Source organism: Pelodiscus sinensis, chromosome 8, assembly GCF_049634645.1.
Source record: "Pelodiscus sinensis isolate JC-2024 chromosome 8, ASM4963464v1, whole genome shotgun sequence".
In the NCBI taxonomy this organism is placed as follows: domain Eukaryota; kingdom Metazoa; phylum Chordata; order Testudines; family Trionychidae; genus Pelodiscus; species Pelodiscus sinensis.
In genome coordinates, this window is record NC_134718.1 from 72650963 (window position 1) to 72764372 (window position 113410).

At 52.4% G+C, this 113410-nt stretch overlaps 2 protein-coding genes across 5 annotated transcripts; one reads left to right on the forward strand and one right to left on the reverse strand.

Annotated features, from left to right (window-relative positions):
- Positions 1-6113: 6113 nt before the first annotated feature.
- Positions 6114-108852, reverse strand: SFXN2 (sideroflexin 2). Of its 4 annotated transcripts, XM_075935570.1 has the most exons (13): positions 108795-108852; positions 108006-108078; positions 21737-21909; positions 21261-21431; positions 16275-16373; positions 15108-15183; positions 13746-13831; positions 11076-11136; positions 10744-10810; positions 9909-9958; positions 9251-9300; positions 8230-8277; positions 6114-7660 (listed from the first exon to the last, which is right to left on the reverse strand). In XM_075935570.1, exons 3-13 carry the CDS (start codon positions 21895-21897, stop codon positions 7561-7563), a joined length of 969 nt encoding a protein of 322 aa, XP_075791685.1. In that variant the 5' UTR covers positions 21898-21909; positions 108006-108078; positions 108795-108852; the 3' UTR covers positions 6114-7560. The 4 variants fall into 4 exon arrangements, with proteins under 4 accessions (XP_075791685.1, XP_075791684.1, XP_075791686.1 ...); XM_075935569.1 differs by lacking the exons at positions 108006-108078; positions 108795-108852 and adding an exon at positions 34659-34789; XM_075935571.1 differs by lacking the exons at positions 108006-108078; positions 108795-108852 and adding an exon at positions 27328-27449.
- ARL3 (ARF like GTPase 3) lies at positions 34859-80128 on the forward strand. Its single transcript, XM_075935572.1, has 6 exons — positions 34859-35003; positions 56605-56748; positions 57973-58089; positions 65404-65454; positions 66780-66965; positions 79869-80128. The coding sequence occupies exons 1-6, from the start codon at positions 35001-35003 to the stop codon at positions 79914-79916; spliced, it is 549 nt and encodes a 182-aa protein (XP_075791687.1). The 5' UTR covers positions 34859-35000; the 3' UTR covers positions 79917-80128.
- Positions 108853-113410: the final 4558 nt, after the last annotated feature.

A 113410-nucleotide genomic window follows, 5' to 3' on the forward strand; every position in this document is an offset into this window, starting at 1 on the left:
CTGATTTTCCAGAAAAACTGGCCAGTCTAGACACAGCCAACCCATTTTTGGCCATTTGTTCTCTCGGGCCTTGTGCTCACAGTGGCTCAGTAGAGAAGTATCGCTGCTTTGCAAAACAAAACTCCCCCTCCCCCCCGCCGCCCTCTGGCCCTCGCGAGGCAGCGGTGTTTGCTCTGCTTATCGCTAGCAGAGCAGCAAAACAAACAGTGCGCATCCCTCGAGTCGGGTACAGCGCGCCTGCCCGGCGTGCCAGGGCTCACTGCCGGGACAGGGGCTGGGCTGAAGCAACCGGAGGAGCCAAAATGGTGCCTACCTCGGTATCTTTTGCATTCTCTAGTCCAGTCGGCTTTCTTGTCCCTCTGCCTCAGGCCTGCTCCTCGCTCCTCTCTGAGACCCCGGGGCTTTTTATCGGCAAAACCTCTTCCGCAAAAAGAATCGGAAGATACGCAAAGCACAGTTTGCATATCCTCTTCCGCAACAAAACCAGCAGGATAGCCATAGCCTCAGAGAGGCCAGTCTGTGGTGGAGGACCCTGGCTCGGGGTAGCTGAGGGTACATCTGGACAGCTCCCTTCGCTCGAAATAAGCTACTCAGTTTAAGCTATGCAAGTTGCGTTGCTTCTTTCAAGCTTATTTCAAAACAGTCTGTTTCGAACTTTGGCGTGGTTCCAAAACAGACCGCTGTTCCGAAACGGGTCTTAATCCTCGTGGAACGAGGTTTACCGGGATGTTGGAATAGCGCGCCCGTTATTTCGAAAGATACTTCGAAATAACGGGCATGTTGTCGAGAAGCAGAAAACACTATTTTGGGATACGGGAAGTCTCCCGAAATAGTGCCGCAGTGTGGACATGCCTTGAGAGACTCTGCACCAACAGGATGAGAGCCCCGAAAGCCCCATTTTTCTGAACAGGGGGGCCTTCCTGTGCTGGAGAGAGGGAGTCCTCAGATGTCTCAAGGGCGGTATCAGGCGGGTAGGGGTGTCGTTTGAGTCCCATTGACACCAATGGAAAAACTGGCATTGTCGTCAGCCTGGGCAGAATCAGGCCTGCGGCAGCATCTCTCACTTTGCCTCGGCACGTCAGTCTCGTGGTCACTGAGCAGGCACCCTCCAAAGCCCGGGGTGGGTGGGTGGGTGTGTGTGTGTGTGTGTGTGTGTGTACACAAGCTCTTTAAATAGCTGCTGTAGCATCAGGCAGCTCTGAGGACTGCCAGGGGGACGGGGGACTGAGGCGTGGTGTGCTCCAGGCAGTGCTGGGGCCTGGCTGATCCAGCACCTCACCCTCCCTCTGCCCTAACCCTGAGGCCCTTCCTGCACCCCAACTTACTCATCCCCAGCCATAGCCCTAAGCCTGCACTTCCAGCCAGAGCCCTCAATGCTATGATTTCAGTTACTTACTCCCCCCAACCCAACCCTATAGCCCAGCCCTGAGCCCCACCCCACGCCCCATCGCCTGCATGCTGGTGTTCATAGTAAAATGCATTCTGCACGTGAATGTAAAAAGTCAGAGGGAACATTGGACAGCACCTGAGCACGTGTGGATATTCCCAGTGTCCTGTCACGGCAAAGAACCAGCTAGCTCCCTGTGGCCATGCTAGACTAGCTCCTGCATAACGCAACCCGGCCTACACCAGCCCTGAACATGCTGAAGAGTTCGGTAACAAGAGCCCATCCAGAACACACACACACATACTCTTAGGGCCAGCACCACCAGGTGGCGCTGTCAGACACAGTCTTCTGTGTTTTTGTTAGCGTGTGAACAAATGATCAGTCTTGGGAAGACATGAGAGGTTTTGAGTGCGGCAAAGTTCTTTGTAAAAGCAGGAGGGGAATCCTTGGTGAGGGAGCTGTGCACGCCCCAGAGAATGTATTAGATGCATTTAACTGGGGCTTGGTAGAATTCAGTTTTTGTTGATAATGTCAACAGATATCACTGGTTTATTTGTATAAATGTAAATTATTGCAGTTGTGTGAGAGTGCGGGTTAAGCAATTTCTTCTGTTTTCACTTGTTTAAATTTCTATTTGCAGTCTTCTGGGGTGCAGGGGAGAGATGACTACTTAATGACAGGTGACACAGAGATTCATAAGAACATAAAAACAGCCATACTGGATCAGACCAAAAGTCCATCTAGCCCAGCATCCTGCCTGCCGACAGTGGCCAGTGCCAGATGCCCAAAAGGGACATCAAATAATCCCCATGTGATCCCCTCCCGTCACCCACTTCCAGAGAAACAGAGGCCAGGGACACCATTCCTACCCATCCTGGCTAATAGCCATTGATGGACCTCACCTCCATGAATCTATCAAGCTCTTTTTTGAACCCTGTTAAAGTTCTAGCCTTCACCACATCCTCTGGCAAGGAGTTCCACAGATTGACTGTGAACTGAGTAAAGAAAAAAATTCCTTTTGTTTTAAAGCTGCTGCCTGTTCAAAAAGTTAAAGCTTCATGACAGTTAAAACAAACTATCAAGAGCACGTCAAAATATCCAAAGGGAATATTCTTACGTCAGAAAGTCATGCTTGTTTTTACTAGTCCGTCCATTTGCACCAAACCTAATTCAAATTCTAAATCACTGGAGTTGACAGCTAAGATCTCAAACAGCATTTTTCTTACTATACCTCTCTGGGACTTTGTAGTATTATTGATGGAAATACTGTTTCTTTGTGTGTCTACAATGAAATTGACGTTTGCTGACACTGAGCAATAAAAAACTAATTTTTCCAAGTCTAAGTTTACTTACTCAGTTTCCTTAATGTGGGCCCTTTCCATCAATTAAAAAACAACATACATGGCTTTCCCAGGGGAGGATAAGTTTACCGCAGTTGGTAAAGGGCAGTTTGAGTGTGGAGAACAGCTGACAATGACTCACAGGTTCACCTACAAGCACAACCTCCATGAGGGACTCACAAGTTACATCATGCCTGAGTCTGAGTCCAGCCACGGATTAGCCGGAAAGTGCCTCTTGTTCCAAATCTCTGGGCACTGGATAAAATGAGAAGCAGGAGTTAGAAGCATTGGAACAAACGAGCAAGAGAAGCAGCGACTCCCCGGCTCTCGCTGTCTTCAGCTCTGGCCTGCTGGGAGACGGGCGTTTGCTGAGCACAAATTATTCTGCACTCTCAGGGCGACTGGGTTAAACGCTCCAGCCTGTGTTATACAGCAGGGCAGACTAGCTGTCTGGCCCAGAGCAGGGAGACAAGATGGCAGGTGGCTGCCTGCAACCAAAAAGCCTCAAAACCATTTCTTAAAGGGGCCACGCTGTTTTTAATTTTTTTTTATAAAATAACTCTTAGGGTCCTTTTTTTTTGGCTCAGCAACTTTGATCCCCTCCTTTTTTCCCCCCATCAGAATTTTTTCCCCAGTGTTGTTTTTTTTTTTTCTTTTTTTTGGGGGGGGGAGAGTTTGATATTTTTGGTTAAACCATCTGGCAACCCTAATGACTTCACCAGGGTGTTTGTCGGGGATGCGGGAGCTTGGGGGCTGATTTGCAGGGGGAAAGACAATGGTCACAGGCAGGTAGGAGGAGGAGGCCCTGAGCCTGGGGACGGTGGCTGAGGGGAGGGGAAAGGAGGCAAAAGAAAACCAGGGCAGAGAGATCGAGGTGAATGAGCTAAAGGCCTTCCAAGCAGGCCCGGCGGGTTGGTCTTTCTGCCTAGGACAATGGGGAGCCAAGGGGAGCTGGTCACACTAAGGCAGGAGGGTGGGGGAATGTGTGTGGCCAGTCTTCACTCGGCTAGAGGTCAGCTCGCCGTTACACCTGGCTCCACTAGGGAAGCAGTGAGTGAGGCAGGTGGGAAGGGGAAGGGGGAGGATGCCGACAAACCGAGGAGGGAAGAGATGGGCAATTGTGCCAAGAGGGAAAGGGACGGGGATTCTTCAGTCGGCCTGGGGGGTCAGCCTGGGCGGGAGGCTTTCAGAGCAGGGGGAGGGACCGTTACTGACACAGGGAGGGTAAATCTTAAGTGTGACTGCTGAGTTCAGCCTTTTTCCGTTCACCCTGATCTCCAGCACACGGGCCTGCCGGCTGATCACCCTGCAGCAACAGCCCGGTCGCTGGTGGTCAAGTCCCCAACTGCGGAGGGAAGCTACTGCTTCCACGCGGCCGTTTCAGCTTTCATCTCCCAACAGGCTGGGGGCATCGCCAACGGCCCGCCCAGACTGCTGTGCCAGGCTAGTCAGAAGGGCGTGTTGCTCTCACGTCCTGGGGAGTCCGGTCTGCACTCGGCAAGAGATCAGCTCGCACAGCCGTGGCCGAGACCCTGCGCCACTCGGGCCAGGACAGCCCGATTATTAGCTCCGAGGCTCCAGTGCCACCTGGAGAGTCCTACCGATGAGCAGAAAAGGCCGGTCTGGGTCTCTCCTGGCAGCCAGAACTCCAGGCCGCGTTTGTGTGTCGGAGACACAGCCTGGTTCAACACAGGGACAGGCGCACTTTGCAAGTGGTCCCTAGGAGGGATTTAAGCCCTCACCCATGTACAATAATCGAACTATCAGACAGTCGTCATGGCAGATACCCCTCCTGCCTACGCAACACCAGCCTGCTCTTCAATATCTCCAGAGATGGAGATTCCACAACCTCCCTGGGCAATTGATTCCAGTATTTAACCATCCTGACAGGTAGGAACTTTTTCCTAATGTCCAACCTGAACCTCCCTTGCTGCAGTTTAAGCCCATTGCTGCTTGTCCTAGCCTCAGAGGCCAAGGAGAACAATTTTTCTCTTTTTAAGAAGGAAAAGAACAAAAATCCTACCTAGCAATTGCATCTAATTTTGGGAGTGTGACGAGGCGCCTCCGCCCCGCACTAGAACCCCGCCCCGAACGCCCAATCGGGGAGTCTGGGGAGCTGTGGAGCAGGGATAGGAACCCGCGAGGAAGCCTAGCTGGGGCCCCGTGGGAGGAAGCACGGGTGGCCAAGAGGGGGACATGGCCCATCAGCTGTCCAGGGATGACGTCACTCAGGATGTCATCCAAATGCGTCAGGAGGGGGGAGCGCGGACGTTGGGGGAGCAGAGTCCCGGGCGCCATGGCGGGATATTTAAAAGGGGCTAAGGAAGCCCGAGCGGGGGAGGAGCTGCAGGAGAGGAGCGACGAGACCGGAGACCGAGGGAGGCGGACGCCAGAGCAAGCGATGCGTGGACAACCAGGGTGAGCTTAAACCCGTGTCCACCGGGCGGACGTGGACTCGGAACTGGGGAAGTGGCTCAGGGCAGGGTCCTGGACCCGTGAGTGGGGGAGTTTAGGAGTTACAGCCCCCTTCACTGAGTGGGCACCTAGGTCCTTACCTCAGGGCCCTGGGCTGGGGTTTGGAGAGAGGGAGGGCCCGAACCCCTTTCCCTGGTACCCCGGAAGCTAAACCGGCCTTGTACGGTTAGGCACCCATCCGGGGTGCCCGTATAATAAAAAATAAAAAGCGCAACTACTACTGGGTGCAAAGGGGTAAACTGGGGTTTGGGGACAGACGAGAGTGGGGGAGACTCGAACCCCACAAGGGGAACGCAGAACAGGGAGGCCAAATCAAAATGTCTTAATTATAATCATGTGCGTGTTGCCTGGCACCACCAGAAGGCAGCAGGGACGGCTTTTTAGACTGTGGCTGTACAGGGCCTAGCACCCCACCATGCTGGTCCCCAAGCGGAGCTCCTAGCCGCTATGGTAACAGACATTCACCAAGGAGGCCTAGCACAGACAAGTCTCCCCCAGCGAGAGCTCAACTCCACCCAGAGGCGCTGACGTTGTCTCCTGCTGATTGGTTTCAACACGGCATCATTTTTCAGTTCCTGTGGTGGAGGGCTGCTCCTTGCTACTGAACAGTTGCCATGCTCCACCCCAGAGGTGGCTGCATTTCAGTGCTGGGTGAAGTGAAACATTAGGATCTAGGCATACGCTGCTGGATGTCTTTCTGGATCGGTTAGTAAAGTGCTTTGGGGTGGGAAGCACTATCAAAACAGCACCCCTTCAGTGACTCCATTGGCTTCGCCAAGACCCAACTCAAACCCTGCGGCTCCCACGGACGACAGGGCAGAATTTGGATGCCCAACATTAGATCTTCAAAATACTCCAAACTGAAAGGCGCTCAGGCTGTTGTCCATGGCAAACACAACAGCAGGGTTGGCGGCGATTTTAACAATCATCGGATTTTATTTTTCCCAGCTCTCCATTACTTGTAACCGCGTCTCCCTTTCAAAAGCTAAAATTCAGATGTCCTCACTCTTCCATTTTCTTGTGATTCCTGAATTTTCCCTCCCACATCTTAAAAGGAGCGGAAATGGACACCAATTGCACCTTGCCCCCAATCCGTACTTCCAGCTGCACAGAGCCAAGAGTAGCTTGTGTCGAGTGCTGGTAGGACCTACACAAACAGTGGGGATTGTCTGTTCTTCCAGTTACAGGCAATAGCCCGGTGGATTTAAAAGAACCAGAGCATGTAAACGTCAGGGCATTTCATTGTCCGTTATATGGCTTGTAAAGTAACAAATCTGGAACCTAGAATACTTCCAGACACGCTGGTCCCTGTGCGTGTGCAAGTGCTCGCTGTGCGTGGGCAGGTATCTGCGTGCACTGCTCGCACGCTGAGAATCTGGCCTGACGTCGTTAGACAAAGGCCAGGACAGTTGATTAAGGCTGCAACCTCGTTTGGTTACTCGCTAGTTATTTGGTCAGAAGAGGCTGGGGGCTGGCGGAGGCAGGTGGGTAAAGACGGGGGCCAGATTCTGACCTCATGTAACAGCGGCGGGTCCGACGCTGGTGGCGATGGTGCTGTAGCTGACCCACGACAGGAAGGGCAGGGCCCCTCCTGCCTCCTGGAACACCAGGGAGATAGCACCATGTGTGGGTCGCCCAGCGACTGGGGGCACACGGGCAGGGGAGGGAACAGAGAGAAGGGCCGAGAGCTGCAAGAGCCTTCAGCCATGTGCTGTGCCCCAGGCTGGGAGCCCGGCAGCCATCAGACCCAGACACTCGGTGACACGTGGCACAGCATGGGGCACAGGTCACAGCTGGAGGATTCTCTGCAGCTTGGGGCCTTCAAAGTATTTGAAGGCTTCAATATCGGAGATCTAGGTGAGAGGATTATTCTAGGAGGGGTGGGTGAGATTCTGTGGCCTGCACTGTGCAGGGGGTCAGACTAGATGATCATAATGGTCCCTTCTGACCTTAAAGTCTATGAGTCAGGCCCGGGGGAGGGGTAAGGCAGCAGGAGCGCTCTGCCCTAGATTAGCCAGCGGTGCGGAAGGGCTGCCCAGGGACAGCTGTGCTGAAGAGGGGGACTTTCTGCGTCTGCTCCCCAGGACCAGCACCAGCACAGCAGGGGCAGCGCCCTGAGCAGGCGTCCGTCACTCCGAGGCAGGCCCCAAATCTAGTTGGGGGGGTGGGTGGCAGGAGCTACAGGGTTAGATCAAAGAGGAGCTGGAAGCCAGCCCCCAGATCTGCCCCCTGGATATTTTGGCAGTGGCGCGCGCGCATGCGTGTAGGGATCCGGGTCCGATTGGTACGTCCCGAGCTCGTCTCCAGTTGCAGGGGGCCCCAGGGAGCGCGGGGCAGGGCGGGGCGGGGCGGCTCCCTTTACAGTCCCTTGTTAAAATAGACGTAAGGCACGTTGTCCCCGCGCCTGGCCAGGATGGAGGCTCGGAGCTCGGGCTCCAGGGTAGACAGCGCCAGGGAGCTGCAAGGAGAGGAGATGTGCAGTCAGGCTGGCAACGGCTCTGCACCAGTCCTCCCGGCCCTGAGATCTGGCTGGGCCTTCCGCAGCCAGATCTCAACAGCGGCCATGGGACCAGCTGAGCACACAGATTCAGGGAGTCCAGCCCCATCCCGCCCCTCCCCCCCGGGCAGAGCTCAGAGACCTGGGGAGTCCAGCCCCATCCCGCCCCCTCTGGGCAGAGCTCAGAGACCCGGGGAGTCCAGCCCCATCCCGCTCCCTCCGGGCAGAGCTCAGAGACCCGGGGAGTCCAGCCCCATCCCGCCCCCTCCGGGCAGAGCTCACAGACCTGGGGAGTCCAGCCCTCCTCCCCCCCCCCAGGGCAGAGCACCGAGTGATGGGGACTCAGCTCCCCCCGCCCCACTCAGGACAGCGAGCGGCGATCAGCCGCTGTGCACAGGTTAAACCTGCTGGCAGGGCAGGCTGAGCTCCTGGGGAGAGGCAGGGCCTTTCCCATGACCCTGGGGAGCGCGGAGGGGAGCAAGGGAAGGGTTCTGGGGTTCTAAGTGAGGAGGGAACAACGTAGCCGGTACCATCTCTGTGGGAACAGCGAGCAGGCAACCGGCACCATGAACAGGAGGCTGCAGGACAGAGAAAGCCACGAGTTACCGGCGAAAACTCAACGTCTGCTCTCGGAGTGAGCGCCAGCCCACGGGGACACCGACAGCCCCACAACCTCCCCTGGGGGCCCGTGTCCGAGCGCCAGACCCCGTGGGTCAGCTGAGCTCTCAGGAGGCGAGGGGCCCGGGGAAACCCGACTCCGCTCTCCCTTCAAAGGGCCCGTGCGGGGTTGTGGCACGCCAGGAGGCTGGGCGATTTGGTGCTGGGTGGGCAATCCAGCGAGGCCACCCCCCGTAGAGCGCTGGGGGGGGGGGGGAAGTGTCCCAGGAGAACAGCGCTTCGGTGTGGGGGCAAGTTCTGTTCCCGCCTGGGCTGAAGGCGTCCACGGTTAGCACAGAGGCTCCGGCGGGGACGTGCTCCTGGAGTCACTCCCAGCGGGATGCGACCGCCGGCAAATCCGGCTCACGCCTCCGCCCCAATGGCAGACGCTTCTGTCAATTACCGCAGGCCCGGCCCGCCCGAGTGCTGGCAACCCCCGGAGCTGGGGCAGCTCGGAGGCTCTGCTGGGGAGCACCGGGGGCTGACCCCAGACACCCCTTGGGAGCGTCCAGAGCAGTGGGCCTTGCTTGGGCCCTGCGGAGCTCCAGAGACCCCGGTATGCTCCCCAGCAGCGGAGAGAGCAGAGCACGGGGGAGGGACGGTCGGGCACAGCAGGGCCCTTGGACTCTACTTCCACCCCAAGGAGAAGGTCCCGTGCTGGAGTGAAGTGGGGCGCTGCACCCCTGCCACTCAGCACCGCCGGCGTGAACAGCCTCTCCTCCCCTGCTACTGGGGCCTGCGTTACAGAGGAAGTGTCGGCTAGTGGTTAGAGCAAGGGGCGGCTTCAGGATTGCTGGGTTCTGTCCCCCAGCGCTGCCTCACATAGAGGCTAGACCCCGCCGTCGCCAGGCCGGAACAGAGGAAGGGCGGCGGCTTGAGCAGAGCGATACTTACAAGCCCCCAACGAGCAGCACTTGGAGAGGCGCATGGAAGACCCGAATTCTCTGCCAAGAGAGCAGGCCAGGGGTGAGCCTGGAACATCAGCCCATGTCCTGCCTCCCCCGAGGAGCCCAACATGGGGGGGAGGGAGAATCTGCAACTGGATCTAGTCTGGCAAGTCCTTTGTTCATCTCCTTTAGACCCACGTGCTTTTGGGGGCTCCCTTGGGGACACGGAGCCCCAGAGGGCCCCTGTCACTCAGCAGGGGCGGGGATGCTGAGGAAAGAGTTGCAGTGGGGGAGGTCGAGGTTGGATATTAGGACAAACGATTTCCCCAGGCGGGTGGGGAAGCAGAGGGCTGGGTTCGCTAGGGAGAGGGTGGAACCTCCATCCCTAGAGGTGAGCGAGTCTCGGCTGGACCAAGCCCTGGAGGGGGATGATTGAGTTGGGCTGGTCCTGCCTTGGGCAGGGGGCTGGACTCGGTGACTCCAGAGGGCTCTGCCCGTCCTGGGATTCTACGAAAGGGCACAAGTGAGCACCCAGCCCCCCGGCTGGCCTGAGGGAAAGGGGGGGGGGACGGCCCTGGAGCGGTCTGGCCACCCGAGGGTGGAGGCGGACAGGACACGAGTGGAGGAGAGACGCAGCCCACCCCCCCTTCCAGCCAACCACTCACCTGCATGAAGGGGAACTTCTCCAGCCGCTCCATGAGAATCGGCAAAAGAACTAGCCAGAACGAGAGCGGGGGAGGCGCCCGTCAGCCCAGCCGCCCCGCTGGCTGCCAGCAGAGCCAGGGGCTGCCCAGAGAGCGCCACGCCCCAGGACAGAGCCGTGACGGGAGGGCGCCCCGATGCCTCCCCGCCCTTTGTGTCAGACCCACCAGCCCCCTGCTCCCACCGTCGGGCGCTTGCCCCGGGAGGGCCAACATCCCCGGCCTGCCTTCCGACCGAGCACCCCGCACCGAACCACGGCAGGGACAGGATGGGGGCATCTCCTATCGCTCTGCAGCACCCCCAGTGGCAGGGACCAGAGGGGTGCTGGGACAAGGGGAAGGTTTCCATCCCCCAGTGGCCAAGTCGTGCGTGTGGGGTGGGGGTGGGGGGGAACTAAGGAACAAGAGGGGGGGAATTCCCCAGGGGTCTGAGAAGGGAATAGTCCTCCAGACCAACGGGGCAACACTTGGACTGCCTATGCCGTGCCTTCCATCACAGGGGCTCGGGGCGCCCTGCAGACAGGAACAGGCCACCCTGAAGGGAAGGTATGCTGCACACCGTACTAATGGGGAAACTGAGGCAGAGGTTCTGGGGTCAGGGCCGGGACTAGCCCCCAGACATCAGCAGTTCCCAAACCTCTGCTCTACCCCCGGCACACCCTCAGTCGGTTGCCTGGGCACTGCCTTTCTGCGGCCAGCTGGCTCCCAGCCCAGCCCTGTCCCGTCTCCCGCCAGCCCCCCGACTGGTGGGCAGGCTGTCTCGGTGGCGGATTGTGGGGGAGGTGTCGTGGGGGCTCACCCATGCCCGGCGCTGCCATGGCGATCCTGGAGACCACCACCTGGGTAATCCCCTTGGCTGCAGCCACCTGAACGCAAGACGACGGAGAGTCAGCCAAAGCCCTCCAAAGGGGTAACGTGCTTTGAGCAAACGTGTTAGGCTTGGCCCGGCCAGGGCAGCAAGGCAGCAAGCCTGGGATCTCTGACCCGTGCGGGGTTTCGCCCCCCAGCCGCTGCAACAGGCTCCCTGGGGCCGCGAGTCCGGAAAAGGACGGGCTGCGTGCCGCAGAATCGGGGCCACGCCAGCACAGCAGAGGCTGACGGAACAGCCCCCCTACCCCGCCCCAGACGTACCCTGGAACGGCCCAGCTCGCAGTCCCTCTCGTCCGTCACCACGATCCCATGAATGAGCTCCCTAAACACAGACAGGGAGCCATGAGTGCCTCAGACCCAGCCTCCTGGGCCACTCCCCCCTGGAAACACAGGGCCTCCCCCACAGTGCGGAATAGCCCATCGGCCTCTCCCACACCCATGCTGCCTTTGCGCAAGGGGCTGAAAACACCTCCGAAATCAGCTCCCGGGGGGGTTACAGGCCTGGACCCCAGCCCCTAGGGCCATTGGGCAGCCCAGTGCATTGTGGGAAGGGCAGCCGTCTGATCCGAGTGAGGGGAGGCGAGAGACTTGGGCCCTTCCGCCAGGCGGCCGAGATCCATGCAGGCAACCGAGGCACAGAGAGGTTGCCGCGTCTCCCTGTCTGTTCTGTCACTGTACGGTGCATCGCACATGGGGGCCTGGCCCGTGACTGGGCTCCCTGGTGCCCCTCCGTCACCTCTGACCCCCTCATTTATCATCTGCTTCCCTGGGACGGCACCGTGCCCCCGGCTGGCAGTGCCAGCAATAACCCCAGTGCAACAGCCCCGGCGAGCCGGCACGGAGCTAGCAGAGCATGGCACGGACAGCCTGCACCCAGCTCGCCCGGCACAACGGGCGCCCTTGCCTGCCCCTCCTGGAAGGCGCTACTCTAATGCACAGTTCTTCCTGGGAGAGTCCCTGGCCTGTTACATGGCAGGGCCTGCCTGCAGCTCCACGGGGCCCCTCCCGGCCTGGGAATCTATAATTCAGAGGAAAGTTCCCATTTGGTCCTGGGGAGGCCACATCTGGAGTATTGTGTCCAGTTCTGGGCCCCCCACTACAGAAAGGAAGTGGGCACATTGGAGAGGGTCCAGTTGAGGGTAACCAAAATGATTCGGGGGCTGGAGCACATGACTTATGAGAGGCTGAGGGAGTCGGGTCTGTTTAGTCTGCAGAAGAGAAGAGTGAGGGGGGATTTGAGAGCAGCCTTCAACTTCCTGAAGGGGGTTCCAAGGAGGATGGAGAGAGGCTGTTCTCAGTGGGGGCAGAACAAGGAGCAATGGGCTCAAGTCGCAGTGGGGCAGGTCGAGGTTGGAGATTAGGACAAACGATTTCCCTAGGCAGGTGGGGAAGCGCTGGGCTGGGTTCCCGAGGGAGGGGGTGGAATCTCCATCCCCCGAGGTGTTTCAGTCCCGGCTGGACAACGCCCTGGCTGGGATGATCGAGTTGGGGTTGATTCCGCTTTGGGCCGGGCGCTGGACTTGGTGACTCCTGAGGTCTCTTCCAGCTCCAGGATTCGACGGACGTGGAGTTCTGCCCTGGCGACGCAGGCCATGGCCCACCGGGTCTGTCCTCAGGCAGCAGCCAATGCCTGGTGCTTCCACATGGCCCTTCCCCTATAGCGTGCTGGGCTGTTTCTTTCGCTATAGCTCACTTGGGTTGGGCTTCATCCGCTCCCGGCCCACCCCTCCGTGGTGGAAGGAGAACAAAGCCACGGCAACCTCCTCGAGCGAGCCCCACCCAGCGGTGTTGTAACACACCAGTCAGGCGAGGTGTCGCACCACCGCTCTGGAGGGGGGTCAGGCGATGGGCTGGTGTTCCCAGCGGATTTACTGCCAACCCCCAAGGCTGCCCTTCTCCAGGCGGGAAATGCACAGGGGGGGCAGATGAAATTAACACCGTGGGCATTGCTGCCACCTATGGGGGGCTGCTGGGAATAGCACCTCCCCGTCTCAGGAATGCAGCCAACGTGGTCAAAAGGGCCCCGCGACGGCCGTCCTTACTCAACGCCCGGGCCGCTGTGGGGCCCAGAATAATCCCGCCCACCCCGCAGCCCTGGGCACAAAGCCAGGCAGATGCTGCCCAGGCCTCTCATCTCTCCTCGGTCCTGCTGGGAGTTTAGAACCCGGGGGCAGCTCCCCCCACGGCGCAGGCACGTGCTGGCTTTTGGGAGCGCTGCTGAGCGCGTTCCTCAGGCTTCCTACCATGGCAGGAGTTGTCCAGACATTAGCCCGCTAGCTCAGGGCCATCCGCCCTATCGGAGCGAGGGGGAAGCGACCTGCCCACCCAGCAACAGAGACAAGACCAGAACCCAGGGGTATGTCTAGACTACATCCCTCTGGCGCTAGAGGGATGTCAATTAGACAGACCGAAAATGCTAATGAAGTGGGGATTTCAATATCCCGCGCTTCATTAGAATAAAAATGGCCACCGTGGCACTTTGCCGGCAAAAAGCGGCAGTCTAGACAGGGATCGGCCAACAAGGAAAGCCTTTTGTGCGACTGATCCTGTAAACCTCATTGCACGAGGCAGAAGGATCGGTCGCAAAAGGCTTTCCTTGCCAGCCGATCCCCGTCTAGACTGCCGCTTTTTGCCGGCAAAGTGCTGCGGCAGCAAAAAGCAACGGCCATTTTTATTCTAATGAAGCGCGGGATTTTTAAATCCCCGCTTCCTTAGCAATGTCGGTATGTCTAATTGACATCCCTCTGGCGCCAGAGAGATGTAGTCTAGACATACCCCAGGAGTCCTGGCTGCCAGGACTCGTTAACACTGCCCTTCTCCTGATTACAGGAGCCAGCCCGGGGAAGTCATCTCTGCCTGCAGCTCCTGATCCGCCCTCCTGGTGTGGTTTCTGGCAAGGCCCCGCCGGCCGGAGCCGAGAGACAGACTTACTGTTGCCTCATCATGGGGATGTTCACACAGTTGGCAGCGGCTACGGCTGCGAACGGGACCCAGCGTGCCACGAGGGGCGGGGCTCTCTAGGGGAGGAAAGAGACCGAGGTGAGTGCGGCCATCACAAGAGTCCCGGAACTGGCCTCGCCAGCCCCTATGTGAGACGAGCTGCCAGGCCTCAGCCTGCCGGGAGCCAGCAGGCCACATGCAGCGGGAGAGCTGGTGCCCTCAGCAGCGCGGTGGGAGGAGTGACTCAGACGGTGAACCTCCCGGACTCAGAAGCAGACGTGCGTAGGGGATGCTTGCTTGCTGCCGCACAGGCTGGGCCTTCAACGAAACCCTCCACCCTGCAGGGCCGTCAGCTGCCGCCATCCACCCAAATCAGACCCAGCCGCTAAAGCCGGAAAAAGCCAAGACCCAACTGCCTTATTAAACCCACTTCCCCTGCTACCGCGCGCTGGTAACTTGCTGCCAGATGCCGCTAGCAGGGCCGGTGAAATCCACAGCCAGGGCCTTGCAGGGAGCACCGGACAGACCTAATAGGGCAGGTGTGGTAGTGGGATCTTCGGAGAAATCTGCTGCTCTCTCCACAGCAAGGCTCTCAGGAGAGGCGGTGGCACGGCTGTGTGCGAGGGACTAGTGCCAGGGTGGTGGGACAAGGAATCGGGGCGAGCGCCTCCTAGCGTGCGAGGGACTAGTGCCAGGGCAGGTGAGGCGAGGCATCAGGGCGAGCGCCTCCCAGCGTGCGAGGGACTAGTGCCAGGGCAGGTGGGGCAAGGCATCGGGGCGAGCGCCTCCCAGCGTGCGAGGGACTAGTGCCAGGGCAGGTGGGGCGAGGCATCGGGGCGAGCGCCTCCTAGCGGGCGAGGGACTAGTGCCAGGGCAGGTGGGGCGAGGCATCGGGGCGAGCGCCTCCTAGCGGGCGAGGGACTAGTGCCAGGGCAGGTGGGGCGAGGCATCGGGGCCATGCTATTGGACGGGAGGAAGGGCCTCATACGGGAATGGAGAAGAGCTGCCTTGGAGCGGGGGGGATTTTAGCTCCTGCAGGGGCGGGAAACGCCAGCTCTCCGGACCTCGGCCCGTGGCTCGTCCACGGGGAACGGGCGCTCCTGCAGGAAGCCGTGGGAGGACAGGCTTCTGGAACCCGGGTCGGCCCGGGCGCGACGGCTCGATCGCAAGGGCCATCGGTTGCCCCGCCACCTGGGGACGCTACCCCGCCAGCGGCTGTGGGGGAGACTGGGGCGACAGAGTGCCGGCCGGTGCGGATCTCCTGCCCCCTGGCACTGCCGGAGAAGGAGAGAGACCCCCCCCTCCATGGCGACACCACCCTCAGCTCCCTCCCCCCGCCCCTCGCCGCAGTACCTTGGTGTACAGGTTGAGTCCCACGGCGGTCGCCAGGGCCGTGCCGGTGGCGGTGACGTAAGCCACCCCGATTTGCCTAGACAGCGATTACAGGAGGGAAAACTTGAACTCAGCATTTCCCAGGCTGCCTGAACCAGCGCGCAGCCTGGGGGAGGATGGGACACCCCGGCAGGCTCAGGACTGGAGCGCCCTCCCACACGGCTGCGGTTCCCACCCATGGAGCGTTGCCACCTGGCCGCGGCCCAAGCCTAAGGCAGGAAGCACAGCCTAGTGGTTAAGGCACAGGACTGCGAGGCAGGGAAACGGAGTTCAGTTCCCAGCTTGATTCATCTTCCCATGCCTCCGCTACCCCCTCTGTGAAATGGGTCGATATTACACCGCTCAGCGCGTGGACTGTGCTTGCTGACCCTCTGTGAACGCCAGAGCATCCTTCCAAGGAGCTGAAATCCTGCAGCTCACGACGTGCCCTGGCTGGGAATCCAACTCCCCATCGCTCCCACTGTCCTCAGTTTCCCCTCGTGCCTTCTCCGCTAGGAAGGCTGGTGCGCTCCAAAGACCCACAGCCCCCAGAGGGCAGCAGCCCTGGCACATGCCGCTCTGCGATACAGGGCACGAGGGCAGATCACTGCCCCTGCAGAGCCGAATGGACCTGGGGGACCACAGTGCCCTGGTGTCACAAGGCAGGATGAGGGGCTGGTGGCACCGGGCGTCCAGCGTGGTAGTTCTCACGGCAGCAGAAGGGTTCAACCAGGCTAGTGACCCCAGGGAGCAGTAGGTGGCGCGATGGTCCCCTCCATGGGGGTGGCGGAAGGACTGTTCCCCCCTTGCTGGTCCCAGCTGATGACCTCCTGCTAACACAGAGCGGGGGGGGCGGCTCTGGGTGCGTCTAGGGGCCCGTGGGAGGCAACGCTGAAGGTAGAGGAATCTAGGTCGTGCCTTTGACTCTGCCGTGGGGCTGGTCCTGGGCATGGCGACAGCAGCTCTACGCCAGGGCACAGACAGCGGAGCGATGCCACGGCCCGGAGAGCAGCCCAGCGCACCCAGCCTGCAGGGAACGGGCTGGGTTGCTCCGCAGGGGTACCCCCCAGGGCAGTGTGCGCACAGCAGGCGCCTGGTGACAGGGTGGATGCCTGGGGGCTCTGGGGCGAGGCGGGAGCAGATACTCACGTGAGCGAGATGGGGCTGGCTGCGTTCCTGTTGGTGTAGTTCACCAGGGCGTTGAAGGACTGGTTCACCCACTGCCAGAACACCACCGCGGGGACCGTCCTGAGGGGGCAGACGCCAGAGCTCAGCCCGTGCATGTCCCCCTCTGCCCCCCAAGTCACAGGGCTGAGCTAGCCCCTTCCACAGGCCCGGGAGCTACCACTGGCTGCCACCATGACACTGCACTGCTCGAGACAGGCCAGTCCAAAGCAGGCTGCGATGAGCTTCCAAAGGATCTCGCAAAACTAGGCGACTGGGCAACAACACGGCAAGTGCCTGTGAATGCTGATAAAAGCAGAGTAAAGCACACCGGAAACAGAATCCCACCCATACGTATAAAATCAGGGGGACTAGTTTAGCTATAGCCACGCAAGAGACCTTGGAGTCACTCGGGATAGTTCTCTGAAACCAGCTACTCCGTGTGCAGCAGCCATCAAAAAAGCAAACAGCATGTTAGGAATCATTTAAAAAGGGATAGAGGATACCTTATTGCCTCTGTATAAATCCCTGGTATGCCCCCATCTCGAATACTGAGTCCAGATGTGGAGGCCTCATCTCCAAAGAGATATCTTGGCAAAGTTCAGAAAAAGGGCAACAAAAACGATGAGGGGTTTGGAACAGGTGCTATACGAGGAGAGATTCATAAGACTGGGACTTTTCAGCTCAGAAAAGAGGAGAATAAGGAGGGGGAATGTGATAATAAATGCTTATAGTATAGATCTTTCTCCACACTAGTCATAAGGAAGTTAGTTACTTGTTCCCATACAACAAACTAGGGGTACCAAATAATATTGGTAGCAGATTTGAAACAAAGAAAAGGAAGTGTTTCTTCACACAACGCACAGTCAACCTGTGGAACTCCTTGCCGGAGGATGCTGTGAAAGCCAGGACTTTAACAGGGTTCAGGAAGAACTAGATAGATTCATGGAGGTTAGGTCCATCAATGGCTATTAGCCAGAAGGTGTAGGAATGGTGTCCCTAGCCTCTGTCAGAAACTGGGACTGGTGACAGGGGAGGGATCACTTGATTCCCTGATCTGTCATTTCCTCTGGGGTACCTGGCATTGGCCACTGTGGAAAGACAGGATACTTGGCTAGATGGACCTTTGGAGTGACCCAGTCTGGCTGTTCGTATGTTCTTAGAATATTCTCCTCGAATGAGATACGGGGGACACTGAGGAAGGCAAATATGGGGGCACCTTTTTAATTCCACTGAACCACACTAGAACAGGGAGGTTTTTTCAAGGGCAAGAAAGGAAACATGCTACAGATTAGGAACGGCCTCTCCTCAACATTAGCCCTTGCTGGCAGCGGTGGGATCTGGGATTTCAGAGGATACAAAGGAACCAGGAGGGGCTAGTTTTAAAAAAAAAAAAAAAAGTGCAGAGAGCACCCAGGACTGGCTCTGGGTTAATAATTAAAGGACTTTAATCAACAACAGAATCTGTTAATAAGACAAAGAAGAAAAACAAGGAGAGAGAAGCAAAGGACAGAAGTGGTTTTAATTGGGCAAAGGACTCATTTTTTGCTCAAATATTTGGATGTGTTAGAATCTGGGGGAGAAAGAAGGGATTTAAAAATCAAACAAAATAAATGTAAGCAGGACTTTAAAACGGTGCCTTTGCACTGGATTTTAACATTTCCTTGCTGGGTTGCAGGCCACTAACCCGCCATGCGGCGCTGGAACTGGACAGTGAAAGGGATCAGAAGGCAGGAGAGTGAAACTGACCAGTCTGCCTTTCACTCCCCTTAGAAACTAACAGCCCCAACACAAAAAGATGAACGGCAGAAACAGCTGCAAGGAAGTTCACTTGCTGTAACCTCAGAGCAAGGACACATTCCCTCCATGAGCTCCAGGTTTCTACAGGGACGGTAGTAAGAGCAGGGCCTGAAACAAGCCCGAGTATCACACCTGGGTAACAACAGTCAAGACTTGGCTACTATCAAGCTAAGCGGAGCTGTGAGCAAGAGACAGGCCCTGCTAACACAATCTGGCATGGATAGAGCTGACACTCACCGGTACCAGTCCCAGGCCGTACGCACGTTCCAGAGACACGGTAACAACATCTCATTAAGAAGCATCTTGGTACCCTCCCGCCGCCCCACACGTAACAGGGACCTACTGACCCAGGATCAGGACAGGGTCAAACACGACAGCTCGCTGGCTAGAGAGGATTTGATCAAACTACCAGGTGCAAGGGGGTGGGAGGTACTGAGGAAACGTCTGGAGTGAGGTGTAACTTGCTTGTACCTGTGTATAACGGTGGGTCTTGGAGGGGCTGTCTTTGTCTGGCCTAGGGGGCAGCGGGACCTCCCATTGACTGAGCCGGGTCTGTTGTCAGGGGGCACGTAGGTACAAGCAGAACCACAGGCCTCTGATCCAGGGAGCTGGAGCCCATTTCATTTAACAATAAGCCTGGTGCCTTTGATCCTTATCTGACTGTGGTCTTTGGGGGCCCTCTCGCAGTCTGCTGTGCCGGCCACCTGCACAGAGCCACCGCCACACACAGGGGGAGCGCCAGGAGCGGCCCGAGGCTGGCTGCAGCAGCTGGCGCCCCACGCGGAAGGCGCGCTCGGCGCGCCCGCCTGCACGGCCGTGACGTCATCACCGGGCACCCAGGCCGGCGGCGCCCAAGGCGACCGGCTAGTTTGCCTAGGCTCACAGGCCGCCCCCAGGAGCACACACACAACCAAACGGTTGTCGTCACTGGAAAGAGCAAGGTGTGTGTTGCTGTGTGTCAGTTGGAGGGCAGGAGGAAAGGGCTGGCGATTCACAGGAATGGTGGAGGAAGAAACAGGGCGAGCCACAATGCGGGGCTGTGTCGCTGCAGGTGTTTGCTGGGCAAAGCACAGGCACAAGTTAGGGCAGGAAAGTGGTGACCTTGCAGGCCTCAGTGCCATGCTTAACGAAACAAGGCAGGAGACCCAAAAGACTTTGCAGAAGCTGCTAACCAGGAGCAGGCCTAGACCATAAGCTATTACACCAAGGAGGGCTGACGAGATGGCCATCAGTCAAGCACAAGAGCTTAGGAACACACATTAAGCACCGTGGTGTCAGCATAGCACTTTATAAACGTCATATCCGGCCGGCATGCCGAGGGAGAGGTAACTCTGGGCCCACACTAGGACGACGGTCACTGGTGATGATCCGAGGGGAGGACGATTAACACTTTGAGCCCTTCTGTATGGGATGGTGCAAGCACACAGACTCAGACACATTGGCTACGTCTACACTGGCCCCTTTTCCGGAAGGGGCATGTAAATTTCACCAGTCGTCGTAGGGAAATCCGCGGGGGATTTAAATATCCCCCGCGGCATTTAAATAAAAATGTCCGCCGCTTTTTTCCGGCTTTTAAAAAAGCCGGAAAAGAGCGTCTAGACTGGCCCCGATCCTCCGGAAAAAGTGCCCTTTTCCGGAGGCTCTTATTCCTACTTTGAAGTAGGAATAAGAGCCTCCGGAAAAGGGCACTTTTTCCGGAGGATCGGGGCCAGTCTAGACGCTCTTTTCCGGCTTTTTTAAAAGCCGGAAAAAAGCGGCGGACATTTTTATTTAAATGCCGCGGGGGATATTTAAATCCCCCGCGGATTTCCCTACGACGACTGGTGAAATTTACATGCCCCTTCCGGAAAAGGGGCCAGTGTAGACGTAGCCATTCAGTATCATCTTCCACTACTGGGCCAGGCCGGAGCACTGGCAACTTTCCTACATTGATACGACGATTACAGACACACAGGCTTCTTGCGCGAGAAATATACAAATGAGGCTAAGCACGGACTATCACTGAGCCTCATTTGCATACCTAGTGAGCCACCGTTTTTGCAGAAGAGGCTCGTGCGCCAGAAGGAGCTGTCTACACTGCCCCTTCTTGCGCAAGAAAAACCCTCTTGCGCAATGCCGCTACGCCGATTATTTTCAGGAATATTGGCATTGCACTAGAGGGTTTTTCTTGCGCAAGAAGGGGCAGTGTAGACAGCTCCTTCTGGCGCAAGAGCCTCTTCTGCAAAAATGGCGGCTCACTAGGTATGCAAATGAGGCTCAGTGATAGTCCATGCTTAGCCTCCTTTGCATATCTCACGCAAGAAGCCACGAGTGTAGACATAACCACAAGATATTTCTTAAGTGGGAATGTTACCACCAGTGCTTTTTTGGTGACGGTACTGCCCAGTACACAGTACCGGCACCTCCAGTCAGAGCTCAACAACTTTTCCCCTGAAGTACCGGCACCTTTATTTATTTTTTAAGACACAAAAAAAGCACTGGTTACAGCCATGCACTTCCGGGTTCCCAACTGAACGGCAGTTTCGGTAAGCCTGAGCCTGATCGAGGGACACGAACCTAGAAATCACAGTGTGTTACTACGGAATTCTTATGTAATCAATAGAATTAATGCAGGATCAATAGATCAGGCAAGAACTGGACGGGTGGAGGACGGAGGCTAGCCCGAAGGTCAGAGCAGGCACGCAGCGCTAGGAATACAGCCTGTTAATAACATTCTAGCAACGGATGACGTGGGCTACGCTGGCCCATCTGTCTCCACACACAAAGGCCACCGAGGTCTCAGGATAGGGGTCGGGTCAAACATGGGACTGTCCTGGAAATCCTGGGGAAATTGCCTTGCCCGTAAGGTTTGTGTTAACGGTCTAAGACAAAGGATGCTGAGCCGTGTGGCCAGAAGGGCTCCGGCAGAGATGTCACAGTGTTGGCCCAACCCTCGCATCTCCCGTCTGTCGAGGCGTTGATACCACGCCCATTCCCGCGGTAGCTACGCTGCTGTGTGGCTGGATGGTGGATTGACACTAGGTCTTTGGTGCTGATGACTCTGTCCCCGCCCTTTGCCCCCAGGAGGGAGCGATGTCACCCAGTCCGAAATAGCTCACTGCTGTCCTAACACAGGCAGCTTTCCCAGAGGTCTGAGAAAGAGGTTCTTGATGCCTCCCCCCCACCTGTTACCTGTAAAACTGCAGCATGAAGCCAGTGATGGCCATCCCCCCGGGCACTTGAAAGGACATCCTCCCAATCAGGTTCATCTTCTCACCGGAGTCGGGGTGGAACGCGGAGTCGTAGAGTTTCTTGGCATAGAACAGCTGCTCCTGGCTGGTGCCTGGGGGTACCAGGCCTGCCCTGCAGGTTGGAGAAAGAGCAAGGTCCTGGGAGTTTGGCTGCTCACCACCTAATATCACCACACTCCTGCCAGTCCCAGCCTACCAGATCACCTGCGCACACCGCCACGTGCCTACGAGGGATGTTAACGGGTACCCGAGGACACGGTTCACCGATGAGCACATGCTAGCGTGTCGCCCCCTTGTGGTGCAATACCACTGCTGAACGAGAGAGCAGATCCACCGCACGATGCTCCCACGGAGCCAGGGCAGGCTGCAAACAGTCTACCGCCTTCCTTCCGACCCAGGGGCCGCCCGGCCATTTACCTGCAGCTTTCCACCAGCACCTTCGCCCTGTCCAGCTCCTGTTCCGACACCAGCACCGTCCGCGGGTCTGTGATGTTGAAGAAATGCTTCAGGCGCCCCACAAAAGTGCTCTGGTCCCAGCGCGGGGCGTCAATGCTAAAGCTGGCCGGGCTGCTCATCATGTTAGCGCCGATCTGGAGGGGACAGAGAAAGGGGAGAATTTTGAAGAGGAAACTGTCTCCCAATCCCCCTCGAGTCCTGCCAGGCAAGCTGCCTTCGCAGCCAGCGCACTGTCACCAAACGGCCTGAGACACAAGCGGGGGTGAATGCCCTTCGTCCCGGGGCCAGCGTGAGATTAAGCCTCAGGTGGTTGCTCCCACCACCTTTGGCGCTCACTCCACTAGCCCACGCTGCCTTTCCAAGCCACGATGGTGGCCAGGCCCTGCTAGCTGATTCTGGCTCCAGCATTTCTGCGGCCACTGGCCATTCAGAAGCCAGCTTCCTTCTCTAAGAGGAGCGTGAGGTCACGTGCTCAGAGCTGGACCTCCCCTATCGCACCGCGAGAGAACGGGGCACCGAGACGCATTGCTACGCCAGCGCTTCTCAGTATTTACCACTGTGGCCCACACACGCAGCCCTGTGTCCTGTGGGTCACGTCCACACCAGAGACGTGCTACTTCTACGGACCTGAGGATGGAAGTTCCCCTGAAAAATACCGTCTGCCTTAAATAGATACAGCCGGTCCCCAACTTACGAACGAGTTACGTTCCTCGCACTTGCTTGTAACTCAATGCGTTTGTAAGTCGGACCCCATTCATTTCAATGGGACCGCGCTGTTCGTAAGTGCGGCTCACCGTTCATAAGTCGGGGCCGCTGGTCGTAAGTGCGGCTGGTCATACGTCCATGCGTTTGTAAGTCGGTACCAGCTGTATTTGTCCTGCTGACTCCCAACTGCCCAGCAGGGGAGTAAAGCCACAAGGCAGCCTTCACCGACACAATATTTACTTCCCCGATACCACAAAATGCACATTCACGCACCACACTCCTTCCCCCCCACTGTGCTTTTATGCAACATTACGGTTGCTAACGCTTAGCGTTCATTTCAACAGGCCTGTCCACATTCCACGTGCATCACTGACACTATCGGATTAAAGGCCTCCAAACTCTCCAACTTGCTGCTGGTACGATATGAACTCTGGCACGTTGCACAGCCTGCTCATTTCACCAGAGGACGGAACAAGCAATGTCCTAAGTGTATTAAATAGTAAAAAAAACCCGGAATCTAAGACACTGAGGGTGTGTCTAGCTAGAGGGTTTTTCAAAAAAAGTGGCCTTGTTGCGGATAGGATTCCTCGCTCCCACACAGGAGCTAACCAGCGATTTTGCAGACGAGTGCCAAACCGGGCAATCTGGCTGACGTCAGCGGACACGCCATTCCAACTCCATCCCCGACCTGTGCACTCCACAGCGCTTGTTTCTCCAAGTGCCAAAGTGCCTTTTGAAATGGACAGGCTTCTGGCCACTGGGCCCATCCACTACTCCAGCAGCTGCCCAGTGCTGCTGTCCTGCCTCGGGTCCTGATCAGCCTGGAGGCTTTGCGGAAGGGGGCATCAGAAGGGGAGGAGACAGCTGCTACAGGCTACTAGCTAGGGATGATGAACACAGCCCGAGACTTCTTTCCAGAACATCACTGGCAAGTACCCGGTGGCTCTTTTTTCCACTGCTACAGGGGCTTCGATTCAGCCAGCCAGCTACAGAATCTCTCACCTACAGGCTGCCTCCCACCTCCTCTTCCTGCAGAGCCACCAATGGCCAACCACCTGTGAGTGGCAGGGCTCGGCCAAGGCAACGGCAGGAGAGATGCGATGCACCTAACTCTCCCTGGGGAAGGAGCAATGCAGTCCAGTGGCCAAAGCAGAGAGCTGGGAGGAAGCAGGTTGAGCACCTGGCCCCGGCAAGATCATTGAGCACGCTTGGGCACAGCTGGAAAAAATTAAAAAGCCATTCGAAAAACGTGCAGCACCAAATCTGGTCCCAGTGGGGGAAACATCGAGCCGGGGGAGGAGAAACGTTTTGTTTTTCCAGTCTTGCTTATCACGGCGACCCACGTTAAAAGCCCATGAAGGCCCCTAATTATTAATCAGCACTTTGTAGAGAATCCAAGGACCTTGTACTGTGCATGGCAATGTGACTTGCAGTTGCACGGCTAGGAAACAACCCGCCACGCTGAGACAAGCTTACAGGGGTCAGCGCTGTGCTTGGCCTCTGAATAAATATTAAACTCCCTTTATTAATGGACATCTCTCTCAACATGCCTTGGGCATTCTATTGCCCAGGGGCCTGATCCAAAGCCCACTGAAGTCAACAGGGCTCTCATGTTCATTTCAATGGTGTTTGGCTCAGGTCCATCGGGAAGGAAGGGTGTACACAGTGCCACATGCCATTCTTCTAGAATTCCAGACCACGTCTCCCTGCCTGGATTATGAGAAATTCATGCAAGATAGATACCCACCGGGTTGGGAGGCCAAACTCAGAGCAGTCACCAATGGTCTGCTGTCACACCGAGAGGCTGTATTTAGTGGGATTCCACTGTGGTCAGTCCTGGGTCCAACACGATTTAATATTTTCACCGATGACTCGGCTAATGGAGAGGAGAGCATCTTTACGAAACAGGCGGAGATCACCTGGCAGGTGTTTGGAGGCCAGGATTCAATTAAATTGACCTTGACAAGTTGGTTTGAATTCACCAGCGTGACACTCACTTAAAGACAAGCGCAAAGCACTTCACTTCCAAAGAGGGGAAAGTCAGCTACAAAGTGGGCAGGAACAACTAGCTAGGTGGTGGCCGTTCTGAGAAGTATCTGGGGTTAGAGTGGATCACAAACTCAAGTATGACTCAGCTGCAAAAAAGGCAACATTGTGGGCTGCGTGCAAAGGAGGTCAGTGTTTCGCTCTGCTCTGGCCAGCACTGGGGAGGTCCCAGGTAGAGTACTGCATCCAGTTCTGGGTAACACGCTTTAGGAAAGATGGAGAGAACGCAGAGGAGAGCAACAGAAGCGATAAAAGGTTTGGAAAAACCAGATCTGTGAGGAAAGGTTCCAAAAGTTGGGAAAAGAATACTGAGCCCGGACCTTGTGCAGTCTTCAGTACATTAAGGACAGTGATCAGTTGTTCTCCAAGCCCACTTAAGGCAGAGCAAACAGTAATTGGCGTTATTTGCAGGAAGGGAGCTTTAGACTCATAATACTGAAACTGGAAGGGACCTTGAGAAGGCATCAAGTCCAGTCCCCTGCCCTCAAGGCAAGACCAAGCACCACTTACATCATCCCTGATAAATGCCTGTATAACTGCTCTTAAATATCTCCAGAGATGGAGATGCCACAGCCTCCCTAATCAATTTATTCCAGTGTTTAACCCCCAACAGAAAGTTTTTCCTAATGTCCAACCTAAACCTCCTTTGCTGCAGTTTAAGCCCATTGCTTCTTGTCCTGTCCTCAGAGGCCAAGGAGAACAATCCCCCCCCCCCCCCATGACACCCTTTTAGATGGCAGTTTTCAGGTATCATATCCCCTCAGTCTTCTCTTTTCCAGACTAAATAAACCCAATTCTCGCTCATAGGTAAGGTTTTCTAGACTTTTAATCATTTTTATTACTCCTATGGACCTTCTCCAATTCTGCCACATTTTTCTCAAAAAATGGTGGCCAATACTCCAGTTGAGACCTAATCAACGCAGAGTCGAGCAGCAGAATGACTTCTCGTGTCTTGCTCACAACACTCCTGTTAATGCAGCCCAGGTTGATGTTTGTTTTTTTAATGCAGCCCTATCGCACTGCTAATTCATATGTAGTTTATGGTCTATGACCCCTACATCCTTTCCTGCCCCTTCCTAGACAGTCACTTCCCATTTTGTACATGTGAACAGGATTGTTCCTTCCTCGGAGTACTTTGCATTCGTCCTTGTTGCGTTAGCTTTTAGGAATAGCTTTCTAACCATACGAGTAGTTCAACTTTGGGAGAGGTTTTCAAGGATGGGATTCCACAACCCATCACTGGAGGCTTGAGAGACCAGGTTGGCAAAGTCATGTTTCACAGATGGTCTAGGTTTACCTAGTTCTGGGTAGCAGCCGCCTTCACCCCTATGGAGGTTAGAAATTCCCCTTTTCCCCTTCTGTGAGCCACAGAAGATGCATCATAATCCAACTCAATATCTGGTTTCTTGTATATTAAAAAGATCAGCAAGCAGAGAGGAAGGGGTGTTGAGTGGGTGGCTCCCAGTAGAGGAATCGGGGGCTGGGGGGGGGGGGGGAGGAAAAGAGCACTCAGGTGAGGATTTCATAGCTGCCGTGGGACATATTGTCCAAAGCCAGGAAATGAAGTTTCCCTTCAGTTCCACCAAAGGAGAAACTGGCTCACACCAACATTCCACCACCCGCAAAGATGCGGAAAAGTTACGGCGAACACAGCAGAAACATGCCACCAAGCAGCTGATATGATCAAAATGCCACTAACTTAACAGAGCTTGAAACAGCTGTGTGGAGTGCAGGGGAGGCTGCCTTTTCAGGACACTGATTTAAATAAAGCCAGGCTGTCAGAAATAGGGATGTTAAATGGCCTTTAGTCAGCTAAATCAAGTAGACCATGGAGGGGCGGAGGGAAGGGGGGAATTCCAGAGCCACAGTTAGACCCGGGAGATAACTCTACAGCAGAGTTGCCTTTTAAATGTATCAGAGTCTCACTTTATGAGATATTTCAGATGATCCTGGAGCTTGCAGCTCCACTCCCAACCAATGCTTCTTCACTACCCCAAGCATGCTTAGAGAGTCACCAGTTGCACATATTCCCAGGGCAGTCAATGCTTCCATCTGGCCTGGGCTTGAAAAGATTCCTGCTCTTGCAACAGAGGACTTTGCTTGCAGGGTTTCAAGGAGCCTCGGGGCCAGTCTTTGCCCTCAGTCCCTACCACAGAACCAGGCTCCCCCTCACCCGACTGCTTAGCCCAGGCTAGCACACTCCCTCTTCCTCTGATTCCTTGCAGGAGGCTGCAGCTGGGCACCCATGGCAGCGTGACATGACCCAAGCCACAGCAAGTACAGTGTGTCAGAGGAAATCCCTGCTTGCTCCCTGTCAATCACTTAGGCCCCACCCATCAACTCAGGCACTGGCCAAACCCAGCACCGTAGAGCGTACAGCTTCTCCCTCTGCTGCATTTCCAAGACCTAACCCTTGAATGCGTCCTAAATATACTGATTAGACAATTAAAGGGAGAAGCGGGGACACCCTCCCTCCCCCGCAGGTCACTCCTGCTTCTGGGCTGGATCACAGCCACTCAGCCACAGGCAGGGCTGCTCCAACCCAGCCAGAGCAGCCCCTGCCTGCAGCCTGCCCCCATCCCACCAGTTAACCTTAAGCAGTAACCCTCACTCATTAAGTCTTACTGGTTAAGCCTTCACATCCCTGATCACCACCACTGGTCTATCCAAAACACAGCGACCAAAGTTACCTTCCTAGGACACCACCTCTCATTTTGCCCACATCTCACCGCACCCCTTTGGCTCACCCCCCTGGCTCCCTTGCCGGGTTCTACCCCCCCCCCCCATCTGTCTGGGCTCACCTCTCACTCCCCCTCGCCTCTGCCAACGATATGCTTATCGGACTGCACCACCCTCGCCTCTGAGCACTCCGGGGAGGGGGGAGGGGAGAAGGCTGCACTGCTCTGCTCTTTTCCCAGGAGACCCTGGACTCGGCACTGTGCTCCCCCCCTAGTTATGCTACACCCCATTCCCTGTCCGACAACATCCCCTCCGCATGCAGCTCACGCTCACCCTCCCTCTCCTCTCAGACCCTCTGGGCTATAGCCAGCACCCCCCCCCCCAAAACACTGCTCTGACCCCTCCATTTATACACCCCATTCCCTGTCCGACAACATCCCCTCCGCATGCAGCTCACGCTCACCCTCCCTCTCCTCTCAGACCCTCTGGGCTATAGTCAGCACCGCCCCCCCCAAAACACTGCTCTGACCCCTCCATTTATACACCCCATTCCCTGTCCGACAACATCCCCTCCGCATGCAGCTCACGCTCACCCTCCCTCTCCTCTCAGACCCTCTGGGCTATAGCCAGCACCGCCCCCCCCCAAAACACTGCACTGACCCCTCCATTTATACACCCCATTCCCTGTCCGACAACATCCCCTCCGCATGCAGCTCACGCTCACCCTCCCTCTCCTCTCAGACCCTCTGGGCTATAGTCAGCACCGCCCCCCCCAAACACTGCTCTGACCCCTCCATTTATACACCCCATTCCCTGTCCGACAACATCCCCTCCGCATGCAGCTCACGCTCACCCTCCCTCTCCTCTCAGACCCTCTGGGCTATAGTCAGCACCCCCCCCCCCAAAAAACACTGCTCTGACCCCTCCATTTATACACTACAACCCAACACACTGCACCTCCCCTCCCCCAGGGGCACACAGCCACCCATTTCACCACACTTCCCTCTCAGACCCTGAGGTTTACACTGCAGTCCCCATGACATTGGGCTCCCCACCCCCTTCAGACTCCCTGGGGCTTGCACTCTATCCCATTGCACTGCCCCCCCACTGCAGCCCCCATTGCAGCCTTCCAGGCCCCTCGATGCTTGCACTGCCCCCCCCCCTGCAGCCCCCATTGGAGCCTTCCAGGCCCCTTGATGCTTGCACTGCCCCCCCCCCCGCAGCCCCCATTGGAGCCTTCCAGGCCCCTTGATGCTTGCACTGCCCCCCCCCCCTGCAGCCCCCATTGCAGCCTTCCAGGCCCCTTGATGCTTGCACTGCCCCCCCCCCCCCTGCAGCCCCCATTGGAGCCTTCCAGGCCCCTTGATGCATGCACTGCCCCCCCACTGCAGCCCCCATTGGAGCCTTCCAGGCCCCTTGATGCTTGCACTGCCCCCCCCCCCTGCAGCCCCCATTGGAGCCTTCCAGGCCCCTTGATGCTTGCACTGCCCCCCCCCCCTGCAGCCCCCATTGGAGCCTTCCAGGCCCCTTGATGCTTGCACTGCCCCCCCACTGCAGCCCCCATTGGAGCCTTCCAGGCCCCTTGATGCTTGCACTGCCCCCCCCCCACTGCAGCCCCCATTGCAGCCTTCCAGGCCCCTTGATGCTTGCACTGCCCCCCCCCCCTGCAGCCCCCATTGGAGCCTTCCAGGCCCCTTGATGCTTGCACTGCCCCCCCCCCTGCAGCCCCCATTGGAGCCTTCCAGGCCCCTTGATGCTTGCACTGCCCCCCCCCCCTGCAGCCCCCATTGCAGCCTTCCAGGCCCCTTGATGCTTGCACTGCCCCCCCCCCCTGCAACCCCCATTGCAGCCTTCCAGGCCCCTTGATGCATGCACTGCCCCCCCCCCTGCAGCCCCCATTGCAGCCTTCCAGGCCCCTTGATGCTTGCACTGCCCCCCCCCCACTGCAGCCCCCATTGCAGCCTTCCAGGCCCCTTGATGCATGCACTGCCCCCCCCCACTGCAGCCCCCATTGGAGCCTTCCAGGCCCCTTGATGCTTGCACTGCCCCCCCCCACTGCAGTCCCCATTGGAGCCTTCCAGGCCCCTTGATGCTTGCACTGCCCCCCCCCCCTGCAGCCCCCATTGCAGCCTTCCAGGCCCCTTGATGCATGCACTGCCCCCCCCCACTGCAGCCCCCATTGGAGCCTTCCAGGCCCCTTGATGCTTGCACTGCCCCCCCCCCCTGCAGCCCCCATTGGAGCCTTCCAGGCCCCTTGATGCTTGCACTGCCCCCCCCCCTGCAGCCCCCATTGGAGCCTTCCAGGCCCCTTGATGCATGCACTGCCCCCCCCCACTGCAGCCCCCATTGGAGCCTTCCAGGCCCCTTGATGCTTGCACTGCCCCCCCCCCCTGCAGCCCCCATTGGAGCCTTCCAGGCCCCTTGATGCTTGCACTGCCCCCCTCCCCCTGCAGCCCCCATTGGAGCCTTCCAGGCCCCTTGATGCATGCACTGCCCCCCCCCTGCAGCCCCCATTGGAGCCTTCCAGGCCCCTTGATGCATGCACTGCCCCCCTCCCACTGCAGCCCCCATTGGAGCCTTCCAGGCCCCTTGATGCTTGCACTGCCCCCCCCCCCACTGCAGCCCCCATTGGAGCCTTCCAGGCCCCTTGATGCTTGCACTGCCCCCCCCCCCACTGCAGCCCCCATTGGAGCCTTCCAGGCCCCTTGATGCTTGCACTGCCCCCCCCCACTGCAGCCCCCATTGGAGCCTTCCAGGCCCCTTGATGCTTGCACTGCCCCCCCCCCACTGCAGCCCCCATTGGAGCCTTCCAGGCCCCTTGATGCTTGCACTGCCCCCCCCCCACTGCAGCCCCCATTGCAGCCTTCCAGGCCCCTCGATGCATGCACTGCCCCCCCCCCCTGCAGCCCCCATTGGAGCCTTCCAGGCCCCTCGATGCATGCACTGCCCCCCCCCCCTGCAGCCCCCATTGCAGCCTTCCAGGCCCCTTGATGCTTGCACTGCCCCCCCCCCCTGCAGCCCCCATTGGAGCCGTCCAGGCCCCTTGATGCTTGCACTGCCCCCCCCCCCCCGCAGCCCCCATTGGAGCCTTCCAGGCCCCTTGATGCTTGCACTGCCCCCCCCCCCTGCAACCCCCATTGCAGCCTTCCAGGCCCCTTGATGCTTGCACTGCCCCCCCCCCCCGCAGCCCCCATTGGAGCCTTCCAGGCCCCTTGATGCTTGCACTGCCCCCCCCCCACTGCAGCCCCCATTGGAGCCTTCCAGGCCCCTTGATGCTTGCACTGCCCCCCCCCCCCTGCAGCCCCCATTGGAGCCTTCCAGGCCCCTTGATGCTTGCACTGCCCCCCCCCACTGCAGTCCCCATTGGAGCCTTCCAGGCCCCTTGATGCTTGCACTGCCCCCCCCCCCCTGCAGCCCCCATTGGAGCCTTCCAGGCCCCTTGATGCTTGCACTGCCCCCCCCCCACTGCAGCCCCCATTGCAGCCTTCCAGGCCCCTTGATGCTTGCACTGCCCCCCCCCCCCTGCAGCCCCCATTGGAGCCTTCCAGGCCCCTTGATGCTTGCACTGCCCCCCCCCCCCTGCAGCCCCCATTGCAGCCTTCCAGGCCCCTTGATGCTTGCACTGCCCCCCCCCCCTGCAGCCCCCATTGCAGCCTTCCAGGCCCCTTGATGCTTGCACTGCCCCCCCCCCCTGCAGCCCCCATTGGAGCCTTCCAGGCCCCTTGATGCTTGCACTGCCCCCCTCCCACTGCAGCCCCCATTGGAGCCTTCCAGGCCCCTTGATGCTTGCACTGCCCCCCCCCCCCCCCTGCGGCCCCCATTGCAGCCTTCCAGGCCCCTTGATGCTTGCACTGCCCCCCCCCCACTGCAGCCCCCATTGCAGCCTTCCAGGCCCCTTGATGCATGCACTGCCCCCCTCCCACTGCAGCCCCCATTGGAGCCTTCCAGGCCCCTTGATGCATGCACTGCCCCCCCCCCTGCAGCCCCCATTGGAGCCTTCCAGGCCCCTTGATGCTTGCACTGCCCCCCCCCCACTGCAGCCCCCATTGGAGCCTTCCAGGCCCCTTGATGCTTGCACTGCCCCCCCCCCACTGCAGCCCCCATTGCAGCCTTCCAGGCCCCTCGATGCATGCACTGCCCCCCCCCCCTGCAGCCCCCATTGGAGCCTTCCAGGCCCCTCGATGCATGCACTGCCCCCCCCCCCTGCAGCCCCCATTGCAGCCTTCCAGGCCCCTCGATGCATGCACTGCCCCCCCCCCCTGCAGCCCCCATTGCAGCCTTCCAGGCCCCTTGATGCTTGCACTGCCCCCCTCCCACTGCAGCCCCCATTGGAGCCTTCCAGGCCCCTTGATGCTTGCACTGCCCCCCCCCCCCCCCTGCGGCCCCCATTGCAGCCTTCCAGGCCCCTTGATGCTTGCACTGCCCCCCCCCCCACTGCAGCCCCCATTGCAGCCTTCCAGGCCCCTTGATGCATGCACTGCCCCCCTCCCACTGCAGCCCCCATTGGAGCCTTCCAGGCCCCTTGATGCATGCACTGCCCCCCCCCCTGCAGCCCCCATTGGAGCCTTCCAGGCCCCTTGATGCTTGCACTGCCCCCCCCCCACTGCAGCCCCCATTGGAGCCTTCCAGGCCCCTTGATGCTTGCACTGCCCCCCCCCCACTGCAGCCCCCATTGCAGCCTTCCAGGCCCCTCGATGCATGCACTGCCCCCCCCCCCTGCAGCCCCCATTGGAGCCTTCCAGGCCCCTCGATGCATGCACTGCCCCCCCCCCCTGCAGCCCCCATTGCAGCCTTCCAGGCCCCTCGATGCATGCACTGCCCCCCCCCCCCTGCAGCCCCCATTGCAGCCTTCCAGGCCCCTTGATGCTTGCACTGCCCCCCCCCCCTGCAGCCCCCATTGGAGCCGTCCAGGCCCCTTGATGCTTGCACTGCCCCCCCCCCCCCGCAGCCCCCATTGGAGCCTTCCAGGCCCCTTGATGCTTGCACTGCCCCCCCCCCCTGCAGCCCCCATTGGAGCCGTCCAGGCCCCTTGATGCTTGCACTGCCCCCCCCCCCTGCAGCCCCCATTGGAGCCTTCCAGGCCCCTTGATGCTTGCACTGCCCCCCCCCCCCGCAGCCCCCATTGGAGCCTTCCAGGCCCCTTGATGCTTGCACTGCCCCCCCCCCCACTGCAGCCCCCATTGGAGCCTTCCAGGCCCCTTGATGCTTGCACTGCCCCCCCCCCCCCGCAGCCCCCATTGGAGCCTTCCAGGCCCCTTGATGCTTGCACTGCCCCCCCCCCCCTGCAGCCCCCATTGGAGCCTTCCAGGCCCCTTGATGCTTGCACTGCCCCCCTCCCACTGCAGCCCCCATTGGAGCCTTCCAGGCCCCTTGATGCATGCACTGCCCCCCCCCCTGCAGCCCCCATTGGAGCCTTCCAGGCCCCTTGATGCTTGCACTGCCCCCCCCCCCCTGCAGCCCCCATTGGAGCCGTCCAGGCCCCTTGATGCTTGCACTGCCCCCCCCCCACTGCAGCCCCCATTGCAGCCTTCCAGGCCCCTTGATGCATGCACTGCCCCCCTCCCACTGCAGCCCCCATTGCAGCCTTCCAGGCCCCTTGATGCTTGCACTGCCCCCCCCCCCCTGCAGCCCCCATTGGAGCCGTCCAGGCCCCTTGATGCTTGCACTGCCCCCCCCCCACTGCAGCCCCCATTGCAGCCTTCCAGGCCCCTTGATGCTTGCACTGCCCCCCCCCCCCTGCAGCCCCCATTGGAGCCTTCCAGGCCCCTTGATGCTTGCACTGCCCCCCCCCCCCTGCAGCCCCCATTGCAGCCTTCCAGGCCCCTTGATGCTTGCACTGCCCCCCCCCCCACTGCAGCCCCCATTGCAGCCTTCCAGGCCCCTTGATGCATGCACTGCCCCCCCCCCCCTGCAGCCCCCATTGCAGCCTTCCAGGCCCCTTGATGCATGCACTGCCCCCCCCCCCCTGCAGCCCCCATTGCAGCCTTCCAGGCCCCTTGATGCTTGCACTGCCCCCCCCCCTGCAGCCCCCATTGCAGCCTTCCAGGCCCCTTGATGCTTGCACTGCCCCCCCCCCTGCAACCCCCATTGCAGCCTTCCAGGCCCCTTGATGCTTGCACTGCCCCCCCCCCTGCAGCCCCCATTGCAGCCTTCCAGGCCCCTTGATGCTTGCACTGCCCCCCTCCCACTGCAGCCCCCATTGGAGCCTTCCAGGCCCCTTGATGCTTGCACTGCCCCCCCCCACTGCAGCCCCCATTGGAGCCTTCCAGGCCCCTTGATGCTTGCACTGCCCCCCTCCCACTGCAGCCCCCATTGGAGCCTTCCAGGCCCCTTGATGCTTGCACTGCCCCCCCCCCCCTGCAGCCCCCATTGGAGCCTTCCAGGCCCCTTGATGCTTGCACTGCCCCCCCCCCCCTGCAGCCCCCATTGCAGCCTTCCAGGCCCCTTGATGCTTGCACTGCCCCCCCCCCCTGCGGCCCCCATTGCAGCCTTCCAGGCCCCTTGATGCTTGCACTGCCCCCCTCCCACTGCAGCCCCCATTGGAGCCTTCCAGGCCCCTTGATGCTTGCACTGCCCCCCCCCCCTGCAGCCCCCATTGGAGCCTTCCAGGCCCCTTGATGCATGCACTGCCCCCCTCCCACTGCAGCCCCCATTGGAGCCTTCCAGGCCCCTTGATGCATGCACTGCCCCCCCCCCCTGCAGCCCCCATTGGAGCCTTCCAGGCCCCTTGATGCTTGCACTGCCCCCCCCCCCCTGCAGCCCCCATTGGAGCCTTCCAGGCCCCTTGATGCATGCACTGCCCCCCTCCCACTGCAGCCCCCATTGCAGCCTTCCAGGCCCCTTGATGCATGCACTGCCCCCCCCCCTGCAGCCCCCATTGCAGCCTTCCAGGCCCCTTGATGCTTGCACTGCCCCCCCCCCTGCAGCCCCCATTGCAGCCTTCCAGGCCCCTTGATGCTTGCACTGCCCCCCCCCCTGCAGCCCCCATTGGAGCCTTCCAGGCCCCTTGATGCTTGCACTGCCCCCCCACTGCAGCCCCCATTGCAGCCTTCCAGGCCCCTTGATGCTTGCACTGCCCCCCCCCTGCAGCCCCCATTGCAGCCTTCCAGGCCCCTTGATGCTTGCACTGCCCCCCCCCTGCAGCCCCCATTGCAGCCTTCCAGGCCCCTTGATGCTTGCACTGCCCCCCCCCCTGCAGCCCCCATTGCAGCCTTCCAGGCCCCTTGATGCTTGCACTGCCCCCCCACTGCAGCCCCCATTGCAGCCTTCCAGGCCCCTTGATGCTTGCACTGCCCCCCCACTGCAGCCCCCATTGCAGCCTTCCAGGCCCCTTCAGCCTTGCACTGCCCCCCCCCCTGCAGCCCCCCTTGCAGTGCAGTACCCCTGAGCCCTGCACTGGTGCACCGCTCTCCCTCTAAACCCCTCCCCATTAGGCTCCTTCCCTGCTCCCTACCTCCGCAGCCCAGGCACGCGCCCCTCTCCCTCTCTCCGGCACACGTGGTTTTCACCGCCCCTCTCCCTAACGCGTGGCCCTTGTCAGCCAATCAGAGCCAGCCTCCCACCTTGCTCGCGTCAGCATGGGACCTGGGAGCCAAGGCGGTTTAAGACGCATGCGCCGGACAGGGGCCGCCCTGCTCGGGGAGAAGGAGGGGAGGGGGGGATCGCCAGGGGGCGGGGCTTACGTCTGTCCCCGCCCCCTTGCCGCTAGTGCGTGCCGCAGAGAAGAGTGACGTTGCACGAAGGGGGCGGCGCGCATGACGCAGTTGCCCATGGTAACCCGGGAGCCGCGCGGAGGATGGTGAGTGCGGCCAGGGAGGGTCCTGCCGTGTGGGGGAGGGGCGGGGGGCAGCCTGGCTGGGGGGGCTCGGGTGATATGGAGAGCCAGGGAGGGGCTGGGGTGTGGACCCAGCCTGGGGGGGCTGGGGTCGAGCCTGGGGGGGAGGGGGGGCGGGGGTGTGGACCCAGCCTGGGGGGGCTGGGGTCGAGCCTGGGGGGGAGGGGGGGCTGGGGTGTGGACCGAGCCTGGGGGGGAGGGGGTGTTGGTACCCAGCCTGGGGGGGGGCTGGGGTCGAGCCTGGGGGGGAGGGGGGGCTGGGGTGTGGACCGAGCCTGGGGGGGAGGGGGTGTTGGTACCCAGCCTGGGGGGAGGCTGGGGTCGATCCTGGGGGGGAGGGGGGGCTGGGGTGTGGACCGATCCTGGGGGGGAGGGGGAGCTGGGGTGTTGGGACCGAGCCTGGAAGGGGAAAAGGGGGTGTTGGGACTGAGCCTGGGGAGGGGGGGGGCTGGGGTGTTGGGACCGAGCCTCAGGGGGAGGTGGGAAGGGGAGACTGGGGTGTTGGGACTGAGCCTGGGGGGAGGGTGGGGATCTGAGGGTCACAGCCAGGCTGGGGAGAGATGGGTGGTGATGAGATGGGGTGGGGGGTTAAGGTGCTATGGAGAGAGGGATGGGGGTCCAGTCTAGATGAGGAAGGGACTGGAGGGGTCAGCCTGGGTGGGGAGGAAGCAGTGTTGGGGCCTGGGGTTCTGAGAGCCAGGCCTGGATGAAGAGGGTAGGATGGGTGCTGGAGTGCTATGAAGAGGGAGGGAGGGAGGAATGGGGAACCGGCCTGGGAGCCTTCTTGAAAGGGAAAGGACAGGCAGGCACTCAGAAGTTTCAGGCATACGGGGCGAGGGTGGGAAGGGGCTGAGACAACTGCTGCAGGGAAGCATCCCATCCCACCGTGTGCAGGGGCAGGAGGACTAGCCTTAGGGCAGGATGGTGGGTTTGCTGGCTGTGTGCAGAAACTAAAGGGACAAGCTTATGACAATGGGACAAAGGGATGAACAGCTTCCAGTAACCCTACATATAGGGGGCTGCATTCAGTCCTCTGGTCCATAGAGATGTGGGCCTAGTTTTGCACATATTGGTCCAGGGCAAGGGGCAACCATATTTCCCCTATTTGTGGAGCTACAAGGATAGCATGCTAGGAACATAGCACATGCAGCATCTTTACTGTGATGATGTTGCATGCTATATTCCTCACCCATTCTAGCCTGCAATGCTTTACCCTGACCTATCATAAAAGATGTGGAGACAAAGATTAGGTAGGGACTCTGCTCCTTTGCTGGTTAGTTGATGGTGGGGCAGCTTTACATACTAGACACAGTGTTCATCGCAGGAAATACATCTGCTTTAAGATGAGGGCAATTACATAATGCAGTGTAGCACTCCACAAACTACGCTTTCACTTGGGCAGTGGTTGCTGACAAAGTTGCACTTCTGCTTTGTAAAGTTTGGGATATGCTGACAAACGATGAAGGAAAAAGATTAACAGCTTCCAACATCTGTGTTGACATTTAATTACATTTTGTAGGACCACTTTTGCAAGAAAACTATGTCTGTGGATTTGAGCGGGAAAAACATTCTAGGTGAATTGACTCCAGCAAATGCAGGGGGGAAAATGTATGCATTGATTGATATCATAGTCTAGAGTTTGCATAACAAGTAATTGAGTTAATTTTGCCTGTGTTAGTAGTAGTACTGAATAACCTGTGCTTAATAGATTAAGATGCTCCCATTGTTTTGAAAAAGGTTTAGTGCTTTTATATAACAGCGATAGTTATGCAGGCTAAGAGAAAGGTAATCAGACTTCTTCAGGGCATCAGCTAATCGGCTGCAGTAAGTGTGCACCCTTACACGCTGTGTACAGAATTACACAATGAACTAGGAATGAAACATCAGCTACTAGCCACCACTGATGGCATATTAGACTCAGTAGACCATTTGTTTGATCCGAACTGGCAAATACTATATAAATGCAGTGAAACCTTCCTGCTGGCATCCTCTGTCTTAAGCAATGATTTTAGAATTATTATTACTCACTACTGCAGAGTGCAGGAGCCTCAGTTATGGGTGAGGACCCCACTGTGCTAGGCACTGTACAAACACAGAACAAAAAGATAGGGAAAGGAACTAGGAGCTTACAGCCTAAAATAAGAGACCGCAGATGAAGATAGACCAGTGGGAGAGTACAGGGAAACGAGACAATGCTGGTCAGCATGGAAGGCAGTGATCTTGGCACAACTTAAAAGTGTGGTCAATACTTTTGTAGACATAATGGAAAAGGAGGGTTTTGAAGAAGGCGAATGAGGTAGCTCTGCAGATGTTTACAGGAAATCTTCCTAAGTCTGATTAGAAGAAAGCACAAAAATGCTTGTCCTGAAATTTAACAAATGGACAATGGAGGCTTGTACCATGGGCTGATCAGAGGCAGGAGTCATAGAATCATAGAATAATAGGACTGGAAGGGACCTCGAGAGGTCATCGAGTCCAGCCCCCCGCCCTCAAGGCAGGACCAAGCTCCGTCTACACCATCCCTGTCAGATGTCTATCTAACCTGTTCTTAAATATCTCCAGAGAGGGAGATTCCACCACCTCCCTTGGCAATTTATTCCAATATTTGACCACCCTGACAGTTAGGAATTTTTTCCTAATGTCCAAGCTAAACCTCCCCTGCTGCACTTTAAGCCCATTACTCCTTGTCCTGTCCTCAGAAACCAAGAGGAACAAATTTTCTCCTTCCTCCTTGTGACACCCTTTTAGATATTTGAAAACCGCTATCATGTCCCCCCTTAATCTTCTTTTTTCCAAACTAAACAAGCCCAGTTCATGAAGCCTGGCTTCATAGGTCATGTTCTCTAGACCTTTAATCATTCTTGTCGCTCTTCTCTGTACCCTTTCCAATTTCTCCACATCTTTCTTGAAATGTGGCGCCCAGAACTGGACACAGTACTCCAGCTGAGGCCTAACTAGTGCAGAGAAGAGCGGCAGAATGACTTCACGAGTTTTGCTTACAACACACTTGTTGATACAACCTAGAATCATATTTGCTTTTTTTGCAACAGAATCACACTGTTGACTCATATTCAACTTGTGGTCCACTATGACCCCTAGATCCCTTTCCGCCATGCTCCTTCCTAGACAGTCGCTTCCCATCTTGTATGTATGGAACTGATTGTTCCTTCCTAAGTGGAGCACTTTGCATTTCTCTTTATTAAACCTCATCCTGTTTACCTCTGACCATTTCTCTAACTTGCTAAGGTCATTTTGAATTATGTCCCTATCCTCCAAAGAAGTTGCAACCCCACCCAGTTTGGTATCATCTGCAAACTTAATAAGGGTACTCTCTATCCCAATATCTACATCATTGATGAAGATATTGAGCAGTACGGGTCCCAAAACAGACCCTTGAGGAACTCCACTTGTTATCCCTTTCCAGCAGGATTTAGAACCGTTAACAACAACTCTCTGACTACGGTTATCCAGCCAATTATGCACCCACCTTATCGTGGCCCTATCGAGTCAGCATCTTGATACTGAATGGGCGACGATAGGTAGGATGGGGTTATGCTGCAAAGTCTTGAAAGTACCGAGGAGTAGCGTATGTTTCATGCCAGTGAAGGGAGGCAAACAAAAGGCAGGGAGGGGGCATGGTCAAGCTGTTGGCTAGGAGAATTATCTTTTCAGCAGCGCTGTAGTTCAGTAGAAATGTATTTGATCTTTTGTTAAATGCCACATTTACTAGGTAAACATCTGCAGGCAGTTTACACCGTATTTATAATCTAAATTCATCATCCGAGCTTTGTGGCTAATACAACAAAAGAGCAGATATTTGTTTCTCCTCCTATTCGGGCAAGACTCTCCTCTGGAGTGTCTGGCAGGCTCCATGTGCTATTTCTAGTCCATATCATAATGTGAAATAGCTCTCTCCGTTACATAGTTTGTATTGTTAACTCTGATATTAAATTTGCAGTTTATTTCAATGCTTGGTTCCCCCCCAACCAACCTCTAATTTGGCCTGTAAATGTGAATTTTTCTTTCAACAGCCTCTATGGCACAGGATGTGGTTGCGTGCACCAACTAGTTCTGGAAATCCACACAGCTTGGATTTAAAGCTTCATAAACCTGCCAGAACTTAGGACTGTAAATGTCATTGTATTTTTATATCTGTGAATTAAGAAAACAAATGTAGCGCACGTAGCTATAATCAAAAGACCTCTGTTCAGTGGAGGTTTTCAATCTAGAAATTTATGTTTTCATAAAGCCACATATTTGTATTCTCTGAAGGATGCTGATGGATAACTTTTCTTTCTTATCTAATTTGCTTTTTGAGTGTATTTGCCACCCAACAGTATATATAGTATTTAATAATGGGTTTGAATTTCTTGGCAATGGCCGAGTGGTTTTCTGTTTGCTTTTTTAATATCTCCACCCAGCTTCCAGAAAATGTAGCTATTTTACTGGTGGCCTCCGAGTGTTACTCTCCTGTTGGAAGATAGTGTGTATTTTGGTCTCTCGTACAACTCAATCAAAGACTAAAACAGACTACTGTGTTTGCTTAATACACAACGTCACTTCTGGAACTGCCCGGTATGGCCACCCTCATCTCAAGGGTGTTGCCTGTCGAGACCATATATCCTGGCACACAGGGCTTCACTATCTGAGTGGCTTCCACAATTATGCCCACCATATTGAAAATGCTGCAATCTGCTCGGTTCTATGCAAATTACATGTAACCCTCACGCTCCTAACAAGTTGTCAGTGCAGCTCTTCTGGACAATGTGCTTTGATCCCAGTTGAAGACTTGTTCTGCTCCTGAACCTAGGAACCTCCCACATCACCCATCTCAATTCTTGCGCTACCAGCCCAGCTGCCCTGGCACTAATGTAACTCACAGTTTGCTTTTGTAACATCCTTGCTTTGCCTCCTGGAACATCCATAACTCTACTGCAATATCTATAACACTGCTGTGTACTGCCCACATTTATGGTTTTCCCATTCAAAAGTTAATTCAGATATTTTGTTTGCAAGTAAAACAATCAGTCCATCTGCATGTGTCATTGCCATATTCTGGAGTCATGCAGCTAGTACATTAATTGTTACTTTTTCTAGTCTGCTAAACCATGAAGGAGCACTTAATACTTTTTTAGTCCATGTATCAAATATTTATAAAGCTGAATTTATAAAAATCCCCATGGATTTTACTGAGTGATGCTTTTCCTGGGTATTAAATAGCTGTTTACTAGCATCAGAATAATTAGATATAACTTCAGAACAGTAATGTTTTTGAATTATTGGTAGACACTAGAGTTAGTGTCTTGATTTAAACTGGACTGCAATTTTTAACTGCACACGAGTCATATAATATATATGCAAAGAGAGCTACTGAAGTAGAGTCCACAGCCATACATTGGTTTGCTTTTCTTCTAGCCTTCTAAATCAGCTTACTTAATACCTCAAAGAATACTTTTATTTCTATAAATAACCCCCTCTCTATTGGCTAACCCAGATAATCCTGCGATCAACCATGTAACAAGAAGTGTCACTTGAGTAGAATATGGAATGATGCCGATCTTATTTCTTGTAGACTGTTGTGTTAATTTGGAAGTTCGTCATTCTGCAGTAGGAGAGGATCTATTAACATTTGTTTTTCATTCCTCTCCTGAGAAGTATTTTGAGAGAGAGAGAGAGAGAGAGAGAGAGAGAGAGAGAGAGTTAGTTAGTGGCCTGCTCTGGGAATGTATTGCTGTACTCTTAGCAAGCAGTATTGTGAACAGGATTAACGTTTTATCAGCCTTATTAGCTTGAGCAGTAAACCACGATAATAGGACTTGATTCAAAGCCCCCTAAAGTAAGTACTCCCATTGATTTCAGTGTGCTTCAGATCAAGCCCATAAATAATAAGCAGAATGGTGGGAAATGTGGGTGTGTCTCTGTTTAGCAGCATTATCCTTCTAAGGAAGTAGAATTTGTGCATAAAAGAGAGTTGGCATTCATGTTGGGTACATCTATGCTTATTTAAGTTGTACACTAACACACTGATTTACAGAATCAGAGAAACATAGGGCTGGAGGGGACCTTGAGAAATCATCAAGTCCGGTCCATTATGATGAGGCAGGATCCAGTAAACATACACCATCCCTGACGGGTGTTTGTCTAATTTGTTCCTAGAAACCTCCAATGAAGGGGATTCTACAACATCCCTTGGAAACTTATTGAAAAGCTTTAACCACCTTTATAGTTAGAAAGTTTTTCCTAATATCCAATGTCAATCTCCCTTGCTGCAGGTTAAACCCATAACTTCTTATTCCTGCCTCCAGTGGTCATAGAGAACAATTCATAGATTCTAAAGCAATAAGGGACCCTTGTGATCAACAAGTCTTACCTCCTCTGTAACACAGGGCCTAGAATTTCCCCCAAAATCCCAGAGCAGGCCTAAATTAGGAACCTTTCTATCTTTAAATTCAACACACACATATTCCTACCACACATCTTTTAGAAAACCATTCACTTTTGATTTAAAAATGGTCAGTGACTGAGAATCCACCACAACCCTTGGTAAATAGTTCAGTAACTACTCTCACTGTTAAAAAGGTGTGCCTTAATTCCAGTCTGAATGTGTCCAGCTTCATTTTTCCAGACTTTGGATCTTGTTAGACCTTCTCTGCTAGGCTGAAGAACCCATTCATAAATATTTGATCCCCACATAGATACTTATTGACTATAATTAAGTCACCCCCTGAACTGCCTCTTTATTAAGCTAAATTGATGGTGCTCCTTGAGCCTATAAAGGAGGTTTTCTAATTATTTACTGATTCTTGTGGCTCTTCTTTGAATCCTCTCTAATTCATCAAGAATTTACCTCCATCTTCTTTATTAGGGTGCTTGACATATTCAAGACTGTAATTGCCCCTCACCCCCAAGTCTTATTTTGTCAAGACTAAACATGCCCAGTGTTTTTTATGTTTCCTCTTAGGTCAGGTTTTCTCAACCTTTTATCGTTTTTTTGCTCTCCTCTGAACTCTCTCCAGTTTCTCCACATCCTTCCTAAAGTGTGGGGTACAGAATTGACACAGTACTCCAGCTGAAGCCTCCCAGTGCTGAATAGAGAGGGACAAAACAATTAGCTCCTATGTCTTATGTACAGCACTCCTTTTAATGCGGTCCAGAATATCAGCCTTCTTTGCATCTGTATCACATTATTCATTTGTATTCAATTTGTGATCCACTATAACCCCTAGATCTTTTTCAGCAGTAACACTACCACGCCAGTTATTCCCCCCTTTGTAGTTGTGCATTTGATTTTTCCTTTCTTAATGAAGTGCTTTCTGCTTGTCTTTGTTGAATTTCATCTTGTTAATTTCATACCTATTCTTTTCTTTGTCAAGGTAATTTTTAATTATAATCCTATCTTCTGAAGTGCTTGCAAGTCCTCTCAGCTTAATGTCATCTACATGTTTTATAAGCCTACTCTTCTCTTCACTATCCAAGTCATCTATGAAAACATTTAATAATACCAGATGCAGGACACCTGGTAGACCCCACGAAATACACCCTTCAGTTTTGATAACTACCGTTTGAATATGGTTTTTTAACCATTTGTGCACCCACCTTATAATAATTTCATCTAGGGATGTCAACATGTACTCAGCTATACAATTAACCAATAACCCTAAGCTTATAAGTTAATCTTGTCAACTACACACATTTCTCTCCCTGCCCCTTTCTTCCTCTGTAACAAAGGCAACAAGGGGGGTGCTGGTGCTTGGGGGAGCCAACTTTAAAGCCAGTTCCCCCCGGCACTGGCTCCACAGTGCCACCTGTCCCCACCCCATGCTGGGCAGGGGAGACTGCTGTGGAGCAGCCTCTGTCCATGGCAGGCCTGAGCTTCCCGCGAACAGAGGCTGCTTCACATCCCACGGAGCAACCTCTGTCCACAGCGAGCTTGGAGCTCAGAGTTCTGTTGTCAGGGGCTGCTGCCAACCCCACGCTACTGCCTTTGTATCAGAGGCAGCAGCATGGGGCAGCAGGTAGCCGTTCTGTGCAGGGAGCTGTTTTTTAAACTGGATCCCCTCACGTTCTGGCTCCTGCCTGGTACCCTGCGCTGCTGCCTCTAATACAGAGGCAGCAGTGCAGGGTGGCAGGGGGCTCCCTGGGAGTGGGCCAGAGTGCACTGGCTGCCGGCCCTGCCCCTAGGGACTATGGAATAGTCGTGTAACCCATAAGAATTCATGTGGTTACACGACTATTCAGCTACCTGATATCGAACCTCCCTAATTTCATCTAGACCAGTGGTTCTTAAACTTTTTGCACTGTGGCCCACCCTGCTCAGTGCAGACCTTTCCATGGACCAGCAGCTACATTTTAAAAATTAAAAAAAAAATGGAGATTGCCTTTCTCTTAGAACTGAAAGGGACCTTGAAAGGTCATTGAGTCCAGTCCCCTGCCTCCACAGGAGGACCAAGTACTATCTCTGACAAATTTTTGCCCCAGATCCCTAAATGGCCTCAACATAAGAACGGCGGTACTGGGTCAGACCAAAGGTCCATCTAGCCCAGTAGCCTGTCTGCCAACAGTGGCCAGCACCAGGTGCCCCAGAGAGGGTGGACTGAAGACAATGATCAAGAGATTTGTCTCCTGCCATCCCTCTCCACCCTCTGACAAACAGAGGCCAAGGACACCATTTTATCTCCTGGCTAATAGCCTTTTATGGACCTAACCTCCATGAATTTATCCAACTTCTCTTTAAATTCTATTATAGTCCTAGCTTTCACAGCCTCCTCTGGCAAGGAGTTCCACAGGTTGACAACATGCTGTGTGAAGAAGAACTTCCTTTTATTAGTTTTAAACTGGCTACCCTGCTATCCTCCACAAGGATTGAACTCACAACCCTGGGTTTAGCAGGCCAATGCTCAAACCACTGAGCTGTCCCTCCCCCCCATGATAGCAAAATGGGTACAAAAGGGGGTGTGTGCTAAGGATGTCAATGTGTAGCTGACTACATGATTAACTGATAAGCCTGGGCTTATTGGTTAATCCTGTCGACTACACACATTCCCCCCTGTCCCTGCTGCCTCTGTATCAGAGGCATCAGGGTGGGGAGCAGGAGCTGGTGCCCTTGGGGAGCTGGCTTTAAGCCTGCTCTCCTCCTACGCCTGTGCTGCTGCCTCTGATAGAGAGGCGGCAACACAGAGGGTGAGGAGGGCAGGTGGGAGCCGATATGTGTGAGGAGCCAGCTTTTAAGCCAGCTCTCTGTGTGTGCTGGCTTTGCGGACCCGCCTGCCCCACTTTGCTGCCTCCTACAGAGGTGGCATGGGAGTCAAGCGGGAGCCGGTGCTCCATGGTAGCAGCCTCTGTGGGGGTATGAGCTCCTTGTAAACAGGGGCTGCTGCCACTCCACGCTGCTGCCTCTGCTGTCTGCATTTCACACATACACAATGGGAAGCGACTCTCTAGGAAGGAGTCCTGCAGAAAGGAATCTAGGGGTCATAGTGGACTACAAGCTAAATACGAGTCAGTGTGACACTGTTGCAAAAAAAGCAAACATGATTCTGGGAGGCATTAACAGGAGTGTTGTGAGCAAGACCGAGAAGTCATTCTTCCGCTCTGCTCTGCCCTGATTAGGCCTCAGCTGGAGTATTGTGTCTAGTTCTGGGCACCACATTTCAAGAAAGAAATAGTAAAATTGGAGAAGGTCCAGAGAAGCGCAATAAAAATGATGAAAGGTCTAGAGAACATGACCTATGAGGGAAGGCTGAAGGAATTGGGCTTAGTTTGGAAAAGAGAAGACTGAGAGGGGACATGATAGCAGTTTTCAAGTACAGGCAATCCCCGGGTTACATCAATCCAACTTACGTCGGATCCCTAGTTACAAATGGGGGGGGCGCAGCTAGTGTGGGGTGCCTCCCCCACTGTCGCCGCCTCTGGCGGCGCGGGGGGCGCTTCCCCCCAGCAGACCAGGGAGACGCGGAGCGGCTTTTCTCGCCACGGAGGACGCGGGTCTGCTGGGGGGAACAAGACACCAGCCAAAAGGGGGCACCCCAGAGTGGAAAAATTAATGTCCTAGGGAACAGCAGGAGCAGCAGGCAGTGAGACCCATTGTGTTACAGTCCCCACCTTGGGAGCAACAGCTCTTTCCCTCTTCAGCACTAGAGCTGCAAGTATCTTGTTAGCGTCACGTGAAATTAACAAGTCCCTTCCAGCCTGGCAGAGGTGAAGCTGAAAAATTACCCAGTGGTGTGGGTGGGCAAGAATGGGGAGGAGCAGGGAAGAGGGGATAATCCCCAACCCCACACCCTGGCTGGAGCAGAGCAGGGTAAGCCCCGAGGGGATGGGTCTGGTTGCTAAGTGGGTGAGTGGACAATGAGGACCCACCTGTGGCTAAACTCCTGTTCCCAACACAGAATTTTTCTTTAAAATTAATCCTGTGAATAAATTCACACACACTCTTCACAGGAAGGGATTTCCATTTTCTGCTCAGCAGAATACAACAACAGCTTTGATTGTATCAATATTTCACTGTGCTCTCCAATGACTATTGATTACACTTAATACCCATTTCACTGAACCATCTGTAGCAAATTCTATTTGGAACAGTAATATGCATTGAATAAACTTTTTTGAGTTATAAAAAACAAAGATTCTGACTATTAAATGAATAACTGGGATCTTTCAGGTACCCCAAAAGGAAGATTTGGATATAGCATGAAACACTGAAACTTATGATCAATTTTTAATTAAAATATCAACCAAAAAGCCTTCATATCAAAGCAGTATGGCTGTGTCTACATTGGCACCCTTTTCCGTAAAAGGGATGTTAATTAGACCAGTCGGAATTGCAAATGCCGCGGGGGATATTTAAATATCCCCCACGGCATTTGCATGAACATGGCTGCCGCTTTTTTCCGGCTCGGGGTTTTGCCGGAGAAAAGTGCCAGTCTAGACGGGATCTTTTGGAAAATAAAGTCTTTTCTGGAAGATCCCTTATTCCTGATTTTAAGTGGAATAAGGGATCTTCCGGAAAAGACTTTATTTTCCGAAAGATCCCATCTAGACTGGCGCTTTTCTCCGGCAAAACCCCGAGCCGGAAAAAAGCAGCAGCCATGTTCATGCAAATGCCGCGGGGGATATTTAAATATCCCCCGCGGCATTTGCAATTCCGACTGGTCTCATTAGCATCCCTTTTACGGAAAAGGGTGCCAATGTAGACACAGCCTATGTGTTTTTCTTAGAATAAGGAAGTTGTATGAGAATTAGGGTCTTTTCCACCTAACTCCAGCTCTCCGTCCCCCCCCAAAATATGTACCAGTTCCGACTTACATACAAATTCAACTTAAGAACAAAACTACAGTCCCTATCTTGTACGTAACCCGGGGACTGCCTGTATCTAAAAGGGTGTCACAAGGAGGAGGGGGGAAAATTGTTCTTCTTGCCCTTTGAGGATAGGTTAAGAAGCAAAGGGCTTATATTGCAGCAAGGGAGGTTTAGATTGGACATTAGGAAAAACTTCCTAACTGTCAGGGTGGTTTAACACTAAGTTGCTTAGGGAGGTTGTGGAATCTCCATCACTGGAGATATTGAAAAGCAGGTTAGACAGGGATGATCTAGATGGTGCTTGGTCCTGTCATGAGGGCGGGGGACTGGACTTGATGATCTCTCCAGTTCTAGTGTTCTATGATTCTATGATCCCCGAGAATGGGGCCGGGAGCGCACTGGCTGCTGGACCCATCTCCGGGGACTATCGAATAGTTGTGTAACTGCTAAAATTTGATGCAGTAACATGACTATTCAGTTACACGCTATCTAACATCCCTAATGGGTGCTGCATTTGGCCAGAAGCAGGGTGGGGGACTGGCCAGGTTGGGTAGAGGAGCAGGCGTGGGGGTGTCTGTGGGTGATTGGGTGCAGCAGTGGGCTGAGGGTTGGGAGGTCTGGATGGGAAGTGGGGTGCAGGAGTCAGGTGGAAGTGGAGGGTCTAAAAAAGGGAGGGTGCAGGAGTGGGGTGGGGGTTCAGGGTCTGGCTGAGAGAGGAGTATGTGAAGGAATTTAGGGTGCAGGGTCTGGGCATGGGTATTCTTTGCAGGGCACCGTAGACCAACTGAGGAAAAACATTTCATGCACTGACCACAGAACCATTTGCCTGATTATGTTGTTTAAGCAACACATTGTTTCTGTACCAGTTGCTGTGCTTGCAGCTATGCAACATGGTTTGTCTCAAAGTCACATGCACCCACCTTATGGCATAGTGCCATTTGAGGTACTCAGTCACCAACTGCTCAAAGATGAAGTCAGAAATATCGGTCCTGGGCAGATTTTGTTTTAGAATATCTTTGAAGCATTTCATCCACCCTCCGTTCTTACTGTTGCTGGAGCTTAATTCATATTCTAGAAGTGTTTTTGATAGCTGGGTCTCAGGTGTATGAGCTACATCTTCAGTCCATCTAAGCTGGACCCAAATCAAATGAGCCTCAGTACTGACTGAACAGTTTTTGCCAGGACTTCCATGTTGGACACTCAGGCCTGCTATTTGATGCCCAACAGTCATCGGAGGTGTGTCAGATGGTAACTGTCAAGTTTTTTAATGTGCCATTGATAACATGTCCATGTTTCACACCCATAAAGCAATGTCATAGGACAACAGCACTATATGCTTTGATTTTTGAATGCAGACAGATTCTGTGCACCTTTGCAGTGGTGGCTTTCTTAATTTGCACATCCACTTCGTGATGGATTGTGGCTTCATTGTTTAACGCAGTGGTCACCAACCAGTAGATCGTGATCTACCGGTAGATCTTGGAGTCTTTGACAGGTGATCTTGACTGGTTTGGCCAAGATGCAATCAAGTGCCAGCTCTTCATCTGCCCCTCCCCACAGGGCCAAGGCAGGAGTGAGCCTCCTTAGCCCGACTGCACCACCACCCAGGAGCCACCTGAGGTAAAGAGGGCCCAGCTGGAGCCCACATCCTGAAACCCTACCCCAATCATAAACCCTCTCCTACACTCCATGCCCCTACCCTAGATCCGAGCACCTCTGCATCTAAATGCCCTCCCAGAACCCCCTCCGAAACCTCAACTGCTTGCAGCTCAGAATCCCTCTCACACCAAATCCAAGGCCAGAGCCTGCACCCCAACCCTGTGCCCCAGCCTAGTGAAAGGGAGGATGGAGTGAGCAGGGGCGGGGTCTCTGAGAAAGGGCACAAAGGAGGCAGGGCAAGGGTATTTGGGTTTCAGATAGATCTTGGATTGCACTTACATTTAAAAAGGGATCTCAAGCATAAAAAGGTTGGAGACCCCTGGTTTAACGTGTTGCCAAGACAAGTGAACCATTTAGTGGCTTGGAACGTGGTACTTCGTAAGCTTATTGATGGATCTTGGTAAGATAACTGTGGAGCTGTGTGGTACATAATGTCCATTTTTTCCAGCTGATGCAAAGGCCAAAATTATGAGCTACTCCCACAAAGTAGTTTGTAGGCTCTTCTAGTGCTCCTTCTGCGTGTTCCAACAAGGCACAGTCATTGTGGTTCTTGGATCACCGCTTTGGTCACCTTCATAGATAAGAGATATTAAAGAGCTTGCCAGTGCATCAAGACGCCATTTGAAGAGCCATGAAGGGCTTCCTCCAGCATCACCGTGAAAAATAGACCAAAAAGCCCAGAAGTGAGGACGCCTCCTTGCTCCCCCCCATTCATGAATGGAAATGAGTGTGTTAGAACGCTAGTAACACAGTCGTGTTTTTCAGCAAGGCTCCACTGTTCATCTGCTTTGCAGTCAACTCACATCCTTTACATTTGGAGATTGTTGTTTTTGACTGTGTTGCAAGCTACTTTCTATCTGGTCTTTTTTGACTGAAAGAACGGGTCAACTAAGAGCATGTCATGTACTTGGCATCACAAAGATTCCATATTTCAGCATCATCATCCTGTCAGTCCACGGGATAGCATTTCATTTAAATGTTGCAGGCCCACTACAGCATTACGGATTCTATAACCTCTCAGCAGATAAGTCATCACTAATTGTTTGAAGAGTTACCTGTGTGGAGAACAGTTTAGCAGTTGACAGATCTTTCAGCCAAGCAACATTTAGATACTTAGTTTACTAGTTTTTGCATGTTTTTGGCCAGGGCAAACTTTGACCAAGACAGTGGTAGGTCCAGCAATCCGCTCTGGCTAATACTCGAGTTACCTGCACATCTCATAGGTCCCGCTGTCAGACGAACACGTCAGTGACAGGAGGTATTGTTTTGTATTTGTTGTACGCCAGTAGCTCTGTCATAGAAGAAAAGGAGGTTGATTTATTCTTGAGAAATCTGATTATGCCTTATAACCCTACCATCCTCTCTAGATGCTTTCAAATTAATTGTTTAATAATTTGTTCCAGTATTTATTAGAGATGTGAATGTTTAACCAGTTGGTGGGGGCTGAAGCAGCTCTCTACTCTCTGCCATAGGCAGGGACTGCTCCAGCCCTGTGGGGGGCCTGCCATGGACAGGGGCTGTTCTGATCATCTGGAGCAGACTCTGTCCCCACTGTATCTGGGCGCGCCACAACCAGGGGCTGCTGCTGGGGTGAAGTGGCCATGCCCATTCCCTCACCCTTACATTGGTTAAGCGGTTAAACATATTGCTTAACCAGTTAACCAATTAAAGGGGTTTTTACCTCCCTAGTACCTATCCAGGTATTGAACTTAGGCTAACCTATAATTCCCTGTGTCCTCTTTCTTCCCCTGTAAAAGATGCATCGCCACCCAACATGCTGCCTAGTGGTCATGCGGGTAAGGTATCGGCATGTCCCCTGCAAACTTAACCATTGCTCTCCAATGTGGAGTTAGTAAAGCCCATCGTATGCCCTTTTCAAAGATAAGTCCTATGTTTGCCCTTTAGTCTTCTGGGATCCCACCTGTTCTCTCTGAGTTCTAGAAGATAATTTCTAACAGTTCCAAGATGGCTTCAGCTAATTCCTTAAGGGTCCTAGATTGAATTTCATCAGGTCCTGCCAACTTGAATACATTTAATTATCTAAATATTCTTTAACCTTTTCTTTCTCTATTTTGGCTTCTATTCCTTCCTCTTGTTCTTAATATTAATTGTGTTGAGCATCTGGTCACCACCATCTTTGTTAGTAGAAAAATCAGCATTAACTACCACAGCCTTCTAGATGTTGTCAGTTATTAGCACTCTCTCTCTGCTAAGTAGAGGACCTGGACTTTTCTTTCATCTTTATTTTGCTCCTGATGTGTTTAAGAAAACCTTCTTATTGCCGGTTGTGTCTCCGATTGCCGTGCTAGGTATAACTCATTTTGTGCCTTAGCCTTTGTTTCATTATTGTAAATTCTAGTGTGGACAATACACGTTTGTTACTAGTGATGTGATTAAACATGTATTTTTTAAGTTATCAGCATGTGGATGAATAAATCTGAAAGTGTGAGTACTTGGCTCACCCTTTGCCATGGGTCATAAGAACATAAGAACGGCCGTACTGGGTCAGACCAAAGGTCCATCTAGCCCAGTATCCTGTCTACCGACAGTGGCCAGCACCAGGTGCCCCAGAGAGGGTGGACCGAAGACAATGATCAAGCGATTTGTCTCCTGCCATCCCTCTCCAGCCTCTGACAAACAGAGGCCAAGGACACCATTTTATCCCCTGGCTAATAGCCTTTTATGGACCTAACCTCCATGAATTTATCCAGCTTCTCTTTAAACTCTATTATAGTCCTAGCCTTCACAGCCTCCTCTGGCAAGGAGTTCCACAGGTTGACAACACGCTGTGTGAAGAAGAACTTCCTTTTATTAGTTTTAAACCTGCTACCCATTAATTTCATTTGGTGTCCTCTAGTTCTTCTATTATGGGAACTAATAAATAACTTTTCTTTATCAGCCCTCTCCACACCACTCATGATTTTATAGACCTCTATCATATCCCCCCTCAGTCTCCTCTTTTCTAAACTGAAAAGTCCCAGTCGCTTTAACCTTTCCTCATATGGGACCCAAACCCCTAATCATTTTAGTTGCCCTTTTCTGAACCCTTTCCAAGGCCAAAATATCTTTTTTGAGGTGAGGAGACCACATCTGTACACAGTATTCAAGATGTGGGCGTACCATAGTTTTATACAGGGGCAGTAAGATATTCTGGGTCTTATTTTCTATCCCTTTCCTAATAATTCATAGCATCCTATTTGCCTTTTTGACCGCCGCTGCACACTGCGTGGAAGTTTTCAGAGAACTGTCCACGATAACTCCAAGATCTCTTTCTTGATTTGTCGTAGCCAAATTAGCCCCCATCATACTGTACGTATAGTTGAGCTTATTTTTCCCGATGTGCATTACTTTACACTTATCCACATTAAATTTCATTTGCCATTTTGTTGCCCAATCACTCAGTCTGGTGAGATCTTCTTGGAGTCCCTCACAGTCTGCTTCTGTCTTGACTATCCTAAACAGTTTGGTATCATCTGCAAACTTTACTACCTCACTGCTTACCCCTTTCTCCAGATCATTTATGAATAAGTTGAAAAGGATTGGTCCCAGGACTGACCCTTGGGGTACACCACTAGTTACCCCTCTCTAATCTGAAAATTTACCATTTATTTCTACCCTTTGTTTCCTGTCTTTTAACCAGTTCTCAATCCAAGAAAGGACCTTCCCTCTTATCCCATGGCCATGTAATTTACACAAGAGCCTTTGGTGAGGGACCTTGTCAAAGGCTTTCTGAAAATCTAAGTATACTATATCTACTGGATCCCCCTTGTCCGCATGTTTGTTAACCCCTTCAAAGAACTCTAATAGATTAGTAAGACAGGATTTCCCTTTACAGAAACCATGTTGACTTTTGTCCAACAAATTACGTTCTTCTACATGCTTCACAATTTTATTCTTTACTATTGTTTCGACTAATTTGCCCGGTACTGATGCCCGGGTCATCTTTAGGGTTGCCAGATGGTTTAATCAAAAATACCAAATACCCCTCCCCCCCAGAAAAAAACCCACCAGGGAAAAAATTTGGGGGGGGGGACCAAAGTTTAGCAAAAATAAATAAATAAAAAAAGCATTAAAACAGCATAGCCCCTTTCAGAGTGCCTGCCGAGTCAGAATAGAGATAGGAACAGGGGAGAGGTTGAGCACTAAGACCCAGAGGAGGCATTGCTTCCCCTTGGTCTTTAGGCTTTTTGCTGGTGGCCATTTTGTTTTCTTGATCAAGCCAGAATGCAGCTTCCCTGCGGAACCAGGTAAGCAGGAGGGCTGGGGGTGTTGCGAGGGAGGGGAGGAGAGGAAGCCGGGGGCTGGGCCCAAGTATATTGTAGTGTTGCCAGGTGCCCGGTATTTTTGCCTCATGGCCAGGAAAAAAAAATCAGAAAATACGGGACATTTTAGGTGTCTGATATTTTTTTAATTTTACCCGACAGGAGGCAAAACTACTGGACTGTCTGGGTCAATACCGGACACCTGGCAACCCTAGTCATCTTACATTGTAAATTCTTTGGGGGTTAGAGTGTGTCTATCTTTATGTTTGCGCAGCACCAAGTAAAAAGAAGTCCTATCAGAATCTTAATGCTACAATCTAATATAGATAGATATATTTTAGAGAGTTTGTGCGTGTGTGTGTGTCCATTTGTTCAAGAATGCCTCCTAAACGATAAGATCTAGGGCCACTCCCTCTTGTCCTGACTTAAAGCAAGGCCAAGGTTTGGCTGTGCCCGGAAAACAGGAAGTGCCTGGAATCGGATTGTTTTCCACTACACAGAACGGGAGGGGTCTGAGAGCAGGGACAGTTATGCTCTGCAGTGACCACTGGATTCAGCAAATTTGGGGGATGGTTAGAATACAGAATGACCAGAGTGGGCGGCTGCACCAGGAAAACGTGGCTAGTTGAGGCTAGGGATGTAAGGATAGGCTTATTGGGAAGTTGAGTCAACTAGTCGCTTCCCCCCGCCCCCTTGCTGACACTGTGTTAAAAGCCGGTTCCCCCCAGCACCTTCTCTGCAGGGGGCAAGGGAGGTAGAGGCGCAGCGGGAAATGGGGCGAGTGGGGACTGAAGCAATGCTCATGCCGGTCTGACTGCTGTGCCTCTGCCTTGTAAATGTAGCAAGAGCCTGTTACATTTAAGAGGCAGCGCAGCGGGGAACCCCAGGTGAGTGGGGGACTCAAAGGCATTTCAAAGACCAAGGCAGTGCAGTGGGAACCCGGGGTGAGCAGTCCCTGCTCGCCTGGACTTCCCCACTGTGCCACCTCTGCCTTTGACATGAGTCCCCCACTCATCTGGGGTTCCTCCTGCGGCCTGCAGGCTGTCTGGGGGAGGAGGGAAGACACAGGTCAGGCTCCAGGGGTTCCCCCCCTCCAGTGGCCCTCCCTTGCCCAGTTTGGTGGCTGGCAAGATGGTGGAGCTCCAGCTCTGCTAGATACTCTCTTGATGCTTTATCTGCCCCCCATGGCCACTCTCAGTATCACATCCCTCCTCTCTGTGCCCCCCCCTTTTCATGTTCCTCCTCTCTGTCCCCTCACTTTTCATTTTATGGGAAACAGTCCCATTCCCAGCACGTCCCATTTTCCAGGCACAACCAAAACCAAGGTCAGGGTTAAGTCAGGGTAAGAGGAAGCTGCATGCTACATTTGGTGGTCCTAGCTCGTACAGTTTAGGAAGACAAATAGACCCACAGACACACTCTAAACTAGATAGACAGATAACACAGTCTTCGGGTAGTATAAATTTCCAGTTTTATTAACTGACAATTTAGGATCGGCACAGGCTCAAAAAGGTAGCATTTAAGGGTGAGATTTCAATCTTATTTGCCTTTCCAGACTGTTGCTCAGCCTTAGCATTATGCTGTCACTTCTTAAAAGCACAGAATTGGGATTGACATTTGTTAACTTTCCACTTGGATCCAAAAACACTTTAAAATAATTACTCCTCAAACTCCCCCTGCACAAGGGATGGTATATGTTCATTTATTACTTGTCAGATAATTTAGCTGACTGATGTTCAATTAATGCCCATAGTCAAGGTGGGCAGAGGTACTGTCATATATATTGGTTTTCTAGTGTTATCAGAAGCTTAGTTGGGATGATGTGTAGTGAGATCTTCCTTTGGAGCTTATTAATAACACTACTCTGCCCTGCATGAGGGTGGAAGTGCTCAGCCAAGGTGTTTTAAGAGGTTGAAGTTCAGTACTGTACACCAATACACCTACACTGGTACAGGAGTGCTATATTAAAAGGCTGCTTGCTAAAGAAAAGTGCTGATAGCTAATTTCACCGGATCCTAAAGTCTTCTCTCGACAGAATAGGATGGTAGTACAGAGACAATAGCAGGGCAAGTTTCTCATTGCCCTTAGCCAATATGTTTCAACTAGGTTTGGAACCCCTTCTCCCCCCAATAGTTAACCAATTAAACGATCTGCTCAACTGGTTAACTGCCAGCTCCAGGAGGCAGGGTTGCTCTTCTCCCAGCCCTGCTGTGGCCATGGGCGGCAGTGACTGCTCTGGCCCTGGGCAGCCCACCACAGCTAGGGTCCTGCTGGCCAGTTAGCCAATAAGCATACCAAGGCTCAACCCTGACATAGTGGGAGCCACCTTCAGGAACAGTCTCTGTGGCCTATCGTGTCCTTTTCCTCCACAAAAGTATTGAGAACTGGGACCTTTTCCCATCGATCAAGCATTTTACAACCTCACTAATTCATCCTCCTAGCACCACCGTGAGCTTGGCAAGTATCATTACGTCCCTCTTGAAAAGTAAGGTTCAATGATATGCCTGGAGGGCATCTGGGTCTGAGCAGGGATTTGGACTGTGAGTTCCTGGCTCCAGGCCCCTATAAGCCTGAGCACAGAGCACACATGGCTGCCAATCGGTGCCTCTTTCGGTTTGTTTGTTTTTTATGGGCACATCTGACTAGTTGAGACTGGACTGAAAACCAGATGACCCAAAAGGGATGAAGAGACATTTCCTCCAGATACTTCCCGGAGGGGGAGTTGCTGATTATATGATAGCAACGAGGATTCCCCAGGGGCTCCTTGGTGATAGGTCCCATACAAACTTGCTTCACTGCTTCTGTATTGTCTTGCTGTGCATGGGGTTGCCAGATGGTTTCAACAAAAATACCAGACACATGTGACATGACATCACAATTGACATTACATCTTATTTAGAAAACACCGGACATTTCTATTTTCTCAATTTGTTTCCCGGACAGAAAGCTCAAATACTTTGAAAGTTCAAAACCGGACACCTGGCAACCCTAGCTGTGCTTGTTTGACTCAGAGATTCAAAAGAGGGTAATTAGTGTTCCTCAGTTATATGCCAGCACTCTGAATGCTGTTCCGCTGACTGCTATGCATAGCAGTAGAGGTGTCTGAGCAGAGGCACCAGCAAAGGCTTGTGTTATGTACATGTAGAATAAAAGACTGGGACTTTTCAGCTTAGAAAAGAGGAGACTAAGGGGGAATATGATTGAGGTCTATAAAATCATGACTAGTGTGGAAAAAGTGAATAGAGAAAAGTTATTTACTTATTCCCACAATATAAGAACTAGGGGTCACCAAATGAAATTAATGGGCTACAGGTTTAAAAAACCAAAAGGAAGTTTTTTCTTCACTCAGCGCACAGTCAACCAGTGGAACTCCTTGCCAGAGGATGTGGTGAAGTCCAGGACTTTAACAGAGTTAAAAAAAGAGCTAGGTAGATTTATGGAGGTTAGGTCTATCAATGGCTATTAGCCAGGATGGGTAGGAATAGTGTCCCTAGCCTCTGTTTGTCTGGAGGTGGGTAACAGGGGAGGGATCACATGAAGATTACCTGTGGTGATCCCTCCCTCTGGAGCATCTGGTGCTGGCCACTGTTTGCAGACAGGATACTAGGCTAGATGGATCTTTGGTCTGACCCAGTATGGCTGTGCTTATGTATGTGCACAGCTACTTTTTAGTGATTTGCATTGCAAAGAAGTCAATGTGCCGATTTCATTTCCTAATCCTGAAGGATAGTGTTAGCTTGGGGGGGGGGGGGGGGGGGGGCTGAGGTCTGTTTTGCTTCCCTCGGCCATGAGGTACTGAAATCTGAGATACCTTTGTTAGCCGCTACAGCCTCAGAAACCTGAACTGCACATTTCATTTGCCCAGCATGTTTTAGAGGACAGGTAAATGGGGTGTTGGCTAATCAGGGGTGTTCCTGGCTAAGAGAGCCATGAAGAGCTCAAAGCAACCTAGAAAGAGGGAGATTGGGATTAATGGGGCTTTGTTGGTGGTAAAGACCATACAGATCACCTGGTGGCTTGGCTGCAGCTCGTTAATGTACCTCATCCTTGGGACATGCACCCTGACATGGTGAATACTAAATGGGCTACAGGATTTGAGTGGTGTTCTTTGAATGCCCCCACCTCCTCAGCAGACATGCTGAGAGATATCAGTGTGCTCCTAGACTGAAGGTGATGCTGCATGCAGGGATGGGCCACAGAGAGAACACGGAAGAATGAAATAAATGGGATAAGTCCTCAGACCCTGTCCGCACTGGTGGTGGGATCTGCTGCCACGTACCGTGAAGCAGAGGGAGGAGGCCAGTTTCAGCATGGGGAATAACCTCTCGGATTTCTGGCTGCCGCAGGGTTTACTGTCAATTCTGCGTAAACTGAAGAGTGCCCCAGACCAGGAGGTGAGAATCCTCCTCCTGGGACTGGATAATGCGGGCAAGACCACACTCCTGAAACAGCTAGCATCTGAAGACATCAGCCACATCACACCGACACAGGTAAGGCAGCTCTTCGTGGGCCTGCAGGCTGCTGTGTGTTCTGTTTCCATCCAGCACGCCATCCTAGCCCCTAGTTCAGATACAAGCGCTGCCTATGAAGGCTGCACACAGAACTGAATTAGAAGGGATGAACTCTGTATATGGGTGTGTTTTTGGCTGCACAAAGCAATCCAGCCCCCAGTCAGTATGTAGCTGGAGAATGTACGTTTTGCATCCTTTGAGCCACACTCTGACCTCAGGCATGTTGCTGTGTATCTGGACTAACTCCAGGCTGTTCAGTGGAATCACTTGGATTTTACCTGGGTAACAGAAGTCAGGTTTTGATCTCGTTTGTTTGAACAAACAGGGAGCAACTGTGGAGAGAGAGAAATGTACGAGTGCTGCACTATGCACCTCCTTTCTCTCAGGGCATTCCCCAAATCCCACAGCTCGCAGCATCCCTAGTTGTTGCCTCTTACTCCCTCGCTTCAAGGCTCCCTATTGGGACAGTTGTGTCCCTTCAGACCAAAAAGCCATGAGCACCATGCCTGACTTGACCAGAGGAGGCTGCTAGAGAGCTGCACGAGGTGTTCTTCTCTCCCCCTCCCCGAGGAGCCGAGTGCCCTGCCTTGCAGCATTCCCAGCCCCTGACACCCCAGAGCAAAAGCCCACGCTCAGATTCCAAGCTCTGATCCCCTGAGTCCTGTGGCAGCACGTTGCCAGGCCACACCACATCCTGTTTTTCCAGTTGAACACCCTTTCAGGGGGAGCTTTGCTGCATGAAACGGCCCCTTCAGACATGCAGCTGTTGCTCTTTTCAGCTGAGTGCTAGTCGCCGCGTTGTGTCGGAGGAAGCAGAGTCCTCTGGCTTGGAGTTAAATTGTTCTGTGTGCTCAGCTTCCACAAGCTCAAGCCTGCTTCTCACTGTGCCCTCTGTTTTCTCCTTATCAGATCTCTCTCTCACCTCTAGCTGTAGCCACCCTTCTGAGCACTCCAGAGGCATTACCAGCGTATGTCTATGTCACGGTGACAGTGTCAGCTCTTGATCCAGGAACATATGCAAGCTTGACATGCATGAGGCTGCTGTTCTCTTTCCTCTTCACCTCTCTCATAGCCGATCTATCTGAACAGTCTTCCTCTGCTTTTCAGCAGTGGGAGACAGACGCTGCTAATGGTGCACGCTCCAGAATACGATCCCGAGCTTTAGGTTAACTCAGTCTGTGGTTTTCCTTGTCCTCGTTACAGGGCTTTAACATTAAAAGTGTACAGTCTCAAGGCTTTAAGCTGAACGTGTGGGACATTGGTGGACAGAGGAAAATCAGGCCGTACTGGAGGAACTACTTTGAAAACACTGATGTTCTTGTAAGTATCGGCCAAGGCTGAATGCTTGCGAATGCAATGGCTTTCCAAGTTCTCAGGCAGAAAGATCGGCAGTGCTAAATGCCCGAATCCTCAGTAACACCATTGTTGGTATAACATTCATTATTCCAAACCCACTGGCAAGACTGATGGCTTAGTTTTGTCCTAACCCTGGGGGAAAAAACCAGTGGAATTGGCAGAAATTATTCAGATTTATTTTTTACTTTCCCAACACATTATGCTACACATGTTCAGTTACAAGTCCCTCTGGTGTTAATGGCATAATGTTTATTAATAACATATACATGGCACATCTGTAGCAACGTCTATTAGAGACTAATAAGGCATTTTACAGGGACTAATTAATGAGGCCTCAAATTGTGAGGGAGGGCAGCATTATCCTTATTTTACAGATGGGGAAAACCCAGGCACAGGAGAAGTTAAATGACTTGCCCAAGGTGAGTCAGGGAATTCTGTGGAAGCGAAGCAGGAAGAGTTTGGAACGTTAATGAGAAGACTGTCCTTCCCTACCTGTGTCAAGATAAGGGCCTTTAGAGTTGCAGGCTGGGACACGTTTAATGCTAGAGCGCTGTACAGAATATATACAAAATACAGCCACTTCTGAGTGGAGGGTGGCGACCAGTTGGCACACACAACCCTGCACAACAGGGGAGGAGGGGGGGAATATTGGCCAGACATATTGGGGCAAATCTTTCACTTTTCCCAAGAGTTCCACAGGATCTGTCTGAACAGATCATCAGGGGCCGTTGATCTTGAGATAACATCTAAAAAACACAGCCCAGCTGTAGGGCACACAGAAGGGTTCAGAGCTGAATTGACCCAGCCAGTAACAGAAGCTGTGGGGCCAGTGAGTTTAGGAAATCCAAACCCAGTGCTTCGGTCTCTGAGCCTCTGTTGGCATTGCACAGTTATTTCAGGTGTCGCACCTGGGTTAGTCTCTCCTGGGGGTGAGCATCCCCCCTGCTGAGCGCTCATTGTTTCTGCATTCAGCTGGAGAGGCCTGAGAGGGTGTCCCTCGGTTGTGTGCTGTATCAGTTGCCAGATAACTTGTCTGTCAGTCCTTGGGGGTGGGAAGGCAGTGGAGAACTGTCAGCACGCCAGTGACTAGCTCCAGCCTCACTTGCCAAGTAGGTGAGTTCTACCCCTAGTTAAATCAGAGTCCAAGCTCTAATTCACCCCCCTCTGCCAGGGCAACTCATCTCAACAGGAAGTCGCTGCCACCATCATGGTTTTACAGATGGGGAAACTGACTGTGACCTGCCTGTGAACACTCCCACGTCGTACATTACTTAGGCTGAAAGTTTTGGGGGGCTCTCGTCTAGATATGGGTTTGGCACAGGAGGGTCCTGGTTGGTGACAGCAGCTCCTAAGAGTGATTCTACCGCAATGTAAAATAATAATTCAAAGTCAAGACGAGAGCCAGGAGTGGGCTGCTAATCGCCTGTGGCGTGCCCTGCTCTAGGCGCTACACACACTGCCACTGCACAATGAAATACACAACACTGACACTAACCAGTCAGACTCCACAGCAGCACTGTAACAAGGGCAGACTTCAGGCCTAGTGAGGGGGCCAACGTTGACATAAAAAGGCAGCTCGGAGTAGAGAGACTAACTGCTGAAAGCATGGGAGGATGAGCTGAGGCGACTGTGCAGGGAAGGAAGTCGTTCCATTTTAGGCTAGCCATCACCAGAGCCTTGCTCGTTTGCCTGCCCCAAGCACGAGGGCAAGACCTCACAAGGAGGGAACTGTGAGAGAAACCTGCCAGCACAAGGCTGAACGGGGGGGAGGTCCCTTCTCCATTACGGGCACTCAAAACCAGCAGGGCCAAGTTAGTCAGCGAGCCCCTATAAGGGCAGTCAAGGCACAAGACAGGGCGGACATAAAATGATCACGACTGCTCAGTCAGGGATTCTCTGTGAAGCTGGGTGTACAGAGACAAGCACTCTGCAAGCAGGCAAAAGTCAGCACCACAACGCAGCAGCCAGAGAGCTTTTGACTGCTACAGCAGACACTCAGTCTGCGCATAGTGAAGATAGCTACAGAGTCTCCAGGGGCGTATTGCCGTCCCCAGTCTTCCCTTGCCGAGCTTGTAACTGCAAATAAACAACCTTGTAGTTGCATTTACTACAAGGGAGGGGAGAGGGGAAAAGAGAAGAATTTTAACCCTGAAGGAGCAGAAAGAACCCCCCCCCCCCAGCCTACTCAATACAACAGGGAAACTGCTTTGTAGTAGGGGGAAGGACCAGTTTTAACACTGCTGGGTGTGACAGTGGGAGTCCTACAGCAGGTGGTAGCAGCCACTTCCTGACCCATTTGCATGGAAGTTGCAGCCCACTTACACCAGGCATGATATTGGTCCGTGGCCTTTAGAAAGCATCTGAAATGCAGGTGAGGGTCTTTCTCCCTCCGCCCATGCTGGCATCGTATTGGCAGAGACCATTCAAACTGGAGTCGGGCCACAGAGCCCCTGCTACCGCTCCAGTAACCAGCTCAGATGGGCAGTGCCGGGACTGGAGCCAAGTTAAGGTGCTATCCCAGGACTCCTGCCTCTGCTCCATTCAGAACTGCGTTGCACCAAGGGAGAGGACCCTCCAGAGCTGTTTGAAAGCCATGAAGTGATTGCACATTCAAATCAGCACAGGTGTGTTTGAATGGGAGCTACTCCAGCTCTACACACCTGTGATATTTGGACGCTTAACCCAGTCAAAGAAGGTGCATCTATTTGGATGATTGCGTATTCAGAGACGCACCTGCAGCGACGTCACATGTGGCTTTCTGCTTTGGAAGCAGGCACTCTGCACAGAGCTTGTTGGTGTTGTGCTGGGCAGTGGGGCACTGCCCGCAGTCCTGTCACCGCACACTAATCTAATTGGAGCTCACAAGTCAAGTGCTGGCAGGGGACCCCCAGAGAAAACCCAGGTGGTGCAGGATAAAGGATTGGTGAGGGGTAGGGAGCACCGAGCTAATGCCCTAGCACAGGGCCAGGCACTCTGGTGCTGGAGGGGGTCAACCTTCAGGTGAGATGTAAGGCCCGGTTCCTGAGCATTCGTTCTCGCTACATATCCCATAACGCTTTCGTCAAGAGCAAGGCGTGTCAGCCCCGGTGCCCTTCCCACATTTCAGTATGGAGAATTACATTCTAGCCCATAACTCCCTCACTGTTGGCTGGATAGGGTTGTCTTCACTTCCTATCTTAAACGGGAGATTGGTCCTACCGTGTGCGATGGCTGAACAGCTAGCCTTTCATCCTAGGTGGCAGCTGTTGCTGTTCCTTGCTGTGTACTTTAACAAGTTCGTCAACAGTAGCTAAGACGTGGCCCCCTCCCCGGGGAGAGCAGTCAGTGACATTTTAATGGCTCTTTATTAGCATTTATAATGTTTCATTTAGTGCTTAGGAACGATACCGAAATGACACCAGATCCCTCAGCTCATCGATTGAGCCTGGACCAGTATAGTACGGTGTATAGGGTCCGCCATCAGCGAGAGACCTCACTGACTCCCTCCAGGGCCCACAAGTTCAGGCCGCAGGGGGAACCCGCCACCCCAGTGGTGAGGTGGCAGGGGGGATGCAGGCCTGTCCACACCACTGCGTCCTGGCCCAGGCCCCTGATGGTGGCGGCTTTGCAGCCACTAAGTCGGCAGGGATCCAGGCCGTTGCACACCAACTACGTCGAGGAGTCAGCAGGATTCCAGGCCACAACGCGCTGCCCACCCAGCCTCCATCTCCTTAGCCATCCTAGGGTCAGCTATTCCTGGGCCCCTTCCCAGTTCCCCCATGGGCCTACCAGGCTCTGGCATTGCTCCGGTGAGTCTGCTGGTGACGGAGGTTCTGGCAGAGTATCCATCGGTTCGGGGGCCAGCAGGGGTCCTGCGCCAGGGATCGGGAGTGAGCAGGGGTCCTGGCAGTCCAACCTAGTCCTCCAGCTGGGGGCAGCATAGCCGAGTCCTGCAAGGCTGGAGGCAGAGCCAAATGTCTGCCCTGGTCAGCTGCCCAGCTCTGACTGAGCTTCCAGCTCTTATACTGCTAGTCCCACCCACTGGCATTGTGTGGGTGCGGCTAGGGGTGGCTGGACCCGCCCACCAAGGGGTCTTAGAGGGCACTTCCTCTTCCGGGTCAGAGGGTGGCCATATTGCTGTCCCAAACTCATTACCTATGGGCAGCAGCACCGCGAGCTGCCTATGCATGTGCTGCCTTCTGCCAGTGTACATCAGCTCTGATTTGTAAGGATCATGAAGCCACAGTAAAGAGAGAAAAAACATATGAGGTCATCAGTTACCTCTTCCCCTGGCAGGCACCTACGTTTTCCTCACTGCATATTCAATCCAGACTAACTCCAGCCTTCCACAGGCAAAGAAGCAAACAGAACTTTGGGAATCATTAGGAAAAGAATAGAGACTAGGACAGAGAATATCATATTGCTTTGTATAAATCCATGGTCGGCCCTCACCTTGAACACTGCATGCTGTTCTGGTCACCCCATCTCACAGATATCTTGGCACTGGAAAAGGCACAGAAAAGGGTAGCAAAATTGATTAGGGGTATGGAACAGCTGCCATATGAAGAGAGATTAATCGGATGGGGACTTTTCAGGTTGGAAAAGAGATGACTTAAGGGGGATATGATGGAAGCCTCTAAAATCATGACTGGTGTGAAGAAGTAAATCAGGAAGTATAATTTACTCATCATCATATATATAGTAGCCCAATGTCTGTGAGTCTGTAATGCTGAAATGCTGGCTGTTCCCTCTGGGCAGCGGTGTTGCCTGAAATGCTGGCTGTTCCCTTTGCGCGGCCCGTGCTGCATGGGGAGCGCAGGGCCCAAACGGCTGCTTGCAGTGCTTGCTCCCCTGTGGCGGCTCGGCTGAGCGGCACAGAAGTCAGTCGAGCACCATGGCGGGAGGTGAAGGGGGGCGGGGCGGTGATGTACATGGCCAGGGGGCGGGGACTGGAGCCGCTATCACGCCGCACGTCACCGCCCCGCTCCCCTTCCTCTCCCTCCGAGGCACTTGGCTGACTTCCGCACCGCTCAGCCAGGCCGCCACGTGGGAGCAAGTGGCGCAAGTGACCGTTTGGGCTCCGCACTCCCCATGTAGCATGGGGAGTGCGGAGCCCAAACAGCTGTTTGGACTCTGCAGTCCCCCAAGTGAGAGGCAGGAGGGGGAGGAGAAGAGAAAGAGAGAGACAGAGAGAGAGGCAGGAGGAGGAGGAGGGGAGAGAGAGAGAGAGATGGAGTGAGAGACCGGAGGCTCAGGAGAGGAGACCGACATGGAGGAGAGACCTGAAAATCCTGTCTTATGACAGGCTAATTGGCTAGTAATATAAGAATCAGGGGGTCACCAAATAAAACTAATCAGCAGCAGGTTTAAAAAACAAAGGAAGTATTTCTTCACACAATGCAGAGTCAACCTGTGGAACCCCTTGCCAGAGGATGTTGCAAAGGTCAAGACTATAATAGTTTTAAAAAAAACAACCTTAGATATGTTCACAGAATGGGTCTATCAATGGCTATTAGCTAGATGGGCAGGGACGGTGTCCCTAGCCTCTGTTTGCTAGAAGCTGGGAATGGAAGACAGGAGATGTATTGCTTGATTACCTATTTTGTTTGTTTCCTCAAACACCTGGGCTGTGTCTACATTGGCGCGATCTTGTGCCAAAGCGGCCGCTTATGCGCAAAAACATGCTGCCTGTCTACACTGGCGGGAAGGTCTTGTGCAAGAACACTGACGTTCTAATGTGTGAAATCAGTGCTTCTTGCGCAAGAACTATGATGCTCCTGCTCAGGAATAAGCCTTCTTGTGCAAGAAAGCCCGATGGTTAAAATGGTCATCGGGGCTTTCTTGCGCAAGAGAGCGTCTACACTGGCACGGATGCTCTTGCGCAAAAGCACATCTCTTGCGCAAAGGTACATGTAGACGTTCTCTTGCACAAATACTTTAATGCAAGAACTCTTGCGTTAAAGAGTATTTGCGCAAGATCATGCCAATGTAGATGTAGCCCTGGCAGACAGGATACAGGGCTAGCTGGACCTTTGGTCTGACCCGGTAAGGCCGTTCTTATGCTTTTATGTTAGCAGACTGTTCTACGAGTTAATCAATTTAGCTTTTAGGAATCCCCTCCCCCGATATTTAGTCTAAATTGCCCTGAAAGCATGGGGTCTCTGTCTGAGATTGTAAGCAAGAGCATCATTTATGGTGTGATTGGAGAGGCGGGGGGGAGACTATGGACAGCTGTCCCCATTCCAGTGAAGAGCAATCAGACGGTGTGCTAACCACTTTCTGTCACTCCTGGTTAGGGACGAATTCATATCAGTGACCTGGAGATGAAAGGCCCCTTGTTTCGTTGCCAGGACTCTCAGTCAGCCAGGGACCCCCGCTCTCATGTCATACGTACTCACCTCTACCAGTATCTGACCCACCAAGGAGTTTTTTTTCACTTTCCTTGGAAAGTCATTGGTTGGGTGAGGTTGATTTTGGTCGGTGTAATCCTTCCTGTGTTACGTTATATGGAAACGTTAAGACTCCACATTGATTTAGGCCTGTCTATTGTTTTAAACAACTGGGCTGTTTCAATCACATTAGCAATGAACAGGGCATAGTTCAGAGGGATGGGAACAGCTGGCTTCACTAAATGCCTTTCTGGTAAGAACTTCCATGAGCCGGCAAGACTGTGTGGAGCTAAAAACTCCTCCCCTGGTTATGCCGCTTTGCAGTCACTCCAGAGCATTCAAAACCAGGTTAGTCTCGCAAGGAAGGAAACTAATTCAGTGCAGATGAAATGTGCCAGGCTGACTGTCCTCTCCATGAAGCAAGCGGGGAGAAGATAAAGCAGTAGAGGTGTACGCTCCCCTCACACTGCCCCCTCTCCCAAAGCCTCAGCCCTGTCCTGGAAGGAAATTCAGCCTCCATGACCAATTCACTTCATCTCTCTGCTGTCAGCACAGTTACAGCAGTGGTTTATCTTGAAGTGGACACATCCCCACTGAGAGGCAGCAGGCATTACTGTACTGAGCACAGGGCTGGGAGGCAGAGACGCCTTAGCTCTGGTCCCAGCAACCCCCTCTCTTGCCTTGGCCAAGTCATAACTCTTTTCTCCCCACCTGTAAAATGGGGATAGTTCTCTACCTGCTGGGGTGTAGGCAGGGGCAGTTAATGTTCGCGCAACCCTTTAAAGAAATGTCTGTGTAAATGGTAAGAATTACTCTTGGGTACTGGGTTCAATTCAGTTTTACATAGACTATTAATTACACCTTCAGCGTCTTCCAGATAAAGTAGCTCCTTTACCTGCTTCCTTTGTAGATCTACGTCATTGACAGTGCAGATAGAAAGAGGTTTGAAGAAACTGGTCAGGTAAGTAACTTATGTCCCACTCTCTCTGCAGTAACGTTAATTAATGCCTCTTGCATATGTAAGTCAGGAAGGTACTTTTGTTGTTTGGGTGGGAAAATTAGCATTTCAAGTGGGGCTTTCCTTTCATCATCAGTACACATTATTAATTTGATGAAGCGGCTACCCTGGGTATCCTCTACCAGAACAAATGGAACCACATTGAAAGGCTAAACCTTTTGAGGTCCTTCTGAATCTTGCCAAAACAAGACCGCAAAGAATCAATTTCTTAGGAACATTTAAAAAGCTTTAGAACTCAATTCTGTTTTATCCTGGTTTTCAAAACAAGCAAGCAATTTGCTTTTTTGGCCTAGAATCTGATCTGTGATGCAACTCGTTCTTGCACTGCAGTGTAAGATCTCAATCTCTCTTCCTCCTTCAAACAAGGGTAGTCTCTAGTGGTTTAGATTTGCTAAATTCCACACCCTTTCAGTTCTTGGCTTCTCTGCCAAGACTGCCATATCGGGTGCCAGGTAGTGCCAGCTTTGTTGGGCTTGTCACATGGTCACTTGTCGGTTAAGAAGTGACACGAAGCTGCCCTCATTTCATACCATCAGACGTTAAAGTCTTTTGATCCCTGTGGATCTGCAGGGGATTTAGGCTGTGACACAGAGGTAAAAACCTTCGTTCCCACCCTCTTAAGTCATCCACTCCCCAGTGTTTTACAAAATACTCTGCAACATGTCATGCAAGTGAAATGAAACTCTGGACAATAAAACCTATCATCCAGCCTGGCTTTCAGCATTCCTTAAGTTGGTAAACATAGCTTCCATGTGGGGGGGCGATTTTTGTTTCTGAATTCTCTGTTATGAGTTACAGTTCATAAAACTTGGAACAAAAATCCAAACTTGTTACGAACGTCACCACAGAGATTCAAAGAGATTAGAGACAGCCACCTGATTTCAAGGGTGAGTTAGGCAGTAACTCAAAGCAGACTGCTAGAGACTGCCGATTGATCTGGTGCTTGCTGTATTTTGTATGGTCGCCAGAGTGCAGGGATTGGCAAAAAGGAGAGTTGTAGCCTCTAAGATGACTGTTAAGTCTTCAGCTCAGTTTGAAATTATGTAACCTGTAATTGAAAGAACTTGTTTCTGAACCTTGGGTACAGATGATTGTATACTCTCTTGCTTTTTTGTAATAGGATCTAAGTTTCTCTGGAACACTCACTTCTAACATTTGCCCTGGCCTAAATATAATTTTAATTACAGACATGGTCAACCTCTGGTGGTTAAATGCTTTTCCCCTCCCATTCCTCCTCCCCCTGCCACTCTCCCTTTTAAATGACCTAGGAGCTGGCTGAGCTCTTGGATGAAGAAAAGCTCAGCGGAGTCCCTGTGCTGATATTTGCTAACAAGCAAGATTTGCTTACGGCTGCCCCTGCTTCAGAGATCGCGGAGGGTCTGAACCTACACACTATCCGGGACAGAATCTGGCAGATCCAGTCTTGTTCGGCCCTCACAGGAGAAGGCGTGCAGGTGAGGTGATAAGAGAGGCACACCTTACTGAGCAGGAAGAGGCTTGTGCTCTCGTGTGGGGAGCTAGTGATCACAAACGTTCCTCAGAAAGCAAAGGATCAGAGGAAGGCCCTTATTTATTGTAGAGACACTGTCAGGTTAATCGTTTCATGAACCATTTCCCTTGCCTGCGCTGTTCCCTCAAGATTACTACAGCGCAAAACTTTCCAAGTCAAATTTACTTTGCTGCCGATGCCATTTTGCTCAGACAGCGGAGGGAGACTGGTCAGTTTCACTTTAGTGCAGCCTACAGTGCAGAAGAGCTACAGGATGGTGGGGCCTGCTTGTAATGGTAGAACTTTTATACAGTGGTAGTCAATCTGTGGAACTCCTTGCCAGAGGAGGCTGTGAAGGCTAGGACTATAACAGAGTTTAAAGAGAAGCTAGATAATTTCATGGAGGTTAGGTCCATAAAAGGCTATTAGCCAGGGGATAGAAATGGTGTCCTTGGCCTCTGTTTGTCAGAGGCTGGAGAGGGATGGCAGGAGACAAATCGCTTGATCATTGTCTTCAGTCCACCCTCTCTGAGGCACCTGGTGCTGGCCACTGTCGGCAGACAGGATACTGGGTTAAATGGACCTTTGGTCTGACCCAGTACGGCCGTTCTTATGTTCTAACCTGGCTCAAGGCTGAAATGTGTTTTTAACTTTGTCCGTGCTACTGTCCTAACCAGGTCCTACAACATGGTAATGTACTTAAGTTTAGTCAGTTTCATGGTTTTCATGCATTAGTACAGTGGTTCCCAACCTTTTCTATGCCAGGGACTGGCAAACCCCTTCACAAACTTTTGGCAGACTGGTAATATTTTATTTGCATATTCATTGCACAAATAATGAATATGCAAATATGTAAATAAAATGTAACCTGACTGCCGAGCTCCACCCACCCCTTGCTCCCCAGTGCCTAACACTTTTTGACCCCCAGCCCTAAACCCCATGCTCTTTGACTCTTTCTAACCTCTGACCCCTACAGCCCATGCAAACACCTTCTTACCCCATGACCCCACTATGCCCCCACTGAGCACTCCTTTGCCTCCAGCATTCCCCAGAGCAAGGCTGTCCGCCTAGAGATCGTGGCTGTTACTGCTGCGTAGGCAGGCCCTCTCCCTCCCCAAGCGTGTCTTGCACAGAGCCCTGCCCAGGCCACCATTACCGAGGAGGGAGAAAGGGACCTTCTCCTCCACCTCTTGCTGCTGCCTCAGCCCCAGCGCTGCAGGCAGCAAAAGCAACCGCATGGGCAGAGGGAGCAGTCATTGGCAACGCACACGCTCCCTCCTCCTTTCCAACCCCTCCCTACCCAAGCGCGGAGAGGGAGGCTGCTGGAGCTGAGCTGCCACGAACAGCCGGCTTGAGCTCCAGCAGCTGCCGCAGCCCGGCAGCCAGCAGGTCGTGGACCGGCAGTGGTCTGCAGACCAGTGGCTGGGAACCTCTGCATTAGTACAGTGCTTGATGTTTGAGTTGCAAACCCTGCAGGAGAATGTTTCCATTTCAACAAGTCTCTTCTCCTTAGAATTAAAACAAAATCTGTCTTTACAGTACCCAAAGTATAGGCCTTCTAAGAGCTTGTATTTATTTAGCCAAGTTATAAACTTGGCTGTGTTTGCAGCCAAGCTAGTGGGACATTTCAGCCCTGTAATCTTTATTCTGAAGTGGTGCTGCTACAAGCTATTATAACATTATACTATTTCAGTAGGTGACTTGGATTTCTTGCGGCTTCCTAATGAGTTTTTGCCCCACAATAGCTATTATTCAAACATGAAATACTCCCAAATAAAGAAATAAAGCAAAAAGGAGACAAGCTTATATTTCAAATGTTTATATGCACCCGTGTCACCCCCACCCCCTGCTCCCGGCCCTCTCCCACTTTGGTGCTCCTGGTCATTTCTCCAGCACATAGCTATGCCGGCCCAGCAGCTGTAAACACAATTGGGTGTGGAAGAATTTAATGCTTTCCAGTTGTCCACTGCATCTCATTGTGCCTTTAGATATGTACAGTGCACCTGTGTGTATCTTGTAAAGTCTAATACACCCCAGGACGTGGAAGGAAAGTCCATTCCTGTGTTTATATCTGAATAGCAGAGGGCAGGAGCCAAATCCTTAAGTATCTGCAGATTTAAAGATTTTGTTCACCATCGTAATCAAAATGAAATTGTCTTACTTTGACACTCCCTTCTTCTGATACTCGAAAAGGTGGCAGTTTATTACAGCAATGATTATCCAGCAGGGAGTGTGGGCAAGTCATAACCTGCCCTAGAGCTTGTAGAGTGACAAGCCAGCCCCACCAGCTCAGAGAGGAAGAAGGACCCAGTGGTTGGAGCACTTGCCTCGGATTTGGGAGTTTCTTACTTCAGCACAGACTTTATGGGTGACTTTGGCAAATCCTTTAGCCTCTCTGTGCCTCAGTTTCCCCTCTACAGTGGGAATAACAGCCCTGCCCTACCACACAGGGTGGTGTGAGGAGAAATCTACTAAAGACCATGAGATGCTCACAAGTTACGATGATGGAGGCCATGTAAGTACCTCAGATAGGTATCTAGACAAGTAGACAGCACTTCACCTTCATGGAGACCCAAATTCCATCAGACCAGGCAGCACGAGGCTCTCGCATTGGCCACTAAACTTTTTGAACAAGACAGCTTTTCTGGAAACATAACTAGAGCAGGGATTTTAGACCTCAGTTGACTCAGCCGAGGGGAGGAGTTATTTATCCTGCCTTAGCCTCGTGTCTCTCTGGGTTTGTCCCAAAACCACAGAGGCAGGCCACACCCTCAAAATGGGGGGAGAGGAAAGAAGAACTATTTAAGGAGTTGGGATTAAATGCATGAGCCTCTCTGCACCGCGCTGTCATAAAGGGAGTGATAGTGTTAGATCCCTATGCACTATTTGAGACTCTCTCTGAGAAAGTAGAGTAGTGACAGAAAAAGAAAGATACTGGAAGCCAAGGAACATCAGGTATTTAGAATGAACCCAAGAGAACAAGCTGCCTTTGCTGTCAATGAAGATTGTACAAGTGGATTTTGTACTGGAATGAGCGTGCGCAGGGACTGAGTTCCAGGGAAGGTTTGTGCGAGGGCCCCAAGGAAGAACAGTGAGGAAGGATAAAGTCGGTAACCGAAGGGGAAACAGTTTGAAGGTCATTTAATTAGTTTCGTTGATAGCGCCATGGTGTATAGAATTGGGTAGTTAAGACTGGGGATTTCAAGGTTAATGAGATTAGATTATGGTTAATGGAATGATATAAATTTAGAGAATTTAACTATTATTTGAAATAGGTTCTTTAATAAAAATGTTAATTAAGAAGGGAATGCACGTTGTCATCTTGTCCTTTCACATTCACCTTTTGGGACTTGAGAGAGGTCACAGCTGGTTCCCTGGAAAGCTATGAGTAAAGGTGACTAGGTTAGAGAGAAACCCACAGGTAAGCCCTCTGCACCTAGTCCCCACACTGCCAGCTTGTTTCCTCTTCCAAAGAGCGAGTTTCATTACCTCCTCGCCATGCTGAGCAGAACTCTGGGCACATGGTTCGTTGTGTCAGTGGGACTTCATGGCATTGTTCAAAGAAGAGGTACATCCATTACACTCTTGAGTGCATTTGAAGCAGGCCCTGGCTTTGTCTGTCATTCAGAGCTAGCAAAGGCAGAAGCGATTTGGGCTCAGTCTCACGTTCTGGCCTAAAGTCTCACCCGGTTTGCACACGAAAGCACATGTTTATATTCCATGGAGAACTTGACAACATCTAGGATGTACGGTATCCAGTAAGAGGTGGTAATTGATTCTGCTGACAAAACACCTGAAGGGCCAGAGAAGCAGGGCCTCACAACTGTGATCTGTTGGCATTTAGATGCTCTAGGAGATACATTGTGAGAACAGAGTATATAGCTGCAGCCTGTGCGTGAAAGTACCCTGCATTGTCAAACACTGGAATAAATTGCCTGAGGCGGTTGTAGAAACGCCATCTCTGGAGCTATTTAAGAGCAGGTTGGACAGACACCTGTCAGGGATGGTCTAGAGATGGTACTGGGGCCCTGCCATGAGGGCGGGGGCTGGATTCGATGACCTTTCGAGGTCCCTACCAGTTCTGGTGTTCTAGGATTCTACCCCTCCTCATCTGTGTTCCTGGATAGCTGGGGGCTGAGCTGTAGTACTGCAGCATGTTTATACTGCAGTTTGATCTATCCACACAGGCAAGGGGTACTATACAGTGGCCCCTGCCAATATAATGTGCTGCATAAATAGGCCCTGAATTTGCTTTAAAGATGATTTAGCAGACCAGTGAGCACAGGGACACTGCCATGTTTTAACCAACTTTAACTTTTCAGTGGCATTGCAGATCCCTTGGGATAACAGTAGCTATGCCAGGTGGACAAAGATAGGGATTGCAGGGGAGAAGGGACAGAGGAGCTAGGAGCAGAGAGCTTGTGGTGTTTAATATGGGAGCAAGGAGGGAACTGTGTCGGGAATGCAAGGTTACAGGAATCTCAAAAGACATTTGCATTGAGGCAAAAAATACACAGCTGCTTCACTTGGAATGGGTTCCATATGAAAAGAGATTCAAAAGACTGGGACTTTTCAGCTTAGAAAAGAGGAGCCTCAGGGGGGATATAACAGAGGTCTATAAAATCACGACTGGTGTGGAAAAAGTGAATAAGGAAAAGTTATTTACTTATTCCCATAAAATAAGAACTAGGGGTCACCAAATGAAGTTAATAGGCAGCAGGCTTAAAACAAAAGGAAGTTTTTCTTCACTCAGCACACAGTCAACCTTTGGAACTCCTTGCCAGAGGATGTGGTGAAGGCTAGAACTTTAACAGGGTTCAGAAAAGAGCTAGATAGATTCATGGAGGTTAGGTCTATCAATGGCTCTTAGCCAGGATGGTAGGAATGGTATCCCTAGCCCCTGTTGTCTAGAAATGGATGATAGGAGAGGGATCATGTGATGATTACCTTTTGTGTTCCCTTTCTCTGGGGCATCTGGCATTGGCCACTGTTGACAGACAGGACACTGTGCTAGAAAGACCTTTGGTCTGACTCAGTATGGCCGTTCTTATAACATGATGGGAGAAGCAGCAGCCTGGAAATCTTAGGTACTGGGCAGAATCTTAGCAGCGTGGACAGAGGAAAAAGTGACCTTTGAAATAAGGAGTGTGCTGAAAACATCCAAGATGGCAAATTTTGAACTCCCCTGACCTAATTGATTATGGCCAGCCCCACCTTTATGTGAAGGGATGTAGCCTCATAGCTCTTCAGACCATAGCTAGGGATCATAAGTTCGTAGTAGTTCCTGATCTCTGGTTTGATCACTGGGGAGCAGATGTCAGGAGGGAGGGAGGGACTTGTTCACTTGTATTTGAAGTCTTATTACTTTGCTCTCGTAACTAAGGATCTGATCCCAAGTGCATCTAGCTTAGCCAATCCCAGCCTGCAGCAGCTACGGCTATTCTAGTCCTGTTCCCCCCTCCAGATCTGCCAACACAGCTCACCTCTGGCCTGAAACCCCCCATGACTCTTCCACCATCTGGTCTGTCCTGAGTAGAGACTCCCAGTCATGCCACGCTGTGCCGTGCTGCAGTGTCTGTCTCCTCTGCAGTCAGAGGGGTGCCTGCAGCCTCGGTAGACGTAGCCCAGATTGCTTGATCTTGCTAGCTCCAAGTAACAACAGCAGTGAAGCCCTAGCAGCATGGGCCATACCAGTGCACCCAGATCCCTGGGTGTGTACTCTGTTCTCCAGTGACTAGCCCATGCTGCTGCTCTCAGAGCAAGCTAGTCCTATAACTGATTTAGAGAAGGGCAACAAAAATGACAGATATGGAACAGCTTCCACATGAAGAGAGATTAAAAGGAGTAGGACTGTTCAGCTTGGAAAAGAGACAACTAAGGGGATATGGCAGGTCTGTACATTCGTGTGTGGCATAGAGACAATGAATAAGGAAGTGTTTGTTATTCCTTCATGTAACACAGGAATTGGCAGGGAGGGGGGTGTCACCCCGTGAAATTTATAGGCAGCAGGTTTCAAACAAACAAACAAACCTGCACACAGTTAACCTGTGGAACTCATTGCTAGGAGCTGTGGTGAGGCCAAACCTATAACAGGGTTCAAAACAGAACTAGAAAAGTTCATGGAGGGTTGATCCATCAGTGGTGTTTAGCCAAGATGGTCAGGGATGCGAACCCATGTTCCGGGTGTCTCTAGTCTGATTGCCAGCAGCTGGGAGTGGAGGATGTGATTGCCTGTTCTGCTCATTCCCTGATGGGATTGACCACTGTCGGCAGACAGGACACTGAGCTATGGACCATTGGTCTGACCCACTCTGGCTTTTCTGATGTTGTCGGATTATAGTGCAGACAGAACCAGTCACATTCATTCTTGTAACCAAAACGCAGGATTTGAATCCAGCTGTCTAGGGCTATGTCTGCACGGCAGTGCTATTTTGGGATAGCGAAAATAGCTATCCTGTATCTTAACAGCAAGCCCGTTATTTTGAAATTCAGCGGGCTCACTATTCTGACATCCCTGTAAACCTCATTCCATGGGACGTTTCGGAATAGACGTTTCTCTGTGTAGACATCGCCAAATTACAGAATAACGTTTCAAAATTGACTCGAAATAGGCTACACAGTTTGCGTAGCTCACACTGTGCATAGCTTATTTTGAGCTACGGGTGTAGTGTAGATGCACCCTAGAAGAGAAATGCATCTTTAATAATCCTGTAGTACCACCAATTTCCCCGTCAGAGGATCCCTCCCCTGTGATTGCCATGCACAAGATACATTGCCCACATGTGGAAAGTAGCCTCATCCCTCTCATTCCATGAGATGCTTTGCAGTGCAGCTTCTCCAGCATTGTAGCCCTCATGAATATGTAACAAGGGCTCTGTGGTATGAGGGGAATTATTCAATAAGGTGCATGGATTTTTTTCCCCTTCCGTTCAATGTTTAGTATCTTTGTTTATTGATGTTCATTCCCTGTTGGTAAATGAGTAGAGACAGAAAAATCCAAAGGGTTCTAATTCCTCCTCTCTATGGCGTTACATGTAATAGCTGCTTGGGAAGGGAATACTACTAGGCCATGTCTACACCGGTGGATTCTCCCTCCTCCTTATGACACCCTTTTAGATACCTGAAAACGGCTATCATGTCCCCCTTCAGTCTTTACTTTTCTAAACTAAACAAACCCAGTTCCTTCAGCCTTCCTTCATAGGCCATGTTCTCTAGACCTTTCATCATTCTCGTTGCTCTTCTCTGAACCCTCTTTAATTTCTCCACATCTTTCTTGAAATGTGGTGCCCAGAACTGGACACAATATTCCAACTGAGGCCTAACCAGCGCAGAGTAGAGCGGAAGAATGACTTCTCGTGTCTTGCTCACAACACACCTGTTAATGCATTTCAGAATCATGTTTGCTTTTTTTGCAACAGCATCACACTGCTGACTCATATTCAGCTTGTGGTCCACTATAACCCCTAGATCCCTTTCTGACGTACTTCTTTCTAGACAGTCGCTTCCCATTCTGTGTGTGTGAAACTGATTGTTCCTTCCTAAGTGGAGCACTTTGCATTTGTCTTTATTAAACTTCATCCTGTTTACCTCAGACCATTTCTCCAATTTGTCCAGATCATTTTGAATTATGACCCTATCCTCCAGAGTAGTCGCAACCCCTCCCAGCTTGGTATCATCTGCAAACTTAATAGGCGTACTTTCTATGCCAATATCTAAATCGTTGATGAAGATATTGAACAGAGCCGGTCCCAAAACAGACCCCTGCGGAACCCCACTTGTTATACCTTTCCAGCAGGATTGTGAACCATTAATAACTATGAGCACGGTTATCCAGCCAGTTATGCACCCACCTTATAGTAGTCCCATCTAAGTTGTATTTGCCTAGTTTATTGATAAGAATATCATGCGAGACCGTATCAAATGCCTTACTAAAGTCTAGGTATACCACATCCACCGCTTCTCCCTTATCCACAAGACTCGTTATCCTAGCAAAGAAAGCTACCCGATTGCACAAGAACACATCCACACTGCCATGTGCTTTTGTGCAAGAGCATCCAAGGCAGTGTGGATGCTCTCTTGCGCAAGAAAGCTCTGATGGCCATTTTAGCCGTAGGGCTTTCTTGCGCGAGAAACCCCTGCCGCTCGTCCACACTGCCCTCTTGCGCAAGAGGGCTTATGCTTGTTAGAAAAGAGCATAGCTCTTGCACAAGAAGCCCTGTCTACCTACACTCTACTGTAGCTCTTCTTGCCTAAGAGCAGGTGGGCAGTGTGGACGCTCTATAAGTTCTTGCGCAAGAACAGCTGTTGTTGCCCAAGAACCCGCCAGTGTAGACATAGCCCTACTGTAGTCACGTTCATCCTTAGCATAACTGCTAATGCCAAGTCACACTGCTTTAGAAGAGGGCAAAGTTAGTTGTTTGTGCCTTGTGTATTTGGTCACAAGGGTCTTTAACTTTTCACTCTTCTGAAGCAATGTGATTTGGCATTTGCAGTTATGCTAAGGATTTTGGAATGAGATACTTTTGGTCACAAAGGATTTGATTCCAGCTCTCTTCTAGTTTTTCAATCCTCCATGGACTTGGTTCTGTTTTCATACCCCCATTTCTTCCACACACCCCCACCTGCTTTTCCATTATTAGTGCAAAAGCCTTCTCCAGCCATGCTGCCTCCCATCTGTAACAGCCTCCCTGGATTTCTCCACCTTAGCAGCTCTCCTTACCATTTCAAATGTTGGCTGAATTTTTTTGGTCCCATATCTAAATCTTTCTCTTCCCTTCCATGATACAGTAGAACCTCAGCATTACAAACACAAGAATTATGGACTGAACAGTCAATCACACACCTCTTTTGGAACCAGAAGTACACAATAAGGCAGCAGTAGAGACAAAGAAAAAAAAAGTAAATACAGTACAGTGTTAAGCATAAAGGGAAAGCAGTGTACTTCTTCATAGTAATGTTTCAAAGCTGTAGTGCGTCAGTCATAGAACCCAGAACTGGAAGTAACCTTGAGAGATCACCAAGTCTAGTCCCCTGCCCTCGTGGCAGAACCAAGCACCATTCCTGATAGATATCTATCCAACCTGCTCTTAAATATCTCCAGTGATGGAGATTCCACAACTCCTCCCCCCCCAGGCAATTGATTCCAGTGTTTAGCCACCCTGACAGACAGGAAGTTTTTCCTAATGTCCAACCTAAACCTCCCTTGCTGCCGTTTAAGCCCCTTGCTTCTTGTCCTACCATCAGAGGCCAAGGAGAACAATTTTTCTCCCTCCTCTTGGTAACATCCTTTTAGATAACTGAAAACCGCTATCGTATCCCCTCTCAGTCTTCTCTTTTCTAAACTAAACAAGCCCAATTCTTTCAGTCTTCCCTTATGGCTCATGTTTTCTAGACCTTACATCATTTTTGTTGCTCTTCTCTGGACCTTTTCCAATTTCTTCACATCTTTCTTGAAATATGGTGCCCAGAACTGGACACAATACTCTAAATGAGACCTAATCAGTGAAGAGTAGAGTGGAAGAATGACTTCTCATGTCTTGCTCATAACACTCCTGTTAATGCATTTCAGAATCATGTTTGCTTTTTTTGCAACAGCGTCACACTGTTGTCTCTTATTTAGCTTGTGGTTCACAATGACCCCTAAATCCTTTTCAGCAGTACTCCTTCCTAAACAATCGCTTCCCATTATGTATGTATGAAACGGATTGTTCCTTCCTAAGTGGAGCACTTTGCATTTGTCCTTATTAAACTTCATCCTATTGACCTCAGACCATTTCTCCAGTTTGACCAAATCATTCTGAATTATGACCCTGTCCTCCAAAGTACCTGCAGCCCCTCCCAGCTTGGTATCATCTGCAAACTTAATCATATTCTCTATGCCATCATCTAAATCGTTGATGAAGCTACTGAACAAAACTGGTCCCAAACCAGTGTTCGGTTGTAAGCTTTTGAAAGAACCACCATAATGTTTTGTTCAGAATTACAACATTATGAACAGCTTCCATTCCCCAGGTGTCTGTAACTTTGAGGTTCTACCGTATTTACCTCTCTGCAAAGCATTCTGGGATACTATCTGAGACATGGATGCCAGGCACAATCAAGTTGCATTAGAAACATTTAAGGTATCTTTAATGCTTGCAGATCAGATAATTATATTATTATTGCTTCTTCTATATCAAACATCTACTGGGGATGTAAAATCCCATTTTAATTAATTAACCGGTTAACTGTTAAGTTTAATCAGTTAACTGATTAAATGGGGGGGGGCGTTACAGTCTGCCGGGCTGGAGCAGCCCCCGTGTCTTAGGCAGGACAAGCTGGGTGTTGGCAGTCTCGGGGAGGGGTGGAAGCAGCAGCGGGAAGGGGGATTTCTGGCTCCCAGCCTGCTTGAGTTGGGCAGAAGCGGCGGAGGAGGGGAAGGGCTGCTGCTTTCCAGCCTGTGTGGGTTCATGGGCTGGGAGCTGGCAGCCCTCTCCTCCCCACGCAGCCACTTCCCCACCCCCTCCCTGAGACTGCCGACTCTGAGCGTGGGCTGGGAGCCAGCAGCTCCATGGGGCTGGAGCAGCCCTCTGCCCGTGGCGAGCTGAGGTTGGAGGGCTGCTCCCAGGAACTGGTTAACTCTTACCCGGTAACCCTCATCCATTAAGGTGGCCTAGGCTTGTATTTCCAATGCTCTTGGAGCTACCCTCTCTGAGTGCTTTGTCATTCTACAGTGGCTGCAGCTTAGCCCCCCCAGCCATGGTAAATCCCTTCCTACCCTCTGCTGTATGACCCTCCCCTCTCCCCTGCTTCAAGGGGCCGATTCCCCCTCCCTGAGCTCCCTCACGGCACTGGGCCGAGTTGTAATCACCGTAAATTCAGGTTCTGGACAGATTAGCCGGGAGATAGGATGCAGGTTTGTTGTTTTGCGGGGCGGTATTGTTTATGGGATTACTGGGCTGAATAGCAGAGGGGGTCAGCTGATATTTATTATTTTAAGCTGTCTCAGCTGTTCTGGTTCAGCAAATAAACCCACATTCACAGTGAATGAGGGGCGCTGCTTGGTGGGTGTGCCATGAAGTGTGCAAAGGGGACGATGGCTTCAGAGGCTGGGGAAGCCGAAAGCCGGCTGGGAGCGCTGTTTCCCCTTGGCAGGCAATCCTGCCGCATCCTGAAGCACACAGCCTGGCCGAGGGCTCCCACCTTTCTCCTTGTAGCGCCATTGTAGACCTACGGCATCGTGTACCTTGAGATGCTCTCTCCAGCGTGGCACGTTTTAAACCTCTCGACTGACTGCTTAAAGCAGGACGTGTCTTACACGTAGGTCGTACATTGTTACTGACGGGGAAACAACGCTACTGAGCCTGACAATGAATCTACTTTACACTTCTCCCACTTGGGCAGAGGATTTGTGGCAAGTTATTGAGCACACGGACCTCTGCGGTAGTGGTAAAGAAAGAAAACGACCCTCCCGGAGAGAGAGAGAGTGAGTGTGTGTGTGCGCATGCGCGCACGTACACATCCAGGGTACATTGATGCAGCGCTGGGTGGTTGTTTTTTAATTTAAAACTGCAACAAGGGTCAGTTTAGAAAACCAGTGAGACAGCTACCAGGGTACATTTCTGTTTTCAGACGGAGATCCTCTGGAAGAAGAGCTCTGTGTCACCTCAGATGCTTCTCTGTCCCAGCTGATGCTGGTCCAGTACATTAAAAGAGAAGCCCTCACCCATCTCTCTCTGACATCACGCTTGGGAAGATCAGGGTCTTGCCCTCTTACTCCCACTCTGCTGGCCTGAGGCAGAAAAGAGCAGGAAATGCCCCACAGCCCTGCCACTGGGCAATGCAGAAAGTCACTAGTAGGCTGCTCTAGTATTTTTAAGGTCTAACGAATGTAAAGGAGCAGTGTTAGCCAGCAAAGTGACTCTGGGGCTCCCTGTCCTCCCTCTGCTGCCCCCAGATCCTATCTGCTCAGTGGACGAGTCCAAAAATGAGTTTTCAGTCGTAGGGCCTGAACATCCAGCTGGCTACTCCCTGCTCTGAGCATCATCCATCATGCTGACTGACCACTCTGCACTTGGACTTGAGTGGGGAGTTAAGAGGGTGCACATGGCGAGGAGAATCCAGCTCACACGCTCCTCGCTCGACAGGGCTTTTAGGACAGCAGCACAAGCAGGGCCAACGATGCAGGCCCTTCACAGATCCCAGCTGGCTTTGTGGGCAGTAACTTAGGGAGTCCAGCAGCCTGGCGTGATAGAGAAGTATTATGCTCCCCACTGCATAGATGGGCAAATGTGTCTAGTTAAGTGGTAGAAATGTAGCCATGTTAGTCTGGTGCAGCTGAAACAAAAACCAGGAGATACACAGTCCTGTTTTTTGTGTCTAGTTAAGGTATGGCCTCCATTACAGTTGCATCCGAGTGCCTTATAGTCTTTACGGTATTTCTCCTCTCCGGGCCCCTGTGAGGCAGAGCAGGGCTCGGATCCCCATCGTACACTGAGATACAAAGAGACAGGAAGTCTGTGGCCCGGCAGGTTATTGACTCTGAACATCACACTAACGACAGAGCAAGCGTCCTCTGAAATCGATGTACAGAATGACTGAGGGAATTGTAATGGTCCGTTGTAGCAGAACTTCCTCAGACACACCAATGGAGTGAGAATTCAACCCTTTTTACTAAGTCCCTTCTCTGACCAAATCCGAGCTGCTCCAAGAGTCCCTGCACAGGGCCACACTTGCAATTTACGTGGAGCAGTTGAGGGGAGGGGAGGAGGAGGAGGAAGCGAGAAACGATGTGTTTTTCCGAAAAATGGCTTGTTAGGGTTGGAGAGTCCCTCGTTCCCTTTCTTGACTAACGTTGTTGCCTTTCTCTGTCTTCACCTTTGGTCCGAAGGACGGCATGAACTGGGTCTGTAAAAACGTCACTGCAAAGAAGAAATAACCCTCCGAGCGGCAGGGAAATGGAGGAGCCGGGCAAGCTGAATTGTCTCCTGGAAGCACTAATGTGCTGCTTTCCGACCAAATGTTTTTTTCCATCCGTGCACAGCGACAGCTGTTAAAGGGAACAACAGTTAAAGCCGGGGCTGGAACTGGGCCTTTACCTGCTCTTTAGTGCAGTTATGTTCCCCAATAAAGGAGTTGTACTTCCCCCCACCCCTTGGTATAAATAGTATTAACTGTCTCCACACGTCTCTGATTAGACCGTGCTTTTAAACAAGAGTAAGCTTGTGAGTGAGGTTAGAGGATTCCCGTGGATCTGGGGGATTGTGTTTTGCTTCTGCTTCTGTATAGTCGAGATGATCACAGCACGCCCTGACCCCCTCCCTCCCCCGGTCATTCTCAGCTGTCATTCAAAGCTAGTCCCCAGTGACAAATCCGGTGTTTCCGTAGCAAGTGTGGGTGGAATTCTCACGTCATCCCCTGCCCCCAAAGCCCTGGAAAGGACCTTTGTCTTACCCAGCAACAGCAGCTACCCTCCCTAGAAGTGGGAGAGGAGCATGTATGTATAAATCCTCCAGCCTGGTCAGTGCAAATCGGTGTGTGGGGGAGGGTGCTAACTGGTAGCAAGGGATGCTTGCTCTTCACCTATGGGGGCCCAGCTCAAATCCAGCCCACACCGACAGAGAGTCATTGGCACCTGAAAGCTCTTGTGTCCAGAGCAAAAAGCAGCTGGTGGCTCTCAGTCCAGCCAGTTTCTAACATACAGCGTGTTTCAGAACAATCCACTGTCCTGATTGGCAGCACTGCTTACAGTCTGAGCACAAAGGCCAAAGAATGACCACCGCAAAGCCCTGCCCTCTCGTTGCTAGGAGACAGCTTGGCGGACAGTGTGGGAAAAGGTTGCCCTGCCCGTACCCTGGTGATCCTGCTTTCTGGAGAGCCGGAGTCCATCTGTCTCCAAACCCGGAAGGAGAATGGCGAGGAGATTGAAGGGATCAAGCCCCGGTTTAAAAACCAAAGGCTGGGAATGAAACGGGCCCAAGTGAATTCCGAAGCGAAAGCTAAATACGCAAAGGGACGTAGTTCCAGCTTTGTGTAGGGTGAGCAAGGCGCCAGGAGGCAGATCTGTTTGCTCAGGAATTCTCCAGCAGCTGTACCTTATCCGGAACTGCAGGACTCTTTGCAGCCCACGCTCCCAGGGGCCGCGGAGAGGAATGCATCGCACGGGTCTGAAAGGACGCCTTCTCTTTGTTAGCGCATCCACCTGCTGTAAACAATCGCAGCTCTCTTACAAAGAGCGACTTGATGCTGTTCAAGTGGTTAAATGCAAAGCTCTCGAATACAGGCTCCCAGCCTTGAAATCAGTCACCTTTGCTGCATTGTAAGTGTAGAGTTTCTGAAATGCTTCCGTACCCCTAAATGTCAAGAGTTTTAATAACACCCCCACACTGCTATGTACTGTGACCGTAGCTCCCTGCTGCTTTAAGAAAGCCTTGAGCGAGGCTTTTCCTTTCTCTTTGATCACGTCTTGAACAAGCACAAAACTTGTTTCTTTTCATCTAAGGAGCAGTCGATCATGCATTTGAAAAGATTTTCCTTCTTTTTGGGAGTCCAGCACGTAAGCACTTGGAAATTGTACTACTTAATTTTTTCCTACAGTCCCAAGTTTGAGGAGGACATTGACTTGATTGGTCCTTGGCTTATGGATCATTAGACGCGCCTGCATGTTGAGAGGTATACTTGCACCTTTGGTGCGGGCATCTACTCACAATGCCCCCTGCTCAAATCCAGCCGACAAAAGTCAGCCGTTGAGGCAATAATGGAGAGAATGCGGGAGTGTAAGGGACGACAAGAGTTTTATGTCCCTGCCCCTATAGAGACCATCCCATACTCGTGACCATCAGCTTTCCTTTGTGGTAAACAAGCCCCCATGCACCCACCGGATGGGAATTAAAAAGTACTTGAGACACAATTCACCTGCCATCTCTTCTTTTAACATATTTACAGTCCTGATCAGCTAAGCAAAGCTCTCCTACTCCCTGCACACCACCTGTCCAAACACAAAGCATAAGACTGGTTACAACCATCCGGAACACCTGCTGTCGCTGGAAAAAAACCCTCTATTGCGCTCGCCAGGGTCACATTCAATTTATGCCAATTATGATGTTTAGAGTTTGTCCTTCTGACTCTTGTCTGCTTTTTCCCCTTTTAAGTATGTTTCTATGGAAACAATCTGTCTCATTGACATGGGTGGAGCTTAGTCAGAGATTTTGTAGCTTCCTAGATTTCAAGGCCAGAAGAGACCGTGATGATCTTTTGTATACAGGTCATGAATTCCCACCTCGTCATTTCTACATCAGGCTCAATGACTTGTGGTTGAAGTAGACTGTCTCTCTTAGAATGACATCAAACCTTGATTTCAGGACTCCAGGTGACAGAGAAACCACCACCTACCTTAGAAGGCTGTACCAATGATTAATTATCTTCCCTGTTGAAAGCGTGTATCTTATTTCTTGTTTGAATTTGTCCAGCTTCAAGCACCAGCCATTGGATCATGCTAAAGCTTTTGTCTGATAGTTTAGAGTCTTCTGCTATCTCTGTCTGGTTTCCTAGAAGGGGAAAGTGCTTCAGCCTCCAGCTAGAACATCAATAGTTCTGGGATAACACTGGATTGAAACATCTTAAGTTCTCCTTTTACCCGTTTTCTAACTCTGTTCTTTGCACATTAGGGATATTTGTATTCTTTCTAATTGCAAGTGATCACTTTGCTTCCACCATTAAATATATTTGTACGACAATAATACCTGCTAGCCTCATTCAGGATCACACCACATTGTGCTTGGCTCCGTACAAATGCAAAAATGCATTTTCTTCCCCCAGCATACAGGATATGCTGTCCTATTCTGTCTTATTTCAGGTACAATCTGACCTATACGTGCTCTATAGTTTGTTCCTTTTTTGAATTTGCTCAGAAGGAGTATTTGCAATATTTGGTCATGTTGTAAAATTCAGTGTATAATTTAGATGTCTTTGTCAATAAACAAAAATTTAGTAGAAACAACAAGAGTGTTTTGAGGTTATATTTTGTTTTCAACCAAGGGTCTGGAGTTGTGTTGGGTCTTTATTTTTCAGACAATCCAAAAGGCTTCACTTGTAAAGAACACTGTTATTTATAGAATACCTTCAACATTTCATCTCTGCCTCTTCTCATCAAAGAATTAGACATTAAGTATTAGTAGACTGCCTCACAATTTTTGAAACCAGTAGTCTTCTTCCTCTGAAAACCGTACATTTTTTTAAGAAAATTGGCATTGAACTTTCATGGGGTTGGCTTTTTTTCCTCAAAGATGCCCTTTAAAAAAGTATTACTGAAAATATCAAAAAGGTTAGCAATTTCACCAATAGTTTGAATAATCAAAACGATTAAAAATGTTTTTGAAAAACGGAAAATAGTTTGGTTTCAAACACTTTAAAATAAAACCAAATTTGACTCTTTTTGGTGAAACAACTGGAATTTATCTCTTCCTGCGACACTACTCCAGGCAAAGGAGAGACCTTAGCAATCAAAGTTTTCTCAAAAGTTGAGTATATATTTCCCTCTGCACTCTGAATAGCTAGCAGACTGGCATACCACTGGAAAAAGCAACCATAGCTGGTCACACTATTTTTTTAGCCTTTTTTTTTTTTAAACTATTCCTTGATATTTTTAAAAGAAACTAGGAAATGCTTTCACATCCGATTTGCCTAATGGATTGGATGTGAAAATATTTCTATGACAAGTGAACACTCCAGGAGTTGTTTGACCTGTCACAATGTTATATATTGGTCTCCCCCCAGCCTTATTCTCTGCCTTTCCAGTCTCCTGTTGCTATTTGCAGTAGGCCTTGATGTAATTTACGACAGGTCTGCGTGTGACCTTGCATGTGTCTCATACAGCGAATCACAGCTACCTTACATCCAGAAACCTTGCTGTGACATTTACAAGACGAATTTAGTGCTCTAGAAGCAGCTGAATGTATTGGAGGGGAAAAATAAAAAAAGCAAACCAACAACCCAGAGGCTGAAGGAGGAATAAAAACATGTTTTCCATTGCTGTTTAGCCAACATGTCTCTCTTGTTTATACCGTGCCGCTCTCCTTGACTAAAACCTTTAGCAGAACGTGGGAGTCTTTTGGGATCCAAGTGCTGGAGATCTCTCTCCCAGCCTCACTAAACAGACACCTCGCTAATTCATTTCATCCAAAACTCGCGGCAAGCTCACCAGCCAAAAGGTTTGTTTGTAATGAGCATCGATGCTGCTTTCAAATCGGTCCCAACAGCTTTTCCCAGTGAACTGCCACGCTGCTACACCAACCAAGTAATTGCAATTAAGGGGGTGGGGGGTGTTTTTTGGTAAGTGGAAATGGGATCAAGCTGGAAGCTTTTGATTGGCTCACAGCTAAATCACAGTTGAAGGCTGAGTTGGCTGCATTTAGGGTTGTTATGAGGGTTTTTTTTTATTGCAATCTGTTCACTGATTTCCCTTTCCAGCTCTGGTAGGAAATGAAACTCTGGTAAAATCTGCAGCCAGGATGCACTAAAGCTGGAGTGTGGCTTTAAAGGGTTTCTGTTCTCAGAATAGCATAAACGTGTGTGTACACAAACACCCACGCATATGCGGCTGTCACATTTAACTTGGTGGTAGAGATCTCTGTCCCTGACCATCATAATAAAATGAAAGTTGACCTACAGAGGAGTCACTGGCCCTAGGTTTTCTCTTTGTAAAGCACCCTGACCTGTTCCATGACAGTCAGACATGACAGCCCTGCACAGAGTATAAATGAGGGTAACGAGATATGGTGCTGTATAAATACCCCTAAAAGAAAGGAAAGCTGTCAAGAAGCTTAGGGCCAAAATCTGATCTACATCACAAGCTGTCAGGGAACGTTCTGCAAATAACTGTCTCAGCGGAGAGATTTTTTTAAAAGTTTTTACCCTCAAGGCCTGACCTTACGATGTTTTGCTGTGCAACTGCCAGCCGGCAGAGGGAACATCATCTGAACCCTGTCCTTCAGTGGCGCTCTTGTCAACTAAATGCTATTTTGGCTTGTGCTCCGGAGGGGTGTTCAGAACCATGGGGGGGGGGGGGGACCGGGGCCTTTGGAATCCAACAGCTGGCCTGCTCACTCACATGGCAGTCTAGGTTGCCTCAGTTTGTCTTTCCCTGGGCTGGCTCTTCCGTGACAAGAGGCCTGCCCAAGATGGAGGTCCCAACTATCTGCAGCGAAGAGAGCACATGATGGCTTCACTCGGCTGGGGCAATCAAGCTGGTGGCGAAAGAGGGAGGACGTATGGTGGCAAATGCGGGCAGCCAGTCCTCGTGTTCACAACTACGTGCAAACCCATTTCTTTGACTCATCGATCCTCTGGCTTTCTAGCATTGCCCATCCCCACAGCAGCTGGGCGTCTTCCATGTAAAATCAATAGCCAAGTCCCTAGTGGATTTTGCGGGGTCTCTGGCACTTCTTTTTTGGGGGGGTCAACACTTTTGGGGGTACAGTCTTTTGGAGGGACGAGGGTGAAGGGAGACATGAACATTCCCGCAAGCATGCATCAGCAATCCTAGAACACTAGAACTGGAAGGGACCTTGAGAGCTCAAGTCCAGTCTCCTGCCCTCACGGCAATCTTGGATTTAAGCTTGGTCCATCCCACAAAGCTGGAAGACAGAGACTCGTACGTTTGCTTCTGGCAGAAGGCTCTCCAGTCCCAGGGTGAAGGGCCCCCTTAGGAAAACCTTTGGAGAGAGTATCCCAAACAAGAGCCTAGTGCACATAATTTTGTAAAACACACATGCTCCCTTGACTATTTGCTCTGCCCCATTCACCCTCTTGCTTTACAGACGCTTGAGGATCCATTCACGCGCCCATCGTGAAAGGGCGTCTGGGGCGATATGGGGGCAGACCAGACTATCCGGGGCAGAGTTCTACGTGTCGCTCCTTGGCAGGGCGTGGTGCACGCCAACGTTACGGGGGAAACACGGGGGCCTTGGCGCCACTGAAATCCTCTGGCTGCAGGAACAGGGCGTTTAGGAAGAGAGGACGTTTGCTGCAAGAGCAGGACAGCGGTGGCTGAGTGAGCAGAGCCCTGTCCCCCTCTAGGGACCAGCTGAGAGCCTGCTACTTCATTGAGTGACTTGTTTCGCTCGAGTGGCTGGGCCAACGCCCACTGCGGGGACGCGCCCACTGACATGAGTGAGAGTCACGCACCCGGGCAGGGCAGAAGCCCAGGTCTCTGCTGATAAGCCATCGTGAGCCATCCTGGAGACCAGCGGGGAGAGAAGAAGAGACGTCTCCCCATCCGAGCCCCCGACTCTGCCCCCTGGGGCACAGCCGGCACGTCCATCACACAAAGAGGGAGCAGCTCCCCTCTCCCCATATGTCTCCTCAGAGATAGACAGGTGCTGCCCCAAGAGGGTTTCGGCTCCCTCTCTACAATGGGGATCTACAAAGCAGGGCTTCTGGTGGCTAACGCGCTGGCCCCAGACAGCTGTCCCATGCTCAGACCGTGTGTTACGTCCTAAATCGCCTCCCCCCGCACCTGTGAGGGCAGACACAGCTCCGTGACGTCCTCGAGGGCTTGAGGCGGGGGATTAGGCCAATCGGAGGGCTGGGGGGGGGGATTAGAGCCCCCGTGGATTTTCTGCTGTTCATTTCAGTCATTTTAAAGTGAATTTCCCGCTGATGGGCGAGCGCCAGGCTGGTAGCCCTGAGCCTGGCGCAGACCATGCCCGCTGCACAACTGCACCAGGCCGAACCACAGTCTGTGCCCGCTGCCTGGGACTGCCCGCCTGGCCAATAACCCTCACCCGCGGCTCCTGAGCTTACAGCCTGTGCCTACCCCATGCATGAAAACTGCCCTCCTGGCTGACCCGTTGGGCTCAGCCCCCCGTTCCGGGCAAGATCCAGCCATGGCACCTGCAGCAGGGAGTCCCTGCTTGGCCGAGTCTCTTCCTCCAGCACTGTCCCCAGCATCTGGAGTGGAGCCCTCCACCGGCTGCTGCCGGGGCTAAGAACGGCCAGCTCAACGCACTGGTGCTTGACTGCTGCTGACGGGTGCTTTGCCCTCCCCAGCCTACCCACTCCCCCTGCAGCCACCCGGCCGGCCGTTTGCTGGACAGGCCTGGTGTTCAGGGTGGGTCCCCTGTCCGGTCCGGTCACAAAACTGGAGGAGAGTTTGCATCGTGCAGGGGAGGGTGCCGAGCCGCGCCGGCCGGCCCAAGCTCGCGCCATGTGGGCCACAGCAACACGGGGCATGGTCCCAGTCTCGCCATGCCTGGCAGTCCCAGGCCGGCCGGCATTCTGGGGATGCAGCCGTCCTCCCCTGCTGACCACAGGCCTGTGCCCCCTCACGCCGCTGGTCCTGACCGCCTGTATAGCCCAGCCCAGCGCGTGGACGCAGACGCAGTGCTGTAGCTCCCAGGAGCTTAGACTATCGTGTGCCACAGGCAGCGAATAGCAGAACTCCCGGTGCCCATGGTAGCAGGGAAATGATTAAATGAGCCACGCTGCGATCGTCCCGCAAGAGACGTAGCAAGGCTCTGCTGGTCGGGCCCGGGGGGACATTCCTTCCCAACCCCGCTACAGAGCGTTGTGAGCATGGGAGCAAGAACCAGGCAGCCAAGCACCTAAGCGCGACTGCTCAGTGCCGCCTCACGTCCCTCCCCACCCATCTTCCATCTCCAACCCTGGTGCTTCCGAGGAAGGAGACCAACAATCCACCCAGGATACAGTGGAGCCGGGAGGAGATCCCTTCCTGACCCCTGCAGGCGATCGGCAAGCCCTGAAGCATGGATAAGGTTTAATAAACAGGATGAGGTTTAATAAAGAGAAATGCAAAGTGCTCCACTTAGGAAGGAACAATCAGTTCCATACATACAAGATGGGAAGCGACTGTCTAGGAAGGAGCATGGCGGAAAGGGATCTAGGGGTCATAGTGGACCACAAGTTGAATATGAGTCAACAGTGTGATGCTGTTGCAAAAAAAGCAAATATGATTCTAGGTTGTATCAACAGGTGTGTTGTAAGCAAAACTCGTGAAGTCATTCTGCCGCTCTGCTCTGCACTAGTTAGGCCTCAGCTGGAGTACTGTGTCCAGTTCTGGGCGCCACATTTCAAGAAAGATGTGGAGAAATTGGAAAGGGTACAGAGAAGAGCGACAAGAATGCTTAAAGGTCTAGAGAACATGACCTATGAAGCCAGGCTTCATGAACTGGGCTTGTTTAGTTTGGAAAAAAGAAGATTAAGGGGGGACATGATAGCGGTTTTCAAATATCTAAAAGGGTGTCACAAGGAGGAAGGAGAAAATTTGTTCCTCTTGGTTTCTGAGGACAGGACAAGGAGTAATGGGCTTAAAGTGCAGCAGGGGAGGTTTAGATTGGACATTAGGAAAAAATTCCTAACTGTCAGGGTGGTCAAATATTGGAATAAATTGCCAAGGGAGGTGGTGGAATCTCCCTCTCTGGAGATATTTAAGAACAGGTTAGATAGACATCTGTCAGGGATGGTGTAGACGGAGCTTGGTCCTGCCTTGAGGGCGGGGGGCTGGACTCGATGCCTCTCGAGGTCCCTTCCAGTCCTATTATTCTATGATTCTATGAGCATTAGGGATAAAAGACAAGGCCCCCGCGACACAAGCAACTCCATCCACGCTCGGTGGTGTGTCCTGCTGACCAATCACGTTTGCCCCCCAGCTCCTGTGCAGGAGACCTCACCCCTCCTGATTTCCCACCTGAATTTGCTCACAGCCAGCGTAGCTCCACCTGTTCTTGGGCCAGCATCGTTCTTCAGCTCTCCCCGTCCCCAGGCGCTGACCTGAACGTGCATTGGATTCCCTCCCTCCCCTCCCTTCCCGCTCCCTCCCAGGCCTGTAGCAGGGCAGACCCTTCGCTCAAACTAGGAGCTCCAGAGGTGTCTAGGGTCACTTTGGAGCCCCGCTCTGCCATGCCCCCCGCTTTTTGCAGGCTGGCCCCACGGTTCATCACCCTTCCTCCTTCAGCACCTCCGTGAGACAAGATTGGAGCCACCCCCTGGCCACAGGCCCTCCAGCCTCAGAATGCCCTGGAGCTAAGGGGGAAGTCTCCACAAGCTGCTAGCAGTAGAGGGGCTAGGACACACCGCTCCAGTCCCACTCTAGAGAGGGCCAGTTCATTCAAGGCCCAGGTGCTGCCTCCCTTCACTCCTCTTGAAACACTTTTTCTCGGCACTGAGCCCACCAACAGCACGTGCAGCCAGGCGCCGCCATTTTCCAGAGAGCTGAAGCTGCGCAGCGGCAGAGGCAGGCCCAGAGCCCAGGTTCTGCCACATCCCCGCCTGGTGCTTTGACTCCTAGGCCACACTCCCTTCCCCCCGTCCTCTTCCGCACTAGCTGTTCAGAGTTAGTCTCAGGTGCCAGGAGAGCGCCGGCCCAGCCACCCGCAGCTCCTCGTGCGCCGGCTCACGGATCTACCGCTTGGGAGCCCGGCCCCGAGCTGAAGCCGCCTTGGAGGCAGGCGGGGGAAAGCTGCTGACTCAGGAGCAATCAGCGAGGCCCAGCTGCCGGGGCTGGGGGCGGCTGCAGTTGCTCGCCCCGCTTTTGCCTCTGAATGGAACGCTCAGCTCCCTCCCCCGGCCCGCCCCTCCCGCTCGCTCCGAAACAGTCGGCCCTAATGAACACACGGCCCAACAGCTGGCCGCGGCTGTACACATGCACGGCGCGCTCTATATTTATCCCCCTCTCCAGCGCCACTGGAGAGCGCAGCTGCTGCTTTTCTTCCCGCCGCACGCGCGCCCCGCCCGGCTGGCGTGACCTCGTTTGCAGGCACGAGTTTTTGTGCCAGGAGGAGTTACCCCGTCGGGGCTTTCGACTCCGGCTTGGAGCGTCCTGATCGAAGGCAAAGAACGGCGGCTCCCGCAGCGAGCGGCACCGCTTTGCTGACGCTGCCCGACGGGGCACCCCGGGGAGTTCACCTTCCACCAGCTGCTGCGGCGGTGCCCTCGGTGAGAGATGCAGGCAGCCTGGCAGCTGCCGGCTTGTGGCCAGGGGCTAGCCGGCAGCAGGAGTGCGCTGGGCACTTTTCATTAGCCTGGTCTGGGGCCCCAGCTGTCCATTGCATGTGGGCACCGGCTCGTTCAGCACAGCTGGTGGTGCCAGGGCCGGGCGCAGGGCTGGTCAGTTATTGGAGGGCAGCCCGGCTAAGGCCAGACCGGGCACAGGACTGGTCTGTTACTGGAGGGCAGCCCGGCTAAGGCCAGACCGGGCGCAGGACTGGTCTGTTACTGGAGGGCAGCCCGGCTAAGGCCAGACCGGGCGCAGGACTGGTCTGTTACTGGAGGGCAGCCCGGCTAAGGCCAGACCGGGCGCAGGACTGGTCTGTTACTGGAGGGCAGCCCGGCTAAGGCCAGACCGGGCGCAGGACTGGTCTGTTACTGGAGGGCAGCCCGGCTAAGGCCAGACCGGGCACAGGACTGGTCTGTTACTGGAGGGCAGCCCGGCTAAGGCCAGACCGGGCACAGGACTGATCTGTTACTGGAGGGCAGCCCGGCTAAGGCCAGACCGGGCGCAGGACTGGTCTGTTACTGGAGGGCAGCCCGGCTAAGGCCAGACCGGGCACAGGACTGGTCTGTTACTGGAGGGCAGCCCGGCTAAGGCCAGACCGGGCGCAGGACTGGTCTGTTACTGGAGGGCAGCCCGGCTAAGGCCAGACCGGGCGCAGGACTGGTCAGTTATTGGAGGGCAGCCCGGCTAAGGCCAGACCGGGCACAGGACTGGTCAGTTATTGGAGGGCAGCCCGGCTAAGGCCAGACCGGGCGCAGGACTGGTCTGTTACTGGAGGGCAGCCCGGCTAAGGCCAGACCGGGCACAGGACTGGTCAGTTATTGGAGGGCAGCCCGGCTAAGGCCAGACCGGGCGCAGGACTGGTCTGTTACTGGAGGGCAGCCCGGCTAAGGCCAGACCGGGCACAGGACTGGTCAGTTATTGGAGGGCAGCCCGGCTAAGGCCAGACCGGGCACAGGACTGGTCAGTTATTGGAGGGCAGCCCGGCTAAGGCCAGACCGGGCACAGGACTGATCTGTTACTGGAGGGCAGCCCGGCTAAGGCCAGACCGGGCACAGGACTGATCTGTTACTGGAGGGCAGCCCGGCTAAGGCCAGACCGGGCACAGGACTGGTCAGTTATTGGAGGGCAGCCCGGCTAAGGCCAGACCGGGCACAGGACTGATCTGTTACTGGAGGGCAGCCCGGCTAAGGCCAGACCGGGCACAGGACTGGTCAGTTATTGGAGGGCAGCCCGGCTAAGGCCAGACCGGGCACAGGACTGGTCTGTTACTGGAGGGCAGCCCGGCTAAGGCCAGACCGGGCGCAGGACTGGTCTGTTACTGGAGGGCAGCCCGGCTAAGGCCAGACCGGGCGCAGGACTGGTCTGTTACTGGAGGGCAGCCCGGCTAAGGCCAGACCGGGCGCAGGACTGGTCTGTTACTGGAGGGCAGCCCGGCTAAGGCCAGACCGGGCGCAGGACTGATCTGTTACTGGAGGGCAGCCCGGCTAAGGCCAGACCGGGCACACGGCTGATCTGTTACTGGAGGGCAGCCCGGCTAAGGCCACCTCAGGCCAAGGCTGGTCCAGGAGCTTCATAAAGAGGGATTTAAACCCTTTGGTGCCTCCATTCCTCTCCCTTTGCCCTGCCACAAGGCCTTGCCAAAGTCTGGAACTGAACCCTGGGCAAAGGGGCCCTTTGCTCTGACCACTAGGCCATGCTGCTGCCCAAGGAAGGGAGGGGGCGGGGACCCAGGCAGTGTGGACAGGGCTCCCACTCAAAGTCCCACATTCTCCTACTCTATTCCCGGGAGGAGCAGGCTCAATGCAGGCCCAGCCCTTGTTTGCCTGGATATGGCTGCGCCAAGCAGCCCCCTGGAGTTGTCGCTTTGTCCGGGGCCAGCACACAGCCACTGGCCAGCTGTTTAGGCAGCAGGGAGCAAACCCTGGAATCCTTGGATCCCGCAGCAGAACGCCTGGGCCAGCATCCGGCAGAACAGCTTCCCTTGGCTTTGTTTGAAGTGTGTCCTTCATCCCTGTTTCTACGGCAACCAGGACGTTTACCTCCAGGCCCAGATGTAGCCAAGGAAGCAGCCAGGGGAAGGAGAGAGGCAAAAACAGGGGGAATGAAGAGGAGAAAGCAGGTCAGGGCAAAGAAAATCAGTTTCCGGCTTCTCGGTGCTGCGCCTTCCTTGTTCCGGAGTAGCCGGCTCCGGGTCCTGGTGGAGACGATGCTCCCTCGTTGAGGGACCCGTCTCCCCGCAGCTCCAGTGCTGGAGGATTCCGCTAAGCTGAGTTAGTGCTTCCGTGCTCCAAATTCTTGGAGTGTTTGCAGCTCGGCCGCCCCCAGCTTTCCCTGGGCTCAGCTCTTCCCTGGGGGTGGACTGGCCTCCTCCATTCTTCCCTACAGCTCAGAACATCCCTGCGTGTCATGTTCTACGTCAGACAGAGGATGCTTTGGTTCGGCCGCGCGCTGCTTGTGTGGCGGGTCGTGCTAAAGACAGGAGGTGCGGGTCCTTTAAATGAGCATCTTTCCCTTGAGTCCTGGCAATTACGTGCCCCCGCCACGTGCCTGTGAGGGTGATGTGGAACGAGTCGTGCGGGATCCGATCACACACAAGGCACCGGATCAAAGGGAGGGGCATGGTAGCAGGTCTCTGGCCCAGGAACAATGACCCAGTGAGCACCACTGTCTGGCGCAAGTCACCACAGCTGCAGAGTCTTTCAGCGTGCGCGCAGATGTAAGTCACCTGACACGTCAGGGTTTAGCCTCTGGAGAATGGCATTTCCCAGTGCTGCAAGCCAGGGACAAAGGAGGCCAGGGATCAGGAGCTATTGTTCTCCAGAAGCATCCCAAACATGGGCCGAGCCCAATATCCACAAAGCCAAGAGGGGAGCTAGACAATACAAATTCTTCAATCCCACCGCTCCCACCAAAAGTTACCGTGACTCCACTTAATCTTTCTCTCTATACTGTCTCGGTATGACTTCAGCATTTCCCTAATGGCCACTGCAATGCTGCAGCACATGGACAGGAGATGCCAACTGCTGATAGAAGAGCTTGGGGAAACTAATGCTGTGATGAGTACTGAATGACCGATGCTCTGTGTGTTAGAAGGAAAGACCAAAGATCCCAGAAGAGCTCCAGCTAAAGGGCTATACACAATTTACCACACACAATAGCAGCTATATGGGACAGACAGATTTATGAACAACACAGGATTTCCTAAACGCACTGTCAGCCGTCTGTGATCTTTAGAGCACCAACCATCGCAAATATACAGATGCCACTTCTATAGACAGCCCTGGGCGCCTCTTTGTTAAAGCTGCCTGAGACTTTCCATTCTAAGTCCCTGTTTTCAGTTACTTATAACTTTGCCAAAATTTGGGCTGAAATTTTCTATGCTAAGTATCTGCCTCATTGCTTATAACTTTGCCAAAGAGGAAACATTCAGGCTGAAATTTTCTATGCTTAGTGTCTAACTATATATTTTAAGATTAGCTAAAACGGTTTAGTCATTTCTGGGAACCGAGTCATTTCTGGGAACCGAGTTACAGGAAAATTCAGGGCTTCTCCCAGGTTGATATAATTCTTGAAATCTTTCTTTACAAAATCTAGTGCCCCATGCTAGAGAGATTCAGGGATTTGACATTTTGGAAGGGGTCAGAGCGGTGTTTTTACCATTCCCATGAACATCTGCCCAAATTTAACCAAGTAATAGGAAGTTTGGAAGGATTTGGTGTTTTCAGTAAATGTCAATAAACATCAATTACATTGTACATGCACAGACCAACAAAAGAAATATATTTCCATTAATAATCATAGAAATTCACTGACAGGCAAAGTAAGAAAAATGCTCTTTGAGGATGCTGATTTAAGGATCTCAGAGGGGTAGCCGTGTTAGTCTGTAATTTAAAAAAAGAGTAATCCTATTGCACCTTAGAGAATAAGAAAAATATAGATGGTATCATGAGCTTTCGTGGGCAAAACCCACTTACTCAGATGAAATTTGCTGGAGAGGTATTTCCGGATATTCACTTGGGCTCTTGTGACATGCGATGGTTAGAAAGCTTGCACTTTTTGAATCGCAACACTTCCTGTTATTAACTAATTTACGCTGTCCGGCTTGTCCTCGTCCATCCCCCCACAAAGGCAAGCCGACGCCATGCCATCGCAACACAGTGGAAATTTACCCAGGTAAATATAAAAATGAAAATGCCTAAAGCCCGTCGCTTTGAGCAACGGTGAAAATGTAAATCAACCGAAATGGGGGCAAATGCTTAAAATACCAGTATTTGCCATTGGAATTATTTTAAAAAAAAAGGAGTTCTGCCAAGCCTGTTTCCCGCCGCAGACAATGCTGCATTTTGCACATGCCCAGTAGGGCTCAGATTTTAGCAGCTTGGTTCCCTGATGATTTTGTCCCCCTGGGCACACCCCGACCTGGGGCTGGGTCAGACTGTCCCTGCAATTGCAGCTGCTGCAGGCTGTACCAGGGTCGGCATCTTCCGGAGAGCAGGGCCCTGCTGTGCCCAGGCTGTGAGGAGGAGAAAGAAGGGCCTGATCTGAAGGCAGATGAGGCAGGAGAGGGACTTGTGAAGGGCAGGTGAGGGGAGCACCCTGGGAGGAGCCTGCAGGGGAGGGCAGGAAGAACCGGATGAAGGTTGGGGGAGGGGGTCACACTGGGACTGGCTGGGCAAAGAAACAGGGATGGGAGGCTTGGGAGCAAAATGGAGGAGGGTGACTTGGAGCCAGCAGGCTGGGGGAGACTGAGATGGGCTAAGGAGCCAGCGTGGAGACCCTGGGGCTAGTGGGGCAAGGGAAGATGGGGCAGGCAGCCAGTGGGGACAGGAGGAGGTGATATTGGGGAGGGGGGTCTAGAGGTCCGTGTCGGGAGAGACCGAAGGAGGAGCTGGGACTGGCAGGGGGCTGGGAGAGAAGCCGAAGGCTAGGACTGGCTAGGGGAGGAGAATGCAGCTGGGATGAGAAGCTAGTTGTGGGGCACGCACAGGCCTGGGATGGGGACAGAGGGAAGGGACGGGGCAGGGAGCATAGGCCAGGTTAAGTTCCTCTGACCCAGCCCATGGCCCCACCCTCCCTCTTTACCGGCCCAGCCGCTCGGGTAGGGATGCCAGCGTGGCGATATTAAAAAACCAGGCATTCCAGCAGGGACCTCCCCTGCCCCGCTTCTTCCCCCGGAGAAACGTGCAGGAGGAAACAAACCGACAGAGCCAGGGCTTAGCAGTGTGCGGCCAGGCCGGGGCTACACACCGCATGGGGAAAAGGCCAGATGTCGAAGAGCTGCTCACGGAGGGAGCACTGGCCACCCTGAGCCCTGGAAAACGCTGTGATCATGCAATTCCAGACTGTCAGAGTGCACGTGCGCCAGGGGGCTGAATTAAGGTTATCCAGGCGGCCTTGACTTGGGCATGTCCAAGCATTCGAGGGCTTGGCGTTGCAACCGAACGAATGACGGTTTGGGGTGCATAACAAGCATTCTAGGTATGCCCCCCAGTCCTTCTCTGTATGCTGCTTTGGAGCTCACAGAGACACGAAAGAGCCTCGGAAATTTCACATGCAAAAGTCACATATTCTCCAGGCTTTGACCAAACTCTGCAGCCATCGTGTGGGAGCCAAGGGCATGGGATCCATTCACAGATGCCATTGCTCTCTGGCCATGGCCCCGAGATGGGTTAGACACTCACCTGTCGGTCTCTGGAGCCTGGGGTGTGCTCCACAGAAGGCCGAGGAGACACGGGCAGTGACCCGGGGCCATTCCCAGCCGCACTGCAGGGATATGCTACTTCCAGTCTGAATTTATTCCGTCTCTGGCTCGGGGGCTGCCTTGCTGGGAGAGGTTGACGAGCCTTGATTCAATATCTGGTCCCCCCATAGGCACTTACAGACCGACCGAGTCCCCCTTAGCCCTGTGTGACGCTAACCAGATGGAGCTCTGTTGCGATGAGTCCCACCAGGAGCGAACAGCGTCTTTGTGCCGATACGGGCGGGCGGATCAGATCCAGCATTCCCCATCCCTATGGCAGCAGTCTCTGGGCCCCGTCAGCGTGGGGGCATAACTGCCGATGTGATTCCTAAGGTGACATCTTAGCTCTGCACGCTGGGTGCTCTGGCACTCTCAGGCCAGCACAGACCTGGGGGGCTCAACACATCTCATGTACAACAGATACAGGACTCCAGGGTCCCGCGTGATAGGACTTCAACCTCTCCTCTCGGAACGCGGTTGGTGCAGAGAGGCCCATCTCTGGAGAGCTGTTCTGCTGTCGACAGATGGCACTACTTATTTTGGGGGTTCGTTCTGGCCAGGCAATGGAGGAAGCATCTCTAACTTCTGTTCAGGTTCGGTGCCTGTGCTGGTCAGACACAGAGCTGCCTGGTCCTACCCACACTGCAGAGAGACTCAGGTCAGGTCTACACTTACCCAGAGAGCAACGTTCCGGAGATCAATCTTCCGGGGTTTGATTTAGCTGGTCTAGTAAGGTCCCACTAAATCGACCGCTGATGGTGCCCCGGTTGACTCTGGTACTCCACAGGGTTGCATGGACGTCTGTGGGAGCATGAATGCAGGGGACTGAACTAGGTGAACTCTCAGGGTCCCCAGTTCTAGTGTTATATGATTCGATGGACCTGGGTCCCATTGCCAACTCTGCCACTGACTCACAGTCTGGCCTTGGTCAAATCACTTAATCTCTCTGTGCCTCGGTTAATCCAGCTATAGAATGGGGGACCACAATCTGCTGTCTTGCCCCCATCCTCTGTCTGTCTTGCTACTTCAATAGCCAGCTCCTTTCTCTTCCTCTGTCTCTTCCTCTGCGTTCGTGCTGCACCAAGTGTGGGAGGCTCTGATCTCAGTGTCTTCTAGGCACTAGAAATAAATAATAGGGAGAGGACCTAGGACTGGCCAGATCAAAGCATCTGTCCACAACATTGCGTCTACAGCAGCCAGTACAAGGAGAGATGGAGGCTTAAGACAGGAAAAGCTCTTGCAATGAACAATCAAGAACCCAATTCTCTCACACAGGAGCCCCATCGCCCACCCAGCCAATGCAGGGAGGGATAAAATTCCTCCCTATGATCCATCCGTCTCTGGGCCCCGTCAGCAGCCTGGCTCAGTTCTGTTTGAAAATCAGGCCTTCGAAGTTCAGGCCTTTTTCTTCCTGGTGTTCAAACAACACTCCAGAGTGCTAAGTACATTATGGGCACATTATGCAAAGCGATGCAAATTGCAACATAAATCACGCTGACAGGCCGGCGCCACGTAGCCAAGAAAAGCCGCCCTCCTTTCTCCCCCATCGTTCCTGCTGGACGGCGCTTCGCCAGCAACTGAGCGGAGCTGCTGCGTCATGGTCCTTGGAGCGGGCAGGCCTGGCTTACCCCATGGGCCCTTCTCCCCAGAACCTCGCGCCGCCTGCCCAGAGCAGAGACGCAGGCAGAACTTCGCCACCTTGCTTTTCCTCTTGGCGCTCAGGGGAAGAAGGGGTGCAAACCCCAGCAGCGGGGTTCCCGCACCGTGACGGCATGGAGAGGAGCAGCGAGATGGGCACCGTTAAGCTGCACAAGGCTTTATTTTCCATGCTTTGGTGCAGAGAGGAGTCCAGGACTGGCTGCAAGCGGAGCCCTTGGAATCCCCCGTCCAGCAGAGCGATGAACCTTCCCTGGGGTGGAGGGAGCAGAAGAAAATGACCGGCCTTGAGGGAGTTGTTCGAGCAGAAAGTGATTCGTAGAGATCAAAGGCAGACAAGGCCGTTCAATCAGCCCATTTCCCTCCGGACCGAGCTGTCAAGGCTGTTCCCCACTTTAGCACGACAAATGCAGAACTGGGGACCTGCAAAAACATCCCCAAAACCTGATCTCTCCAGGCTTTGGTACAAAAACTTCCCCCAAAATCCTAATACCTGGACTTGGGAGAAAAAAACCCGCTGCCTCCACCCAAGTATTCCAAAAAAAACCAGGGAAGAGATCACTGGGGAAACCTCCCTAAAAACCTCAGGGGTACCTCAAGCTCTTTGAAAAGCAAAAAAGAGGCATGCAGATACCCACAGACAGATTTTCCAGGACACGGAAATGAATCAATACCGGTTAATTAGAAAAAGGGAAAAACTTTTATTATCAAAGCAATGCTACCGTTGCAAGCGTAATCAAGGTGGCTAGAGGGCAAGGGCCACCAATGGATATACTCATGGGGGATCCGGCCATGGGCTCAAATCCTAGAGAGGAAAAACCCACTTTTAACAGCTCAGACATCAGATCCACATTCCCAAACCCGGAAACAAATAAAACCTGATGGGTTCGCTAACTTTGCCCTACTTACACTTACACTAAACTTTTCAGTTTAGAAAAGAGGAGACTGAGGGGGGATATGATGGAGGTCTATAAAATCATGAGTGGTGTGGAGAGGGCCAATAAAGAAAAGTTATTAGTTCCCTAAATAGAAGAACTAGAGGACACCAAATGAAATTAATGGGTAGCAGGTTTAAAACGAATAAAAGAAAGTTCTTCTTCACACAGCGTGTAGTCAACCTGTGGAACTCCTTGCCAGAGGAGGCTGTGAAGGCTAGGACTATAATAGAGTTTAAAGATAAGCTAGATAATTTCATAGAGGTTAGGTCCATAAAAGGCTATTAGCCGGGGATAAAATGGTGTCCTTGGCCTCTGTTTGTCAGAGGCTGGAGAGAGATGGCAGGAGACAAATCGCTTGATCATTGTCTTCGGTCCACCCTCTCTGGCGTACCTGGTGCTGGCCACTGTCGGCAGACAGGACACTGGGCTGGATGGACCTTTGGTCTGACCCAGTACGGCCGTTCTTATGTTCTTATGTACACATAGAAGAAGTCCATTCTTGGGAGAGAGACAGGCCTTCCCATCTCCCTGTTACATGGAAGAAACTGCTCTGACCCAGACAAAGGAGGGAAACGTTAAAAATTCCTTTGTCCCAGTTTGAAATCCCTTCCTGCATTGCTATTGGCTGACCAGATACCTGGCTAGAGACAGGCGACATAGTTAACCCCTTAGTCCCCAGGTGCTGGCCAGCCTTCATGGTTATGACGCAAGCCCAGTCTCTTATTTCCCTGTAGCCCATCTCACCAAAGGCATCTGGGCTGCCTTGGAAGCCATCGCGAACCCCCTGCATCACGTCCTGGTTTTCTACCTGGAACGTCTCTGGCTTCCGCGGCCAGCCGGTGGGTCGTCTTCTGCCTTTCTCCGCTAGATCCTCTCTGGGAAGGGACTTCACTGTCACCCTGTCACCTCTCCATCTGCGCGTGGGTCAGCTCCGTGCAGACGGCGCTTGTGGAGTCTCCCACTCGGAGGGGTTTCTTTTCCGCCCTTAGCATCGTTTTCCTGGGCTCTTTTCTGCCCCCTTTCCCCAGATGTCCGTATCTCTTTGGAAGCGGGGACACCAGAACGGCCACGGAGCTCGTCACCCTCTGGCATGCACCAGACGGGCAGCCCTGTGTGCTGTCAGCCTCCGGAGACTGCCCAAGGCCCGTGTGCTGCCCCGAGTCCATGCCTGAGGGCCCTGGGCACAGAGCTGGTGTGGCACGTAACGGGTGCGCACACGGACCCAGACTGCACAGGGGTCGAACGCACCACGGCGCTTTGCTTAAGCGAGAGGAAGGCCGGAGAGAACAGATCACGCAGCGAACCACAAACCCATCACACCGTGCCGGTGGCTCGCTCACCCTTGCTTGGGAAGTCTTGGGGGGGGGGCTCCCTCTCCCCTTATCAGGTGCCAGCTGCTTGGGCTGATGAAAATGGCCACAGGCCCCACGCAAAGTGACTCCTGCCTTCTTACAACCTCCCAGCCCCTCTGTCAGGTGAGTCCCTGAGCAGCATCGGCGCAAACACAGACCTAGCAGGTGACTCCTGTCCAACAAACCTGTTCTCCTGGTGACACCCAGCCTGTTGTCTAGGATGTTTGTATTTGAATGGCAGCCCCCCCCCCCCCGATTCATTCAGCGCTGGGTTACTGCTCTGTGGAAGTTCAGCCCATCATGGGGTTTGGGGCTCGCCCCCTCCCTGCAGCAGGGAACCTGTTCTGGCACTCCGGCCCCAGGGCCCCCGGCTGTGAGGTTGGGGTGCCAGCTCCAGCTTCCTGGGGGGGGGGGCAGTGAGGAGGAGCCAGAGCCGTTCTGGGGTGGGAGGAAGTGGCGTTGTGCACTGCTGCTACCTTCCCTCCAGCTGGGGAACAGCCGTGCAGGAAACTGATCACTTGGAGGCTTTCCCCGCTGCTCCCATTGGCCGGAATCATGGCCAATGGGAGCAGTGGGAGACATGGAACCAGGTTAAGCGCCCCCCCCATCTCTCTCATACCCAGATCCCCCATCCCATCCCTGGACCCTGAGTCCCCTCACCCACGCACCTCCCACCAAGACCCCGTACCTCCACCCCTGCACCCTACCTCCCATCCGACTCCCCACCCTCAGCCCGCTCCTGCGCCCAACCTCCTGGCCAGACCACCACCCCCAGCCTGCTCCTGCTCCCATTTTCTCGTCATGGTGGTTGGCTGGTGGCCTGCGGAAAGGTCTGCATTGAGCGGAGCGGGCTGTGGGCCAAAAAGTTTGAGAACCACTGACTAAAATCTTTAACCCTTCTCAGAGTCTCTGCTTTCCAGGACAGAGTCCCAGCCCCTATTCTGTAGGGCCGGGCCGGGCTCCATGTTTCTAGAGCCACCGGTGGAAGAAGTGGGAAATTCTTCCATTCGTCTTAAGGGGATATCGACCTGGCAACAACTGTCTGGCGATCACTTAAAACTCAGCTCGTTAACCATCCCACTGCTGATCACTTGAGCTCACCAAGTTAAACCTGGAACGTGTGATCAGAGCACAGTGGACGCAGCCGTGTCTGCCTGAGTCTGCAGGCAGCCTGAAACCACAACTCTGGGAGGTGTGAATGGGCCAGACCCCAGGTGGAACGTTAACACTCAAGTCTGAGGAAGACACATGCAATGTGAACAGTCACTATTCGGTGTAGCCGTTGGAACGGGCGGGGAAGAGGCCCGCAAGGGAGGAAATGCAGGAGGAAGACAGGAGTGACACAGAGACAGGGAGGAGGGAGAAAAACAGAACGGAAGGTGGGGGAGGAAGAGGATCAAAGGGCAGGAATCGCAGTAGCCCAGAAGGGAGCAGACGTGCCAGTAAGCATGCTGAATGGGACAGCAAAACACTGAACAGCTAGGAGATGGACGTTGGGGGACCTCAACACAGGAACACAGAAAGAGAAGGCTTCTCCTTGAGATCGTATCATTGTCGGGTCAGTGCACAGCTGTGGGGCCCTGAGCCCCACTGGGGCCGCTAGCTAGGGTCTTAATCTAAATAGGAACACATTTGTGGGGCTATCAGCTGTTAAGCAGCTGTGGTGTCCACCCCCAGAGGCAGCTGCAATGATCCTTCTAGATCCACAAAGCCTTTTGAAAGGTGCTGTACAAAGCACTAAACAATCTGGGGAATTTTCTGGTTTTTTCTCCCAGACAGTGATTTATCTTCTGCGGCGAGGCTCTTGATTTATTCATTATGAGACACAACCCAGACCCTGGCTAATTAATATTCCCTTGTCATTTCCAAGAGCTGAGGAGGTTCCCCGAAACAGCTCCCCGAGCCAGGCTCCCATATCGATGAGGACGATGTAAGTGCTGAAGGGGGTGACATCTAAATCTGCTCCCCGTCATTTCAGCGGGGCGTTTCGTTTCTAACAAAGCCGGGCGACTTCCCCGGGGATCGACGTGCACGTTAAGGGCATTGTATGAGCTACGTGAGCGGGGCCTGCCGAGGAGCTTTCAAAGCGCTCCCTTCAGTTCCTGATTTTCATAGACCAAGTCGATGTAAAATCCCATGTAATCAGTTACCTGCTTAACTGGGCTCCCATGGCGCCGTGGGCCTGGCTGGTCTGGAGCAGCCCCCCTGCCCACATTGGACGGGGGAGAGGGAGCCTTCTCCAACCTGGCTGGGCCACTGGTTAACCAGTTACCTGTTAGCATCACCTAGGTGATGCTCACCAGTTAACGGTCACCCGGTTACATTCCTACCTCTCACATAACACAGGCCACAGACTTTCACCCGGTAATGCCTGCATCCACCCCAACTCGCCATCAATTCTACTAACAAGCAGGGGCCAAGGGGTTACTGTTGGGCATTTCCTTTTATTTGTTAACAGAAGCCGAAAACGTCAGGCCATAACCTGCTTCCAGACGTCGGGGCTTCAAGAAAACCACCAACGATGGTAGGACTCGATACAACTGACAGGGACTAGAAATGAATGGAAAGATTCCGTCCTGGGGCTGCAAACATTATCCTCTAGGTCTGCGTTTCTCAGACTGTGGGTCCCGACCCCCTGGGGGGTTGCGAGCAACTTAGAGGGGGGTCGTGAGCAACTAAGAGTATCACAAAGTTTGAGAACCCCTGCTCTAGATTGACACTGAAATCAGATTTACATCTAACGTCTTTTCCCCACCCTTATGCTGACTGTTTAGTTCAGTGTTTCTTAAACTTTTTAATTCCGAGGAACACCAAACAATCATTTTTTTTATGAGGAATACCAAGGATTTTTTGTTGAGGGGGAAAAAAAAAAAAAAAACAGCTTGCCCCTTGAACACCATACAACACTTTTACTGACAACAACAATATTTGCTCACTGCCCTGTGAAGCCTTCTAGATTTCTGCCTTTTCAATAGGGAAATGTAATTTACTCTGTTTACTCATATTGGTGGAAATTATAAATGCAACACCTTATCAAGCACGGGTTAATGTCAAGCAGCTGACTGACAGCAGCCATAGCAGTCACACCAGCTTTAGGGGCACTGAGGGCCTTACACTGCCCCCCAATTCACAGTGGGTCCCTCACTGCTTAATGTTTTGTCCTTCAATAGTTCTAGCCCCTGGCTCTGTTATTTTTGACACAGAATACTGAAGGGAAGGGCCCTGTCTGTGCGAGACGGTGGAAGGTGCTGGCCTCCCTCAGCTGACCTGGGTAACAAGCGAGGGTTAAAGGCAGCGGTGCAAAGATCCGGTCGGGGTGGCAGCTTTAGGGCCGTTCTCTCCCCTGGCAGGCAGGATCCCCAGACGAGCATCAGAGATAGCTAATTAGAGCCGGCCCTGCTGCTGGTCCTGCAACACTCCTTCCTTCTGACAAGGTGCGGAGTTTTCCCAGGTGGTGGCAAGCCGGGCACAGAAGCATATGAGGAACGTGGGTAGCCCGCCTCATTTCCTGCTGTGTCACCACTCGCTCGCCTCTTCGCACCACCCGCTGCGTCTTAGCAGCTCCCGCGGCACACTTGTGAGTTCTCCGCAGAATACAGTTTAAGAAACAAGGATTTATTTAGACTCACTCAAAGGCTGTGAAAGGGCTTCTATCCAGATTCCCTTTGCCATAGATTAAAAGTACATCCCCAGGCAGCAATACAGATAGGCTACGTCTAGACGGCAAACCTCTTTCGAAAGAGGCTTTTTCGAAAGATACTTTTGGAGAGCCTCTTTCGAAAAAGAGCGTCTAGACGACAACCTGTACTTTCAAAAAAGCGAGCCGCTTTTTCGAAAGAGAGCACCCAGGCCGTGTGGATGCTCTTTCGAAAAAGCGCAGTTTGCATTACAGAGCGCCTTTTTTCGAAAGAGCACTTTTGAAAAAAGGCGTTCTTCCTTGTAAAATGAGGTTTTCCGCGGTCGAAAAAATTGCCGCGTTCTTTCGATTTACTTTCGAAAGAACACGGCAGCAGTCTAGACACAAGGGAAGTTTTTTCGAAAAAAGGCCACTTAAAAAAAAAAAACCCAAAAAACCCCTGTAGTCTAGACACGCCCCTAATGATCATTTCAGTACCAGTTAGACAACTTGAAACCCAGACATTCGTCTCCTTTTCCAACAATTCCACCCTTATGATATCCCCTCCCCCTGCCCATTTTCAAACACCCGAAAAAAACCGATCAGAAATGATCACACTCCAGTTATTTTGGAGTAGGAGGAAGAAGTGAGTTCCGAAGTCTGGAGATGCTCAGAGAAAGAAAATGCCCTTCCCGGCACCAGCCCATCTGGTTTATACCGACTTGAATCAGCTTGGGCTTCAGAGCTGGACTGGACTCCGCCAGCCCCACGTCAATTGCATTTCACCACTCCTGCGTCAATTGCGCGGTTTCTCAGGCACTAGCTTAAGGGAGTTACCTTTGTCCGCAATGCTCCAAAGTTTTACATGTAATCCAAATTGAGGGGAAAAGGGAAAGGGCAGAGTCTCTTAGAACTACACTTACATCCCCGCTAACTAAAGAAGTGACTGCTCCAATCCTGCCTGCACACAAATTGCAACATGTTAGGAATCATTTAAAAAGGGATAGATAATAAGAGAGAGAATATCTTATTGCCTCTGTATAAATTCATGGTATACCCACGTCTTGTGTATTGTGTAGCGATGTGGTCGCCTCATCTCAAAAAAGATAAGGTTCAGAAAAGGGCAACAAAATGATTAGGGGTTTGGAACAGCTGCTGTATGAGGGGAGCTAAATAAGACCGGGACTTTTCAGCTTAGAAAAGAGGGGACTAAGGGGGATATAACAGAGGTCTATAAAATCATGGCTGGCATGGAGAAAGTAAAGAAAGAAAGGTTATTCATTTGTTCTCATAACACAAGAACTAGGGGTCACCAAATGAAATTAATAGGTAGCAGGCTTAAAACAAATGAAAGGAAGTTTTTCTTCATGAAGCGCACAGCCAACCTGCGGAACTCCTTGCCAAAGGAAGTTGTGAAGTCTTTAAAGGTTCAAAAAAGAGCTAGATGGAGATTAGGCCCATCCATGGCAATAAGCCAGGATGGACAGGAATGGTGTCCCTAGTTTCTGTTTGTCAGAACCTGGGAATGGGCGACGGGGGATGGATTCCCTGTTCTGTTCAGTCCCTCTGGGGCACCTGGCATTGGCCACTGTTGGGAGACAGGATATTGGGCTGGATGGACTTTTGTTCCAATCCAGTATGGCCGTTCTTATGTTCTTATCTTTTTAATTAAACGCCTGATGACGACTTATCAAAGCCACAAAGTAAAACACAGAGAAGTAGCAGCCAGAGCCACTGTAGTTATTAGAGTTCTCCCTCACACCAGCCCTGGTTCCCCAGATGTTTGCAACCAGATCCAGCTGTTTTTCATCAGTCTCTCTCGATCAGTGTCACCAGGCCCAAGTGCTTTGCTTATACCAGGCCTTGCAGCCTTCATCGGACACCAATTTGGCTCAGCCGGCGGCTCATTTTTCTTTCTGCATTCTGACACGTTTTCACCCGGCTCCTAATCCGTCTCTCTCCGTCCACAACGCGAGCCGTTTATTGATGCTCTGTTTCTAACCCGCCCTCCCCCCAAGCCCCATCACGACAAAGTAACCCATCAATAAAACAACATGCCATGTCAGGTTTCCTGCCAACCCTCTCTTTTCCTGCCAGCACCCTGGGAAAACGGTAGCCGAGGCACAACGTAAAGCAGAGCTGAGGAGCGCTTACAAGCAAAAGGTCTCACGAACCGGTGTAGTGGAAAAGACTTCTTCTCCGCTGGGATGCAAGCCCCACAGAGAATGCAACACCACTGCACACTTATTTTGCCTCTATGTAAAACAGAGTCAAACTGAGGGGCAGCATGATCTAAGGGTTAGAGCAGTAAGTTCCGGCAGCCAGCACTGCTGGGTTCTGTATTCCGAACTCCCCGACTATTTGTGATTTGTATTGTGGTAGCTTGTAGGAGCCCCAGTCCCTGTCCAGAACGCCATTGTGCTGGGCGCTGTACAAACACAGCATAAAAGGCAGTCCCTCCCCAAGAGTGTTTATAATCGGAGTAAACTCAGTGTCTGATCTGAGAGAGGGAGAGAATTCTCACCTCCCAACAAATTGTGGGACTTTACTATCTGCTAAGAGCTTTGTGATACTTGGGTCAAAAGGAGCGGGACATGTACAAGGTATAATTAGGCTGAGAAGAGTCAGTTTTTACCTATACGTGCCAATAAACGTCAATTTCACTGTACGTGCACAATCCCCCCAAAAACATTTCCCTAGAAAAATATCATCATTTACTAGTAGGCAAAGTAAGAAAGATGCTGCTTGAGATCTTATTAGGATTTGATGTCAGGATATTTACTTTGTATATGTGGTGTGTGACGTCAACAGTTCGTATTTTAACAGGGTATAACGCTCTCCCCTTTCTGAATCTCCACATCGACTGTCATTAAACGATTATTGGCCAACCTGCCCTTCATGTCCTGCAACCTTTAATTAGACAGAAATAACAACAAATGCTGAACACCTGAAATTTTGCACAGCTGACCATTGAAATTAATAAAATAAAAAACCAATCCTTAAAAAAGTAAACATTGATATTATCCACTGAAATTATATACAAAAAATTAAGCTGGAATTCTGCCAAGCCTAAGTCAAATGATTAAACAACTCCAAAGCGAAGCTTTAATGGCTACACCAGAACGGATCCATCCGCTCCTCTTGCGATATCCCCTGACATTTTAATCCAGTCTTAGGTAGTTTCTACTTTCCAAATGGCATTCTGTGATCTATTACATATTCTAGAACATTTGTCTGTCTGTCTGTCTGTCTGATCAAGAATGCCTCTTAAAGGGTGAGAGCTAGGACCACCCAATTCCGTATGCAGCTTCCTCTTATCATAACTTAAAGCAACGTAAGGGTTTGGTGGTGCCAGGAAAACAGGATGTCCCTGGAATGGGATTGCTGTGGTGGTCCTAGCTCTTACTATGGAGGAGGAGGAGAGTTTCTCTCTTGATCAAAGAGATAAACTCTCTAAAACGAGTGAGGAACCTCAGGCCCGGGGTCTGGATGCTCCATCTCCCTTTCCCCCACTGCAGGGCTGGAGCGCACAAAATCGACTAGCCTGGGCCCCCCCAGGCTCTAGTGTGTGAGGGGAATGTGGGGAGTGTCTTTCTCCTTTTCAGTCAGGGACAATGTCAATGGATTTTTTTTGTGGGGTGGGGGTGGGGTTGCTTCTCACGTGTGTGTGGGCCCCGACTGATTTTTCTGTGGGTCAGCGGCCCCTGACCCAAAAAAGGTTCCCCGCCCCTGCTGTAAAATATGTAGTAGAGTCAGGCCCATATGCAGGGGTGTGCGCGAAGGGCGTGAAAGCACCCCCCATGGCCTCCCAAGTAAGCATGCTCCGGCTGGTGACGGGAAGGCAGGAGCAACTTGCTGCTCAAAGCTCCCTCCCCCATGTTGTGACCAGCCAGGGGAAGGCTGGGGCTGATTTCCCCGCTTACTTGGGGGATCAGAGGGGGTGCATTCACACCCTTGTGGTCCACGTTTACTAAAAAAGCACACACACACACACACACACCCTGAAATTCCTGCGTACGGCCCTCAGAGTAAATAGAAAACTCAAAATACATACATGAAGTAGACAGAAAAGAGAAACCCAGAAAAAGTTTTGAAATCACCGTAGTTTCAATCCAATAATGGCACACATGGTTCATTTCCAAAACTTAAATTAAGTTTAAAGAAAGCTTCATTGAGTTACAGATCCAAGCAACAGCAGGTAAAGCTGCTAGTACCGTACACTAGTGTAAGACAGACCAAACCAGCGCCTGCCTCCTGCTTGGCCAGACAGCCGCTCTGCTGCCCTGCCTCCGCGTAGCACCCCGGAAGAGAACTCTCAACCTTCAACCTCAGTGGCACAGGCCTCCACAGAGACCCCCCGCTCGCTGCGGCGGTGCCAAGACTTAGAACGTGTAGCTGCAGCTCCTAGAGAGAGAGAGTGTACACGCCTGAGCACCGCCGAGAGGGAGCCTGTGGGAGAAGGGAGTGATGCAGACATGATCCTGTCACCCGGCTCCTACATCTTCAAAACACTGTACTTGCATTGACAGGTCCATTCTTAGCACCCTGCACCCACCCCACAGCTGGGTGAAACGACTTATCCCAGCTCACAGAGACAGTCACGTGCAAATCTGGGATCAGCTTCTTACCCATTGTGTCACCGTATGGCTATTGAAAGGAAACGCCTTAGAGAACTGCTGACTAGTAGGTTTGGGGAAAATCCTCAAGACTTACCCTTGGCAGGGAAGCGCCTTACTCAGCCGACTCACCGGCCTGGGAGACACAGCTGATCTGGCACAAGGCAGACCTGAAAGGAATTTATTTGAGAGGTAAATTAAAAGCACATTTGCTGAGATTTAGCCATTCACTCGTTTCACAGATCCCAAAGCCAGAAAGGACTTTGCAGATACCTCGTCTGACCTGCATAATACAGAGGAGTTGTTTTGTTTGTTTTTTAAATCAAACAGCAAAGATGTTACATAACACCACTCATCTGAAGAAGTGGGCTGTGCCCATGAAAGCCCGTGATACCCTCTCCATGTTTTGTTAGTCTCTAACGGTGCTGCAGGACTGTTGGTTGTTTTTAAGTTTTTCCAGTTATAGATTAACTTGGCTACCCCCTCTGAAGCAAAGATTGTGTAGCTCCCAGCTCAGAGAGACAAAAGCAGAGACTGGAAAGTGCTCAGAACTTCCCAGCAGCCACAAAATACTGGAGAAAACAGCTTCCCTCTTTTAGGTCTCTGCCACGACCCCAGTTCTGTGTTTCCTCCCCTGCTTTGGCCCATCATATCTCATACTAACGGGACTGAGGTACCCATAATGAGCTCAGAATTTTGGGCTAGGGTTGTGGTGCGATTTTAAATTCTAGACCGAAGGAGTGGAGTAAACTATAGATACCAAGACAGAACGGACTGGATTCCACATGGGCGTGGACCGTGGCAAAATAGAAGATGTGTGAGTTTCTCTCTCACACACAATTTATTTCAGGACCTGGAGATTTCCACTTTAAAATGACTGACTTACTTTGTACCCTCAGCCTTTTGAGCTAGCAAAGTGTCTCGATGGCAGCCATTTTGAAAAGAAAGGAAAAGGCCTCCGTGGCCTGAATTTATAGGTCATTCAAGGCATGTAGCCATTGGCTGTTCCCCACCCAATGAGCAGAGCCCACGGGCACTGCTAGAGTACCAGAGAATTTGGAAATTGCAAGCTGCCATGTAGTGTTTGTGTGCACCACACAGCTCTCTGGAATGGCAACCAATACGTGTGGGAGTGTGAAAGAGAGAGCATGTTGTCCTAAGGCCCATTATAGTCCCTGAAACCAGTGCTAGTGTGAATGGAGATTTCCCTTTCGCTCCTATGGTGGGGCCTCTGTCTCATTGAACACAAGGTACTGAGTTCTGTTCCTGGGGCTGAATGAAAATCTGTCTGAGTTAGGTCTGGTCTATGCTTAAAAAATAGGTCAATCTAGCTCCATCACTTAGGAGCGTGAAAAATGTTATACCGCTGAGAGCTACTGTTACGCTGACCTCAGCCCTGGTGTGAGCACTAATAGGTCAACAGTGTCTTTCCATTGTACCCTCCATCGTCTGGGTCCTTTCTTGCTTCCGTCTTCCTGCTTGGTTTTCCTTGCTGGCCATTCTTATCTAATGGCCAGCCCACCTCAAACACGCCCTCCCCAGCCTGTTTATCACTGAGGGTCCCAAACTCGTTTTATTAGTTTTACAACTGCTCCCCATTAATTTCATTTGATGTTCTCTAGTTCTTCTATTATGGGAACTAATAAATAACTTTTCTTTATCCTCCCTCTCCACACCACTCATGATTTTATAGACCTCTATCCTATCCCCCCTCAGTCTCCTCTTTTCTAAACTGAAAAGCCCCAGTCGCTTTAACCTCTCTTCATATGGGACCCGTTCCAAACCCCTCATCATTTCAGTTGCCCTTTTCTGAACCCTTTCCAAGGCCAAAATATCTTTTTTGAGGTGAGGAGACCACATCTGTACACAGTATTCCAGATGTGGGCGTGCCATAGTTTTATACAGGGGCAGTAAGATATTCTGGGTCTTATTTTCTCTCCCCTTCTTAATAATTCCTGGGCTCCAGGCTCTCCAACTGCCTTGATCACAGCGAGAGTTATCTCCTCTCCCCCCGCTGCCGTTCCATGTGTCACCTCGTTCAGTGTTTCTTCGACTGAGTCTACAGAGCTCCATGGCCTTTGAGGCTTCCCCATACCGGCTGCGGCTTGCGTTTCATTGAACAGCTTGTGGCACTGTTTTCCCTGCCTTGGGGGACCTAGTTCCCTTTCATCACACACAAAATGTTGGGCTCGTTATTTTTGCCAACCTAATTTCCTGCTGCCACCTTCCTCCGGCCTTTCCTACAATCCCTATTCAGCCTCCCGTCTGGCCTTAGCAGCTCCCTTTTCAGCACTGCGGCGTGGTCAGAGCCCCCAGGAAGGTACTGCCAGGCCAGGCGATGAGTTGTTCTCGCTGCTGCAGCTGTTGGCCTCTTCTCCTGCTCAGCCCAGGCTGCCATGTACATGCAGCAGCTGCAGACACTGGCCATGGGGGCCCGCGTGGCTCAGTGAGAAAGGCACCGGTGAGTTAACGCTGCAGGGCACAGGGGGTGTGAGAGATTCCCCTCCCCACATCCGTCGGCAGGAGACAACAGCTGCTTTAATCCCCACTCTCCCCATCCCATTCTTCTGCCCCCGCCGGCCGCCAGCGCTGCTCCTGACGCCGCCGTGGGGGCGACAGCCGCTCTGAGGGCCCTAGTGATGGGGCTGTGATGGAAAGAGGCAGCTGCCGGAGAGCAGGTGGGCGAGCCTGCCAGCTGGCTGTCTCTAGAGACGCAGTCTCCATGCGCTGGCCGGAGCCTGCACTGGGTCCATCCCTTCCCCACCGCTGAGACCCGGCCTGAGGACGAGAGCCGGGGAGGCAAGAGGGAGTCTGCCCCTGGCCAGCGCGAGGGCCTTGCTTCCCGCTAGGCTGAGCCAGCTGGCGCTGAGACGCCCTGGTCCCTGCTCAGAGCCGTCTCCCTCCCTGGGCCAAGCTCCTGCCTGGGGGATCCACGGAGCTGGTCCCAGATGAGATCCTCCGTGTCGGCAGAGCTTAAGGGCAGCACAGCGAGCAGCCGTGGGCTTCCGTGGGTGGGACCAGCCCCATCTGCTCGGGGAATCACCTTGCCAGGACCTGGCAGAGCCGGGTGACCCTGTCTCCCTGGGAGCCACGTTGCCGGGGCGGGGCCGGGTGACCCTGTCTCCCTGGGAGCCGCGTTGCCGGGGCGGGGCCGGGTGACCCTGTCTCTTTGGAAGTCACTGTGCTCATCATTCCCCCCTGTTCGATTCCAACCCCTGACAAGTGCCTGAGTGGCCGGAGCCTCCTCCGCTGTAAACGCTGAGAGATGAGGGACCCAGTGAAGATCCCACCAGCCTGAGTCACGTTCCTGACGCCAGAACAAGCTCCTGGCAAGGCCGGGCCAGTGCCTCTCAGAGTCCCAGGGACGCGGGAGACCTGCTTTCCCATCCGCCGGGGGAGCCCAGGAGATCAAAGGCCAAGAACGGGGAGAGCAGATCAGCCTGGGCACAAATTGGTCACATCTGCAGAAGCTAAAGCCCCGGTGCAGTGGGGTGGAGTTTGTGTAGGGCTGGGGAATGGCTCTGTGAGATGTGCTCGCCTGGGACCTTGGTTTGCCTGACTGTGAAATGGGGATGAATCCCCTGACCTGCCGGGGAGAGGGGAGAATCGGGAGGGTTAAACCATTCAAGTGGGGGGGCGGTATTTGGAGATGCACAGATGGGCTGCAGCCAGGCTGAGGATGTGTCTGCAGTGGAACTCCTGCACCGGCAGGCGTACAAAGCTAGCTGTGAGCCAACGCGTGCATTAAAAACAGCAGCAGGGCTGGGGCCTCCGACAAGCCCCCCACCTCAAATCCTGGCCGAGCCCCTAGACCCGTACTCAGGAGTGGAAGGGGCTAGTTCCTTCCTGGACAGCTGCAGTGCTGTGGCTATTTTTAGCACATTTGCTCAGCACCGGTGCAGGTGTGCTGGAAATTACACCTCTCACGCTGGTACAGCCGTACCCTGAGTGGTGACAAAAGCAACACCAGCCCCCTTCCCCGAAAACCCGGGCAGCAGCTAAAGCGCATCGGGAGAGTCTGAGGTGGGGAGATTTAAAGAGGGGGGATGAAACAGGATCAGGCTGCTCAGCATCGTTAGCCAAATGATGCAGTCAGTGGTCACCAAATACTTCATTATAGCCCTGACTAGACTGTCTGTCTGTCTGTCTGCCGGCAAGTTAATCTAGCTATCTCCACGTCGTCCTTTTGCCAGGTGGAGTTGGCATAGACAAGGACAGGGTTCCGTAGTTAGGGGTTTCTCCTGACAATACCAAAGGGTAAGTCTACACTTCATTCCTCTCTCTCTCTCTCGCTCGAGAGGAATGCAAATGCAGACACCCACAATTGCAAATGAAGCGGGGATTTAAATATCCCGTGCTTCATTTGCATAATCACGTTATGGCGCTATTTTGAAATAGCGCTATTTCGAGAGAAAAAAGGGGTTATTTCATGATAAAACCCTTCCCTTGAAGTAACCCTTGCTCCTCAAAAAAAAAAAGAGGTTTAAGGGTTATTTCGAAGGAAGGGCTTATCTCGAAATAGCCCGGTTTTCTTTCTCGAAATAGCGCCATAATGCAATTATGCAAATGAAGTGTGAGATATTTAAATCCCTGCTTCATTTGCAGTTTCAAGTGTCTGTATTTGCAAGCCTCAAGAGAGAGAGAGGAATAAAGTGTAGACATACCCACACAGAACTGGCTTGGGCCCCCACCCATTAACCAACGACGGAACAGCTCCTATCCTGCCTCCAAACACATTGCGACCTGTTAGGAATCATTACAAAAGGGGTAGAGAATATGACAGAGAACGTCTTATGGCTTCTGTATAAATCCACAATATTCCCACATCCTGAGTACAGATATTGTCACTTCATCTCAAAAAAGATACATTGGCATTGGAAAAGGTTCAGAAAAGGGCAGCAAAAATGATGAGGGGTTTGGAACAGGTGCCATGTGAAGAGAGAGTCAAAAGACTGGGACTTTTCAGCTTCGAAAAGAGGAGCCTAAGAGGGGATGTGATCGAGGGCTATAAAAACATGACTGGTGTGGAAAAAGTGAATAAGGAACAGTTATTTACTTGTTTCCATAACATAAGAACTAGGGGTCACCCAATGAAATGAACAGGCAGCAGGTTTAAAACACGCCAAAGGAAGTTTTTCTTCACACAGCGCACAGCCAACCTGCGGAACTCCTCGCCAGAGGATGTTGTGAGGACTAGGACTTGAACAGGATTCAAAAAAGCATTAGATACATTCATGGCGGTTCGGTCTCTCAATGGCTATTAGCCAGAACATGCTCGGGAATGGTGTCCCTAGCTTCTGTTTGTCAGAAGCAGAGAATGGGTGACAGGGGAGGGATCACTTGAGGATTCCCTGTTCTGTTCACTCTCTGAGCTAGATGGACCTTGGGTCTGACCCAGCCTGGCCGTTCTCCGTTCTTAGGATAAAAAATAAGTGTTGTAAATATTTTATTTTACTTTTTTTTATTTAATATTTTTGTGCGCACCATGTGTTTCCCCATCGG

Bases quoted from the DNA above. Each gene is read 5' to 3' on its own strand.
- SFXN2 (XM_075935568.1), bottom strand. From the start codon at position 26,578: ATGGAAGCATTGACTGCCCTGGGAATATGTGCAACTGGTGACTCTCTA. The intron at 16,374-21,260 runs GTAACAGGTGGG...CTGCCCCCTCAG, and splicing joins TTCATGCTGCAGTTTTACAG to GACGGTCCCCGCGGTGGTGT. The intron at 8,278-9,250 runs GTAAGTATCGCT...TCTGTCCTGCAG, and splicing joins GTGCTGCTCGTTGGGGGCTT to CCTCCTGTTCATGGTGCCGG.
- ARL3 (XM_075935572.1), top strand. The intron at 65,455-66,779 runs GTAAGTAACTTA...TAAATGACCTAG, and splicing joins GGTTTGAAGAAACTGGTCAG to GAGCTGGCTGAGCTCTTGGA. The intron at 66,966-79,868 runs GTGAGGTGATAA...TTTGGTCCGAAG, and splicing joins TCACAGGAGAAGGCGTGCAG to GACGGCATGAACTGGGTCTG.